Here is a 135,152-nt window from a genome sequence, read left to right as displayed (position 1 = left end):
TTTAAGCACGACCAATATTCATGTTATGATGATGAGTGGAGTTTCAACAAAAACGAAGAACAAAAGGGCCCCAGACAACCAAGGAAAAGAAAGGATAAACGCGAACAACGATAGCAAGCTACCACTGGAAGCTAGCATGGAGGCATTTCAGAGTAGCCTGCACTGTATTAGCCAACAAATTCAAGACTTACGCAACGGCATGAAGATGGATCTGAAAGCCCATAGAGACGAAATGACAGCTCAAATGAGAACTGAAGTGTCAAAATTCAAGGAAGACATTGAGCAGAAATTTGCAAAAATAACTCCGGACATCGGACAACAAAATGAGGAGATCAAGGCCGCTCTCGAGCGCACCGAGGAAATCGAGTCGTGGAGCCACGAAGCTAACTCTGCGTTGCAAGAAGTCATACAAGAACAACAAAAACTCATGGACAAATTGGATGACTTGGAATCGCGTTCGAGACGGAACAACTTACGGATTTATGGCATGCAAGAGGAAGTAGAGTCCAAAAATGCTTCGATGGCGCAGTTTGTGGATAAGTGGCTCCGTGAAGAATTTTCGCTTGAGTTTGATCTACAAATCCAGCGTGCACATCGAGCGCTTGGCCCGAAGCTGAAACCCGGCCGCCAGCCCAGATCGATTGTCGTCCTTTTTTCAGCAGTTCACGGTGAAAGAGATGATTTTGAAAAAGTCGTGGGAGAAGAAAGTTGTCACTTACGACGATCACCGGATTTATTTTTATCATGATTATTCTGAGAGGAGGCTACAACAGCGCAAAGCATATGTTAATGTCAAGAAAGTCTTAAAGAAAGAAGGCATCCGATTCCAGACTCCTCTCAACAAGATGCGCATCCATTGGACCAGCGGCGTGAAAACGTATGGCAGCGCGGAGGAGGCAACCAGCGACCTGATGGAAAGAGGATACGAGGTGGACAACGCGGCGGCTGTCGGCGGACGCGGCGGGGAGGCTGCCGTCACAAAGAGGCTCCAAACGGCCGGGTCCGCGACGTGGAAGAACACCGGGAGCAGGCGCACGGAGGAGGCTATCAGAAGAACGCGAGGACGACTCCAAGAATATCAGCTCCGGGGGAATAAGACAGGACAAACTTCATCGATGTCAGCCTGAGGTGGAAAGCATGGTGAACGGTGACCCGCTGAATGAAGGTAACATGAACATGGTCTTGGTGGGGTGTAGAAATACACAGTTGGCTGATGGGAGACTGAAACGTCTTAATGACTGGTAAGAGTATATTAATCCTGAACGGATTAATTCTCATTACTGGAAGGGGGCCCTCTTTTTATGGGAGATTTTCCCCCTCAAAACAGAAAGAAGGCCAGTATAGGTGGTGGGTTGCTGGCTTCTCTTTATGGAGGTCGCTGTATTTTCTTTTTTATTTAGTTTTATATGTTTATGTTGGATCAACAGTTTTGTATGTTCATGTTGGATCAACAATTGTATATGTTTGTGTTGTGTTAGCAGAAAGCCTGAGAAAGATTTTTATGATGTATATCATTGAAAAGGTTTATGGTCTCTCACCAAGAAGAAGTTAAATTACTTTCCTTGAATGTCAATGGCTTGGGAAACCCAGTCAAAAGAGCTAGGATAATGGCCAAACTTAAGAAGGAAAAGACACACATAAATTTCATACAAGAAACTCATTTGTCGAAAACAGAACATGAGAAATTGAAGAGGTTTGGATTCAAAAACACATATTATAGTTCGCACTCTTAATACCCGTAAAAGAGGAGTGGCGATATTGCTATCGAATATTAGGTGTGTGAATTGCCTAGTACCTGACGATTCGATTCGTATCACGATTCACAGGTCACGATTCGATTCGATACCGATTAATCCCGATACGAATTTATAAGTCGATTGTTGCGATTTTTTTCCATTCAAATTTAGAAAATACTAATCAGTAAGCTTGTAGAGTGTAAGATTTATATGAAAATGTATTATTTATTTATCTGAAATTTCAGTCTTATAGAGGTTGTAATCTGTTTCATGTTTGAACAGCATTAAAATAAAATATTAAGGCTTAATGTTCCGTTCATATAACATTCTTCCATGCTCAAGGTGTGAATCCTAACCCGAAGTCAGACGTTTTGTTGAATATTTTTCCATTAAAAATGGAAGTTTAAAAATCGATTCACACACACACAAAAAAAAAAAAAAGGCAATGATGATAAGACGTTGAATCGGTAAGACTACCGAATGAACAATTCTGAGCTCTTAAAAAAAAAAAAAAAAAAAATCTATTTTTTTTAATTGAATCGATTCGAGAATCGCGCGATGTAGTATCGCGATATATCGCCGAATCGATTTTTTTAACACCCCTATCGAATATGGTCAAATTTGAACTTCATAAAGAAATAAAGGATAAAGAAGGTACTTATATTATTGTGAAAGGGAAGATAAACCAAACAATAATAACTCTAGTGAATGTATATGCACCTCCAGAGAGTACTAAAGGCTTTTTTAAATCCTTGTTTGATATTATAGCTCTGGAAACAGAAGGCATATGCGTATGTGGAGGTGATTTCAATGTTGTGATGGATTGTGACTTGGATACGACCAGCTATAAAAGAAATAAGAAGTCGATCACAAAACTTGTGAAGACTACATGGGATGACATGGGGTTTTTTGATGTGTGGAGGGATCTGAATCCATTGCAAAGAGAATTTACTCATTATTCAGCAACATATTCCACTTATTCTAGAATTGATTTTTTTCTTTATGCAGAAGGAGGACAGTGATAAAATAAGAGAATGTAGGATTGGAGTGGCAGACGTGTCTGATCACAATGCTGTTTACTTGAAGATAGGACTGGACTGTAGAAGGAGCGATACAATATGGAGGTTGAATGTGGGAATATTAAACAATAAGTCAGTCACTGAACAAATTAGAATGTCTATAAAGACATACTTAAAAGAAAATGACAATGGTGAAACGGATCCAACTATATTGTTGGATGCTTTAAAAGCAGTTTTACGGGGGAAATTAATTGCAATTACAAGCAATCTCAAAAAGGAAAAAATGAAGCAGTACAAAAACCGTATTGCAGAATTACACAGCTTGGAGCAGAAACATAAAGAGAAAAGTAAAGTTGACCCAAAAATCAAACAACAGATGAAAGAAATAAGAAAAGAAATTAATGATCTTCTTCAACATGAAACAGAAACTGTCAGGGTTTGTGGGGGATTGAGGACCCAAGTGGAGGAAGGCTAGGCGAGGCGAGGCAGGTGTGCTTGGAATCATAATTTATTTTTAACATAAAACAAACAAAGTGCAAAAGAACATACAAAGCGCAAACTAAAGCTGGGAACAGTGTTGCCGGTAACGCGTTACTTTATTCTACAAAGTAGTCTGATTAAAGTTACTGTCCAGAGAATCAATGCGTTACTCCACATTTTCATGAAGAAGGCAAACTATCTCACTGTTGTAACAGTCACAAACAACTACTGCTAACTACGAAGATGAGGCAGAAGTCATTGATCACCACACTGAATTCAGCCATGGTCTGGTCATGAATGGTTTGCACATTCAAAACAAAAGTGATGATACTTTTACTACTAGTTTTATTAACCAACAGGCACACAACACAACAAAAAAAGTGTGCATTATGGACCATAAAAGTGGTAAAAAAAATAATTTATTTCCATCCTCAACTGGTCCGTGAAGCATTATGGGATGAGGTCGTCTCCGCCCTCTCGCCAGGGGGAGTGACGTCAGACAAGTTACGTTTTCAGTAGGGGTGGAACAAAAAAACGATTCGACCGAACCATCGTTCGTCAAGGGGAGCTAAACGACCGTATCGGTTGCGAGTGAGGCTTTATGGTTTTCATAACAATAGCAAGAGTTCTGCGCCGTGCTCTACTTGTTTTGTTTACATTTCAGTAGCATCACCATTCAAGCTACTTCCGTGTTTCCGTGCTCGCGACACGGCGCGCGTGCGCGCAACGAGTGACAACATACAAATGGAGACAGTTAGCCGTACATCTCGGTATTTCCCATGGCTATCGAGTCCTCTCGGTGCACTTGTATGTCCCGGGCCGGCGTTGGTACTGCGCGCGAGCCAAAAAGAATAACTCCCGTGACGATCCAATGCATGGATTCAAACGACACAGGTATGTCCCACAGCCAACACACCAGCTATGCTAAAAGCACACTGCAAGTATCTCATTTCTCAGTTTGTGGCTCCCTGTCAATGTCTACAACTAGCATGAGCAGCAGATAGGAGAACTGAGACGTGCCCGCGATTACGACAGCCCAAAAAACAAAATATAAACAGTAGTGATTCTGTGGTCATCATCGTGTCTCAGATTAAAAAAACAAAAAAAGATGTCATACATTAACCAAAAATGAAAGTGATGACAAAAGAAAAAACAATTGTTAAATACAAAAATTGTTGATTAAAAAGGGAAATTAACTTTTGGAAATATTTTTGCATATATTAAAGCCCCAGTGTGTAGCTCATGACCGCCATCTATCGGTCAAACAAGATAATGCAATGATTTTAAGCACACGAACTACGGCGTCCCAGAGAGACCCTACTTCAACAGCCTACCACCAATTTCACCGGAACAGAACGCAAACAACTTCTGGTATTCCCTCGAGTGATGACGTAAGTGAATTGCATTTGTTAGACATACTGTACAGATCCCTAATATTTGTGATTTAGTCATTTAATTTCAGAATTAATATTTTTGTCGGCATTGTTAGGAAATACTGTACGTCAGCTAATGATAATGGCTATCTATGTTCATATTTGTTAGTGCAACTAAACCATGCAACAGAGAACACACAGTTATGTTATGTTTTATAGACATGTGGACCATCTCAAAGGGGGCGAGAGAGACGACGAGGAAGAGAACGCGGAACAGAACGCGGTGTCTCGTAACGTACAATTATGTCATCATGGAAAAATAATTCCATTCGAGCATGCATGTGAATGGCTCAAAACATACCTTTGCTTGGAATATGTGGTATTTAGATTACATCGTTTGCTGATATGTTAAGTATATCGTGCAAAAATAATGGTGTTAACTGAACTGCAACTCAGACTCGTAACCCCCCCGTGTCTTGTTGCTACTAACCACTCAGAAAAGTGCTGCTTACAAAAACATTTGAAACTCTTTACTCAGATATCGATTTGTCACCATGTTGAACAATTTTACCTAATAAATATCACTAAGCAACTTAATTAGTTTTGATTGAAGATACAACAGCTTCCTTGTACTTCGATGTGCAGGAATTTACATGGCTTTCACAAATAGTCTTGCTCATGTAATGTGTACTTCATTGGCTCCGTGACTTTCAGTTCATTGTTTGGTACCTCATCTGACATACAATTGTTACCTTCTTGCAGAGACTCGTACAGGAAATGACCCTGGAGGAACATGAAGATATCCAAGTCCAGCTGATAGACTGACACCAAGAAATACTTTTTGACACATTGCTGGCACATCAGCACCACCATGATTTCCTGTACCTGGATCCCAGACTGCAGCACCTTGGTGGACTTGTGGCAAATAAGTGACACTTTCCCAGATCCTCGAGGACAATACAAAGGTTTTTTTTACCTGGCATATAATTAGTCCATGTCTGACACTTGTTGTTGTAGTTTGTATAACTTGTATATTGTTGTTGTGTGTTAATTTGTACATTTTGAATAACTAAAAAAAATACTATTTCCTTTGGCGTCAACATGCAGTGTTCATTCGACACCTAACCTAACACTATTTTACATGTCCAGAAATGTAAAACATCAAAAGCCTGGAGAATTATTATAAATGCTTGCAATGACAAGGAATTTTTCATTGGCCAATGAATGTAAGGTACAGTACATGAAAATGAATAAATAAAATAAAGTAAAATAAAAGTCTACATGAAATGAACATATTAACTAAAAAAAAAAAAAAATGCTGTTAGAATATAATGAGCTACATGAATTGCAGTTGTTCCAGAATTTTACCAATACGCTGTGCATTTCAAAATATGGAAAATAGACATACAGGTTTGGGCCAAAAGTCGTGTTACAGAGCAGGTATGTGTTGTACACAGCTAAAATATCTGATTAACTCAATACCATGATGTTTTTTTTTTTTTTTTTGTGTGTGTGTGTGTGCTGACATTGCCCCCCATTAACATTGCAACATTCCTCAAACTCTCCCGAACACATAGTATGATCTGTAACACTACTTTTCGCCTACTCTATGATGTTATTGGGGCAAAATTAAGGAAGGCTTGTCCATTGATTGTGTGAACAGACTGCAGTAAAAATGAAGTCACTTCAATGTTTGCTGGTTTTATTAAGTTTGACATGCTCCTTGACTGCACAAGTACATGTTATGGAGTGAGGGCATGTTCCCACCAACGATGATATCATATTCTTCAAAGGCTTGCTGAGGAAAGTGAGGGAGGAGTCACTCCATGGCTTCAGACACCTGGTCAGCAGGTCCTGTGTAAAACAAGTGGTGCTTGTACATGTGACCATTCCGTATTGCTTCACACAAAAAGTTAATGTAGTGTGCAATGCCGTCCATATGTAAATGACATACCAAGACGTCGGCTGACTTCAGTTTGTTGCAGCTCAGATATGGTAGGTGGAGATACTGGTGGTACAACACCGAAGCCTTCTGGGGTCCTCCATTCAAGTGTCCTCATTCGGGGCATTCCAATATGGCTGCTGACTCTCCCCTTGATATTTTTTTTTCTTGCAGGTCGGTGATGTATTTAAACGGTGCATGAATGCTTGTATACATCAGAATAAGGTTCTGGAACCCCTCAAGTTTGGCTGTTGATCTAGTGTGACACAAACGAAAACAAAATAAAAAAACAAAAAAAAAAAAACTTGATGATACTACTATATGTCACCAACTTTCCAACAAAGCCCCCAAAATAGAGGTAAGATCTTTAGTTTTTGGGCCCAAAACATTGTATTAGCTAGATAAAACTAACTTGACTGCATACTGCATAGAATATGCAAAGGCTGCTTGCTTGTCGAATTTCCGTGGAAAACGTGGCAGCCTGTAAATTCTTGTGCACCCAATTACACAATGGACCAGTACATACTTGAGTGAGAGAGTTCAGACTCTAGCAGTGCTTACGGTACAGCCAGCATTTAAGTCCAGAAAGTTATTCCCTGCCGAAAATTAATTTCGAGAACACTATTTTCACCAACCACAACGAAAATAATTTTCAACTCCTCCACTAATACAGTATGCTTTAGATTCTCCATTGAAGTTATGGGCAAATATACCTCCGAAATCACAGTTACATTACATTACACAATAACTTGCGCATTTACTCTAAATATAACGTGCCAGCGGGAATCTTTTTTTTTTTTTCCAAAGCAAGTAGCTACATAACGAAATCGTTCGAGTGGTGTGGAGTTGCTCATCAACAGCTACAGTGATCGTAAAACAAAGGTACGAACATCGTATTAATTAGTACGGCGTATACTTTTTCTCTTGCTCTCAAAACGTAAACACAAATGTACTCTTACTTACCGGTCAAGTAGAAAGCAGTCGAAGGCACCGGCACGTCCCAAACCTAGTCTGTTCCTCATTTCTCTCCATCTGGCAAATGCGGCTACAATATAAACTCTTGTTTTGTCGCGCTGAAATAAAATAAATTCCCAAAGTAAGTGTGATGCTTGATAATGCTCTCTTCGGGGACCGGAAACTCTTCTTCTTCGTGGACATGCGGTCGCCATACAAACCGGAAGTGCGTTCCAAAAACGCGTTAAGAAATGGAGCGCTGAAATTTGTCTTTGACGGCACCCGTAGCAGAAAGATGGTGGCGAAACATGGCGGACACTAGAAGCCGCGGCCCGGACATGTAAGATAATTTGCGATTTCTAGACTAACCGTTATATATAAAAAAAAGTACGTTTATGCGATACAACATATGTTTTTACATACTACTAACACAAACTAATTTTTTTTTTTCGAATGATTTATTGTTTCACCACTAGATGCCACTGTATAATACTGAGTGTACCTTTAAGTGGTTAAAATGTGTTTGATAGATTTATTGTTCCATAAGGTGGCTTCATATTTCTTTTGGCTGGACGGTAGGTTTATTTCATGTCTTAAATTTATGTTTCTGAAATACTTCACAATGTGCAAATATTCTGTTTAATTGTGTTGGTGTCTGTCTAAAGGTTAAATATTTATATTTAACATTAAATTATCAACCTTTTGTTTTCCTGATCCTTATTTTGAAGAGAAAAAACAAACAAACAAAAAAACAATTATAACTGTCAATAACTACTAATAAATATTTAAACTGATACATGTGATATATATGTATACTTCAGCAAATGTCAAAAAGTGATTTATGACCCCAATAAAACAATGATTTATTGCACCCCCCAATAAAACTTTATTGCCCCCCCCAATAAAACCATTCATATCCTAGCCCTTTGAAGTAAGCCCCGCCCCCTTCCGCTTTCTTAGCCAATCAGAAGCCGTTATTTTGAATTAAGCCCCTACCCACTTGCCACCTTCTCAACCAATCAGAGGCCGGAAGCCAGCTCCTGTCAAAAATGATTGATGACATTCCGCTCTGCTTCCCACAACATCAAACAAATGTTTTCCGATCCCCCCACTCTTCAACAAACAAATGATTCCGGTCACCAGCACCCGACTGTCTACGTACTTCTTTGAACCCTACAAACAGTAGCTTTTGTTGTTTTCCGGTCCCCCCACCCTTCAACAAACAATTGATTCCGGTTCCCCCCAGTACTTTCTTTGAACCCCCAAACAGTAGCTTTTGTTGTCCAGCTGATAATATTATTTCGACATCCTCGTGTTAATAAATTATTTTTCATCTTACAGGAAGGATCCTACCACCAGCTTTTGAAGTAACAATGGGGGAGCGCCCCCCTGTATTTCGAATTACTGATAAAGCTGCCTACTTTGAAGTACAAAGTGTATCAACCGTAGGAACCCCCGACCCCCCTTTTCACCAAGTAGGGCGGCAGGAACCCCCCACCACCGCCCTCCTCTTGTATGTGCGTGCGTGAATGTAAATTAGTTACTTATTCTAGTTAAAGTGAATATTTAAAAAATGTTATACATTTGTTTTATGTTTTTTAAAATAAATAAAAGAGACTTACCGATGTTTCTGAATACGTAGTCGCGTCTCCTTCATGGGTTTTTTTCTTTCTCTAAAATAAATAAAAATAAATAACACGGCATTTGTACTTTTTCTTTTTTTCTAGATTAATTAGCACGTGGTATTAGGGTGGGATGGATTTAAAGCAGTGGGTGTGTTTTTAGACTGACTAACGAGGGAGATTAGATTTTTCTTCTTCATTTGATCGGTGACGGTTGAAACAAAATGACAGAGTCCGACTGCCGTGTAATAGGTGAGACTAGCGTTTTAATGCAAGTATTGAACCCGCTGATGACGCCTCGTAAACAAAGAATGTTTTTACGGCGTGTTCAAAAACCTGTTGACGGGGCATTGGAGAAGAAGTGGGCTTTGAATGATGCATTTTGGGGATATCGTTTTTTGTACGAGATGGGGGAACTATGTATTTTTATGGAATATGATGGTGTCAAGACAACCCCGGCGGCTGGCTTCGGCACATTGAATTCAAATGACTGGGGCGTAATCATCGATCTTATCCCCCGAAACTTCAGAGAGTACACAACGTTTCATTCGAACCAACTAGGACATCGCGGTGAGATTTTATGTTTCACATGGGTTAGTCGAACCACGCCAAACGGGCGTTGGTACTTTCGTGTAAAGATCGATCATATCAAAGGAGATGAAGAATGTCCAATAAAATCTACGGGTGGCTGTAGAGACCCCGAGCACATGAATTTTACGTTAGAATCATTTAATACAGAATGTGGTGTTTTTTATAAAATTGTAAGCGTACCTTGGCCTGAATGGAGGGACCACATGTTGAGTGAGTCGGAGAGAATTTCTACATTGTATTCTAATAGTAGATTGTGGGTGAATCTCATCGGGGTGAGAAAAACACTACAATTTGATTAACTATAGTCCGCCGGCTTCCACCCCCCCCCCCCCCCCCCCCGCTACACCCCCACCCCCCGTCATATCCAAACCACCTTCCCCCACGTACTACCCCCCAACAAGGTAATAACTATCTACATTCGTTCGACAATGGGGTAAGAAAAACTCTGAAAATTTGATTATCTACAGTCTGCCGACACCCCCCTCCTCACACCCGAACCACCTTTTCCCCGCCTCTACAAGTATAAAAATAGTACGCGCCCCCCAGCAAGGTATTGACCACCTACATTCGTTTGATACGCAACAAGAAATGCCTCCGATCATGCGCCCCACCGATCAACGAAAAGGAAGCACCCCGCCAACGACGCCGACAACTTCTCCGGAGCTATTTTCTACAAACAGCGAAGGTATGCGTTCCTGTTTTGATCCTCCTCCACCTATTCTAATCACCTCGAGTCCCGAATGCTCGGACAATGAAGAAAACGTTGCGGACGTCACCTTTCTTGAGACACCAGTCCAGCGAGGAGACTGCCCGATGGACGTCCCTCCGGGTCCTCATTCATCCGGGGTCTACCAAACCATGAGCACCGTAGGACCTTACGATGCTCATTTTGCGGTTGTCCGGAAGGACGAGTCGATTGGCGGGGATGGCTGCCCATCAACGTCGGCTGAATGTTACGGAGGCCTGACTTCCGCTAAGGTGGAGGCGGCGGCGGAGGAGGGTCTCTGCGCATGCTCCGATGCTGGGCCGTGCGATGACGTCAACGGGGCGTGTGGAAAAGAGAATCTTCCACCGCTAGCACAAACGCTTTCGATCACAATCGACACGAGGCGTGAGGAGAGCAGTTCACCGGTAGCACGCGGGATTCCGGCGTGGGCTCTTACCAGCGAATCTTCGGCAGCTTCCGACACGTCGGATCAGCCTGTGTGGAATTTCTCATCAGATTCAGCCTTTCACCCTTCACCGGTGACATCGACGACGTGGGAATTCCCAAACGGTAAGGCTGAGCCCGTTACCGCGGAAGTATCTATGTTTTGAACTTTCGACGCCACGTCATCATCTAACGTTATGCTTCCAGGATTATCGGCGTCCGCCATCCCTCCACCGCCTCCGCAGCCGCGCAGCGAACGAGATACTTTGTTGGATTGGACACAGACTCCGTTTATGTGGGTGAACAACGCGAGATATCAATGTATTAAACAGGCTGTAAGTTTTATGCTAAGGATCGCTATCCTCAGATATAGTAGAAAAACGTGCGAGGGGTGTTTTTATTCATACATATGTCGAAACAACCACACCTGTTTTAATGCACCCAGACGCCCGTATTATTTTGGGACGAATTTCGACGCCATTATCGGTGAATTATGTAACGGGCATTTTAGATCAACAATCTACAGAGTTGTAACAGTCACGAACCATCCGTCCTCAGACGCTGACGTAAAACGCATCATCGAATCAGTGCTACACGGGTACGTACATGAACGTTTGATCTTAGACAGAATCACAACCGTTCTTTCCAGTACCTGGGACGGGTACCTCCCCGACGCAATCCCTGACTTGATCCGAGGACTGTACGATCGTGATGGGTAATTTTCTAAGAAAAATGCAAATCAATTATTACTACGGTATTGATAATTGGATAGAAATTATAGAGAGAGCTATACACAAATGCGATGACGATGACGATGATGATGATGATGATGATTCCAAACGTGTCAAGCGCCTGGTTTTAGTAATTGATAAAGTCAGGACTTTGGCCCCCACCTTGTTTGGTCAATCCTGGGGGGAGTATGTAAAACGAGTTGTTGAAATAAGTCACCACAATATTGCTGATACTCTGGATTATGCCACATGCGAATGGAGGGGTGATCCTGTCAAAGCCGGGCAACTGATTACCCTCATTGCTCTATTCATAGATTGCGTACGATACTGTGAAGATAATAACATTCCTCGTAATATGGTGATTGAAATGAAACAATTTAAAAGCTTTATCGAACGCAAAGTACATCCCCGTATCTTGTTTAGAGTGCTTTACTATGTTAATCCATAATTTTTCTACACCCGTGAGGATGAAAATGTATGTTTTGTGTTTTTACTTTTTATAGTTTTTAGAATTGTGTTTTTTATTATCCATCGAATAAAAAAAAAAAAAAAAAAAAAAAAATCATGTATACTCACTTTTTGAAAATGTATGTTTTTCTTAGTTTTTTGAATTATGTGTTTTTTATTATTCGCTGATTTAAAATGTATGTTTTTCTTAGTTTTTTAGAATTACGTGTTTTTTATTATTCGTTGATTTTAAATGTATGTTTTATGTTTTTTATAGTTTTTAGAATTATGTGTTTTGATATTATCCATTGAATTTAAAAAAAAAAGCATGTATACTCACTTTTTGAAAATGTATGTTTTTACTTTTTGAAAATGTATGTTTTGTGTTTTTTTAGAATTATGTATTCATGTGTTTTTTATTATCCATCGAATAAAAAAAAAAAAAAGTCTATGCTGGGCCTTGTTTTATGACACACACACACACCCACACACACACACACACACACACGGTTAATAATGCATTGAAATATAACGATGCAAATTAATTTTACCACCTATTAAAAATATTTAATTGTGTATAAAATTATAGACACATCCTTTATTAACCATTAGGAGAGATGCGGAAGGAGGGGAATAATAGGCCTTGTTTTATAACGCACACACACACACACACACACACGGTAAATAATGCATTGAAATATAACGATGCTAATTAATTTTACCACCTATTAAAAATATTTAATTGTGTATAACATTATAGACACAACCTTCATTAACCATTAAGAGAGATGAGAATGAAGGAGGCCGCACGTTTGAAGCAGCTCTACTACACACCTCATGAACCATCCAGTTATGGGGGTGTTGAACGCCTCCACAGAGGCCTTCGGAAGGCCTCGAATAAAAAAATAAAACGTGATAAAGTTAAAGAATATTTATCTCAACAAGATACGTATTCGTTACATAAACCAGCCCGTATTAATTTCCCTAGAAATAGAGTATTTATTACGGGACCTCTGAGACAATTCCAGGCCGATCTGTGTGACATGCAAGCGTTAGCTTCCTATAACGACAATAATAAATATTTATTGACCGTTATTGATATTTTTTCAAAGCGCGCGTACGCGCGTGTATTGAAAGATAAATCAGCGATGAGGGTGGCAGAGGCCTTCGATTCAGTCTTCGCCGAGAGCGGCGTTCCTAAAAAATTACAAACGGATCGAGGGAAAGAATTTTTTAATACCCGTTTTGCTAAATTAATGAAAAAACATAGTATCATACACTTTGCAACGCACAGCGACACAAAAGCCCAAACGGTGGAAAGATTTAATCGAACGCTAAAAACTAGGATGTGGCGTTATTTTACGGGGAAAAATACCCGCAGATATATAGATATTTTACAAGATCTCATTTCCGCCTACAATAATAGTATTCATTCCAGCATTAAAATGAGGCCGAATGAAGTGAACGCCGAAACGACTCGAAAAGCATTTTTCAATTTATACGGAAACATCCCGGTGGGTGGAAAGATTAAAATGAATTTTAAAAAAGGAGATATTGTCCGCATTTCAAAACTAAGAGGGGTTTTCGATAAGAAATATGAACAGAGCTTCACCGACGAATATTTCACAATTACTAAATGTATTCCACGAGCGCCCCCTGTCTACAAACTAGCAGATTACGACGGCGAGGAAATAGATGGGTCATTTTATGAGCAAGAACTGCAAAAGGTCAATATTTCAAAAGATTATGCTTTTCAAATTGAAAAAATTATTAAAAGACGAAAGGTTAAAGGGCGGACTCAATATCTAATCCGTTGGAAGGGCTGGCCGGAAAAATTTAATAGCTGGGTGTACGCGTCACAGGTTGTAAATATTTAAAATGAACGGAAATATACAATATAAATCATACGTTATTATGGATCCCAATAACGAAGGAGGTTTCTACGTAACTCTCCCGTCAAATTCAAGCATGGATATGTTTAAGGATAATACAATTGCGCAATACAGAGTTAATCTTGCGCGTCATTTAGATTTGGTCAAGGGGGAATGGGAGGTGGCCCTAACGGAAATTTCATATCCGCGCAGCTGGGTAAACATTCCCGAAGAACACACGTCATTTTTCTTAATGAATACGAAAACGTCCACCCAATACGTTCTAGAGGTTAAACCCGGGGACTATGATAATCTCGATAAGGTACGACAGGCGGTAGAGGTTGCTATAAAAAATAAAATAGGCCCTTTCATTTTATTAAATTTCAACCTCTTGAAAAGAACATTTTTTTTCTTCGCGGCGGAAGGCAGCTACAAGATCCGCTTCGTAGGCCCATTAGCTTATATTCTGGGCATGAAAGATGACGAATGGTTTACTATCGAATTAGATTGGACTATCGCTCCTCATCCCGCGGATATAAACGCGGGTCATTATTATTTGTATTTATATACGGATGTAATTCGACATCAAGCGGTTGGTGACGCATCCGCTCCGCTACTGAGAGCAGTTCCTGTTTTAGGCCGATACGGGGAGATTATTTATAAAAATTTTAATCCGGCTTATTATCATCCTGTTAGTAAAAAGCATATCGAAGATATAGCGATTCATATTAAGACGGATCAAAATCAACCCGTTGGTTTCCGTTTTGGGAAGGTCATTTTAACGTTACACTTTAGACCTCGATAAATCATGGTTATTATGACGTCACATCAGGACCCCTACCGCTTCGTTCAGTATTATGAACATCAGACCGGAAGCGGTATACCAGGGTTCCAAGGTGCACCCGTGCAATACGGCCGCGGATTAGGATCTATTTTTGCAAAATTATTTCGTTTCGTAGCCCCCTTAGTTAAAAGAGGTTTGAACGTGGCCAAACCGCATTTACAGTCAGCGGCTAAAAATATTGCCACGGATGTCGCTGGGCGTGTTATGGAGAGAATGAGTCATAAGAGGGGGGTTAATCAAGACGGGTCCGGCCTAGTCGTACTGGCGCGGCGTCCGGCCTCTAGGCCTGTGGGGCGCAGGATTAAGACGCATAAAAAACGCAAGCGCATTACTAAAAGAAAATCAGTTCGAAAAAGAAAGCGTATGAGAAACAGCGTGGATATTTTCTCTTAAAGAAAAATGGCCCTCTTACATCACAAGTCGCAAGAATGTACCATGTCCGAATTAGATTTATTTTCACCTCCCATGACGCAGCTCTCAATAGAACAGAGTCAGTATATTGAGATTTTGCCTCTATCGGCTCTTGGCGACCAATCCCCTATTGAATTTTTTATCCCCGGTGACGGGTCGAAATATCTTGACTTGGCGGATACGCTATTACACCTGCGCTTAAAAATAACGCGACGAGACGGGTCTAACATCGCCCCTAACGAACGCGTTAGTATAATTAATTTTCCTCTGAATACTATTTTTAGCCAAGTTGACGTCACCCTCGGCGACCGTTTAATTTCACAATCTAGCGCCTCGCATCCCTATAGGGCTATAATAGAGACGTTATTAAATTTCTCCGGGGAAACGCTGAAAAGTCAATTTACGGCGGGGATGTTTTTTAAAGATACGAGAGGTGTTATGGACTCGCTAGCCGTCGAAGGGGACGGGGTAAACGAAGGCTTTGTTAGACGGGCTCGTCTAATACAGAATTCAAAAGAATTTGACGTCATCGGCCCAATTCATACGGATATATTTTTCTGCGAGAGACACCTTTTGAATAATGTGGATTTAAGGTTGAAGCTGACGAGAGCGAGCGATGATTTCTGTCTGATGAGTGCACCTGACAGGGATACACATTTGAAAATTATGGGTGCTTCGCTGTTTATTAAAAAAGTATGCGTCTCCCCAGCGGTGACGTTGGGTCACGCCTCAGCTCTCAATAAGGGGAATGCCTTATATCCGGTTACGAGAGTCAACATAAAAACTTATTCCATCCCTCAAAATTCAAGAATATGTCATCAAGACAATCTCTTTCTAGGAACTATGCCAAAAAGTGTCGTCCTGGCTCTCGTTAATCATAACGCTTTTGTGGGCAGAAGAGATTTAAACCCCTTTAATTTCGCTCATCACGATATTGAATATTTAGCACTATCGAGAGACGGTACTCAGGTCCCAAATAAACCTTTTCAACCGCTTTTTGCAGCGGGGAACTCTGTACGTGAATTCCATAATTTATTTGAAGCAACTGGAAGGTATCTGAAAGATTTGCCCCTGTTTTTAGACTTGCAGGACTTTCAAAATGGCTACGCGCTTTTCGCTTTTAACCTAAGTCCCACCTCCGATACAGAGGCGTTATCCCCCGTCTCCAGCGGTGTCATAAGATTAGATATGAGATTTAGAAATCCTCTCCCTCATACCGCAACCCTTATCGTTTATGCCGCTTACGACAGCATTATTGAAATTAATTCAAAAAGAGAAGTTTTGATCGATTATTATTAAAAGATGAACGGCCGTGAATTGGAGCGTCTGATGAGGCAAATTCAGGGGGAAAGATTCCAAGGCGTCTTCGCCGAAGATGAGTTGACTGACATATTACCGCCCCCTACCCCCGCCTTCTTTATTGTTAATACTCACCCTCGCCATCTTCCTGGCGAACACTGGTTGGCGCTGTCGTTAGAAGACGACGGCACGGCTACGTTCTTCGATTCTTTCGGATTCCCACCGGATTTTCATTATTACCCCGAGAGTATAAACCGTTTCTTAAAAAAACATTCCGACCGGATCTTCCACCACGACCGTCAATTACAGCACGAACTCTCGACAGTATGCGGTCAGCATTGTGTTTATTATTTATCGGCCCGAGGATGTGGCGAATCTTACCGCGAGGTTTTAACCCAATATTATGACGATGTTGTTACGAATGATATTATGGTTGCAACGTACGTAGAAAGTCGGAGGATGTTTCCCAGGACGATGTGCGGCGGTCAAATTTCATGTTGTTTAGATATATTTAAAAAAAAATGTCAATGCTCATGATGTCTTTTTCAAATTTTTTATTCAATAAAATTCATATGCAAAAAGATACAAAAGATGCGAGTGGGTGTGTTTATTCTTCTTTTCACGACGAAAGGTGTAAAATTAATAATCCTCCCATTTGATGATTTTCTGCTTCCTCTTACACTTCCTTTTACCACCGGATATTACGTCATCGTCACCATGCTTAAAAATAGATTCGTTTTTTATTAATCTTAAACGCTCTCTGGCTTGAGGGTTCGATACTACAGTCTCGGGTATATTATGCTCCGATATTAGTTGCAAGAATTCCGTCCAACCCAGTAACCCTCGTTCGTTGATCTTCTTTCCGTTTACAATAAGATGTCTGACTAAATCGGTCATATGCGAGCCTCTGACGGGTCTACCGTTAGAGATAAACTCCCCCCGCTGATTCCATGCCTTTTCTTCACGAGACGATATTTTTCTTAAAACATATTCGGCGTTTTTGCGATGACGTTGCGGAATAGTTTGTAATATTTCACCCCATTCATCCGCATTCGTCTTGACACTTCCCCCCGGCTCTCCCCCCACCCCCTCCTCCTCCACGTTCATCTTTTCCGGTCTTCCTCCTTCACGTCCAAAAACCCCCCGCGGATTAGGAACTGTCAAAGCCACCGGAACCAACTCACGATCTCTTTGTTTAAGCAGTCCTAAATACCGTTGCAATAGAGTTTGATATCTTCTTAGTTTTTCATATTGTGTTATAGAACGATCGTCTAATAACTCTCTCATTCTAACGTCCAAATCATCCTGTGCCGTCTCCCGAATATTGGGTGTGGGTTTGCTTAAACGTTCCAGTTGGTGCGGGGTAACTAAATACATTTTCTGAGCTGTTTTCAAACTCATGTTTTATTTGTTTACTAGACCGGTGACGATACTGCCTAGGACAGGTGCAAAAGCGGCCAGTAGAGGGAGTATGAAACCACCTTTTTGAACTAGAGTTATACGCTTCTTTCTGAGACTGTTTTTTTTATCGGCTAATATCCGAATAAACTTCTTTCGTCTCTTCAACTTCTTATATTGAGAGGGGTTTAGAGGAATATGACCTTTTAAGAGATTTAATGCAATCTCGCAGAGCGCTTTCACTAAGGCTTTGGGGGCTTGTTTGAGAATTTGTTTACGTTTGCGAGGGAGGGCATTAAACAATAATTTAAGAAGCGGGGCGTTTTTTTTTAAAAGTTTTGACATCTTACGAGCTTTTGGGTAAATATACTGCTGGCCACTCCCCGTGTAACACACCGGTTCTCAATCTAAATCGATCTGGCGACGAGGGGGTGAGATCTACCAATAAATACCCATGAGCGTTTTTTGTGGCGTCCTCATAACATTCCAAAAAGTACTTTTTACGCGTGGGGTAGATTTGATTGGCCAAAACACTCGCCTGTAATTTATCGCGAGGGTTTTTAAACAGTATAATGTAATTACTGTTTAAACTGATTGTTCTGCTATACTTCCCTTGATGGAAAATGTTTTGAGTGAGTAACATGACGCTCATTTTCCGATGATGTCTGTATTGGGTAAAAATGTTTACCACTTCCGGGTGATCGCTCGCCTCGAAGATGACGTCATCCAAGATGATCAGGTGCGAAAGATGGACTGGAAAGAGAGATTCGTCCTCAAAGCTTTCGGGGAGACCTTTTACAAACTTTATCTTTTTATTCAGTTTTTTTTCAAGTTCATCATACATTTCCTGATAAGAATTATAAATCCAAACAATATTCTCAGGAGGCGACTTCATGACATGCTCACAATTTTCCAAAATACTTTTCACAAAATAAGTCTTGCCGGACCCACTCGGGCCGGCTACGAGGCATGAAAATGGTGTTTCTAATCTAGTATCAAAATCAATGTGGTTCGGATTCATATTTATTATTTTTTTTTTTTTTTTTTTTTTTTTTTTTTTTTTTTTTTTTTGCTCCGACACAGTCACAATCACAATCAACACAATCAAAAACCAAATGGAACGCTACGTCCGCCTGGAAGCAACCGACGTTTGTCGTAAACCACCTGAAACTTTTTCATAAATGAAGTGTTTTTCAAATGAAACCCTTTCTTATCTCGAACAATGTTGAATTGAGGGGTATGAAGCAGCCCTGGTCGCGCCCCCATGCTGTCGACGTATCCGTCAACCAAGTCCTTGACGCTGTCAAAATTGATGATTTGACACGTATCATGCGTTTGCGTGATGCCTTTTACCTTCATGACCAATTTCCCCTTGTTTCTGGTCTGATAAGCGTAGCTTTTCGGACCTGCGGAGACAAATTCTTGGATACTGTCATTATCAAGCTCGTCTGTCAGATCGCCTAGCAGATCGCCTAACGGGAGAGTGTTTTCACCCTGTTTCACAGTATAGATCAAACTATCAGTGTCTGTATAAAGTACTCTGGTCTGCAGTTGTTCTAAATACCTATACATTATTAAACGGGCATAGGATGTTGTTAGGCAAGCGATGAAAATGTTAGCCGTCGGAGAGGCGGGTGTTTGTGCGCGTTCGTTGTATTTGTACTGTACCAGAGAAACATCATCGCTAAGGAAGTGAAAAAATTTCACCTCGTACATCCCTGAGAACAGTAGGTTGAAAAAACGATCCGGATTTTTTACAATTTCTGTTTGATTTAAATTTTCACGCTGTCCGAGTTTGCCCCAAGTCGAATTCATGCATAGCTTTGAAACCTGTCTTTTAGCCGGGTTTGGAGCTATCTTACTAGCGTCGAGTTGAATACCCTGGTGCTTCAAGTAGTCAGAGATGTATTTCTCTCTCCCTGCGTCATCCACGATGTGAGAGGGGTACCCCGAAGATTCCTGCTTTCCTTTGAGAAAGGTATTCATGTATTGTTTGAAAACATCATTACTCGTGTCATTAAAATGCCATACTTCATCAACTTGTGAGACGGTGTAGCCTAGATCTAAAGCTTTGATGAACTCGGGCGTCGTCCATACACCTGCCAGCTCTCTTTCTTTGTCATCATGAGTACACGAGCTATTCTGGTTGTTAAGTTCTGCGCATGTTTTGCAAAGCGTAAACACAAGTTTACCTCTAGCTGTTTTATGAGGAAGTAGAGGGAAATATAATTTTCTGGGGGGCAGGACAACGGCTTTGATGAAACCAAAATACTTTCTGAGGTCACCAAAGTCTCTATGAATGATAATGGGATGCCCGAGAGGGTACTGACAGGTGCTGTTGACAAAAGGATACAGAGAAGTGACATCAACGTACAATACACGTTCGTCAGACGCTGCTGTGTACCGCAAAACAAATGCGTTCGTTCTACCGCCAAAAAGAGCTTGACGAGGATTGAGAGGTTCCGGGAATTTTGATTCGCGCAGAAACTCTCTCACTCTCGGATCAGTCTGTTTCATTCGTTGCCAGACATGTTCTCTCATAACAAAAAGTTTAACGCCGTGATTATGAGTTAGCTCATGCATTCTCTTTTCAGTAGCGTCAAATTTTTCTTGGAAAGGTCTTTTAGTCATAGGACAAATTTGGTTAGGGTCAAAACATTCAACGCATCCGTGATAAAAACATCCCAGATATTCGATCACCCATTGTTCGCCGTTTACATACGCATACCCATCTACAAAATATCGACCGATCTTCATCTCGCCTCTGTTGAGTGCGTGCGTGATATCAATATTTTGGCTATGCATTACCCACATCAAGTATTGAATTGAGTCGTGTGAGAATGCTTTGAACTGTCGCCTATAATTATCGGTCGGGGTAATTGCTAGCGTATTAGGAATTAAGAATTTACTGCGAAAAACTTTCATGCACGCTGATGCGATCGTGACTGCTTTAAACGGGTCTATTCCTGTGCTGTTTAAAAATTCCTCCCTGAATTTCTCACAACCTGTCGCTAAAATGTTGACGTCGTTTTTACAATACATCAGCGCCTGCTCTGTAAAATTAAAGATCCCACCTCGCACTTTTTCATACCAAATAAAAAATTCAGCGCGCTGCGTGGATGTCATGCGTTCCACCCCATAAAATTTTGAATCAGGATATGGACCTACATAGTCCAGATTTTTAAAAGAGCTAAACGCGTGTGGAAAATAACCCTTTACCTGATCTTCGAAACCTAGCGATTTTGGGAATTTGCTCAGAGCCATTGTAAGAAAAGATATCGAATCGATATACCTCATATTATAGTCGGTATCTGTGAAACAGATGATTTTGCTGCCCTGCATAATAATTTCGGGTTTAACCCCCATGCAGATCATCTTGTTAATTAAGATGTATGAATCAAAGGCTCGTGCATTATGGGCTATAAAGGTAGCACCTTTGAAGCGTGGATTTCTGAAGTATTCGATAAAATGTCGCACGCAATCATCCCCTAACCATTCTTTTTCAAATTCGTTTAATTTTGCGCATACCAGATATGCTTTATGGTTACCGTCCGCCCCTATGCAAGTTTCAAAATCATAGTAGATTATTTGTTTACAAATCTGCTCGTTTTTGAGGGGTTGCATGTAACAATGATGTGGATTAAGCAGCGTGTCGCCCTCTTCCGGAAGCACCTGTTTACACATAACACATCGGGGTTGTATGCAGGCATGTTTTGAATTGTAGTACAATAGACCGCATTTGTGACATTTTTTCCAAAGGACGCAATTACTCTCAATCCCTCGACCGCTTTCTTTATGTTTGGCATAACATTCATCGTTTAGACATGATCTGTTACAATCATGACAAATAACGATTTTTCGCGGTTGTTGTGTACATAATGGGTTGAGACAGATCGCGCATCGTCCCTCACAATTATGAGTTCGCCAGTTTGAATGCCCCTTGTAGCAGTGTCGGCAGAAGTAACTCTGTCCGACAAAACGTTCGATCCTTTTTATGCCATAATAATGTTCATTCAGCAATAACAAAAACAGAGTATCCTCTGATTTTGGATAATGCGTTTCAAAAAAAGACATCGGCCTACAATCATCGTTTCTGTAAAGAATTACGATTTTTCGTTTGATGTAGGTCTCGAATCTATGCACGTCTCTCAGACTGACTGATGTTTGACTGCTTAGCCCCACGCATTTTTGTAGATGCTGTGCTTTCTGCATAGCCTGGGCCTCCGTTAACGACCCGTCCAACAAGAAGGCTAATGCTAAAGCAAAACATAGTTTGTTATTTTCATTATAGGTCATATACAAACAATTTCGTTTTTTTCTCAAAATTTCTTCGTTTGTAGTTAACTGCAGCTTGCGCCTGACACCGCCTGCGCCACGCATATCTGGGACAATTTGTACTACCATTTGGATCTCGTCGCTAGCTAAAATCTCTATGTTAGATTGAGCTATATTTTCCAATAAATTATTAACTTCATCGTTTAAAATATTTGGATCGTCGGTAAGACGCAGATAACAGTTAGCGTTCCTATCACCGCTAATTAATTCCACTTGCACGATGTCGCCAGGATGTGTTGATCTAGTTACCTCATCAATTAGTTCGTTTATATTATCTCCTATATTTGTATAAAAAGTCGCAAAATCAAGGGGCTCATCGGACTCACGTGTATAAATACGTTTACGGAATTCTGTATTATTAAAAACGGGTCTCCTCGTTCTAATAATACCTCCCGTACCCTCCTGTACATCCTCATCGCTTGCCTGATTTTCGTGTATGTGTACCGTAGGTGGTTGCTGGTGTTGTGTTTCATTTGATTGTAGTTGTTGTTGTTGCGCTTCAACTATGTGTGCCACCTGCTGGTTAGAATGAGGCGGTTCGGTTATGCATTGTGCTGCTGCAGACTGAATTTCATTTGAATGCGTCAAATTATGTAATTGCTGTTGATGTGTTTCATTTGATTGTGGCACAATTGGTTGTTGTGCTTCGATTATGTTTCCCACCTGCTGGTTGGATTGTGACGGTTCGCTTATGTATTGTACAGCGGGTTGTATTTCAATTGAATCATCTATTCCCAAACCGTCACCAAATGCCAGAGCGGATGGGAGTGATATTTCATTAGATATACCAGCTACATCGTTATCTGAAATGACATGTGTGTGTGCTTCATGATTTTCATCTCCGTTTGAATTTGCTCGATTAAGTCGTGCCAAAGCCGCGTCTATAGGGCTAAAAAAATCTTCAAAATTATCAATTTGTCTTATAGACGCGAAGGGATCATTTATCTGATTTACAATTTCCTCCAATTCGGTCGGTATATTACACGTCTCAGGTCTATCGTAGCGTTCCATTGTAAGGTTTTAAAAATTATTAATAATAGAATGTACAATACGCATAGTCGTTTCTAAACGTGTAATGCGCCTGTCCGCCTCTATCCGCTCACGAATACAATCTTCTTGATGAAAGCTGCATCTTGTTCGGCACCCTGCCCTGCATCTCTGTTCGGCTGGATTCGGTCGACGTCTCCTCCTCCTCCTCTCGCTGCGACCTGTCACTGCTCGCTCGTCGGTTTCTCCGGGTCCGCGCGGGGCACCCAACGTCGACTCAACGGCTTGACCGGCGTCCTCTTCACTATCTGCAAAATAGTATATTCATTTTATCGGTATAAATAGATTGCTTTTATCTTAAAAAAGTAAAACGAAACATTCTGATCTCTATGCATTATGGGTAATGTAGTATTTGAAAACATTACGTCGTTTCATATTTCTACTATAACAATAAACGAACGCGTTTTATCTTATTATATAATTCTCTTTAATAATAAATATCAATCGCTCACCACTCGTTGTCACGTATCTGCAGATATTTATCCTGGCACGGCCTGAAACGAGGGGAATAGGAGCCGCTTTCAGCGCGTTAGCGCTCCGGGCGTCGTCGGAAACAGCTCTCGGTTCTTCTTCGCCTCTTCCGCTCGCGACCGGCCTCGAATCCTCGTCAGCCAAAACACTGACCTCTCCCTGTGGATTTCTCCAGAGTAAAGGAAGCGAATGCAACTCTTTGTGCAGAACTGAAAACTCCTTTGCTTTGATAGAATCTAGAAAATAAAAACAAAATATACATTAAAATTCAATACACTACTAATATTTTAGACTAGACGTAGATGCTCACCGTAATCCTCCTTTGTGAAATCGTCGTCGCTAAAGTCGAACTGCTGAGGACCTTATAAAACAATTTCCTATATTAAATTAAGAAGAATATTACGAATAATTAAAATTTAGTAAACTCACGAGCATCGTACACCTGAGCGGTTGTTGTAACAGTATCTGTAAGATATGAAATATAATACCGAAATAGTTTTATATCTTCTATACAAATAAACCGATAAAAATAATAATAAAAAGATCATTACCTTTCACCATTGTGAATGTCGGTTTTTTCAGAGACCCCAAAAAGACAAACTTCTTGGTAAATCCAAGGTAAGGGTTGAACTGATGGCGTGATACGCTTTGACGTGGATATAAGAGAAAGGTAACTCCTCCTTGTGTCGTTCACTCAGTAACCATATGCAGTAACATCCTTTGCCCAATAGATGTCGCCGTTTACCGCGGCGTGAGGGGGGTCACACCTCCCTAACCGGTCTCCTCTGGCTTATTTTTTTACAAGTTTCTAGCCTGAGGCATAAGAAGGACGCTATTCTAAAATGCGTTAAATAACCGTCCATTACGCACGAATAATCTATTTTTCACCTCTATAAAACCAACTCCGTCTGTTTCTAACCGACGCCATTTTATTTTTAATTTTTTTAGAAAAGAAAAAAAACCCATGAAGGAGACGCGACTACGTATTCAGAAACATCGGTAAGTCTCTTTTATTTATTTTAAAAAACATAAAACAAATGTATAACATTTTTTAAATATTCACTTTAACTAGAATAAGTAACTAATTTACATTCACGCACACACATACAAGAGGAGGGCGGTGGTGGGGGGTTCCTGCCGCCCTACTTGGTGAAAAGGGGGGTCGGGGGTTCCTACGGTTGATACACTTTGTACTTCAAAGTAGGCAGCTTTATCAGTAATTCGAAATACAAGGGGGCGCTCCCCCATTGTTACTTCAAAAGCTGGTGGTAGGATCCTTCCTGTAAGATGAAAAATAATTTATTAACACGAGGATGTCGAAATAATATTATCAGCTGGACAACAAAAGCTACTGTTTGGGGGTTCAAAGGAAGTACTGGGGGGAACCGGAATCAATTGTTTGTTGAAGGGTGGGGGGACCGGAAAACAACAAAAGCTACTGTTTGTAGGGTTCAAAGAAGTACGTAGACAGTCGGGTGCTGGTGACCGGAATCATTTGTTTGTTGAAGGGTGGGGGGACCGGATAACATGTGTTTGATGTTGTGGGAAGCAGAGCGGAATGTCATCAATCATTTTTGACAGGAGCTGGCTTCCGGCCTCTGATTGGTTGAGAAGGTGGCAAGTGGGTAGGGGCTTAATTCAAAATAACGGCTTCTGATTGGCTAAGAAAGCGGAAGGGGGCGGGGCTTACTTCAAAGGGCTAGGATATGAATGGTTTTATTGGGGGGGCAATAAAGTTTTATTGGGGGGTGCAATAAATCATTGTTTTATTGGGGTCATAAATCACTTTTTGACATTTGCTGAAGTATACATATATATCATGTGTACACACTGGAATTGCGGAACAAACAAACAATAGAGGAATTTAGGGGATTTTCATTTTCAACCTGGATAGATTTTTATTTTTTGTTTTATAAAAAGTATTTACGTTACAAGAAGTCAAGAGAGACTGCCTATTTTGTTTTTCATAAAAAAAAACTTTATTTTCATGTTAAAAATGCACTTTCAATAAAGTATTTGGAACTCCGTTTCTACTGCATTATTTTTATGTTGCGATGGTGTTATCGGCAGCTGCTGAAAGTAACTAAAAAAGTAACTTTTAATCTAACTTAGTTACTTTTAAAATCAAGTAATCAGTAACGCAATTTAGTTACTTTTAAAACCAAGTAATCAGTAAAGTAACTAAGTTACTTTTTCAAGGTAACTGTGGCAACACTGGCTGGGAACTAAACTTACTAGATGTAACCTAAACGGGCAGGACTGAGAGGCTCAGGGAAACAAGCTGTTGTGACGAAGGGACAACAACAACAAAGACTTGACAAGGACTGAATGAAAGCAGGGAACTAAATACACATACTAACGAGATAACAAGAGACACCTGGACAGGACACAAGTGGCTTGGGGAGCTGATTGGACAAACAAGGGAACAGGAAAACGAGCACAGGTGGACACGGAAAACATTACCCAAAAAACCCAAACCAAAACCCAGATCCTAACAGAAACTAAAGCAAGATATTTGAAGTAAACATATTACGAATCAGGTCCTAAAGCAACTAAATTATTAGCAAGACGTTTGCGAAAGCTACAAGCGGTAAATACCATTAATAAGATACATGATCCCAAAACAAGTCAACCAAAATATGAGCCAAAAGAAATTGAAAATATTTTTAGAGATTATTATAAGGATCTTTACTCTCAGACATCCCCCTCAGACCAGACTGATATTAAAACTGGATTTACCTTCTATTGGTACGACACAAAATGAGAAAATAACAGCAGTAATAACAATTGAAGAAATTCGAAAAGCAATTGGAAAATTGAAGCCAAACAGGGCACCAGGGAGCGATGGATTTTCATCCGAATGGTATAAGATGTTTATTGAAGAATTAACACCTTTACTTTACACTACCTTTGACTGGATTATGCCTCAGGGCAAAATCCCCCCCATCCTGGACGGAAGCAATTATTTCAGTGATCCCAAAACCATTCAAAAACAAGGAACATTGCCAGAATTACAGACCAACATCAGTATTAAACGTAGATTCTAAAATATATACTTCAATTATATCGACCAGACTCCAAACGTTTGTACCAGATTTGATAGATGAGGACCAGAGTGGGTTTGTAAGAAGTAGACAAACACAAGATAATGTCAGAAGAACAATACATATTGTTCATAAAATACGGAAAGATAATATTCCAGCTGCTTTGATCAGTTTAGACGCAGAAAAAGCGTTTGATAGAGTCAACTGGGAATTTCTATACTTAACTTTGGAGAAATTTGGATTTAATGACAAATCGATTCAGTGTATTAGGTCTTTATATCATAAACCCACAGCTAGAGTAAAGGTTAATGGTTCCCTATCTGGACGATTCACATTAGAACAAGGAACCAGACAGGGTTGCTGTTTGAGCCCCACGCTGTTTGCTTTATACATTGAACCATTGGCTGAGATGATAAGACATGATATTAGAATAGAAGGGGTAGAATTTAATAACCAAAAACATAAAATTAGTCTTTTTGCAGATGATATTATGATTTATTTAAAAAAATCCCACAGTCATTTTCCACCCTAAAACAAATTCTGGATAGATTTGGCCTGTATTCGGGCTACAAAGTGAATATACCTAAAACACAAGTAATTATTTTTAACTGTACACAGACACAGGAATTAAAGGAATGGCAAATTAAATGGGACGCTAAATCAATTAAGTATCTGGGCATAAATATAACTAAAGATCCTTTGAAATTATATGAGTCTAATTATGGGCACATTGACAAAACCATAAGAGAAGATATGGAAAGATGGCTTACTTATCCAATGGGATTAGTTGATAGAATAAATGCAGTAAAAATGAACATCTTGCCAAGGCTGTTATATTTATTTCTAGCTCTACCTGTGAATATTCCGAAGGACCAATTCCTAAAATGGGATAGGTGTTTGTCTCGATTTATATGGGAAGATAAACGTCCAAGAATCAGATACGCGACACTATAACTGAGCAAAGACAAAGGGGGCTGGGCACTTCCTAATTTACAACAATATTATTATGCCGCACAATTGCGTCATTTGATCTGTTGGTGTGATGTGGGATATGTGGCCAAATGGAAACATATTGAAGTTCTTTCACTCGAATATCCAACACAAACATACGTGAGACAAACAGAGACACTTGCATATTTGAAAGACAATCCTAATATTAATCCAGTGGTAATATATACACTGGAGGTATGGTACTCTATGGTAAAACAATTAAAAATAGGAAAAAAATTGCTTTGCTAAAATGGATTTCATTTGATACTAAATTCAAACCAAGTACATTGGATGGTGGGTTTAAAATTTGGGCAGACAGAGGAATTACGGCTATGTGTACCATTGTTAAAAAAGGAGATGTATTAAGCTTTCAGGAGCTAAGAGATACATACGACTTGAATAATCGGGACTTCTTTAGATATTTGCAAATGAGGGATTATTATATAAAAGATATTAAGACGTGAGGATAAAATACACCCTGTTATAAAATTACTCTCGAGAGCCTATGGAGGCGGTGTCCCGAAATCTGTGTCATCTCTGTATCGTTGTTTGATGGATTCTAAATTGGGGTCTACACTGTATGTAAAAACTAAATGGGAAAGAGAGCTGAGTGAGATGGTCGCAGAGGGAATGTGGCATGATGTGTGGAAAATACACAATTCGACAGTACAATCTCCGAAATGGAAAGAATTCAATTGGAAAAATTTAATGCGTTATTTTATCACACCCAACATTAAAAGTAAACAAACGAAAACCCAGCAGACATGTTGGAGACAATGTGCATATACAGATCCAAATCATACACACATTTTCTGGGAATGCACCTATATCCGACCCTTTTGGCGGAGCATTCACTCAGCTCTCTGTGATGCTTTGGGGTATCCTGTTCCAAGGTCTTGCTTGGTTTTGTACTTGGGATATTTGGAAGATGCTGTGCACAAAGATTATCAATATTTTGTTAATATACTCCTGATGGCTGGAAAAAAGGCCATTACAAAGAATTGGCTTAAGACTGAAGCGCCATCTTTTAAGCAATGGATGATAATCGTGGATGACATACTGGACATGGACCGCCTTACATACAGACTGAGACTGAAGGAAAATCTCTTTTACAAGAATTGGGGGAAATGGCTGACATTCAGGGAAAAACTTATTTCGACTGGATCATAACACAAGCTGACATTATCACAGGCTTATTTCTGCTTTTGTTTTGCTTTTTTTTGTCTTTTTTTTGTTTTTGTTGTTGTTTTTGTTTGTTTTTTAATTTTGTTTGAGGAGAATGTTATTCCTGCTTAAAATGTTAAATAAAGATTGTTAAAAAAAAAAAAAAAATCTTCATCCTGATCAACAGAAGCCAGAGTCTAGAACTTTCCTCTTTAAGACAATACTAGCTATGTTATCAATAATTAAAAATAATTGCAATGGTTATTGCATCAAATCACACACAATAATCCCTAGTTGCTGTAATATTTGCTTTGCCTGTGTCCCCCCCCATCTCACTTCTTTTTTTTTTTTTTTAAACCAAGCCACAGGTTTCTCTCGAAATTAATAATAGGATATAAATTGAAATAGTAAATAGTAAAGTATTTCTAGGAGTTAATATGCTTTCCGTTTTCTTTTTCAGGAGAGCAGCTGTACAACAAAGGTTCAGCCAGACAAAGCAAAACCAAAGTTGTGTGTGGGTCGAAAGAGGCCAATGATATTTTCATTGACTTTCATGCCAGTGCGACTGGAGCTCACACTGGGCAAAAGAAGACGCGGAATGCCATTTGTCAAAGATTCTACTGGCCCGGAATGACCGCGGATATTGATAAATGGGTAATCCCACAATACTGCAAGCTAATATGCTTTAAATAAAATTCTACTAGATTATTTTACACAGTTATGAGTGCATGTGCTTTTATTTTCACACAGAACATGGAATATCATCAACCACAATGCTAGCTGATGGCAACATTTTCATGTACATGTTCTTTGCAGGTATCATAATGTACAGTTTGTCAGGCCAGTCAGAAAATTATAAAAAAGGAGGTGCAGTACACTCCTTATAAAGGTAAACATTCCGTATATTTATTATATGACATATCTTATCATCCATCTATGGTTCACAGAAGAATTGCTGAAAAATTGTAATTTGAAACCCAATAGGGAGGTTAATTACTACTTCGGCACAACAGCATGTTAACACATTAAGATAAGGGTTGGCATTTCTTTTTATTTACACAGGCAATTATTTAAATTGTTCCCAAGGATCTTAATCTGATTTTCTTTCTTCTTCCTTTTTAGGTCACACACCCGTTTGAGCTTGTGGCCATGGACCTGATTGGCAAACTTACAAAAACAATAAATGGCAATGAATACATTTGTGCAATGATTGATTATTACACAAAATGGCCACAGGCATATCCACTACATAACAAAACTGCTGCAGAAGTATCGTCTTGCATATGAAAAATTTTTCATCCGTTTGAGGCACCAAAGAGAATATTGACTGACTGTTATATTTCAGTTCGGTGGGGTTGGGGTTTTGTTTAGTTTTGGGTGTTTATGTTGTCTGTTGTCCAGTTTTGTTTCCCCTAGTCTCGTTATGGTTAACCTTGTCCACCTGCTTGTGTCTTCCCTTCCCCGTGGGTGTGTGTGTGTGTGTGTGTGTGTGTGTGTGTGTGTGTTGCTGATTGGTTCCCCCTGCCTGCTGTGTCTCCCAGGTGTGTCCTTTTAGTGTCTCATTAGTGTTGGTATAAGGGAGTGGTGTTTGTTTCACGTGGGTGTGGGAGCATTGTCTTTTCTTGTTGCAGTGTCTTTGAGTGTCCTGTCCAAGTGTGCTGGAAGTTTCTGTTTGTTGGTTCCAGTTTCCTTACGTCTAGTTAAGTTTATTTATGTTTGTTCAAGTTGAACTACGTCTGTCACAGTTCTCTACATGTAGTTTAGTTTTCCCGCCAAGTCAAGTCATCCACGCCACGCCATGCCAAGTCTTCCCATTATGCCAAGCCTTCACGCTCTGCCCAGTAGTCTTCACGTCATGCCGAGTCTGCTCCTCGTAATGCCACGCCAGTCCACGTTCCTGTCAGTCAATAAAGTTAGCATTCCTGTCATTGCTCTTCCTGCTTGTGTTCTCCTCTTTGGGTCCACCTATCACACCCCCATCATGACACTGACCAGGGGAAAGAATTTGTGAATGCGGTAAATACTGTATCAGCTGTAAAACTTCATTGAGTGCATTTAATTACAGTGGTACCTCTACTTACGAACGTCTCTTCATACGAAATTTTCTACTTACGAAACGACTCAACAGGAAAATATTGCCTCTTGTTACGAAAGAAATTTCAAGATACGAAAGGTAAAAATAGAGTACCGACCGCAACATACTTTTTTTGTTTTTTTTTGTTTTTGTTTTTTCGAACTCATCTTTCTGGCATCCCATTGGCTAAGACCGTATGTATCTTTGATCATAGATAACTAGATACAGTGGCTGACGAATGCTTAAGCTCATGAACTTTTCGCCTCACGAACATTAAATTCGCGAGCATATAGTCTCTGCTGACGAACTAGTTTTCAGCGGACGAACCAAACCACGCGGTCGAACAGCACCACGGTGGAGGCCACGAGAACCTGACGCCCGCTCACGGCGTCCCAGTTCGTCACCCCCTTTCTTTTAGTGCGGACGCGGTTTGTGTTTGATAGACATTTTGGACCATATTGAGTGTACTTTGGCTATTATGGGACCGAAAAAGACCCCACCACAGGCTAGTGTTAAGCCTAATGCTACGTTCTCACCAAAAGCGAGGGACAGCGGCGCGTTTGCATTGTAGTCAATGGAGTTCGCACCACTAAAAAAAGCGAAAGTGCTATCACGCAACTCAAAAAAGAAGAAAATAGTGCCACGGCTGTTTAGTCCCAGGAAAGAGGTGAAAGTAGTTGGCGGTGCTCACTTTTTGTTGACTCGCTAAAGTGCTCCACTTCCTTGTTCACCAAGGGACACGCCTCCTCCGCTCCGGTGAGTATGAAAGCGCGAATGAACGGCAACCGTTCCATAAACACTCTACGCGGTGAAACGCTCGCGAATGAAGTAAGTCTACCATTGCTACCATCCTTAAGAACTACCATCACAAAGGTAAAACGACTTTATTATACAGTACAGTTTATTTCTTTAATTACAATACAATAGCACATTTATTATACATAAAATAAGGTATATTTTTGTGTAGTTTTAAGGCTTATTTAGTAGAAAATTATGTTTTATAGGAACCTGGGAACGGATTATTCTCATTTTAATGGTTTCTTATGGGAAATAAATGTTCGGAAGACAAACTTTTCGCCTTACACACACTTTCGCCAATTATGTTCGTGAGCTGAGGTATCACTGTACTAGATCGATGTCTATGCATCTTTCTGTCATCCCTTTGGCTAAGACTGAAGGCATCGTAGATAATACAGTAACTAGATAATTGAGCGCTGTCTATGCAGCGTCCTCCTCATTCATCCCTCGGACCACGAGGTGTTCGGATCTTTTTCAGTAGGTACTGTATTCATTATGGACCCCAAGAAAGTGATGGAGAAAAAAGGAAAAGAAAAGAAGAAAAGTTTTTTTGTCCATACAAACAAAGCAAGAGATAATAGAAAAGTATGAAAAAGGGATGCGTTTGGTTGATCTCTCCAAAGAATATGGCCGTAATACATCTACAATCGCCACGTTATTAAAACAAAAGGAAGCCATAAAAGGTATAACACCTTCCAAAGGCCTCGCTATAATTTCGAAGAGGAGGTCGGCAGTGAACGATGAGATGGAGAGGTTGTTACTCGTGTGGATAAAGGAGAAAGAGATGGCTGGTGACACAGTGACTGAGGCCATCATTTGCGAAAAGGCAACTGTCATTTTTAATGACCTCGTGAAGGAGGATGCAGGTGAGGGAATGTCGGCGAAAGAACACCAGGACTTTAAGGCATCGCGTGGGTGGTTCGACAAGTTCAAAAGGAGGACTGGAATTCACTCTGTTGTTCGGCATGGTGAGGCAAGTAGCGCCGACCACAAAGCGCCCAACGAATTCGTGCAAAAATTCAAACAGTTGGTGATTGAGGAAGGCTACACAGCAAATTTTTAATTGTGGCGAGACGGGCCTTTTTTGGAAAAAGATGCCTCGCCGTACCTTCATCACAGCAGAAGAGAGGAAAATGCCAGGCCACAAGCCCATGAAAGACCGCCTTACGCTTGCCCTTTGTGCCAATGCCAGTGGGGATTGCAAAATCAAGCCCCTGCTGGTGTACTACTCCGAAAATCCCAGGGCATTAAAGGCTCACAAAATATTAAAAGAAAGACTTCAGGTGCTATGGAGGGCCAATGCCAAGGCCTGGGTCACCCGTCAATTTTTTGTTGAGTGGGTCATTTTAGTTTTTGGCCCGGCTGTTAAGCGGTATCTAGAGGAGAACAATCTCCCCTTCAAGTGCCTCCTCGTTCTCGATAATGCCCCTGCCCACCCTCCCGGCCTCGAAGATGATCTCCTGGAGGAGTTCTCGTTTATTAAGGTGTTGTACCTCCCACCTGACACCACCTCTATCCTCCAGCCCATGGATCAAGAACTCATTTCAAACTCTAAGAAACTCTACACAAAACACCTGTTCAAGAGGTGTTTCAACATCACTGAAAACACTCAGCTTACCCTTCGTGAGTTTTGGAAGCAGAACTTTAATATCGTTGTTTGCCTCAAGATCATTGACATGGCTTGGCAGGAGGTGACCAGGCATAACCTCAATGCAGCGTGGAGAAAACTGTGGCCCGATTATGTTGCCCCACGGGATATGGAGGGGTTTGAGGTGGAGGGTGTAGTTGAGCCTGAAGTTGAGGAAATTATTTCGCTGGGGAAGGGCATGGGTCTTGAGGTGAATGAAGAGGACATCGAGTTGATTCAGGAGCACAACGAGGAGCTTTCAACGACGGAGCTGAAGGAGTTGGAGGCAATGCAACACACGACAGTGCAGGAGGAGTTCAAAGAGGACGAGGAGGAGGAGGCAGTCATGATTCCATCAGCCCGAATAAAAGACATTCTAGGAAAATTCCATGAAGTTTCTGAATTTGTTGAGACGAATCACCCAGAAAAAGTGTTAACCAGTCGGGCAATCGCTCATTATGATGACGTTTGCCTTGGACATTTCCGAAGGATTGTTAAAAGCCGACAAAAGCAAACGTCCTTGGATCAGTTCTTCACAAAACGCCAGGCAAAAACCACTGAGAGAGAACATGAACCAAGGAGGACAAAAAACGAAGACAACAGTTAAAAAGCTAAATGACCATCATTTTTATTCTTTACTCTATTCTTTGTTTTTTGTTTTTACATTATGCACAACTCTCATTTATTGTGCAATAATCTAATTGTAACATGTGTTTGTTTCATGTTTTGATGCATTTTTATGCATTATAAAACATTTATGTCTGAATTTTGGGAGGCTTGGAACGGATTAGGGCATTTACATGGAAAATCTGTCTCTACTTACAAAATTTCCTACTTAAGAACTTTCTTCCAGAACCAATTAATTTCGTAAGTAGAGGTACCACTGTATGTACTGTACATACATACACATATACACACACACACACAATTCACTAGCTATGTAATAGAAAAGGTCCAAAATTTTAACTTATTTACAGTCAATTACCAATTTAATAAATAATTAATATATGAATGAACACATTCACTAAGAAATTTTGTGAAACAAAAAAACTAACAAAATATTAAAGGATTCTGTTATATATATATTTTTTAAAGTTAGCATCGCAGGAAGATGTCACTGCTAGATAAGTTTTAATTGAGGAAGAGAAAATGCTTCACAGTGACGTTCAAGCTGGAGTGAGACGAGAGTTTGATTCATCATTATTTGAGTCAAAAGGCTACATATCCAGTAAAAATAAATAGAAGCTTCCATTTAATAATTTTGCACCTTCCAGAAAAAAAATTCCTCCAGACTCTTTTACAGTTAAAGATTTATGTTTACTCTGCATTTACAGATTAACAAGAGTGTGTGTGAAAGACTCGGGATCCAACGGAGTCTTTGTGCACCATATCATCCCCAAACAAACGGTTTAGTGGAACGGATGAATGGCACCATCCAAAGGTGAGAAGAAAATAGGTCAAAAGTTAACAAAGGTCAATCTACTCATGAAACATGACCTACTGTATATAGTCTTCAATTTATGTTGGCAGAATTGAAATGACTGGTTTTAAATACATGCCTATGAATATGTTTATTATTCAGGGCTCTTGGCAAACTGGTAGGCAGCAAACCTGACCTGTGGGATGAGTATTTGGATGCCGTAATGTTCGGGCTTAGGACAAAAAAACAGATCACCATCAAATACTCCCCATACTTCCTTATGTTTGGGAGAGAGGCCCGGTACCCATCGGAGGTCCCTGTGCACTAAACGGTTAGTGGAAAAGTACCAAAATGATTTTATTACAAGTGTAACTGCAAAGTATGTTGTGTAAATGCAATTGTAAGTATATGTCAATGCAATGCAAAGACAAAATCTACTGCAAAATAATGCTTGTGTATTAAGTGTAAAATTCTGTGTGCAGTTGGACAGCAATGTTGGGGCTGTTGTGGGAGAGGAATCTCCGGCTGAGGAAATCAAGAGGCTGGAGAGCATTAGGGACATTGTCAAAGCAAATGTGGGGAGACAGCAGGCGAGCATGCGGCGGAGGCTCAAATCAGGTGCTACAAGAGGTGTCTTCAAAGTTGGAGATGAGGTCTGGAGGCAAAATGTGAGGAACCAGCAGAGGAAGGGTGGAAAGCTGGAGGCCAACTTCCTCGGCCCATATATTATAAGAGCGCTTCAAGGTAAAAGTGCTGATCTCGAGGGAGGTAACTGTGTGGTCCTTCCAAAAGTCAACACTGACCAACTTGCTTGGAAAAGCAAAAAATGAAGTTCCACGTATTCCACATAAAATAAAATCTTCCAAGGTCTCCTTGCCTTCAACTTCACCTGCACCCCAGACTAACCGTCCCTCTGTCATTCAGTTTAACATATCCACCAAATCAGCACCTCCAGATGCACCAGCCTCATTACATCTAGCTGTCTCCTTAGCTTCACCGGCGCCCTCACCTCCAGCCGCACCGACCTCCTCACCTCCAGCTGCCTCCTTGCCTTCATCGACCTCCACATCTCCGGCCTCGCTGGCCTCCTCACCTCCAGCTGCACCAGAGCTTCAAACTGAAAAATGTAAGTTAGTTTCATTCTCTGCTTTCTCAATCGGGGAAAAAATACAAGGTTTGTCATCTCCTGTTGCATTTTAGCTAAATGGACTTCACTGACATTTTTCCATCTGACTGCAGTGCAAATCATAACATTTTTAAGATTTGTTGGTGAAATGAAAAATGATCATTTTTATTAAAGGCCTTTTAAGTTCTTAATGAAAGTTTTCAGAATACAGCATGTTATACATACAGTAGCAACTTAACAATGCTTTCATGTGGTTCAATCTCCTCAGATGTGCAAGAGGCATGGGCAGGGAAAAAAGCACATCTTTCTCTCAAAGATTGAAAAGTACAATTTGTACTATTGGGACATAGAAAGGACTAGTCCCAACCAGGAGCTTGAGAGTGAGGTATACTGTCATAATCTGATGCTGTTGCGGCTACTCTTACCTTCCAAAAAAATCTCCAAAAGCGCAAGAGCAGCTTCCAGGGAGGAGGTTTTTCGACCCACTAAACAATAAGCACTCATGGGAACATTTTCCTAATCAACAAAGGTTTCTATTCAAAAAACATCTCCGTGGTTCACTTCAAAACAAAAAAGCAAATTAAAACTTAAATTATTGACTTAACAAAGTTATAGTGGTTAACAAACTATTACTCTCCTCACTCCTTCAACACAACAAAAAAGGAAACCCAGCAGCCTATCCAGCTGTCTTAAATCTGTAATCAGCAGGCTGGCTGGAGGAGGAGGAGGAAGAGGAGGAGTCGGGAAGCCCAGAAAATAATTCAGATAAATAATAATTATCACAATGTCAAAAGAAGGAATACATAGGCTCCAACAGATCCCTTTCCATCACTTTCCATGCAAAGAATTAAGGGCTACACTTAATTTTTATGATAAGTTTATTCATATTAATGAAAAGTGCATAAATTGCAATTCAGTGACCTGCATAATGCTTTGGTATCTTATCCTCCTTATAGAATACTGTAACAGTGACTCAGTCAACAGCATATTAAACTGCATGCCTCACACACGATTTTTTTTTTCATAGGTAATCAATGCTTACCTGACTCTTCTTGTGCGGGAGTACAATAAGTGCAATGAAGATGCGGCTGCTGTCATTGATAGCTTCTCGATGACGGCAATCTGGCAAGGAAAGTCGCCAAGACTCAGGACTGTATGTAGTGGACTTTTATGTCCCTGGAAGTTTTTTCTGTGATTATGCTGTTGGTTTTCATAACTGTTTTCTACTTTCAGCTCGATGCTATGGCATACTCTGTCGTCATGGGAATAGTGAACGACCACCACCACTGGATGTTGATGGTGAGATGTGAAGTGCAGTATAAATATAGGTTCTTTATGAGGTGCATCAATGGTTATGAAGGCCATCTAGCTACATGTTTTTGTCTTGAGCTCCCATTCAAATGCAATTTTTGACGTGTAAAATATTTACATATGCACACCCAGTTTTTAGTAAAGATGCCTAATTAACTTTTTCTGTGTTAAAAATAAAAAGGTCATGTACTCACATGACAAGAGATGCCTTTTTATTGATCCATTGGGGGAGTCTCAGAGCAACATTAAGCGGTGCCAGGAGTCAACAAGGTAATATTTTTTCTTAAAATGATGTCTTCTGATACACAGAAAGTACTACAGTGTCAGGCAAAAGGCAGGTCTATGATCTGTCGAATGAGAATGCAACAGATATAAATATAATTTCAAATATTTCCTTCATGTAGGGCCTTTGTGCGCAAAAAAAGGCTGCAATGTATCGAGGTGGGCTTGCAGCACCCTGCCTCATGCACGCCAACAAGATGGCACCTCATGTGGTGTCCTGGCCTTAAAAGTGAGTACCCACACACCGCTGAAAGAATTTGTACAACCTCAAGGTCATTTACTATTTTTAAATTAAAACCAAAATCTGTTAGCCTGTATTCTGACAGGACTATAGCTGTTTGTGACACTCATCATAAAAGAACTGTTCATTTGATGTAGAGACAAACGTTTATTTATGTTGTTCTATTTAATACATGGATATCGGCATCTCACTAGTTTATGTATTCATCTTAACACATATACTGTAATAACTATAATTCTCTTCAGTTTGCAGAGAAAATATTAACAAACAAACAAACAAACAAACAGTCAACATGAAGACCACAATCACAGCAGTGAACAGGATGAGGCAAAATATAGCCTCCCGCCTCCCGCCTCCTTCGGGAATCTGGTGAATGTTCTTCTTAAATGATCAATCTCAATCAATTTATTGGGAAATAGGTTGATTTTTAAACATCACTTTATTAATTTTAAAACTATTTCTAAAATGTGACTTTTTTTTTCCAGTAATGTCCCAGCTCAAATGATGTTAGTGACAAACTTGATTAAACAGCTAAATACAAGATTGATGATAGAATTAAGATCAAATAATCAGGGCAGCCAGAGAAAATACACAGTACAGAAGGGTTTTTAGATTGTAGCAATTTATTTTCTTTTAATTTGGTGGTGAATATTGAAGACTTATACTCCTTGTCTTAACAGATGATCTTAGCAACCTGTGTCATTCTTGTGGGTTGGAGGAGAACGATAACGATAATCATCTTTGGGTAAGCATGCAAAATGTAAAAGTTCCGAAAGTGATATTATTGTTGTTAATTAAATCAACATTAAGTGGAGTTGAAATTTCTTAACGACCCAGCCAACATGTCCAGTTGGGCCCCATGTGGGTTTTCATATGGGTTCATGTGGGTTCCATCTAGTTTTGCTCCTGGGTTCCACCAGGGGCACACCTGTGTACAGCACTTTGTGTACACCAATGCTTGTTTTAAAGTGCTTTATAAATAAAGTTCAGTTGAGTTTATAAATGTACTACTTCTAATCATAGCTGCTGTGATTTTCAAAGTACTATTGCATATGACTATGGCTCCCAAAACATTATAGATTGTTTCTAGATTACTTTTACATTTCACTTTCTGTCTCTTTTAAGATTCGCTGTGACATGTGCAAAAGGTGGTTTCACCATGGGTGTGTCGGGACTCCTAATATCAAGGGCGATTACCAGTGCCTTGCATGCGAATGATTCACCTGACACTTGGACACTTCATTATTTTCTTTTGTATTATTTATTTTTTTGTGTAAACAAATATTTTGTTAACTTTATTTTCGAAATGAACATTTGATATTGTTTTCAATTGCTTTGTAATCACTTTATTGTACTTTTTTTTTTTTTTACATTGTTGATTAAAATATTGTGTTTTATTTATGTAATATATATAAAGTATGAGTGCTGTTGCTATTATTTTTGGCCGTTTTTAATGAAGTAACATATTTACACTTGATTATAAATGGGTAGGGGCGGCACAAGTGGTTAGCACGTCCGCCTCCCAGTTCTGAGGACTCCGGTTCGAGTCCAGGCTCCGGCCTTCCTGGGTGGAGTTTGCATGTTCTCCCCGTGCCCGCATGGGTCTTCTCCGGGTACTCCGGTCTCCTCCCACATGTGCTTTTTTCAGGGCCGATACCGATTATCGTTAGTCAAGGAGGCTGATAACCGATATTTGAAGCCGATATTCATTTGCAGTAAAAGTTAAAATGTTGGCACCAAATTTTTGAATAATGCAAACCCTAGCCGTTCTTTACAATGGATTCTCACACTGCACTTTTCATTTTACATCCTTCCATCTGCAATAAGACGTTGGTGGCGGGGGGAGTTAAATGTGGGGGCCAATGTGACATTACCTTTTATAGCATTTGGGATACTTGTAGTTTTATTATATAAATGTTATAAATGTTATATTTTCATATTTTAAAGTAATAGGAGGAACCCTGTCATTCAAAATGTGCATCAACTGTGGCATTACTTATTACTACAGCAAAAAATAAAATAAAAATCCATGAGAAAAACTATTCATCCCTGAACACCATACAGTTCTTGTAGACCTTATTCTCATTATGATTATTGTTATTGTTACCATATAGACAGTATTGATAAGCTTAGGATATTAAATCTAGAACAGCAATATTATGCTACTCCTCTCTACAAGAGAACTGTCAAAAGACAGCTTCAGGATACAACACACTTCATCATGTAGTTTACTGCCACTTAGGATGTCCCAATCAACGCAGAAAAAGGTAGAGTAAAATAACTTGGTTATAATAATAGTAAGAATAACTTGGTTAAACAGACATTGTTGCGGTGGACCGCTGCCAGTTTCTGCTGTTTAATGTGTTTTACACTTATAGACACGTGTGTATATGGGCACACTATTCTCTCACTACTGTATTGTACTGTATCACTTAATGGCACAGGTTTACTTGTCTAAATAATAACTGGGCTACAACATTGCTAATTCACATTAGCAAGCACTATCTTAGCTGTACACATGAATAGTTACTAACACACGAGAAAGTTATACAACACACCAAACATGAGCTCATTATTCAAAGTATGATGCACGTAACGAAATTACATCACTGAACATTAATTGTAGCCGACTACGGCCGTAGATGTTACATATTAGTGGCATCCATTGAGAGGATAATGTCCCAACTGACGGCAGACATGACGTGAAAAGAGAGACAAAACGAACAAATAAGCACTTCTCTACTAATGCCTAACATACGAAAGAGAACACGTTTGTGTAGTTAAACGGTGTTTGAGACACTTAATTAGTTACGGAGCGGACTTTAACGAGCTGCACAACAAGCTGTCAATCAAATCGACGTCGAAGCTTAAGGCACACAATGGCAAACCAGTGCGACAAAAAAACACAATATAAAGTAACTAAACGCTATTTAGTGTCACTGTGGCATCTAACTGCATAATAACCGCTATGCAACAAGTAGTGGACGTGACCCAGAATGCAATGTGTGCGTCACGAGAGGTAAATATAATGACCTTACTCTACTCTTAACATGGAACTAGACAATTTAATAATGACAACTGTTAATATTTGGAACCTTTCTAACAAACATTGTTTACTTAATTAAGTGAAAATGTCTGTGATTCCCTCCCCGAGTAGTTCAAGTAGCGAATTAGCTACTGGGTGTTAGCCTACATGCTAAACTGAACACACTACTGTTAGCTAGCGGGATTCAATGCAAGGCAATGCAGCTTCATTCATATAGTGCATTTAATACACAACATAATTCAATGTGTTTAGCTTATCATGGTGAAAAGTTCGGCGGAGTCTCTTCTCTTTTAACTTACCTTCGAAGCATGTGTCTCGTGTTGTGTCCGTGGGTGCGTGTGTGACCGGCTACTGTGATACGCGGCTTACACTACTGATTGGTTCTGGCTCTTGCACGGCTAACCAATCAAATGCTGCTATGGGCATTACGTTGCTGGAGTTGGACTCCATAACAGACAAAGACGCTCTAGGCTGCATTCGAAGCGAAAAGACGGAGTTTTAAATGGATCGCTTATATCGGCCGTCAGATTAATAAAACAGGCCGATACCGATATGTACCAATATGTCAAATATCGGCCCCGATTATCGGCCCGGCCGATTATCGGTCTATCTCTACCAAAGACATGCATGGTAGGTTGATTGGGTGCTCCGAATTGTCCCTAGGTGTGCTTGTGAGTGTGGATGGTTGTTCGTCTCTGTGTGCCCTGCGATTGGCTGGCAACCAGTCCAGGGTGTCCCCCGCCTACTGCCCAGAGCCAGCTGAGATAGGCGCCAGCACCTCCGCGACCCTTGTGAGGAATAAGCGGTCAAGAAAATGGATGGATGGATGGATGTTTGCCTCAAGATCATTGACATGGCTTGGCAGGAGGTGACCAGGCATAACCTCAATGCAGCGTGGAGAAAACTGTGGCCCGATTATGTTGCCCCACGGGATATGGAGGGGTTTGAGGTGGAGGGTGTAGTTGAGCCTGAAGTTGAGGAAATTATTTCGCTGGGGAAGGGCATGGGTCTTGAGGTGAATGAAGAGGACATCGAGTTGATTCAGGAGCACAACGAGGAGCTTTCAACGACGGAGCTGAAGGAGTTGGAGGCAATGCAACACACGACAGTGCAGGAGGAGTTCAAAGAGGACGAGGAGGAGGAGGCAGTCATGATTCCATCAGCCCGAATAAAAGACATTCTAGGAAAATTCCATGAAGTTTCTGAATTTGTTGAGACGAATCACCCAGGAAAAAAGGGTTAACCAGTCGGGCAATCGCTCATTATGATGACGTTTGCCTTGGACATTTCCGAAGGATTGTTAAAAGCTGACAAAAGCAAACGTCCTTGGATCAGTTCTTCACAAAACGCCAGGCAAAAACCACTGAGAGAGAACATGAACCAAGGAGGACAAAAAACGAAGACAACAGTTAAAAAGCTAAATGACCATCATTTTTATTCTTTACTCTATTCTTTGTTTTTTGTTTTTACATTATGCACAACTCTCATTTATTGTGCAATAATCTAATTGTAACATGTGTTTGTTTCATGTTTTGATGCATTTTTATGCATTATAAAACATTTATGTCTGAATTTTGGGAGGCTTGGAACGGATTAGGGCATTTACATGGAAAATCTGTCTCTACTTACAAAATTTTCTACTTAAGAACTTTCTTCCAGAACCAATTAATTTCGTAAGTAGAGGTACCACTGTATGTACTGTACATACATACACATATACACACACACACACACACACACACACACACACATACAGGTTTATATGGTATAGACTGACAAATTTCAAAAACAGGCCCGGTGGTGGTTTAGGTTGACACACCTTTTTAAAGGGACTATAACGATGGGAGTAAGGCTAAAACACTGCAAAAAAATTGAGAAAAAATTAGCACACTTCAGCTCTTAGAAAAGAGGTTCACAACCTGAGATATCAGACCTGACAGAATGGTGGTTTTTGACGACACTTGAATTGTGGTTTACAAGGACAAAACAGGATTGTGGCGACTTTAAATGGACAAGGAAGTCACGCCCCCCACCACCCAAAATTAACATAAATACACCACCTTACACCACTATGCATTAGGTGAACAGAACCAAAAAAGAGCATTTGGTTATAGATGGATGATGGTTTCACCCCTGTAAGTGTTTCTTCATGACTAATACAAAAATACAAGACAGTAATGAGCATCAGCATTATTGAAACTTTAAAAAAACAATGACGTCACATTTACAGCCACCTAAATGAAGACACAACGGCTACTTAGTTATTAATGGTAAATTATTCTCTCTTGTTTTTTTTAAAGAACAATACAGTACAACTGGGAGAAAACTGCAACAAATGTAAAAGTTTTGAAACCTTTCTATTATCTGGCTTAGAAAATTAATGACATCATATACTATATTTTGTCAATAATGTGGATGGATATGTTGTAATTTAAATCTTTCGTGTATCACAAAATTCTGCCATTTCATCAAATAAATAGCTAGGACAGATTAGGTAAAACATATTCTCAATTTTAGACTTCTTTTTTTAATTAAATGCGTACATGCATTATATTTTTAGCACAGCTAAGTTATAAGACCCGAATGTATGGGATAAACATCCACCCATCCATCCATCCATCCATCCATCCATCCATCCATCCATCCATCCATCCATCCATTTTCTTTACCGCTTACACCTCACAAGGGTCGCAGGGGCTGCTGGAGCCTATCCAAGCTGGCTACGGGCAGTAGGCGGGGTACACCCTGAACTTGTTGCCAGCCAACTGGAGGGCACACGGAGACGAACAACCACAAGCACACCTAGGGACAATGGACTAAATGTTATTCAAATTGAGGGGGCGGTCCGACCCGTGTTTTGGGTTGGGCTCCGCGGTTGCAAACAGCCTTTCATTGGTCGAATGAGCGGCTCGGCGAACAAGGAAGTCTCGCCGGCTTGCATTGGAGAGCTCCAGCAATGGATGACTATCTTGTCCACTGTCGACTTGTTGTCTAGCAAGTTGAGACTTGCAACCATAGGGATGGGGTACTCGAGGACCGGGGTTGAGAAACACTGTGCCTTGCCAGTCGCGAATGCTCCAGTACCTGCTAACACAATGACAGAAAATCTAAGTTATTTTTCAAATGACTATTGTGGGGTATATGCCACGGAAGACGCGGGACTTCCGTGTTTTTGCACATCAGCTTTGATTCCGGTTCCGGGTCGCGTTCCAACACCCGCATCCCCCACCGCTGTGCCCCTCAACCGTGTGCTTGCGTCAATGGGCAGGAGCGCGCAGGGAGTCTCTGAAGTGCTTCGGAGTAGCATTAGTTTTTTTTCTTGAATGTGTATTACTTGTGCGCAATATTTAAAAAACATCATGGGAGCAACGTCATCTGAAGGTACTTTTCTATTGGCTGCTGCTAGATGACATCACTTCTGTGTGACATACTTTCAAACGTCATTATTCTGGTTTGTATAAAAATAAATTACTAAAACTCACATTTAAAATCATCCCTAAAGGCTCATGCATTAAATTAATTACTAAAGACTAAAACGAAGGACATGTATAGTTAGTTTTAGTTAGTTTTGTAAACATAAAATGTAGTTTCAGTTAGTTTTCGTTATCTAAAAAGCATTTTCGTTTTTATTTTATTTCGGTAACAATATTGTTTTTTAAATTTTAGTTTTAGTTTTTTCATTAGTTTTAGTTAACTAAAATAACCTTTAATGGCACCTCGATACCCTCCCTTCTTACTTTGACCATCTCCAAACATTTTTGTTTTGTTTATTTTATTTGAACTGAGTCAAATGCCATTTTTAACATGTTGCGGGCCACTGAAAAATGGACGGCGGGCCGCAAATGGCCCCCGGGCCGTAGTTTGGACACCACTGCTTTAAACCAATAAACAATGTGACGAACTCACGGTAAAAAACTATATGTGAGCTCCGTCTGTATAACACACCTGCAATTTGATCAGCACTTTATAAAAATGTACTGTTCTGTAAAGTACTTTGTTTCAGTTGCAGCTGTTGTGAAAGTGATATCCATCGAGTTGAGATGGTATGTCGCAATGCCATATAGTAACATCTAATGGTCAACTTTGTAACCTACATGTGATCCCACAAAATGGCTCTTACGTCCATCCATCCATCCATCCATCCACGATTTTCTGTACCACTTACTCCTCACAAGGGTAGCGGGGGTGCTGGCGCCTATCCCAGCCAGCTTTGAGCAGTAGGCGGGGGACACCCTGAACTGGTTGCCAGCCAATCGCAGAGCACGCAGAGACGAACAACCATCCATGCTCACACTCACACATATGGACAATTCAGAGTTCAATTAACCTGCCATGCATGTCTTTGGAATGTGGGAGGAGAGTACCCGGAGAAGACCCAAGCTGGCACGGATAGAACATGCAAACTCCATCCAGGAAGGCCGAGGCCTTGACTTGATATTTCGTCCTCAGCACTGGGAGGCGGACGTGCTAACCACTCTAACACCGTGCCGCCCTGGCTCTTACGTCTTTATTTTAAAATATACAGTCAGTAAATAATGTTAATGTGTCATGGAAATCAGTAAAAGTGTCTTGAGGTAGGGAGAGGTTTTAAATTGATTAATTGAATAAACACCCCAAAAATCAGAGTGAGACAATGATATGGCCGGCTAATTAATTTTGAACAAAAAAAATGCACTATTTTAGCATTCAGATGCTTAATCTAAAATAATTACATTGACTAACTATAACAACTACTTTAATGTTTTCAAAGTACTGTAAATCTGTCCTGTTGGTAAAACATGAATGCTCATAATGAAATTCAAGTTGCCTGATGCAACACGTTCAAAAAAATGAAATAGCAAAATGAAAGCAACCACAAGAAAAAAGAAATGTTATTTTTGAAAACATATATTCATCAAATTGTGACTCAAGAGGTTTCGGTCTGAGCCTATCCCAGCCGGCTTTGAGCAGTAGGCGGGGGACACCCTGAACTGGTTGCCAGCCAATCGCAGAGCACACAGAGACGAACAACCATCCACGCTCACACTTACACCGAGGGACAATTCAGAGTGTTCAATTAACCTGCCATGCATGTCTTTGGAATGTGGGCGGAGACTGGAGTACCCGGAGAAGACCCAAGCTGGCACGGATAGAACATGCAAACTCCATCCAGGAAGGCCGAAGCCTGGACTCGATCTTGTGTCCTCAGCACTGGGAAGCGGACGTCTAAGCACTCTCACACCGTGCCGCCCTGGCTCTTACGTCTTTATTTGAAAATATACAGTCAATAAATAATGTTAACGCGTCAACATGGAAATCAGTAAAAGTGTCTTGAGGTAGGGAGAGGTTTTAAATGTTTTTTTTCTTTTTGTAGAATTTTATTTGAACAAAAAAAAAATGCAGTTTTAGCATTGAGATGCTTAATCTAAAAATAAATAAATAAATACATTGACTAACTATAACAACTACTTTAATGTTTTCAAAGTACTGTAAATCTGTCCTGTTGGTAAAACATGAATGCTCATAATGAAATTCAAGTTGCCTGATGCAACACGTTAAAAAAAAAATGAAATAGCAAAATGAAAGCAACCACAAGGAAAAAGAAATTTTCTTTTTTATTTTTGAAAACATATTCATCAAATTGTGACTCAAGAGGTTTCGGTCTGATGCTGAAACTTGTCAACTGTACTTTGCCTTTGTTTACAGCTCTTTAAGTGTGAGATTTAGCAAACCTGCAAATCTTTATTCAGGTCACAGGTTCCTGGCCCGAATGTATGGGATAAACAGGCCCAAAATCCTGGTGTGAAAGTTCACCTTCAGATGGGATGGTTGTTCCAGCCTCCTGGGAAGGCCTGAAAACAGATGAACAACATCTGCCAAATCCAACATGCCATCTAACTCAAAGAACTTCAAAACAAAGGTGCATCACACTGGTCCTGACATCTTGTAACTCACTCGTGTCGACCGCCGGTCCTCCAGCATGGCTGCCTTTGCACTCGGCACACAAATGTGACATCACACGGGAAGGGCCTGTAGCAATGTTTGCTTTGTTTTTTTTTTAATCCCATTTCTACATTTAGGTCTTATGACCTGGCTGTACTGAAAGAAATATAGAGTAGATCTGTATATATTCTTTGTTTACCTAATCTGTCCTTTACACAAAGTACAAGCAGCTATTTTCGGATGAAACAGCAGTATTTTTTTTGACACACAAAAGAGTAAAATTACATCTGTCCACATTGATGACAAAATATAGCATATATCATTAATGTTCTAAGCCAGGTAACAGGTTTCAAAACATTTACATTTGTTGCAGTTTTCTCCCAGCTGTACTGTATTGTTGTTTAAAAATTGAGAATAATTTACCATTAATTGTCACGATATCATTGAACTAAATAGTTCACCTGCATTATTGAAAAAGTCATTTTTCATTTCTTTGCAATACATAAACAATTCTTGAATAAAACATAACGTACATATCAGCATTTATTTGTTACTAATATTTTATTATTTTCGGTAAACAAACATCAATAAATACAGTCTGCAAAATTGTTTATTTTAGAAATATTTTATTTAAAATCAATTAAAAAAAAAGGAAAAGAGATAAATGAATAGAAAGTGCAAATGGATGAAGTCATTGACAGTGACAGGGATTGGTCAGCCTCTCACAGGAGGTCACCTTTTTCTTCAGCTTTTTTTTTTCTCACACATTTTGTATTATTTTCTTCTCTTTCCTCTATTGCTTCTTCCTTTCTTTCTTCTCACACTCCTTCTTTTGCTTCTTTTCTTTTTTTCTCATGTTCCTTCCTTTCTTTTTTCTCCTTCTCCTCACGCTCCTTCTTTTCCTTCTTTAGTTTCCTCTCGTGCTCTTTCCTTTTTTTTTTGTCTTTGGCCTCACGCTTCTTCTCTTCCTTCCTTTCTTTCTTCTCTTTGGCGGCACGCTCCTTCTTGTTCTTTTCTTTCTCTTCTTTTCTTGGCTCTTTCTTTTCATTTGTCTTCATGCCGTCACTCTGAAAATAAAAGAGACACCAACTGTCAATTAAACAATTCATCAACCCTATCAAAATTATTACACATTTACTGCCGCCTGCTGTCGACTTGAAATGACATCATAAGGGCTCAGCTTGTGATCGTCACATGACAAAAACCCAGAAAACAACTGGTCGCCACCTGCGCCCTTGGGCGCTGTGATGTCATTTTCAGTCGACAGCTAGTGGCAAAATTGCAACAGATAAAACCAAATGGACATTCATGCTTAATTAAAATTCCACAAAGGCAGTATAAATCAGAATATCGTGTTTAGACTAATGGAGTTGTTTGAGTTCCCCTTTAAATGAAGCTCAAGCTAACATGTAAAGATGTTTGATATAGAGGAAAAGCTCATGTGCAACTTGCAAACACCACAAAAGAAAAATGATACTAAGGAGTCTGTGAGGCAGACATCCTAACCATTAGTACACCGTGCTGCCCATAATTCAACCAATCAAAGAAAGGAGATGAGGAGCTAACCGATAAGCTGCCTCCGACGAGGGTCTCGCTGTCATCGTGTTGTTGGTTGGGGAGTTGCAGCTGGATCCACATGGTCTCCATCCAGGTCTCCAGACAGCCCTCAAGCTCCTCGGCTCTTTTCTTCCAATTTCGGCGCTTTCCTCGCCTCCTCTCGAGCTGTGAGGCCATGGAGCAGAACAGCTGCGCCAGGTGCAGCTCGTATGGGCTCCAGTCACTCCTCTCATCCTCAAATGATATCTTTGTATCTTCAAGATGTTTCAAATCCTGAGCAAACAACAAAATAGACATGAGAAGAATGTATAAAATATACATATGGCATGTACCCAAGGCTCCAGGCGAGCTAGGCGGTCGCCTAGGGCGCCATCTTGTGGAGGGGGCGCCAAATTGCAGAAAGGAAAAAAAATAAAATTTAAAAAACACAAACACAAAAAGCCCTCCCCCCCTCTCGTGTTTTCTAACATAAAATGTGTTATATAGTAAATAAATATATTTTATTAAGTTCCTTTTTTTTATTACTTCTTTTTCAAATAAATGACTGAGTTCACGACCTGCTGTCCTGGCGCCCTGAACCTGACCCGCTGCTGCCGATTACAATGAATGAAAGGTAGGGGGAGGCAGGGCCGGCCCAGGCTACAGGCGAGCTAGGCGGTCGCCTAGGGCGCCATCTTGTGGAGGGGGCGCCAAATTGCAGAAAGGAAAAAAAAGAAAATTTAAAAAACACAAACACAAAAAGAAGCTGTGGTAAACAATCCTTCAGTGTCATCTTCACCAGAGGCTACTGAATGTAAGTGCATGGATGGTGCATTTAATACAAACAGCCATAATTTCTGACATTGTATTCTATCATAATGAAAAAAAGGATTTGTTTTCCCTGCTTTAACACCAAAATTATTTGAAGTGATGTATTTTGTTTCATGTACAGCTGAAGCAACAGCCAGTCAAGCACCAATCAGCAGTACTTTGAGTGACACAAAGCTCGATCTTCTAGATCCAGGTGACTATTTCAGTTATATCAGTTATTGCTGCATCATGTACAGTGCTCAGCATATATGAGTATACCACCTTTGAAAAATGTAAAGATTTTGTTCAATATCTCCCCGCGACCCTTGTGAGGAATAAGCGGTCAAGAAAATGGATGGATGGATGGATGTTCAATATCTCAATAAACAGAAGAACAATTTCCAAAATATTGACAAAATGTTTTCTGTAGAATACGCACTTGACTCACAACATGAAAGTAAGGTTGTAATAGGATGCATAGATTACAAAATCTTCAATTTAATCAAATTAACTAATGAAAAAAAAAAAAAAAGCAACCCACAACAAAAACGACTACATCTAGTATTTTCTATGATCTCCATGACTGTTATGGGTAGCAACATGTCTGCTAGGCCTGGAATTAACAAGCCTTTTTCTCTGAGTCTACTTATTTGTGCAATATGTACTAAAAAAACAAAAAAACACTCTTAGCAGAGATGCAGTCATTTCTTACCTGGCCAAAATCCAATATGTCAAGCATGGAACTTTTAGTTTTTCTAGAGGAGAAAAAACTTAGAGAAATCTATCCCAACATGTGGGTAGCACTCAGAGTGGCTGCTACCATATCAGTGACTGTAGCATCAGCTGAGAGATGCTTTTCCAAGCTTAAACTAATAAAAACTATTTAAGGTCTACCATGTCACAAGAACGGCTAACTAGAGTGGCACTTATCAGCATCAATCAAGAAGTATCCAGGCAGCTATCCTTTGACGCACCAATTGATGCCTTTGCTGCAAGGAGGTCCCGGCGTGCACTATTTTAAGTATTTGCCGTTATGTTCCTAAGTTATTTAGTGAAGTTTTTTTGCACACTATTCACATTATCTGTGAATCACCTTATTGCCAAAGTTTTACGATATATCAAAGTTTGTATATTGATACATTTACTATTTTTTGTATCTTACACAATTATTAATGTACATAGTGAAAACATTTTGAGGTTTTAAATACTGTCATTTTGCAAAAATTGCAATCAAAAGTTGCATTGCATTGTACTTCTGTTATTTTTCTTATTTTTATTTGTTTGTGGAATTTGGTATTTATTGTGTGGTGTGCTATTAAATATAATATATCTATAATTTTTTTTTGTGTGTGTTTTTTTTATGGGATTGGGGGGGGCTACCATGTACATTTTCGCCTAGGGTACCAAATCATGTAGGGCCGGCCCTGCATGTACTGTATATAGAAAAACATTTGACATTGGCAGAAAAACAGTAATAGAGATTATTTTGATTGATATTGAAATCACGATTAATAAAAAAATGTATAGATGTCAACAGAAAAAATCAACTATTCACAACTACAATCATAGCCTCATGCCGACTCATCCCTGCACGTTGAACATTTTATTCTTAAACACTCGATTACATTTGTCAACTACAAATGATCTTGTAAATAAATATGTGAAATTCAAGCCACCTGCATTTTCATTCTGTTGCATCCATTCAAACGGAATAAACATCTCTCTTACCCTTACTGAGTTTTATTTTCACAAGGCTTGGGACTTACTGCGCTAACCTGGGACGTCACCTTGTGTATAATTCGTGCCATATTATGTATATATCATGAATAATTTAAAACTCAACTCTTAACTTGAAAGAACAACCTGAAAATAAATGAAAAACAAAGTGAAAAAAAATAAGAATATACTGAAATAATGGCCAACAAAATTAATACAGGCTGCTCCTGCGATGCGCGTGTTGGCCTCCTGGAGGCAGTATAGTGCCGTTATTGAATAGAGTATACACTTAAAAGGAACCAAGAATAGTGGAAAAAGAATTGTGATTTAGGTTTATCATAAACCAACCGGTGCCGGTTGGTGTGGGTTCGCTTCTCCGCCTGGGAGACCATGCTTGTCTCTAGTGATGTGTCGGTCACGAACGAGTCTTTTGAACGGCTCGTCGACGTGAACGATGGGAACTGAGTCTTTATCGAGAGCCGTTCGTCCCCCTACAATGCCTACCCCCCGCCAACCGCGCGCACCGACCGTTCGCTTTTGGAGGGAGCGTCAACTTCGCGTATTCGTGTCAATCAAACAATTTACTGTACTTGTAATTGGGTCGTTAAACTCTGAAACAAATAACAAAAAGAGAGAGAGGAGACCGCTCACTGCGCATGCCTGTTTTAGCGCCATGGCAGACGTTAGAAAAGAGAGACGGAATGAAGGGGAGAGGAGGCGTACAACATCAGTGCGGGAGAAAAACTGGGCAGGGGGAGAGGAGGAGCTGCCGAAGGACTCACGACCTAGTAGAAGTGAGTGGCTAAAAGGTAGATTTGATAGATGTGACAGCTAAACAGTCAAAATATCGCTGGTGCATTGTACACGTGCACGTGCTGGTCAATGTATGTAAACTGTTGTACACTACACATTTATATTTTCTTATGTTATAAGAGAATAAAACTTCATTGAATGTTATTGTTCGGACTATTCCATATGTCATGTCATGTCATTTTTTTGAAAATGGCAAAATAAATAAATAAAAGAGCCAGTCTTTTGAACGGTTCTTTTACGTGAACGGCTCCCGAATGAATGACATCCTAACCACTAGTACACCGTGCTGCCCATAATTCAACCAATCAAAGAAAGGAGGTGAGGAGCTAACCGATAAGCTGCCTCCGACGAGGGTCTCGCTGTCATTGTGTTGTTGGTTGGGGAGTTGCAGCTGGATCCACATGGTCTCCATCCAGGTCTCCAGACAGCCCTCAAGCTCCTCGGCTCTTTTCTTCCAATTTAGGCGCTTTCGTCGCTGCCTCTCGAGCTGTGAGGCCATGGAGCAGAACAGCTGCGCCAGGTGCAGCTCGTATGGGCTCCAGTCACTCCTCTCATCCTCAAAAGATATCTTTGTATCTTCAAGATGTTTCAAATCCTGAGCAAACAACAAAATAGACATTAGAAGGATGTATAAAATATACATATGGCATGTACTGTATATAGAAAAACATTTTATATTAGCAGAAAAAAAATAATCGAGATTATTTTGATTGATATTTAAATCATGATTAATACAAACATTTATAGATGTCAACAGAAAAAACTCAACTATTCACAACTACAATCATAGCCTCATGCCGACTCATCCCTTCACATTGAACATTTTATTCTTAAACACTGTATTACATTACATTACATTTGTCAACTACAAATAATCTTGTCAATAAATATCACGTGAAATTGAAGCCACCTGCATTTTCATTCTGTTGCATCCATTCAAACGGAATAAACATCTCTCTTACCGTTACTGATATTTATTTTATCTTATGTTTTTGTTCTATTATTATTTTCACAAGCCTTGGGACTTACTGTGCTAACCTGGGACATCACCTTGTGTATATAATTCGCGCCATATTATGTATAATATTGTGAATAATTTAAAACTCAACTCTTAACTTGAAACAACAACCTGAAAATAAATGAAAAACAAAGTGAAATAAGAATATACTGAAATAATGGCCAACAAAATAAATACTGTCATGTTTTGGTTCTATTTAGGGTGGGTTTTGCTTTGCTTTTGTTGGGTTTTTAGTTTGTCATGTTTTGATTTCCTGTTTTTTCCTAGTATCATTAAGCCTTTCCATGTCCACCTGTGTTTTCCTGCCCATCCTCATGTTCCATCCAATCAGCAACCCCTTCCACTTGTGTCTTGCCCAGCTGTGTCTCGTCGTGTGTAATTAGTGTGTGTATTTAGTTATCGGGTTTTGTGTCAGTGTTTGTCGGTCCATTATTCTTGTTTCCCCACGTTCATGTTGCCAGTGTTTCCGTCTGTTCATGTATAGTTCCCTCTGGTATTTTTGTATTCGTTGCCACCCAGCCCTGTTTGCTACTTTCGTTTTTGTTGGATTAAATTTACTTCTTTTTTCCGCACCTCTGCCTCCCTGCCTCGTTCGCCTCCTGCATTTGGGTCCACCACCACACTTCCGCGTTCCCGACAAATACAGGCTGTTCCTGCGATGCGCGTGTTGGCCTCCTGGAAGCTGTATAGTGCCATTATTGAATAGAGTATACACTTAAAATGAACCAAGAAGAGTAGAAAATAAACCTAAATCACAACCGTTTATAAAATATGGGCTCCAGGTGGAAGAGTGGAACCGTCACTTACCTTCAGTGCCGGTTGGCCTGGGTTCGCTTCTCCACCTGGAGACCATGTGTGGCTTACGAGAGGTAAGCTTGTGTGAGTGTGAGTGTGTGATTACAAACAAAAAAGGTTTATGAAATAATGGACTCTTATGCATAAATAGCCGTGACGTGCTCCCGAGAAATATTTTGTGGGCCCGTAGAGGAGCTATAATATATAATTTACATAAAAAAAAAAAAAAAGAAAAAAAAAAAGCTTTCCTCGCTATGCAGGCGGCTTGTATGTATTTCCGTGTAGTAATCATTTTAAGGAATTAGGTCATTACCAGAGTTCAAGCGGTCAAAATTACGGCTCTGGGAGATCTAATTAGAAGTTTTAAAATTCTGACATAATAGCAAGGAGCGGACCCTGTTCTTTTTGAGTGGGTTAAGGATATTGGATTACAGTTTTACATCACATTAACAGTGCGTTCCGCTGAAGCGTGCGCTCATTCGGCGAATGCGGAAGTCATTTGTGCATATAGTCCATACAACTTGTTTTTCACAGATTGGGGAGAATGTATGACCGAGTATTGCTATATCTGTAAGTATGTGTTCCTACAGCATTTGTGTGTGAATATTTGTTATTTGAAGGAATATCACTCCCGGAAGTAGATGCTAATTTCCCGTTAGCATGGTACATTGACTTTAGCATTTGGTGTTTGTATTTAAAACGAAGCATGTCTTGTCTTTAAATGTACAATGTACAATTGTTTTCGTTTAGTGATGAGTTTTACAGTAAACTCCAACGCGGGTGTCATTAAACAGTTTAAAGCACTCTCGGAAAGGGAGAAGTAACATGGTGCATTCTAGGTACTTTCCACAACGTTGCAACTACCGCACGCACACACCTTCGTTTGACAAATTAACCGTTTTTCTTCGATTATAATGTTTATAAAAATCGAAAGAGGCCAATCGAACTCCACAATGACATGATTTACTTTTCTAAAGAAATTAAAGGACTGGGGAGGTTTTCGCTTAAAAAAAAAAAAAAAGAAAAAAAGAAAGAAAGAAAGAAAGAAACGCATATACTGTACATATAGTAAGCCCCCCCCCCCCCCCACACACACACACATTATACAATTTTAAATAAAAATACATTATGTATATATAGTAACATTTGGCTCCCAAAAGAAACCCCAACATCATGCATTATTGCATATATATTTTTGACTTACCATGTTGAAATGTACTTGCTTTTCTCGGTGCGCCCTTGCTGGCTGTGTACGGGTGCAGAGTCAGGAGTCTGAGTGTCACTGCAAACTGTACAATATATACATGTAGTACGCACAAGATCAGTTAACAAAGTGCAATGAACATGAAAGAGGTCACGCTCTTTGAGGGGCGTGGCCAAGACGCTGCTTGGCTGGATGTGTGTGATGTCATTGGGGTATTCCCAAATTGATGTGTGGCTTTGTTTATCAGCATGTTGATGTGTTTTGCATAGCAATACATCACAATTATGGAGTGTCTTCCTAGTTACAGGCTTAACTTGCTGTGTTTAACCCATTTAACGCTCCCTTAAGTGTTCCTGTAGAAAAAAGTATAAATTTGTATACTGTTAAAGACGTGATTTGTACCTGTAAAAAAAGGTGTACCTGTAAAAAAATAAAAAAAAATAAAAAAAAATGTGGACGTAAAGAAAATTTTACCTGTAAATAAAATTTTTACCCATAAAATAGAAAATGTGTACTAAAAAAATAAATAAAAAAATAAAAATTGTGCGTAAAAATAAGTGTACTTTAAAAAAAAACATTTGTACGTAAAAAAAATGTATGTAAATAAAAACATTGTAAGTATAAAAAAAATAAAAAAATTACCTGTAGAAAGAAGTGTAAATTTGTATCACGAGATACAGATTAATTTGTACACGAATCCCAAACAAACAGAGTTGCGACACCAGCATATGGTCATTTTGGAAGAAGAGGACGTCGCAGGCGTGAAAATTTCAACATGCGTCAATATACCAACACAGTGTGGAACAGCTTAAACGTTGGTTGACATGCAGAGACCTCAAAGTGGGCAAAAAGAAAGCAGTTTTAGTATGAAGTATAGTAAGATTTATTGTACAATCTCATAGCTTTGTAATTCAGTGCTGGCTAGCTCATCTCATGTTAATTGTCACGAAAATTGAACACATTGAAGTCATAATTTTCATTTCAAGATTTGAAAAAACTCAAAAGACCTCATAAATTACATTAGTTTACCTACGGAGACAACTACTGCGTAGATGCGCAGATGCTCTCTTCCATGGATATGGTCTTCTGAAGCTTCCTGAACACAATCTTTTTTACAATCTATGCATAATGTATAATGTGGTTCACAAACTAAATAGTCGTTGGTGTGAACTTGTTCCTTTATTCTTTTCATCTCATACTCTAAATACCAGAAATAGATTGCTGTTAAAAGGGAAATACAGAAAACTAACATGTACTCGTTTTAGTGTATGTTATAAAGGTCCACAAATGTGGAATGACCTGGACAATGATATAAAACATTCTTCTTCTTTTCCCATATTTAAAAGAAAACTAAAACATAACTTACTTCGGAGAAATGCATCTAATGATTTTGTGGCCAATTTCTGTTTAGTTTCTTTCTGCGTTTGAAATTCTCTTGTACATGGAACAGAGGTTACGAGGGTTATATTTGATACACATGTAACATGTACATAGTTTTTCATATCTGTCTCTAGATAATTTTTGTGATTATTCTTTTCTTGTAAATATGATGGGCATATCTTTTATTTACAAGTTGTAAATATGTGGATATTAACCTAATTGGGTTGCAATGCAAATTGTGTTGGTGGTTGGTTGTTGGACCCCATTTTATAAGCTTTGAGCTTCTGATGGAGTCAATTTTTCACAGTGAAATGATTGCTTATCACTAGGTTTTGACTGTATTTGAACGCACCGTGGAAATAAACAAACTATCATAATAAAATGAAAACAAAACGTTTTTACTGCGAGTGAATCGTTAAGCCGCTACAGGTATTTTAACCTGAACCTTTATCCTCTGTATTTATTCATTTTATTTTAAATATTGCAATTTCTTGATAAATGTCAGGATTTTTACATTGTATGCTTTTCAAACAGAAAAAAATGGCACCTACACTCTTAGTTTACTCATCATTCACAGTACTCAAATATTTTTGCAAGTATCTTTTATTCTCTTACTGCAGTTTTAATTTCTAATCGAGTTTAATTTTCCAATGTAACATTACTCTTATTGGAATATAAATATTGGCTATTCTGCCTTCTAACAAGCTAATCTATCTGCGTCACTAAGATGTGAGCAGTGTCACTAGCTACTTTAACAAAAGTAACTAGGTCAAATGTTAGTTTGTTTATTTTGAATTAAAATAGCATAATTTCAAGTTTCAAAATCTTCCTCAAAGGTGGAGACAACTGCTGGAGACACTGCTGAAGCATCAATGAAAAGAATGACCGATGAGCTAAAGCAGCCCTGAGATGACACCTGATCTTCAAATCGATGTTGACACAACCACAGCAATGGATGCAGAAACATCTCTTCTGGACATCAAATAAAACACTTCAAATGATGCACAATCTTGTTTATTGAATGATACATGTTATTTGCTTTCAGTCTTTCAAATAACTCCCAATATGGATTCAATTTTACTCCTTTAACATTTCAAACTCAAAATTGGAAGATGTCTAGAAACCATAATTTCTTAACATTCCTCTCAGAACAGGAACCAGTGCATCAAGGATTCTCAGGACTGTAGGCAGACTGAGACTGCAGAAAGAAATTACAGAGGGGGGGCATTCAATTTCTTTTGGGGGGGGCATACTTCTTCAACGTCTTCAAATCTAATGTTCTTCAGGCCGAATAGTGGCGTTGTGAGTCATGACAACGCCAACAGTGCTCAGAAATATTTTTCTGTCACTTAAAAGTGGCAGTTCATCATGAAATCTAAGAGGCAAACAAAAAAGAATAGTGTAGTTCTTTGTGCATTTATTCAACTCAAAAGTTCATTAGCAACAAAGCCGAACGGCATTTCTGTAGGTAATATGTCCGAAGGAATGACTCTGTGACCTAACCCCTTTTATCTTTTCAGTGTTTTATGGCATCTGCATCCTGCAATTTATTTTACTTATATTTATTTCTTTGCAAGTATTCACTTCCATATTTCTTATTAATGTATTAATATAACTTTTATTTACTTGTACAGTAAAACCTCCGCTGACGAACGCTTAAGCTCACGAACTTTTCGCCTCAAGAACATTAAATTCGCGAGCATATAGTCTCTGCTGACGAACTAGTTTTCAGCGGACGAACCAAACCACGCGGTCGAACAGCGCCACGGTGGCGGCCACGAGAAGCTGACGCACGCTCACGGCGTCCCAGTTCGTCACCCCCTTTCTTTGAGTGCGGACGTGGTTTGTGTTTGATAGACATTTTGGACCATATTGAGTGTACTTTTGCTATTATGGGACCGAAAAAGACCCCACCACAGGCTAGTGTTAAGCCTAATGCTGCGTTCTCACCAAAAGCGAGGGACGGCGATTCGGCGGCGCGTTTGCATTGTAGTTGTTATGGAAAATAATTATTTAACATGTATTAACATAAGTTTGTACTGTATTGTATTATGGACACCTGGAGTTTGTTTCACTATGGACTGCTCATTCTTTGTACATGAAGGAATAACAAAGTGACCTTCACTGATAAGCTTGCTCGGAAGAGACTGCATGTTTTCCTGCCCAGTTGGCCCACCCTTCGCCTCCCAAATTCCTAAAAGAATCTTGCTTTCGTCTTTCTTCGCACTCTCTCAGACCACTATCTTGTACACTGCTCTGTTAGACTTGTGTATATTGAAGCTTCAAATATAAAGAAACCCAAAAGACAAATTGTTTTCCAGACTATTTTATTCATCTCGCCTAACTGCTGAAAATTCCACAACAATTTGGTGTCAGAAGTGGGATGACTGAAGATCCGTCGGTGAATCTCAGGGACGTCGGTGGGTGGCCTCCGGGGTCTAATTCAGACTCCCCTCTACCTCAGCAAAAATTCTAGAGACGAGAGGACCGACTCCTTGGTTGGATCCGGGCGACTTCACGTCTATCCAACGAACTCTAAATTTTCACCAGTAGTCGGTGAGATGTGCATTTTCTAATTTTGTCTTAGTTCAAAATATTGTGAATTTGGAATTTGATTTTGTTCTAATTCAATTGGGAAAATGAGAATATATATAAATATATTCTAAATTCGTGACCACCAAGTCCTGTCGTCAACGTCTTGGCCAGCGTAGGGTTTTTCCGGGAAACCTGAGATTCGTAGAGTTGGTCTTAGGATTTTAAGCAAGACGAGAGGGGCTTTGCTTATTAACAACTTGAGGTTGATTCAACTACTGCACTGTAAGAGTGAACTATTTTTGCAGTGTGTGTGTGGTTGATCAACGGGCTTTTTTCTTTGTGCCTGTTAAACAAAGTGATTCACAGAGACGTCTGTGTCTTATTTAGTTGTTGATCTTATATTGGATGGAAACTAGGATACTTCTAATGTGAGAAAGCAACTGTAGGGAGGTTTAACTTCCCGAGGGGGGCCAGTTGACGACATGGTGAGGAAATATGGTCTAAAGTCTATTGCGAGGTTAAATGTCTAGGATGTCTGAATTTGGGTTTCTAGAAGAGGGTATTTAAGTTTGAAACAAGTGTCAGAATTGAAAGAAAATTGTAGGGCAGAGACTAAAGTGAAAAGTGAAAATGTCGGACCTGAAAGAAATGGAATGTCATATGGAATGTTTGTGCTTGCGGGAAAAGGAAACACAATTCTGCTTGAAAAAGCATGTTCAAGGTCAAATGTCTGAGTTGACTGTGGAAGGAAAAAAGAAAGTTGACAATGGGAAAGGAAATGGAAGCAATGACACAGAACACCATGCTGGTCACTCTCTTTGCCCTTATTTTACAGGCACGTGGGACCCTCTCCTCAACTGCGCACCTCCTTTTCCTCCGCCTCAGGTCCCAACATTGTCATGTTTCGGTTTTGTGGGTTGGGTTTTTGTTTTATTTTGGTGAGTGTTGGTTGTTGGTGTTCCGGTCTTCTTCCCCAGTCTCGTTATGTTAACCTTGTCCACCTGCTTGTGTCTTCCCTTCCTGATGTGTAGTGCTGATTGGTTCCCCCTCCCTGCTGTGTCTCCCAGGTGTGTCCGGTTATTGTCATTAGTGTTGGTATAAGGGAGTGGTGTTTGTCTCACGCGGGTGTGGGAGCATTGTTTGCTGAATGTTTGCTGCTGGAATGTCTGCAGGGTGCTTGTCTACATGTTTAGTCACAGTGGTGTCTTTAGGGCCAAGTCTACCCAGTCTTTATCGCCAAAGCCTACCAAGTCTTCCACGCCAAGTCTACTAAGTCTTCCACGCCGAGTCTACTAAGTCTTCCACGCCGAGTCTACTAAGTCTTCCACGCCGAGTCTACAAAGTCTTCCACGCCAAGTCTACAAAGTCTTCCACGCCAAGTCTCAAAGTCAGCCACGCCAAGCCTTCAACGTCAGCCACGCCAAGTCTTCTGCATCACGCCAAGTCTTCTGCATCACGCCAAGTCACGTCAAGTCATCCACGTCACGCCAAGTCTTCAAAGTCTTCTACGTCATCCACGTCACGCCAAGTCTTCAAAGTCTTCCACGTCACGCCAAGTCTTCAAGGTCTTATACGTCATCCACGTCACACCAAGTCTTCAAAGTCTTCCAAGCCTTCCAAGTCTTCCACGTCACGCCAAGTCTTCCGCGTCACGCCAAGTCTTCCGCGTCACGCCAAGTCTTCCGCGTCACGCCAAGTCTTCCGCATCACGCCAAGTCTTCCGCATCACGCCAAGTCTTCCGCGTCACGCCAAGTCTTCTGCATCACGCCAAGTCTTCTGCATCACGCCAAGTCTTCTGCCTCACGCCAAGTCTTCTGCCTCACGCCAAGTCTTCTGCCTCACGCCAAGTCTTCTGCCTCACGCCAAGTCTTCTGCCTCACGCCAAGTCTTCTGCCTCACGCCAAGTCTTCTGCCTCACGCCAAGTCTTCTGCCTCACGCCAAGTCTTCTGCCTCACGCCAAGTCTTCTGCCTCACGCCAAGTCTTCTGCCTCACGCCAAGTCTTCTGCCTCACGCCAAGTCTTCTGCCTCACGCCAAGTCTTCTGCCTCACGCCAAGTCTTCTGCCTCACGCCAAGTCTCTGCCTCACGCCAAGTCTCTGCCTCACGCCAAGTCTCTGCCTCACGCCAAGTCTCTGCATCACGCAACGCCAAGTCCTCGCCATGATCTGGGTACACGTCCAGCCCAGTCTTCTCCACTTCAGTCTCGTCCAGTCCTTCCCCACCACAGTCAATAAAGTCATTCTAGTTGCTGTCATTCCACTTCTCCCTGCCTGTTTATTCCGCCTCTGGGTCCGTCCTTCACACCCCCTCCGTGACAAACATGGTCGATGATGGCACCGCCACCTGTCCCGAAACCACAGAAGTCGCTGATATGCGAACCTCAAGAGAAAACACGCATCATTCTTGGCCTTCCAACATTGTGGTCGAGTACAGACTCATCATTGACCTCCTCTCCTACACCAGTGGTGTTTGCCACCCCCATTTGTCTCCACACCTGCTCTCAGCGACAGCCTAACATGGGGGACACTCAACCTAGCCAATCCAAAACAGGCCGGGCAAAGTGTCAGGGACGAGGACAGTTTGGACAAGACAAAGGCTGTTACATCTGCGACAGTATGGACCACTGGGCCAAGAAATGCCCCAAGAGGTACCGGGACAAGCAGCGTGGTGGACGAGGTGGACGGGGGTCCCAAGGGTGTGGTCGACCCCAGCGGAGCCAACAGACTTTGCAGCCGTTCCAGTCTGACTGGGGGCGCGAGGGAGAGGGGGCGATGCGGTCGACGGAACCTCAGCCTCCAGCATTTAAAAAGGGAAGTGACGCGCGCACACACACACACACACACACACAATTCACTAGCTATGTAATAGAAAAGGTCCAAAATTTTAACTTATTTACAGTCAATTACCAATTTAATAAATAATTAATATATGAATGAACACATTAAGAAATTTTGTGAAACAAAAAAACTAACAAAATAAAGGATTCTGTTATATATATTTTTTTTTAAAAGTTAGCATCGCAGGAAGATGTCACTGCTAGATAAGTTTTAATTGAGGAAGAGAAAATGCTTCACAGTGACGTTCAAGCTGGAGTGAGACGAGAGTTTCATTCATCATTGTTTGAGTCAAAAGGCTACATATCCAGTAAAAATAAATAGAAGCTTCCATTTAATAATTTTGCACCTTCCAGAAAAAAAAGAATCCTCCAGACTCTTTTTACAGTTAAATATTTATGTTTACTCTGCATTTACAGATTAACAAGAGTGTGTGTGAAAGACTCGGGATCCAACGGAGTCTTTGTGCACCATATCATCCCCAAACAAACGGTTTAGTGGAACGGATGAATGGCACCATCCAAAGGTGAGAAGAAAATAGGTCAAAAGTTAACAAAGGTCAATCTACTCATGAAACATGACCTACTGTATATAGTCTTCAATTTATGTTGGCAGAATTGAAATGACTGGTTTTAAATACATGCCTATGAATATGTTTATTATTCAGGGCTCTTGGCAAACTGGTAGGCAGCAAACCTGACCTGTGGGATGAGTATTTGGATGCCGGAATGTTCGGGCTTAGGACAAAAAAACAGATCACCATCAAATACTCCCCATACTTCCTTATGTTTGGGAGAGAGGCCCGGTACCCATCGGAGGTCCCTGTGCACTAAACGGTTAGTGGAAAAGTACCAAAATGATTTTATTACAAGTGTAACTGCAAAGTATGTTGTGTAAATGCAATTGTAAGTATATGTCAATGCAATGCAAAGACAAAATCTACTGCAAAATAATGCTTGTGTATTAAGTGTAAAATTCTGTGTGCAGTTGGACAGCAATGTTGAGGCTGTTGTGGGAGAGGAATCTCCGGCTGAGGAAATCAAGAGGCTGGAGAGCATTAGGGACATTGTCAAAGCAAATGTGGGGAGACAGCAGGCGAGCATGCGGCGGAGGCTCAAATCAGGTGCTACAAGAGGTCTTCAAAGTTGGAGATGAGGTCTGGAGGCAAAATGTGAGGAACCAGCAGAGGAAGGGTGGAAAGCTGGAGGCCAACTTCCTCGGCCCATATATTATAAGAGCGCTTCAAGGTAAAAGTGCTGATCTCGAGGGAGGTAACTGTGTGGTCCTTCCAAAAGTCAACACTGACCAACTTGCTTGGAAAAGCAAAAAATGAAGTTCCACGTATTCCACGTAAAATAAAATCTTCCAAGGTCTCCTTGCCTTCAACTGCACCTGCACCCCAGACTAACCGTCCCTCTGTCATTCAGTTTAACATATCCACCAAATCAGCACCTCCAGATGCACCAGCCTCATTACATCTAGCTGTCTCCTTAGCTTCACCGGCGCCCTCACCTCCAGCCGCACCGACCTCCTCACCTCCAGCTGCCTCCTTGCCTTCATCGACCTCCACATCTCCGGCCTCGCTGGCCTCATCACCTCCAGCTGCACCAGAGCTTCAAACTGAAAAATGTAAGTTAGTTTCATTCTCTGCTTTCTCAATCGGGGAAAAAAATACAAGGTTTGTCACTCTCCTGTTGCATTTTAGCTAAATGGACTTCACTGACATTTTTCCATCTGACTGCAGTGCAAATCATAAAATTTTTAAGATTTGTTGGTGAAATGAAAAATTATCATTTTTATTAAAGGCCTTTTAAGTTCTTAATGAAAGTTTTCAGAATACAGCATGTTATACATACAGTAGCAACTTAACAATGCTTTCATGTGGTTCAATCTCCTCAGATGTGCAAGAGGCATGGGCAGGGAAAAAAGCACATGTCTTTCTCTCAAAGATTGAAAAGTACACTTTGTACTATTGGGACATAGAAAGGACTAGTCCCAACCAGGAGCTTGAGAGTGAGGTATACTGTCATAATCTGATGCTGTTGCGGCTACTCTTACCTTCCAAAAAAATGTCCAAAAGCGCAAGAGCAGCTTCCAGGGAGGAAGTTTTTCGACCCACTAAACAATAAGCACTCATGGGAACATTTTCCGAATCAACAAAGGTTTCTATTCAAAAAACATCTCCGTGGTTCACTTCAAAACAAAAAAGCAAATTAAAACTTATTAAATTATTGACTTAACAAAGTTATAGTGGTTAACAAACTATTACTCTCCTCACTCCTTCAACACAACAAAAAAGGAAACCCAGCAGCCTATCCAGCTGTCTTAAATCTGTAATCAGCAGGCTGGCTGGAGGAGGAGGAGGAAGAGCAGGAGTCGGGAAGGCCAGAAAATAATTCAGATAAATAATAATTATCACAATGTCAAAAGAAGGAATACATAGGCTCCAACAGATCCCTTTCCATCACTTTCCATGCAAAGAATTAAGGGCTACACTTAATTTTTCTGATAAGTTTATTCATATTAATGAAAAGTGCATAAATTGCAATTCAGTGACCTGCATAATGCTTTGGTATCTTATCCTCCTTATAGAATACTGTAACAGTGACTCAGTCAACAGCATATTAAACTGCATGCCCCACACAAGATATTTTTTTTTTCATAGGTAATCAATGCTTACCTGACTCTTCTTGTGCGGGAGTACAATAAGTGCAATGAAGATGCGGCTGCTGTCATTGATAGCTTCTCGGTGACGGCAATCTGGCAAGGAAAGTCGCCAAGACTCAGGACTGTATGTAGTGGACTTTTATGTCCCTGGAAGTTTTTTCTGTGATTATGCTGTTGGTTTTCATAACTGTTTTCTACTTTCAGCTCGATGCTATGGCATACTCTGTCGTCATGGGAATAGTGAATGACCACCACCACTGGATGTTGATGGTGAGATGTGAAGTGCAGTATAAATATAGGTTCTTTATGAGGTGCATCAATGGTTATGAAGGCCATCTAGCTACATGTTTTTGTCTTGAGCTCCCATTCAAATGCAATTTTTGACGTGTAAAATATTTACATATGCACACCCAGTTTTTAGTAAAGATGCCTAATTAACTTTTTCTGTGTTAAAAATAAAAAGGTAATGTACTCACATGACAAGAGATGCCTTTTTATTGATCCATTGGGGGAGTCTCAGAGCAACATTAAGCGGTGCCAGGAGTCAACAAGGTAATATTTTTTCTTAAAATGATGTCTTCTGATACACAGAAAGTACTACAGTGTCAGGCAAAAGGCAGGTCTATGATCTGTCGAATGAGAATGCAACAGATATAAATATAATTTCAAATATTTCCTTCATGTAGGGCCTTTGTGCGCAAAAAAAGGCTGCAATGTATCGAGGTGGGCTTGCAGCACCCTGCCTCATGCACGCCAACAAGATGGCACCTCATGTGGTGTCCTGGCCTTAAAAGTGAGTACCCACACACCGCTGAAAGAATTTGTACAACCTCAAGGTCATTTACTATTTTTAAATTAAAACCAAAATCTGTTAGCCTGTATTCTGACAGGACTATAGCTGTTTGTGACACTCATCATAAAAGAACTGTTCATTTGATGTAGAGACAAACGTTTATTTATGTTGTTCTATTTAATACATGGATATCGGCATCTCACTAGTTTATGTATTCATCTTAACACATATACTGTAATAACTATAATTCTCTTCAGTTTGCAGAGAAAATATTAACAAACAAACAAACAAACAGTCAACATGAAGACCACAATCACAGCAGTGAACAGGATGAGGCAAAATATAGCCTCCCGCCTCCTTCGGGAATCTGGTGAATGTTCTTCTTAAATGATCAATCTCAATCAATTTATTGGGAAATAGGTTGATTTTTAAACATCACTTTATTAATTTTAAAACTATTTCTAAAATGTGACTTTTTTTTTCCAGTAATGTCCCAGCTCAAATGATGTTAGTGACAAACTTGATTAAACAGCTAAATACAAGATTGATGATAGAATTAAGATCAAATAATCAGGGCAGCCAGAGAAAATACACAGTACAGAAGGGTTTTTAGATTGTAGCAATTTATTTTCTTTTAATTTGGTGGTGAATATTGAAGACTTATACTCCTTGTCTTAACAGATGATCTTAGCAACCTGTGTCATTCTTGTGGGTTGGAGGAGAACGATAACGATAATCATCTTTGGGTAAGCATGCAAAATGTAAAAGTTCCGAAAGTGATATTATTGTTGTTAATTAAATCAACATTAAGTGGAGTTGAAATTTCTTAACGACCCAGCCAACATGTCCAGTTGGGCCCCATGTGGGTTTTCATATGGGTTCATGTGGGTTCCATCTAGTTTTGCTCCTAGGTTCCACCAGGGGCACACCTGTGTACAGCACTTTGTGTACACCAATGCTTGTTTTAAAGTGCTTTATAAATAAAGTTCAGTTGAGTTTATAAATGTACTACTTCTAATCATAGCTGCTGTGATTTTCAAAGTACTATTGCATATGACTATGGCTCCCAAAAGATTATAGATTGTATCTAGATTACTTTTACATTTCACTTTCTGTCTCTTTTAAGATTTGCTGTGACATGTGCAAAAGGTGGTTTCACCATGGGTGTGTCGGGACTCCTAATATCAAGGGCGATTACCAGTGCCCTGCATGCGAATGATTCACCTGAGACTTGGACACTTCATTATTTTCTTTTGTATTATTTATTTTTTTGTGTAAACAAATATTTTGTTAACTTTATTTTCGAAATGAACATTTGATATTGTTTTCAATTGCTTTGTAATCACTTTATTGTACTTTTTTTTTTTTTTACATTGTTGATTAAAATATTGTGTTTTATTTATGTAATATATATAAAGTATGAGTGCTGTTGCTATTATTTTTGGCCGTTTTTAATGAAGTAACATATTTACACTTGATTATAAATGGGTAGGGGCGGCATGGTAGCCAAGTGGTTAGCACGTCCGCCTCCCAGTTCTGAGGACTCCGGTTCGAGTCCAGGCTCCGGCCTTCCTGGGTGGAGTTTGCATGTTCTCCCCGTGCCCGCATGGGTCTTCTCCGGGTACTCCGGTCTCCTCCCACATGTGCTTTTTTCAGGGCCGATACCGATTATCGTTAGTCAAGGAGGCTGATAACCGATATTTGAAGCCGATATTCATTTGCAGTAAAAGTTAAAATGTTGGCACCAAATTTTTGAATAATGCAAACCCTAGCCGTTCTTTACAATGGATTCTCACACTGCACTTTTCATTTTACATCCTTCCATCTGCAATAAGACGTTGGTGGCGGGGGGAGTTAAATGTGGGGGCCAACATGACATTACCTTTTATAGCATTTGGGATACTTGTAGTTTTATTATATAAATGTTATAAATGTTATATTTTCATATTTTAAAGTAATAGGAGGAACCCTGTCATTCAAAATGTGCATCAACTGTGGCATTACTTATTACTACAGCAAAAAATAAAATAAAAATCCATGAGAAAAACTATTCATCCCTGAACACCATACAGTTCTTGTAGACCTTATTCTCATTATGATTATTGTTATTGTTACCATATAGACAGTATTGATAAGCTTAGGATATTAAATCTAGAACAGCAATATTATGCTACTCCTCTCTACAAGAGAACTGTCAAAAGACAGCTTCAGGATACAACACACTTCATCATGTAGTTTAGTGCCACTTAGGATGTCCCAATCAACGCAGAAAAAGGTAGAGTAAAATAACTTGGTTATAATAATAGTAAGAATTACTTGGTTAAATAGACATTGTTGCGGTGGACCGCTGCCAGTTTCTGCTGTTTAATGTGTTTTACACTTATAGACACGCGTGTGTATATGGGCACACTATTCTCTCACTACTGTATTGTACTGTATCACTTAATGGCACAGGTTTACTTGTCTAAATAATAACTGGGCTACAACATTGCTAATTCACATTAGCAAGCACTATCTTAGCTGTACACATGAATAGTTACTAACACACGAGAAAGTTATACAACACACCAAACATGAGCTCATTATTCAAAGTATGATGCACGTAACGAAATTACATCACTGAACATTAATTGTAGCCGACTACGGCCGTAGATGTTACATATTAGTGGCATCCATTGAGAGGATAATGTCCCAACTGACGGCAGACATGACGTGAAAAGAGAGACAAAACGAACAAATAAGCACACTAGTGCACTTCTCTACTAATGCCTAACATACGAAAGAGAACACGTTCGTGTAGTTAAACGGTGTTTGAGACACTTAATTAGTTACGGAGCGGACTTTAACGAGCTGCACAACGAGCTGTCAATCAAATCGACGTCGAAGCTTAAGGCACACAATGGCAAACCAGTGCGACAAAAAAACACAATATAAAGTAACTAAACGCTATTTAGTGTCACTGTGGCATCTAACTGCATAATAACCGCTATGCAACAAGTAGTGGACGTGACCCAGAATGCAATGTGTGCGTCACGAGAGGTAAATATAATGACCTTACTCTACTCTTAACATGGAACTAGACAATTTAATAATGACAACTGTTAATATTTGGAACCTTTCTAACAAACATTGTTTACTTAATTAAGTGAAAATGTCTGTGATTCCCTCCCCGAGTAGTTCAAGTAGCGAATTAGCTACTGGGTGTTAGCCTACATGCTAAACTGAACACACTACTGTTAGCTAGCGGGATTCAATGCAAGGCAATGCAGCTTCATCCATATAGTGCATTTAATACACAACATAATTCAATGTGTTTAGCTTATCATGGTGAAAAGTTCGGCGGAGTCTCTTCTCTTTTAACTTACCTTCGAAGCATGTGTCTCGTGTTGTGTCCGTGGGTGCGTGTGTGACCGGCTACTGTGATACGCGGCTTACACTACTGATTGGTTCTGGCTCTTGCACGGCTAACCAATCAAATGCTGCTATGGGCATTACGTTGCTGGAGTTGGACTCCATAACAGACAAAGACGCTCTAGGCTGCATTCGAAGCGAAAAGACGGAGTTTTAAATGGATCGCTTATATCGGCCGTCAGATTAATAAAACAGGCCGATACCGATATGTACCAATATGTCAAATATCGGCCCCGATTATCGGCCCGGCCGATTATCGGTCTATCTCTACCAAAGACATGCATGGTAGGTTGATTGGGTGCTCCGAATTGTCCCTAGGTGTGCTTGTGAGTGTGGATGGTTGTTCGTCTCTGTGTGCCCTGCGATTGGCTGGCAACCAGTCCAGGGTGTCCCCCGCCTACTGCCCAGAGCCAGCTGAGATAGGCGCCAGCACCTCCGCGACCCTTGTGAGGAATAAGCGGTCAAGAAAATGGATGGATGGATGGATGTTTGCCTCAAGATCATTGACATGGCTTGGCAGGAGGTGACCAGGCATAACCTCAATGCAGCGTGGAGAAAACTGTGGCCCGATTATGTTGCCCCACGGGATATGGAGGGGTTTGAGGTGGAGGGTGTAGTTGAGCCTGAAGTTGAGGAAATTATTTCGCTGGGGAAGGGCATGGGTCTTGAGGTGAATGAAGAGGACATCGAGTTGATTCAGGAGCACAACGAGGAGCTTTCAACGACGGAGCTGAAGGAGTTGGAGGCAATGCAACACACGACAGTGCAGGAGGAGTTCAAAGAGGACGAGGAGGAGGAGGCAGTCATGATTCCATCAGCCCGAATAAAAGACATTCTAGGAAAATTCCATGAAGTTTCTGAATTTGTTGAGACGAATCACCCAGAAAAAGTGTTAACCAGTCGGGCAATCGCTCATTATGATGACGTTTGCCTTGGACATTTCCGAAGGATTGTTAAAAGCCGACAAAAGCAAACGTCCTTGGATCAGTTCTTCACAAAACGCCAGGCAAAAACCACTGAGAGAGAACATGAACCAAGGAGGACAAAAAACGAAGACAACAGTTAAAAAGCTAAATGACCATCATTTTTATTCTTTACTCTATTCTTTGTTTTGTTTTTTACATTATGCACAACTCTCATTTATTGTGCAATAATCTAATTGTAACATGTGTTTGTTTCATGTTTTGATGCATTTTTATGCATTATAAAACATTTATGTCTGAATTTTGGGAGGCTTGGAACGGATTAGGGCATTTACATGGAAAATCTGTCTCTACTTACAAAATTTTCTACTTAAGAACTTTCTTCCAGAACCAATTAATTTCGTAAGTAGAGGTACCACTGTATGTACTGTACATACATACACATATACACACACACACACACACACACACACACACACACACACACACACATACAGGTTTATATGGTATAGACTGACAAATTTCAAAAACAGGCCCGGTGGTGGTTTAGGTTGACACACCTTTTTAAAGGGACTATAACGATGGGAGTAAGGCTAAAACACTGCAAAAAAATTGAGAAAAATTTAGCACACTTCAGCTCTTAGAAAAGAGGTTCACAACCTGAGATGTCAGACCTGACAGAATGGTGGTTTTTGACGACACTTGAATTGTGGTTTACAAGGACAAAACAGGATTGTGGCGACTTTAAATGGACAAGGAAGTCACGCCCCCCACCACCCAAAATTAACATAAATACACCACCTTACACCACTATGCATTAGGTGAACAGAACCAAAAAAGAGCATTTGGTTATAGATGGATGATGGTTTCACCCCTGTAAGTGTTTCTTCATGACTAATACAAAAATACAAGACAGTAATGAGCATCGGCATTATTGAAACTTTAAAAAAACAATGACGTCACATTTACAGCCACCTAAATGAAGACACAACGGCTACTTAGTTATTAATGGTAAATTATTCTCTCTTGTTTTTTTTAAAGAACAATACAGTACAACTGGGAGAAAACTGCAACAAATGTAAAAGTTTTGAAACCTTTCTATTATCTGGCTTAGAAAATTAATGACATCATATACTATATTTTGTCAATAATGTGGATGGATATGTTGTAATTTAAATCTTTCGTGTATCACAAAATTCTGCCATTTCATCAAATAAATAGCTAGGACAGATTAGGTAAAACATATTCTCAATTTTAGACTTCTTTTTTTAATTAAATGCGTACATGCATTATATTTTTAGCACAGCTAAGTTATAAGACCCGAATGTATGGGATAAACATCCACCCATCCATCCATCCATCCATCCATCCATCCATCCATCCATCCATCCATCCATCCATTTTCTTTACCGCTTACACCTCACAAGGGTCGCAGGGGCTGCTGGAGCCTATCCAAGCTGGCTACGGGCAGTAGGCGGGGTACACCCTGAACTTGTTGCCAGCCAACTGGAGGGCACACGGAGACGAACAACCACAAGCACACCTAGGGACAATGGACTAAATGTTATTCAAATTGAGGGGGCGGTCCGACCCGTGTTTTGGGTTGGGCTCCGCGGTTGCAAACAGCCTTTCATTGGTCGAATGAGCGGCTCGGCGAACAAGGAAGTCTCGCCGGCTTGCATTGGAGAGCTCCAGCAATGGATGACTATCTTGTCCACTGTCGACTTGTTGTCTAGCAAGTTGAGACTTGCAACCATAGGGATGGGGTACTCGAGGACCGGGGTTGAGAAACACTGTGCCTTGCCAGTCGCGAATGCTCCAGTACCTGCTAACACAATGACAGAAAATCAAAGTTATTTTTCAAATGACTATTGTGGGGTATATGCCACGGAAGACGCGGGACTTCCGTGTTTTTGCACATCAGCTTTGATTCCGGTTCCGGGTCGCGTTCCAACACCCGCATCCCCCACCGCTGTGCCCCTCAACCGTGTGCTTGCGTCAATGGGCAGGAGCGCGCAGGGAGTCTCTGAAGTGCTTCGGAGTAGCATTAGTTTTTTTTCTTGAATGTGTATTACTTGTGCGCAATATTTAAAAAACATCATGGGAGCAACGTCATCTGAAGGTACTTTTCTATTGGCTGCTGCTAGATGACATCACTTCTGTGTGACATACTTTCAAACGTCATTATTCTGGTTTGTATAAAAATAAATTACTAAAACTCACATTTAAAATCATCCCTAAAGGCTCATGCATTAAATTAATTACTAAAGACTAAAACGAAGGACATGTATAGTTAGTTTTAGTTAGTTTTGTAAACATAAAATGTAGTTTCAGTTAGTTTTTGTTATCTAAAAAGCATTTTCGTTTTTATTTTATTTCGGTAACAATATTGTTTTTTAAATTTTAGTTTTAGTTTTTTCATTAGTTTTAGTTAACTAAAATAACCTTTAATGGCACCTCGATACCCTCCCTTCTTACTTTGACCATCTCCAAACATTTTTGTTTTGTTTATTTTATTTGAACTGAGTCAAATGCCATTTTTAACATGTTGCGGGCCACTGAAAAATGGACGGCGGGCCGCAAATGGCCCCCGGGCCGTAGTTTGGACACCACTGCTTTAAACCAATAAACAATGTGAAGAACTCACGGTAAAAAACTATATGTGAGCTCCGTCTGTATAACACACCTGCAATTTGATCAGCACTTTATAAAAATGTACTGTTCTGTAAAGTACTTTGTTTCAGTTGCAGCTGTTGTGAAAGTGATATCCATCGAGTTGAGATGGTATGTCGCAATGCCATATAGTAACATCTAATGGTCAACTTTGTAACCTACATGTGATCCCACAAAATGGCTCTTACGTCCATCCATCCATCCATCCATCCACGATTTTCTATACCACTTACTCCTCACAAGGGTAGCGGGGGTGCTGGCGCCTATCCCAGCCAGCTTTGAGCAGTAGGCGGGGGACACCCTGAACTGGTTGCCAGCCAATCGCAGAGCACGCAGAGACGAACAACCATCCATGCTCACACTCACACATATGGACAATTCAGAGTTCAATTAACCTGCCATGCATGTCTTTGGAATGTGGGAGGAGAGTACCCGGAGAAGACCCAAGCTGGCACGGATAGAACATGCAAACTCCATCCAGGAAGGCCGAGGCCTTGACTTGATATTTCGTCCTCAGCACTGGGAGGCGGACGTGCTAACCACTCTAACACCGTGCCGCCCTGGCTCTTACGTCTTTATTTTAAAATATACAGTCAGTAAATAATGTTAATGTGTCATGGAAATCAGTAAAAGTGTCTTGAGGTAGGGAGAGGTTTTAAATTGATTAATTGAATAAACACCCCAAAAATCAGAGTGAGACAATGATATGGCCGGCTAATTAATTTTGAACAAAAAAAATGCACTATTTTAGCATTCAGATGCTTAATCTAAAATAATTACATTGACTAACTATAACAACTACTTTAATGTTTTCAAAGTACTGTAAATCTGTCCTGTTGGTAAAACATGAATGCTCATAATGAAATTCAAGTTGCCTGATGCAACACGTTCAAAAAAATGAAATAGCAAAATGAAAGCAACCACAAGAAAAAAGAAATGTTATTTTTGAAAACATATATTCATCAAATTGTGACTCAAGAGGTTTCGGTCTGAGCCTATCCCAGCCGGCTTTGAGCAGTAGGCGGGGGACACCCTGAACTGGTTGCCAGCCAATCGCAGAGCACACAGAGACGAACAACCATCCACGCTCACACTTACACCGAGGGACAATTCAGAGTGTTCAATTAACCTGCCATGCATGTCTTTGGAATGTGGGCGGAGACTGGAGTACCCGGAGAAGACCCAAGCTGGCACGGATAGAACATGCAAACTCCACCCAGGAAGGCCGAAGCCTGGACTCGATCTTGTGTCCTCAGCACTGGGAAGCGGACGTCTAAGCACTCTCACACCGTGCCGCCCTGGCTCTTACGTCTTTATTTGAAAATATACAGTCAATAAATAATGTTAACACGTCAACATGGAAATCAGTAAAAGTGTCTTGAGGTAGGGAGAGGTTTTAAATGATTTTTTTCTTTTTGTAGAATTTTATTTGAACAAAAAAAAAATGCAGTTTTAGCATTGAGATGCTTAATCTAAAAATAAATAAATAAATACATTGACTAACTATAACAACTACTTTAATGTTTTCAAAGTACTGTAAATCTGTCCTGTTGGTAAAACATGAATGCTCATAATGAAATTCAAGTTGCCTGATGCAACACGTTAAAAAAAAAATGAAATAGCAAAATGAAAGCAACCACAAGGAAAAAGAAATTTTCTTTTTTATTTTTGAAAACATATTCATCAAATTGTGACTCAAGAGGTTTCGGTCTGATGCTGAAACTTGTCAACTGTACTTTGCCTTTGTTTACAGCTCTTTAAGTGTGAGATTTAGCAAACCTGCAAATCTTTATTCAGGTCACAGGTTCCTGGCCCGAATGTATGGGATAAACAGGCCCAAAATCCTGGTGTGAAAGTTCACCTTCAGATGGGATGGTTGTTCCAGCCTCCTGGGAAGGCCTGAAAACAGATGAACAACATCTGCCAAATCCAACATGCCATCTAACTCAAAGAACTTCAAAACAAAGGTGCATCACACTGGTCCTGACATCTTGTAACTCACTCGTGTCGACCGCCGGTCCTCCAGCATGGCTGCCTTTGCACTCGGCACACAAATGTGACATCACACGGGAAGGGCCTGTAGCAATGTTTGCTTTGTTTTTTTTTTAATCCCATTTCTACATTTAGGTCTTATGACCTGGCTGTACTGAAAGAAATATAGAGTAGATCTGTATATATTCTTTGTTTACCTAATCTGTCCTTTACACAAAGTACAAGCAGCTATTTTCTGATGAAACAGCAGTATTTTTTTTGACACACAAAAGAGTAAAATTACATCTGTCCACATTGATGACAAAATATAGCATATATCATTAATGTTCTAAGCCAGGTAACAGGTTTCAAAACGTTTACATTTGTTGCAGTTTTCTCCCAGCTGTACTGTATTGTTGTTTAAAAATTGAGAATAATTTACCATTAATTGTCACGATATCATTGAACTAAATAGTTCACCTGCATTATTGAAAAAGTCATTTTTCATTTCTTTGCAATACATAAACAATTCTTGAATAAAACATAACGTACATATCAGCATTTATTTGTTACTAATATTTTATTATTTTCGGTAAACAAACATCAATAAATACAGTCTGCAAAATTGTTTATTTTAGAAATATTTTATTTAAAATCAATTAAAAAAAAAAGGAAAAGAGATAAATGAATAGAAAGTGCAAATGGATGAAGTCATTGACAGTGACAGGGATTGGTCACCCTCTCACAGGAGGTCACCTTTTTCTTCAGCTTTTTTTTTTCTCACACATTTTGTATTATTTTCTTCTCTTTCCTCTATTGCTTCTTCCTTTCTTTCTTCTCACACTCCTTCTTTTGCTTCTTTTCTTTTTTTCTCATGTTCCTTCCTTTCTTTTTTCTCCTTCTCCTCACGCTCCTTCTTTTCCTTCTTTAGTTTCCTCTCGTGCTCTTTCCTTTTTTTTTTGTCTTTGGCCTCACGCTTCTTCTCTTCCTTCCTTTCTTTCTTCTCTTTGGCGGCACGCTCCTTCTTGTTCTTTTCTTTCTCTTCTTTTCTTGGCTCTTTCTTTTCATTTGTCTTCATGCCGTCACTCTGAAAATAAAAGAGACACCAACTGTCAATTAAACAATTCATCAACCCTATCAAAATTATTACACATTTACTGCCGCCTGCTGTCGACTTGAAATGACATCATAAGGGCTCAGCTTGTGATCGTCACATGACAAAAACCCAGAAAACAACTGGTCGCCACCTGCGCCCTTGGGCGCTGTGATGTCATTTTCAGTCGACAGCTAGTGGCAAAATTGCAACAGATAAAACCAAATGGACATTCATGCTTAATTAAAATTCCACAAAGGCAGTATAAATCAGAATATCGTGTTTAGACTAATGGAGTTGTTTGAGTTCCCCTTTAAATGAAGCTCAAGCTAACATGTAAAGATGTTTGATATAGAGGAAAAGCTCATGTGCAACTTGCAAACACCACAAAAGAAAAATGATACTAAGGAGTCTGTGAGGCAGACATCCTAACCATTAGTACACCGTGCTGCCCATAATTCAACCAATCAAAGAAAGGAGATGAGGAGCTAACCGATAAGCTGCCTCCGACGAGGGTCTCGCTGTCATCGTGTTGTTGGTTGGGGAGTTGCAGCTGGATCCACATGGTCTCCATCCAGGTCTCCAGACAGCCCTCAAGCTCCTCGGCTCTTTTCTTCCAATTTCGGCGCTTTCCTCGCCTCCTCTCGAGCTGTGAGGCCATGGAGCAGAACAGCTGCGCCAGGTGCAGCTCGTATGGGCTCCAGTCACTCCTCTCATCCTCAAATGATATCTTTGTATCTTCAAGATGTTTCAAATCCTGAGCAAACAACAAAATAGACATGAGAAGAATGTATAAAATATACATATGGCATGTACCCAAGGCTCCAGGCGAGCTAGGCGGCCGCCTAGGGCGCCATCTTGTGGAGGGGGCGCCAAATTGCAGAAAGGAAAAAAAATAAAATTTAAAAAACACAAACACAAAAAGCCCTCCCCCCCTCTCGTGTTTTCTAACATAAAATGTGTTATATAGTAAATATATTTTATTAAGTTCCTTTTTTTTATTACTTCTTTTTCAAATAAATGACTGAGTTCACGACCTGCTGTCCTGGCGCCCTGAACCTGACCCGCTGCTGCCGATTACAATGAATGAAAGGTAGGGGGAGGCAGGGCCGGCCCAGGCTACAGGCGAGCTAGGCGGTCGCCTAGGGCGCCATCTTGTGGAGGGGGCGCCAAATTGCAGAAAGGAAAAAAAAGAAAATTTAAAAAACACAAACACAAAAAGAAGCTGTGGTAAACAATCCTTCAGTGTCATCTTCACCAGAGGCTACTGAATGTAAGTGCATGGATGGTGCATTTAATACAAACAGCCATAATTTCTGACATTGTATTCTATCATAATGAAAAAAAGGATTTGTTTTCCCTGCTTTAACACCAAAATTATTTGAAGTGATGTATTTTGTTTCATGTACAGCTGAAGCAACAGCCAGTCAAGCACCAATCAGCAGTACTTTGAGTGACACAAAGCTCGATCTTCTAGATCCAGGTGACTATTTCAGTTATATCAGTTATTGCTGCATCATGTACAGTGCTCAGCATATATGAGTATACCACCTTTGAAAAATGTAAAGATTTTGTTCAATATCTCCCCGCGACCCTTGTGAGGAATAAGCGGTCAAGAAAATGGATGGATGGATGGATGTTCAATATCTCAATAAACATAAGAACAATTTCCAAAATATTGACAAAATATTTTCTGTAGAATACGCACTTGACTCACAACATGAAAGTAAGGTTGTAATAGGATGCATAGATTACAAAATCTTCAATTTAATCAAATTAACTAATGCAAAAAAAAAAAAAAAAAAAGCAACCCACAACAAAAACGACTACATCTAGTATTTTCTATGAGCTCCATGAATGTTATGGGTAGCAACATGTCTGCTAGGCCTGGAATTAACAAGCCTTTTTCTCGGGGTCTACTTATTTGCGCAATATGTACTCTCATAAATTAAAAAAACAAAAAAAACAAACTCTTAGCAGAGATGCAGTCATTTCTTACCTGGCCAAAATCCAATATGTCAAGCATGGAACTTTTCGTTTTTCTAGAGGAGAAAAAACTTAGAGAAATCTATCCCAACATGTGGGTAGCACTCAGAGTGGCTGCTACCATATCAGTGACTGTAGCATCAGCTGAGAGATGCTTTTCCAAGCTTAAACTAATAAAAACTATTTAAGGTCTACCATGTCACAAGAACGGCAAACTAGACTGGCACTTATCAGCATCAATCAAGAAGTATCCAGGCAGCTATCCTTTGACGCACCAATTGATGCCTTTGCTGCAAGGAGGTCCCGGCGTGCACTATTTTAAGTATTTGCCGTTATGTTCCTAAGTTATTTAGTGAAGTTTTTTTGCACACTATTCACATTATCTGTGAATCACCTTATTGCCAAAGTTTTACGATATATCAAAGTTTGTATATTGATACATTTACTATTTTTTGTATCTTACACAATTATTAATGTACATAGTGAAAACATTTTGAGGTTTTAAATACTGTCATTTTGCAAAAATTGCAATCAAAAGTTGCATTGCATTGTACTTCTGTTATTTTTCTTATTTTTATTTGTTTGTGGAATTTGGTATTTATTGTGTGGTGTGCTATTAAATATAATATATCTATAATTTTTTTTTGTGTGTGTTTTTTTTATGGGATTGGGGGGGGCTACCATGTACATTTTCGCCTAGGGTACCAAATCATGTAGGGCCGGCCCTGCATGTACTGTATATAGAAAAACATTTGACATTGGCAGAAAAACAGTAATAGAGATTATTTTGATTGATATTGAAATCACGATTAATAAAAAAAATGTATAGATGTCAACAGAAAAAATCAACTATTCACAACTACAATCATAGCCTCATGCCGACTCATCCCTGCACGTTGAACATTTTATTCTTAAACACTCGATTACATTTGTCAACTACAAATGATCTTGTAAATAAATATGTGAAATTCAAGCCACCTGCATTTTCATTCTGTTGCATCCATTCAAACGGAATAAACATCTCTCTTACCCTTACTGAGTTTTATTTTCACAAGTCTTGGGACTTACTGCGCTAACCTGGGACGTCACCTTGTGTATAATTCGTGCCATATTATGTATATATCATGAATAATTTAAAACTCAACTCTTAACTTGAAAGAACAACCTGAAAATAAATGAAAAACAAAGTGAAAAAAAATAAGAATATACTGAAATAATGGCCAACAAAATTAATACAGGCTGCTCCTGCGATGCGCGTGTTGGCCTCCTGGAGGCAGTATAGTGCCGTTATTGAATAGAGTATACACTTAAAAGGAACCAAGAATAGTGGAAAAAGAATTGTGATTTAGGTTTATCATAAACCAACCGGTGCCGGTTGGTGTGGGTTCGCTTCTCCGCCTGGGAGACCATGCTTGTCTCTAGTGATGTGTCGGTCACGAACGAGTCTTTTGAACGGCTCGTCGACGTGAACGATGGGAACTGAGTCTTTATCGAGAGCCGTTCGTCCCCCTACAATGCCTACCCCCCGCCAACCGCGCGCACCGACCGTTCGCTTTTGGAGGGAGCGTCAACTTCGCGTATTCGTGTCAATCAAACAATTTACTGTACTTGTAATTGGGTCGTTAAACTCTGAAACAAATAACAAAAAGAGAGAGAGGAGACCGCTCACTGCGCATGCCTGTTTTAGCGCCATGGCAGACGTTAGAAAAGAGAGACGGAATGAAGGGGCATGGGGAGAGGAGGAGCTGCCGAAGGACTCACGACCTAGTAGAAGTGAGTGGCTAAAAGGTAGATTTGATAGATGTGACAGCTAAACAGTCAAAATATCGCTGGTGCATTGTACACGTGCACGTGCTGGTCAATGTATGTAAACTGTTGTACACTACACATTTATATTTTCTTATGTTATAAGAGAATAAAACTTCATTGAATGTTATTGTTCGGACTATTCCATATGTCATGTCATGTCATTTTTTTGAAAATGGCAAAATAAATAAATAAAAGAGCCAGTCTTTTGAACGGTTCTTTTACGTGAACGGCTCCCGAATGAATGACATCCTAACCACTAGTACACCGTGCTGCCCATAATTCAACCAATCAAAGAAAGGAGGTGAGGAGCTAACCGATAAGCTGCCTCCGACGAGGGTCTCGCTGTCATTGTGTTGTTGGTTGGGGAGTTGCAGCTGGATCCACATGGTCTCCATCCAGGTCTCCAGACAGCCCTCAAGCTCCTCGGCTCTTTTCTTCCAATTTAGGCGCTTTCGTCGCTGCCTCTCGAGCTGTGAGGCCATGGAGCAGAACAGCTGCGCCAGGTGCAGCTCGTATGGGCTCCAGTCACTCCTCTCATCCTCAAAAGATATCTTTGTATCTTCAAGATGTTTCAAATCCTGAGCAAACAACAAAATAGACATTAGAAGGATGTATAAAATATACATATGGCATGTACTGTATATAGAAAAACATTTTATATTAGCAGAAAAAAAATAATCGAGATTATTTTGATTGATATTTAAATCATGATTAATACAAACATTTATAGATGTCAACAGAAAAAACTCAACTATTCACAACTACAATCATAGCCTCATGCCGACTCATCCCTTCACATTGAACATTTTATTCTTAAACACTGTATTACATTACATTACATTTGTCAACTACAAATAATCTTGTCAATAAATATCACGTGAAATTGAAGCCACCTGCATTTTCATTCTGTTGCATCCATTCAAACGGAATAAACATCTCTCTTACCGTTACTGATATTTATTTTATCTTGTGTTTTTGTTCTATTATTATTTTCACAAGCCTTGGGACTTACTGTGCTAACCTGGGACATCACCTTGTGTATATAATTCGCGCCATATTATGTATAATATTGTGAATAATTTAAAACTCAACTCTTAACTTGAAACAACAACCTGAAAATAAATGAAAAACAAAGTGAAATAAGAATATACTGAAATAATGGCCAACAAAATAAATACTGTCATGTTTTGGTTCTATTTAGGGTGGGTTTTGCTTTGCTTTTGTTGGGTTTTTAGTTTGTCATGTTTTGATTTCCTGTTTTTTCCTAGTATCATTAAGCCTTTCCATGTCCACCTGTGTTTTCCTGCCCATCCTCATGTTCCATCCAATCAGCAACCCCTTCCACTTGTGTCTTGCCCAGCTGTGTCTCGTCGTGTGTAATTAGTGTGTGTATTTAGTTATCGGGTTTTGTGTCAGTGTTTGTCGGTCCATTATTCTTGTTTCCCCACGTTCATGTTGCCAGTGTTTCCGTCTGTTCATGTATAGTTCCCTCTGGTATTTTTGTATTCGTTGCCACCCAGCCCTGTTTGCTACTTTCGTTTTTGTTGGATTAAATTTACTTCTTTTTTCCGCACCTCTGCCTCCCTGCCTCGTTCGCCTCCTGCATTTGGGTCCACCACCACGCTTCCGCGTTCCCGACAAATACAGGCTGTTCCTGCGATGCGCGTGTTGGCCTCCTGGAAGCTGTATAGTGCCATTATTGAATAGAGTATACACTTAAAATGAACCAAGAAGAGTAGAAAATAAACCTAAATCACAACCGTTTATAAAATATGGGCTCCAGGTGGAAGAGTGGAACCGTCACTTACCTTCAGTGCCGGTTGGCCTGGGTTCGCTTCTCCACCTGGAGACCATGTGTGGCTTACGAGAGGTAAGCTTGTGTGAGTGTGAGTGTGTGATTACAAACAAAAAAGGTTTATGAAATAATGGACTCTTATGCATAAATAGCCGTGACGTGCTCCCGAGAAATATTTTGTGGGCCCGTAGAGGAGCTATAATATATAATTTACATTAAAAAAAAAAAAAAAAAGAAAAAAAAAAGCTTTCCTCGCTATGCAGGCGGCTTGTATGTATTTCCGTGTAGTAATCATTTTAAGGAATTAGGTCATTACCAGAGTTCAAGCGGTCAAAATTACGGCTCTGGGAGATCTAATTAGTAGTTTTAAAATTCTGACATAATAGCAAGGAGCGGACCCTGTTCTTTTTGAGTGGGTTAAGGATATTGGATTACAGTTTTACATCACATTAACAGTGCGTTCCGCTGAAGCGTGCGCTCATTCGGCGAATGCGGAAGTCATTTGTGCATATAGTCCATACAACTTGTTTTTCACAGATTGGGGAGAATGTATGACCGAGTATTGCTATATCTGTAAGTATGTGTTCCTACAGCATTTGTGTGTGAATATTTGTTATTTGAAGGAATATCACTCCCGGAAGTCGATGCTAATTTCCCGTTAGCATGGTACATTGACTTTAGCATTTGGTGTTTGTATTTAAAACGAAGCATGTCTTGTCTTTAAATGTACAATGTACAATTGTTTTCGTTTAGTGATGAGTTTTACAGTAAACTCCAACGCGGGTGTCATTAAACAGTTTAAAGCACTCTCGGAAAGGGAGAAGTAACATGGTGCATTCTAGGTACTTTCCACAACGTTGCAACTACCGCACGCACACACCTTCGTTTGACAAATTAACCGTTTTTCTTCGATTATAATGTTTATAAAAATCGAAAGAGGCCAATCGAACTCCACAATGACATGATTTACTTTTCTAAAGAAATTAAAGGACTGGGGAGGTTTTCGCTTAAAAAAAAAAAAAAGAAAGAAAGAAAGAAAGAAACGCATATACTGTACATATAGTAAGCCCCCCACACACACACACACATTATACAATTTTAAATAAAAATACATTATGTATATATAGTAACATTTGGCTCCCAAAAGAAACCCCAACATCATGCATTATTGCATATATATTTTTGACTTACCATGTTGAAATGTACTTGCTTTTCTCGGTGCGCCCTTGCTGGCTGTGTACAGGTGCAGAGTCAGGAGTCTGAGTGTCACTGCAAACTGTACAATATATGCATGTAGTACGCACAAGATCAGTTAACAAAGTGCAATGAACATGAAAGAGGTCACGCTCTTTGATGGGGCGTGGCCAAGACGCTGATTGGCTGGATGTGTGTGATGTCATTGGGGTATTCCCAAATTGATGTGTGGCTTTGTTTATCAGCATGTTGATGTGTTTTGCATAGCAATACATCACAATTATGGAGTGTCTTCCTAGTTACAGGCTTAACTTGCTGTGTTTAACCCATTTAACGCTCCCTTAAGTGTTCCTGTAGAAAAAAGTATAAATTTGTATACTGTTAAAGACGTGATTTGTACCTGTAAAAAAAGGTGTACCTGTAAAAAAATAAAATAAAATAAAAAAAAATGTGGACGTAAAGAAAATTGTACCTGTAAATAAAATTTTTACCCATAAAATAGAAAATGTGTACTAAAAAAATAAATAAAAAAATAAAAATTGTGCGTAAAAATAAGTGTACTTTAAAAAAAACATTTGTACGTAAAAAAAATGTATGTAAATAAAAACATTGTAAGTATAAAAAAAATAAAAAAATTACCTGTAGAAAGAAGTGTAAATTTGTATCACGAGATACAGATTAATTTGTACACGAATCCCAAACAAACAGAGTTGCGACACCAGCATATGGTCATTTTGGAAGAAGAGGACGTCGCAGGCGTGAAAATTTCAACATGCGTCAATATACCAACACAGTGTGGAACAGCTTAAACGTTGGTTGACATGCAGAGACCTCAAAGTGGGCAAAAAGAAAGCAGTTTTAGTATGAAGTATAGTAAGATTTATTGTACAATCTCATAGCTTTGTAATTCAGTGCTGGCTAGCTCATCTCATGTTAATTGTCACGAAAATTGAACACATTGAAGTCATAATTTTCATTTCAAGATTTGAAAAAACTCAAAAGACCTCGTAAATTACATTAGTTTACCTACGGAGACAACTACTGCGTAGATGCGCAGATGCTCTCTTCCATGGATATGGTCTTCTGAAGCTTCCTGAACACAATCTTTTTTACAATCTATGCATAATGTATAATGTGGTTCACAAACTAAATAGTCGTTGGTGTGAACTTGTTCCTTTATTCTTTTCATCTCATACTCTAAATACCAGAAATAGATTGCTGTTAAAAGGGAAATACAGAAAACTAACATGTACTCGTTTTAGTGTATGTTATAAAGGTCCACAAATGTGGAATGACCTGGACAATGATATAAAACATTCTTCTTCTTTTCCCATATTTAAAAGAAAACTAAAACATAACTTACTTTGGAGAAATGCATCTAATGATTTTGTGGCCTAGTTTCTGTTTAGTTTCTTTCTGCGTTTGAAATTCTCTTGTACATGGAACAGAGGTTACGAGGGTTATATTTGATACACATGTAACATGTACATAGTTTTTCATATCTGTCTCTAGATAATTTTTGTGATTATTCTTTTCTTGTAAATATGATGGGCATATCTTTTATTTACAAGTTGTAAATATGTGGATATTAACCTAATTGGGTTGCAATGCAAATTGTGTTGGTGGTTGGTTGTTGGACCCCATTTTATAAGCTTTGAGCTTCTGATGGAGTCAATTTTTCACAGTGAAATGATTGCTTATCACTAGGTTTTGACTGTATTTGAACGCACCGTGGAAATAAACAAACTATCATAATAAAATGAAAACAAAACGTTTTTACTGCGAGTGAATCGTTAAGCCGCTACAGGTATTTTAACCTGAACCTTTATCCTCTGTATTTATTCATTTTATTTTAAATATTGCAATTTCTTGATAAATGTCAGGATTTTTACATTGTATGCTTTTCAAACAGAAAAAAATGGCACCTACACTCTTAGTTTACTCATCATTCACAGTACTCAAATATTTGTGCAAGTATCTTTTATTCTCTTACTGCAGTTTTAATTTCTAATCGAGTTTAATTTTCCAATGTAACATTACTCTTATTGGAATATAAATATTGGCTATTCTGCCTTCTAACAAGCTAATCTATCTGCGTCACTAAGATGTGAGCAGTGTCACTAGCTACTTTAACAAAAGTAACTAGGTCAAATGTTAATTTGTTTATTTTGAATTAAAATAGCATAATTTCAAGTTTCAAAATCTTCCTCAAAGGTGGAGACAACTGCTGGAGACACTGCTGAAGCATCAATGAAAAGAATGACCGATGAGCTAAAGCAGCCCTGAGATGACACCTGATCTTCAAATCGATGTTGACACAACCACAGCAATGGATGCAGAAACATCTCTTCTGGACATCAAATAAAACACTTCAAATGATGCACAATCTTGTTTATTGAATGATACATGTTATTTGCTTTCAGTCTTTCAAATAACTCCCAATATGGATTCAATTTTACTCCTTTAACATTTCAAACTCAAAATTGGAAGATGTCTAGAAACCATAATTTCTTAACATTCCTCTCAGAACAGGAACCAGTGCATCAAGGATTCTCAGGACTGTAGGCAGACTGAGACTGCAGAAAGAAATTACAGAGGGGGGGCATTCAATTTTTTTGGGGGGGGGGCATACTTCTTCAACGTCTTCAAATCTAATGTTCTTCAGGCCGAATAGTGGCGTTGTGAGTCATGACAACGCCAACAGTGCTCAGAAATATTTTTTTTGTCACTTAAAAGTGGCAGTTCATCATGAAATCTAAGAGGCAAACAAAAAAGAATAGTGTAGTTCTTTGTGCATTTATTCAACTCAAAAGTTCATTAGCAACAAAGCCGAACGGCATTTCTGTAGGTAATATGTCCGAAGGAATGACTCTGTGACCTAACCCCTTTTATCTTTTCAGTGTTTTATGGCATCTGCATCCTGCAATTTATTTTACTTATATTTATTTCTTTGCAAGTATTCACTTCCATATTTCTTATTAATGTATTAATATAACTTTTATTTACTTGTACAGTAAAACCTCCGCTGACGAACGCTTAAGCTCACGAACTTTTCGCCTCAAGAACATTAAATTCGCGAGCATATAGTCTCTGCTGACGAACTAGTTTTCAGCGGACGAACCAAACCACGCGGTCGAACAGCGCCACGGTGGCGGCCACGAGAAGCTGACGCACGCTCACGGCGTCCCAGTTCGTCACCCCCTTTCTTTGAGTGCGGACGTGGTTTGTGTTTGATAGACATTTTGGACCATATTGAGTGTACTTTTGCTATTATGGGACCGAAAAAGACCCCACCACAGGCTAGTGTTAAGCCTAATGCTGCGTTCTCACCAAAAGCGAGGGACGGCGATTCGGCGGCGCGTTTGCATTGTAGTTGTTATGGAAAATAATTATTTAACATGTATTAACATAAGTTTGTACTGTATTGTATTATGGACACCTGGAGTTTGTTTCACTATGGACTGCTCATTCTTTGTACATGAAGGAATAACAAAGTGACCTTCACTGATAAGCTGGCTCGGAAGAGACTGCATGTTTTCCTGCCCAGTTGACCCACCCTTCGCCTCCCAAATTCCTAAAAGAATCTTGCTTTCGTCTTTCTTCGCACTCTCTCAGACCACTATCTTGTACACTGCTCTGTTAGACTTGTGTATATTGAAGCTTCAAATATAAAGAAACCCAAAAGACAAACTGTTTTCCAGACTATTTTATTCATCTCGCCTAACTGCTGAAAATTCCACAACAATTTGGTGTCAGAAGTGGGATGACTGAAGATCCGTCGGTGAATCTCAGGGACGTCGGTGGGTGGCCTCCGGGGTCTAATTCAGACTCCCCTCTACCTCAGCAAAAATTCTAGAGACGAGAGGACCGACTCCTTGGTGGGATCCGGTCGACTTCACGTCTATCCAACGAACTCTAAATTTTCACCAGTAGTCGGTGAGATGTGCATTTTCTAATTTTGTCTTAGTTCAAAATATTGTGAATTTGGAATTTGATTTTGTTCTAATTCAATTGGGAAAATGAGAATATATATAAATATATTCTAAATTCGTGACCACCAAGTCCTGTCGTCAACGTCTTGGCCAGCGTAAGGTTTTTCCGGGAAACCTGAGATTCGTAGAGTTGGTCTTAGGATTTTAAGCAAGACGAGAGGGGCTTTGCTTATTAACAACTTGAGGTTGATTCAACTACTGCACTGTAAGAGTGAACTATTTTTGCAGTGTGTGTGTGGTTGATCAACGGGCTTTTTTCTTTGTGCCTGTTAAACAAAGTGATTCACAGAGACGTCTGTGTCTTATTTAGTTGTTGATCTTATATTGGATGGAAACTAGGATACTTCTAATGTGAGAAAGCAACTGTAGGGAGGTTTAACTTCCCGAGGGGGGCCAGTTGACGACATGGTGAGGAAATATGGTCTAAAGTCTATTGCGAGGTTAAATGTCTAGGATGTCTGAATTTGGGTTTCTAGAAGAGGGTATTTAAGTTTGAAACAAGTGTCAGAATTGAAAGAAAATTGTAGGGCAGAGACTAAAGTGAAAAGTGAAAATGTCGGACCTGAAAGAAATGGAATGTCATATGGAATGTTTGTGCTTGCGGGAAAAGGAAACACAATTCTGCTTGAAAAAGCATGTTCAAGGTCAAATGTCTGAGTTGACTGTGGAAGGAAAAAAGAAAGTTGACAATGGGAAAGGAAATGGAAGCAATGACACAGAACACCATGCTGGTCACTCTCTTTGCCCTTATTTTACAGGCACGTGGGACCCTCTCCTCAACTGCGCACCTCCTTTTCCTCCGCCTCAGGTCCCAACATGGTCGATGATGGCACCGCCACCTGTCCCGAAACCACAGAAGTCGCTGATATGCGAACCTCAAGAGAAAACACGCATCATTCTTGGCCTTCCAACATTGTGGTCGAGTACAGACTCATCATTGACCTCCTCTCCTACACCAGTGGTGTTTGCCACCCCCATTTGTCTCCACACCTGCTCTCAGCGACAGCCTAACATGGGGGACACTCAACCTAGCCAATCCAAAACAGGCCGGGCAAAGTGTCAGGGACGAGGACAGTTTGGACAAGACAAAGGCTGTTACATCTGCGACAGTATGGACCACTGGGCCAAGAAATGCCCCAAGAGGTACCGGGACAAGCAGCGTGGTGGACGAGGTGGACGGGGGTCCCAAGGGTGTGGTCGACCCCAGCGGAGCCAACAGACTTTGCAGCCGTTCCAGTCTGACTGGGGGCGCGAGGGAGAGGGGGCGATGCGGTCGACGGAACCTCAGCCTCCAGCATTTAAAAAGGGAAGTGACGCGCGCACACACACACACACACACACACACACACACACACACATACAGGTTTATATGGTATAGACTGACAAATTTCAAAAACAGGCCCGGTGGTGGTTTAGGTTGACACACCTTTTTAAAGGGACTATAACGATGGGAGTAAGGCTAAAACACTGCAAAAAAATTGAGAAAAAATTAGCACACTTCAGCTCTTAGAAAAGAGGTTCACAACCTGAGATATCAGACCTGACAGAATGGTGGTTTTTGACGACACTTGAATTGTGGTTTACAAGGACAAAACAGGATTGTGGCGACTTTAAATGGACAAGGAAGTCACGCCCCCCACCACCCAAAATTAACATAAATACACCACCTTACACCACTATGCATTAGGTGAACAGAACCAAAAAAGAGCATTTGGTTATAGATGGATGATGGTTTCACCCCTGTAAGTGTTTCTTCATGACTAATACAAAAATACAAGACAGTAATGAGCATCAGCATTATTGAAACTTTAAAAAAACAATGACGTCACATTTACAGCCACCTAAATGAAGACACAACGGCTACTTAGTTATTAATGGTAAATTATTCTCTCTTGTTTTTTTTAAAGAACAATACAGTACAACTGGGAGAAAACTGCAACAAATGTAAAAGTTTTGAAACCTTTCTATTATCTGGCTTAGAAAATTAATGACATCATATACTATATTTTGTCAATAATGTGGATGGATATGTTGTAATTTAAATCTTTCGTGTATCACAAAATTCTGCCATTTCATCAAATAAATAGCTAGGACAGATTAGGTAAAACATATTCTCAATTTTAGACTTCTTTTTTTAATTAAATGCGTACATGCATTATATTTTTAGCACAGCTAAGTTATAAGACCCGAATGTATGGGATAAACATCCACCCATCCATCCATCCATCCATCCATCCATCCATCCATCCATCCATCCATCCATCCATTTTCTTTACCGCTTACACCTCACAAGGGTCGCAGGGGCTGCTGGAGCCTATCCAAGCTGGCTACGGGCAGTAGGCGGGGTACACCCTGAACTTGTTGCCAGCCAACTGGAGGGCACACGGAGACGAACAACCACAAGCACACCTAGGGACAATGGACTAAATGTTATTCAAATTGAGGGGGCGGTCCGACCCGTGTTTTGGGTTGGGCTCCGCGGTTGCAAACAGCCTTTCATTGGTCGAATGAGCGGCTCGGCGAACAAGGAAGTCTCGCCGGCTTGCATTGGAGAGCTCCAGCAATGGATGACTATCTTGTCCACTGTCGACTTGTTGTCTAGCAAGTTGAGACTTGCAACCATAGGGATGGGGTACTCGAGGACCGGGGTTGAGAAACACTGTGCCTTGCCAGTCGCGAATGCTCCAGTACCTGCTAACACAATGACAGAAAATCTAAGTTATTTTTCAAATGACTATTGTGGGGTATATGCCACGGAAGACGCGGGACTTCCGTGTTTTTGCACATCAGCTTTGATTCCGGTTCCGGGTCGCGTTCCAACACCCGCATCCCCCACCGCTGTGCCCCTCAACCGTGTGCTTGCGTCAATGGGCAGGAGCGCGCAGGGAGTCTCTGAAGTGCTTCGGAGTAGCATTAGTTTTTTTTCTTGAATGTGTATTACTTGTGCGCAATATTTAAAAAACATCATGGGAGCAACGTCATCTGAAGGTACTTTTCTATTGGCTGCTGCTAGATGACATCACTTCTGTGTGACATACTTTCAAACGTCATTATTCTGGTTTGTATAAAAATAAATTACTAAAACTCACATTTAAAATCATCCCTAAAGGCTCATGCATTAAATTAATTACTAAAGACTAAAACGAAGGACATGTATAGTTAGTTTTAGTTAGTTTTGTAAACATAAAATGTAGTTTCAGTTAGTTTTCGTTATCTAAAAAGCATTTTCGTTTTTATTTTATTTCGGTAACAATATTGTTTTTTAAATTTTAGTTTTAGTTTTTTCATTAGTTTTAGTTAACTAAAATAACCTTTAATGGCACCTCGATACCCTCCCTTCTTACTTTGACCATCTCCAAACATTTTTGTTTTGTTTATTTTATTTGAACTGAGTCAAATGCCATTTTTAACATGTTGCGGGCCACTGAAAAATGGACGGCGGGCCGCAAATGGCCCCCGGGCCGTAGTTTGGACACCACTGCTTTAAACCAATAAACAATGTGACGAACTCACGGTAAAAAACTATATGTGAGCTCCGTCTGTATAACACACCTGCAATTTGATCAGCACTTTATAAAAATGTACTGTTCTGTAAAGTACTTTGTTTCAGTTGCAGCTGTTGTGAAAGTGATATCCATCGAGTTGAGATGGTATGTCGCAATGCCATATAGTAACATCTAATGGTCAACTTTGTAACCTACATGTGATCCCACAAAATGGCTCTTACGTCCATCCATCCATCCATCCATCCACGATTTTCTGTACCACTTACTCCTCACAAGGGTAGCGGGGGTGCTGGCGCCTATCCCAGCCAGCTTTGAGCAGTAGGCGGGGGACACCCTGAACTGGTTGCCAGCCAATCGCAGAGCACGCAGAGACGAACAACCATCCATGCTCACACTCACACATATGGACAATTCAGAGTTCAATTAACCTGCCATGCATGTCTTTGGAATGTGGGAGGAGAGTACCCGGAGAAGACCCAAGCTGGCACGGATAGAACATGCAAACTCCATCCAGGAAGGCCGAGGCCTTGACTTGATATTTCGTCCTCAGCACTGGGAGGCGGACGTGCTAACCACTCTAACACCGTGCCGCCCTGGCTCTTACGTCTTTATTTTAAAATATACAGTCAGTAAATAATGTTAATGTGTCATGGAAATCAGTAAAAGTGTCTTGAGGTAGGGAGAGGTTTTAAATTGATTAATTGAATAAACACCCCAAAAATCAGAGTGAGACAATGATATGGCCGGCTAATTAATTTTGAACAAAAAAAATGCACTATTTTAGCATTCAGATGCTTAATCTAAAATAATTACATTGACTAACTATAACAACTACTTTAATGTTTTCAAAGTACTGTAAATCTGTCCTGTTGGTAAAACATGAATGCTCATAATGAAATTCAAGTTGCCTGATGCAACACGTTCAAAAAAATGAAATAGCAAAATGAAAGCAACCACAAGAAAAAAGAAATGTTATTTTTGAAAACATATATTCATCAAATTGTGACTCAAGAGGTTTCGGTCTGAGCCTATCCCAGCCGGCTTTGAGCAGTAGGCGGGGGACACCCTGAACTGGTTGCCAGCCAATCGCAGAGCACACAGAGACGAACAACCATCCACGCTCACACTTACACCGAGGGACAATTCAGAGTGTTCAATTAACCTGCCATGCATGTCTTTGGAATGTGGGCGGAGACTGGAGTACCCGGAGAAGACCCAAGCTGGCACGGATAGAACATGCAAACTCCATCCAGGAAGGCCGAAGCCTGGACTCGATCTTGTGTCCTCAGCACTGGGAAGCGGACGTCTAAGCACTCTCACACCGTGCCGCCCTGGCTCTTACGTCTTTATTTGAAAATATACAGTCAATAAATAATGTTAACGCGTCAACATGGAAATCAGTAAAAGTGTCTTGAGGTAGGGAGAGGTTTTAAATGTTTTTTTTCTTTTTGTAGAATTTTATTTGAACAAAAAAAAAATGCAGTTTTAGCATTGAGATGCTTAATCTAAAAATAAATAAATAAATACATTGACTAACTATAACAACTACTTTAATGTTTTCAAAGTACTGTAAATCTGTCCTGTTGGTAAAACATGAATGCTCATAATGAAATTCAAGTTGCCTGATGCAACACGTTAAAAAAAAAATGAAATAGCAAAATGAAAGCAACCACAAGGAAAAAGAAATTTTCTTTTTTATTTTTGAAAACATATTCATCAAATTGTGACTCAAGAGGTTTCGGTCTGATGCTGAAACTTGTCAACTGTACTTTGCCTTTGTTTACAGCTCTTTAAGTGTGAGATTTAGCAAACCTGCAAATCTTTATTCAGGTCACAGGTTCCTGGCCCGAATGTATGGGATAAACAGGCCCAAAATCCTGGTGTGAAAGTTCACCTTCAGATGGGATGGTTGTTCCAGCCTCCTGGGAAGGCCTGAAAACAGATGAACAACATCTGCCAAATCCAACATGCCATCTAACTCAAAGAACTTCAAAACAAAGGTGCATCACACTGGTCCTGACATCTTGTAACTCACTCGTGTCGACCGCCGGTCCTCCAGCATGGCTGCCTTTGCACTCGGCACACAAATGTGACATCACACGGGAAGGGCCTGTAGCAATGTTTGCTTTGTTTTTTTTTTAATCCCATTTCTACATTTAGGTCTTATGACCTGGCTGTACTGAAAGAAATATAGAGTAGATCTGTATATATTCTTTGTTTACCTAATCTGTCCTTTACACAAAGTACAAGCAGCTATTTTCGGATGAAACAGCAGTATTTTTTTTGACACACAAAAGAGTAAAATTACATCTGTCCACATTGATGACAAAATATAGCATATATCATTAATGTTCTAAGCCAGGTAACAGGTTTCAAAACATTTACATTTGTTGCAGTTTTCTCCCAGCTGTACTGTATTGTTGTTTAAAAATTGAGAATAATTTACCATTAATTGTCACGATATCATTGAACTAAATAGTTCACCTGCATTATTGAAAAAGTCATTTTTCATTTCTTTGCAATACATAAACAATTCTTGAATAAAACATAACGTACATATCAGCATTTATTTGTTACTAATATTTTATTATTTTCGGTAAACAAACATCAATAAATACAGTCTGCAAAATTGTTTATTTTAGAAATATTTTATTTAAAATCAATTAAAAAAAAAGGAAAAGAGATAAATGAATAGAAAGTGCAAATGGATGAAGTCATTGACAGTGACAGGGATTGGTCAGCCTCTCACAGGAGGTCACCTTTTTCTTCAGCTTTTTTTTTTCTCACACATTTTGTATTATTTTCTTCTCTTTCCTCTATTGCTTCTTCCTTTCTTTCTTCTCACACTCCTTCTTTTGCTTCTTTTCTTTTTTTCTCATGTTCCTTCCTTTCTTTTTTCTCCTTCTCCTCACGCTCCTTCTTTTCCTTCTTTAGTTTCCTCTCGTGCTCTTTCCTTTTTTTTTTGTCTTTGGCCTCACGCTTCTTCTCTTCCTTCCTTTCTTTCTTCTCTTTGGCGGCACGCTCCTTCTTGTTCTTTTCTTTCTCTTCTTTTCTTGGCTCTTTCTTTTCATTTGTCTTCATGCCGTCACTCTGAAAATAAAAGAGACACCAACTGTCAATTAAACAATTCATCAACCCTATCAAAATTATTACACATTTACTGCCGCCTGCTGTCGACTTGAAATGACATCATAAGGGCTCAGCTTGTGATCGTCACATGACAAAAACCCAGAAAACAACTGGTCGCCACCTGCGCCCTTGGGCGCTGTGATGTCATTTTCAGTCGACAGCTAGTGGCAAAATTGCAACAGATAAAACCAAATGGACATTCATGCTTAATTAAAATTCCACAAAGGCAGTATAAATCAGAATATCGTGTTTAGACTAATGGAGTTGTTTGAGTTCCCCTTTAAATGAAGCTCAAGCTAACATGTAAAGATGTTTGATATAGAGGAAAAGCTCATGTGCAACTTGCAAACACCACAAAAGAAAAATGATACTAAGGAGTCTGTGAGGCAGACATCCTAACCATTAGTACACCGTGCTGCCCATAATTCAACCAATCAAAGAAAGGAGATGAGGAGCTAACCGATAAGCTGCCTCCGACGAGGGTCTCGCTGTCATCGTGTTGTTGGTTGGGGAGTTGCAGCTGGATCCACATGGTCTCCATCCAGGTCTCCAGACAGCCCTCAAGCTCCTCGGCTCTTTTCTTCCAATTTCGGCGCTTTCCTCGCCTCCTCTCGAGCTGTGAGGCCATGGAGCAGAACAGCTGCGCCAGGTGCAGCTCGTATGGGCTCCAGTCACTCCTCTCATCCTCAAATGATATCTTTGTATCTTCAAGATGTTTCAAATCCTGAGCAAACAACAAAATAGACATGAGAAGAATGTATAAAATATACATATGGCATGTACCCAAGGCTCCAGGCGAGCTAGGCGGTCGCCTAGGGCGCCATCTTGTGGAGGGGGCGCCAAATTGCAGAAAGGAAAAAAAATAAAATTTAAAAAACACAAACACAAAAAGCCCTCCCCCCCTCTCGTGTTTTCTAACATAAAATGTGTTATATAGTAAATAAATATATTTTATTAAGTTCCTTTTTTTTATTACTTCTTTTTCAAATAAATGACTGAGTTCACGACCTGCTGTCCTGGCGCCCTGAACCTGACCCGCTGCTGCCGATTACAATGAATGAAAGGTAGGGGGAGGCAGGGCCGGCCCAGGCTACAGGCGAGCTAGGCGGTCGCCTAGGGCGCCATCTTGTGGAGGGGGCGCCAAATTGCAGAAAGGAAAAAAAAGAAAATTTAAAAAACACAAACACAAAAAGAAGCTGTGGTAAACAATCCTTCAGTGTCATCTTCACCAGAGGCTACTGAATGTAAGTGCATGGATGGTGCATTTAATACAAACAGCCATAATTTCTGACATTGTATTCTATCATAATGAAAAAAAGGATTTGTTTTCCCTGCTTTAACACCAAAATTATTTGAAGTGATGTATTTTGTTTCATGTACAGCTGAAGCAACAGCCAGTCAAGCACCAATCAGCAGTACTTTGAGTGACACAAAGCTCGATCTTCTAGATCCAGGTGACTATTTCAGTTATATCAGTTATTGCTGCATCATGTACAGTGCTCAGCATATATGAGTATACCACCTTTGAAAAATGTAAAGATTTTGTTCAATATCTCCCCGCGACCCTTGTGAGGAATAAGCGGTCAAGAAAATGGATGGATGGATGGATGTTCAATATCTCAATAAACAGAAGAACAATTTCCAAAATATTGACAAAATGTTTTCTGTAGAATACGCACTTGACTCACAACATGAAAGTAAGGTTGTAATAGGATGCATAGATTACAAAATCTTCAATTTAATCAAATTAACTAATGAAAAAAAAAAAAAAAGCAACCCACAACAAAAACGACTACATCTAGTATTTTCTATGATCTCCATGACTGTTATGGGTAGCAACATGTCTGCTAGGCCTGGAATTAACAAGCCTTTTTCTCTGAGTCTACTTATTTGTGCAATATGTACTAAAAAAACAAAAAAACACTCTTAGCAGAGATGCAGTCATTTCTTACCTGGCCAAAATCCAATATGTCAAGCATGGAACTTTTAGTTTTTCTAGAGGAGAAAAAACTTAGAGAAATCTATCCCAACATGTGGGTAGCACTCAGAGTGGCTGCTACCATATCAGTGACTGTAGCATCAGCTGAGAGATGCTTTTCCAAGCTTAAACTAATAAAAACTATTTAAGGTCTACCATGTCACAAGAACGGCTAACTAGAGTGGCACTTATCAGCATCAATCAAGAAGTATCCAGGCAGCTATCCTTTGACGCACCAATTGATGCCTTTGCTGCAAGGAGGTCCCGGCGTGCACTATTTTAAGTATTTGCCGTTATGTTCCTAAGTTATTTAGTGAAGTTTTTTTGCACACTATTCACATTATCTGTGAATCACCTTATTGCCAAAGTTTTACGATATATCAAAGTTTGTATATTGATACATTTACTATTTTTTGTATCTTACACAATTATTAATGTACATAGTGAAAACATTTTGAGGTTTTAAATACTGTCATTTTGCAAAAATTGCAATCAAAAGTTGCATTGCATTGTACTTCTGTTATTTTTCTTATTTTTATTTGTTTGTGGAATTTGGTATTTATTGTGTGGTGTGCTATTAAATATAATATATCTATAATTTTTTTTTGTGTGTGTTTTTTTTATGGGATTGGGGGGGGCTACCATGTACATTTTCGCCTAGGGTACCAAATCATGTAGGGCCGGCCCTGCATGTACTGTATATAGAAAAACATTTGACATTGGCAGAAAAACAGTAATAGAGATTATTTTGATTGATATTGAAATCACGATTAATAAAAAAATGTATAGATGTCAACAGAAAAAATCAACTATTCACAACTACAATCATAGCCTCATGCCGACTCATCCCTGCACGTTGAACATTTTATTCTTAAACACTCGATTACATTTGTCAACTACAAATGATCTTGTAAATAAATATGTGAAATTCAAGCCACCTGCATTTTCATTCTGTTGCATCCATTCAAACGGAATAAACATCTCTCTTACCCTTACTGAGTTTTATTTTCACAAGGCTTGGGACTTACTGCGCTAACCTGGGACGTCACCTTGTGTATAATTCGTGCCATATTATGTATATATCATGAATAATTTAAAACTCAACTCTTAACTTGAAAGAACAACCTGAAAATAAATGAAAAACAAAGTGAAAAAAAATAAGAATATACTGAAATAATGGCCAACAAAATTAATACAGGCTGCTCCTGCGATGCGCGTGTTGGCCTCCTGGAGGCAGTATAGTGCCGTTATTGAATAGAGTATACACTTAAAAGGAACCAAGAATAGTGGAAAAAGAATTGTGATTTAGGTTTATCATAAACCAACCGGTGCCGGTTGGTGTGGGTTCGCTTCTCCGCCTGGGAGACCATGCTTGTCTCTAGTGATGTGTCGGTCACGAACGAGTCTTTTGAACGGCTCGTCGACGTGAACGATGGGAACTGAGTCTTTATCGAGAGCCGTTCGTCCCCCTACAATGCCTACCCCCCGCCAACCGCGCGCACCGACCGTTCGCTTTTGGAGGGAGCGTCAACTTCGCGTATTCGTGTCAATCAAACAATTTACTGTACTTGTAATTGGGTCGTTAAACTCTGAAACAAATAACAAAAAGAGAGAGAGGAGACCGCTCACTGCGCATGCCTGTTTTAGCGCCATGGCAGACGTTAGAAAAGAGAGACGGAATGAAGGGGAGAGGAGGCGTACAACATCAGTGCGGGAGAAAAACTGGGCAGGGGGAGAGGAGGAGCTGCCGAAGGACTCACGACCTAGTAGAAGTGAGTGGCTAAAAGGTAGATTTGATAGATGTGACAGCTAAACAGTCAAAATATCGCTGGTGCATTGTACACGTGCACGTGCTGGTCAATGTATGTAAACTGTTGTACACTACACATTTATATTTTCTTATGTTATAAGAGAATAAAACTTCATTGAATGTTATTGTTCGGACTATTCCATATGTCATGTCATGTCATTTTTTTGAAAATGGCAAAATAAATAAATAAAAGAGCCAGTCTTTTGAACGGTTCTTTTACGTGAACGGCTCCCGAATGAATGACATCCTAACCACTAGTACACCGTGCTGCCCATAATTCAACCAATCAAAGAAAGGAGGTGAGGAGCTAACCGATAAGCTGCCTCCGACGAGGGTCTCGCTGTCATTGTGTTGTTGGTTGGGGAGTTGCAGCTGGATCCACATGGTCTCCATCCAGGTCTCCAGACAGCCCTCAAGCTCCTCGGCTCTTTTCTTCCAATTTAGGCGCTTTCGTCGCTGCCTCTCGAGCTGTGAGGCCATGGAGCAGAACAGCTGCGCCAGGTGCAGCTCGTATGGGCTCCAGTCACTCCTCTCATCCTCAAAAGATATCTTTGTATCTTCAAGATGTTTCAAATCCTGAGCAAACAACAAAATAGACATTAGAAGGATGTATAAAATATACATATGGCATGTACTGTATATAGAAAAACATTTTATATTAGCAGAAAAAAAATAATCGAGATTATTTTGATTGATATTTAAATCATGATTAATACAAACATTTATAGATGTCAACAGAAAAAACTCAACTATTCACAACTACAATCATAGCCTCATGCCGACTCATCCCTTCACATTGAACATTTTATTCTTAAACACTGTATTACATTACATTACATTTGTCAACTACAAATAATCTTGTCAATAAATATCACGTGAAATTGAAGCCACCTGCATTTTCATTCTGTTGCATCCATTCAAACGGAATAAACATCTCTCTTACCGTTACTGATATTTATTTTATCTTATGTTTTTGTTCTATTATTATTTTCACAAGCCTTGGGACTTACTGTGCTAACCTGGGACATCACCTTGTGTATATAATTCGCGCCATATTATGTATAATATTGTGAATAATTTAAAACTCAACTCTTAACTTGAAACAACAACCTGAAAATAAATGAAAAACAAAGTGAAATAAGAATATACTGAAATAATGGCCAACAAAATAAATACTGTCATGTTTTGGTTCTATTTAGGGTGGGTTTTGCTTTGCTTTTGTTGGGTTTTTAGTTTGTCATGTTTTGATTTCCTGTTTTTTCCTAGTATCATTAAGCCTTTCCATGTCCACCTGTGTTTTCCTGCCCATCCTCATGTTCCATCCAATCAGCAACCCCTTCCACTTGTGTCTTGCCCAGCTGTGTCTCGTCGTGTGTAATTAGTGTGTGTATTTAGTTATCGGGTTTTGTGTCAGTGTTTGTCGGTCCATTATTCTTGTTTCCCCACGTTCATGTTGCCAGTGTTTCCGTCTGTTCATGTATAGTTCCCTCTGGTATTTTTGTATTCGTTGCCACCCAGCCCTGTTTGCTACTTTCGTTTTTGTTGGATTAAATTTACTTCTTTTTTCCGCACCTCTGCCTCCCTGCCTCGTTCGCCTCCTGCATTTGGGTCCACCACCACACTTCCGCGTTCCCGACAAATACAGGCTGTTCCTGCGATGCGCGTGTTGGCCTCCTGGAAGCTGTATAGTGCCATTATTGAATAGAGTATACACTTAAAATGAACCAAGAAGAGTAGAAAATAAACCTAAATCACAACCGTTTATAAAATATGGGCTCCAGGTGGAAGAGTGGAACCGTCACTTACCTTCAGTGCCGGTTGGCCTGGGTTCGCTTCTCCACCTGGAGACCATGTGTGGCTTACGAGAGGTAAGCTTGTGTGAGTGTGAGTGTGTGATTACAAACAAAAAAGGTTTATGAAATAATGGACTCTTATGCATAAATAGCCGTGACGTGCTCCCGAGAAATATTTTGTGGGCCCGTAGAGGAGCTATAATATATAATTTACATAAAAAAAAAAAAAAAGAAAAAAAAAAAGCTTTCCTCGCTATGCAGGCGGCTTGTATGTATTTCCGTGTAGTAATCATTTTAAGGAATTAGGTCATTACCAGAGTTCAAGCGGTCAAAATTACGGCTCTGGGAGATCTAATTAGAAGTTTTAAAATTCTGACATAATAGCAAGGAGCGGACCCTGTTCTTTTTGAGTGGGTTAAGGATATTGGATTACAGTTTTACATCACATTAACAGTGCGTTCCGCTGAAGCGTGCGCTCATTCGGCGAATGCGGAAGTCATTTGTGCATATAGTCCATACAACTTGTTTTTCACAGATTGGGGAGAATGTATGACCGAGTATTGCTATATCTGTAAGTATGTGTTCCTACAGCATTTGTGTGTGAATATTTGTTATTTGAAGGAATATCACTCCCGGAAGTAGATGCTAATTTCCCGTTAGCATGGTACATTGACTTTAGCATTTGGTGTTTGTATTTAAAACGAAGCATGTCTTGTCTTTAAATGTACAATGTACAATTGTTTTCGTTTAGTGATGAGTTTTACAGTAAACTCCAACGCGGGTGTCATTAAACAGTTTAAAGCACTCTCGGAAAGGGAGAAGTAACATGGTGCATTCTAGGTACTTTCCACAACGTTGCAACTACCGCACGCACACACCTTCGTTTGACAAATTAACCGTTTTTCTTCGATTATAATGTTTATAAAAATCGAAAGAGGCCAATCGAACTCCACAATGACATGATTTACTTTTCTAAAGAAATTAAAGGACTGGGGAGGTTTTCGCTTAAAAAAAAAAAAAAAGAAAAAAAGAAAGAAAGAAAGAAAGAAACGCATATACTGTACATATAGTAAGCCCCCCCCCCCCCCCACACACACACACATTATACAATTTTAAATAAAAATACATTATGTATATATAGTAACATTTGGCTCCCAAAAGAAACCCCAACATCATGCATTATTGCATATATATTTTTGACTTACCATGTTGAAATGTACTTGCTTTTCTCGGTGCGCCCTTGCTGGCTGTGTACGGGTGCAGAGTCAGGAGTCTGAGTGTCACTGCAAACTGTACAATATATACATGTAGTACGCACAAGATCAGTTAACAAAGTGCAATGAACATGAAAGAGGTCACGCTCTTTGAGGGGCGTGGCCAAGACGCTGCTTGGCTGGATGTGTGTGATGTCATTGGGGTATTCCCAAATTGATGTGTGGCTTTGTTTATCAGCATGTTGATGTGTTTTGCATAGCAATACATCACAATTATGGAGTGTCTTCCTAGTTACAGGCTTAACTTGCTGTGTTTAACCCATTTAACGCTCCCTTAAGTGTTCCTGTAGAAAAAAGTATAAATTTGTATACTGTTAAAGACGTGATTTGTACCTGTAAAAAAAGGTGTACCTGTAAAAAAATAAAAAAAAATAAAAAAAAATGTGGACGTAAAGAAAATTTTACCTGTAAATAAAATTTTTACCCATAAAATAGAAAATGTGTACTAAAAAAATAAATAAAAAAATAAAAATTGTGCGTAAAAATAAGTGTACTTTAAAAAAAAACATTTGTACGTAAAAAAAATGTATGTAAATAAAAACATTGTAAGTATAAAAAAAATAAAAAAATTACCTGTAGAAAGAAGTGTAAATTTGTATCACGAGATACAGATTAATTTGTACACGAATCCCAAACAAACAGAGTTGCGACACCAGCATATGGTCATTTTGGAAGAAGAGGACGTCGCAGGCGTGAAAATTTCAACATGCGTCAATATACCAACACAGTGTGGAACAGCTTAAACGTTGGTTGACATGCAGAGACCTCAAAGTGGGCAAAAAGAAAGCAGTTTTAGTATGAAGTATAGTAAGATTTATTGTACAATCTCATAGCTTTGTAATTCAGTGCTGGCTAGCTCATCTCATGTTAATTGTCACGAAAATTGAACACATTGAAGTCATAATTTTCATTTCAAGATTTGAAAAAACTCAAAAGACCTCATAAATTACATTAGTTTACCTACGGAGACAACTACTGCGTAGATGCGCAGATGCTCTCTTCCATGGATATGGTCTTCTGAAGCTTCCTGAACACAATCTTTTTTACAATCTATGCATAATGTATAATGTGGTTCACAAACTAAATAGTCGTTGGTGTGAACTTGTTCCTTTATTCTTTTCATCTCATACTCTAAATACCAGAAATAGATTGCTGTTAAAAGGGAAATACAGAAAACTAACATGTACTCGTTTTAGTGTATGTTATAAAGGTCCACAAATGTGGAATGACCTGGACAATGATATAAAACATTCTTCTTCTTTTCCCATATTTAAAAGAAAACTAAAACATAACTTACTTCGGAGAAATGCATCTAATGATTTTGTGGCCAATTTCTGTTTAGTTTCTTTCTGCGTTTGAAATTCTCTTGTACATGGAACAGAGGTTACGAGGGTTATATTTGATACACATGTAACATGTACATAGTTTTTCATATCTGTCTCTAGATAATTTTTGTGATTATTCTTTTCTTGTAAATATGATGGGCATATCTTTTATTTACAAGTTGTAAATATGTGGATATTAACCTAATTGGGTTGCAATGCAAATTGTGTTGGTGGTTGGTTGTTGGACCCCATTTTATAAGCTTTGAGCTTCTGATGGAGTCAATTTTTCACAGTGAAATGATTGCTTATCACTAGGTTTTGACTGTATTTGAACGCACCGTGGAAATAAACAAACTATCATAATAAAATGAAAACAAAACGTTTTTACTGCGAGTGAATCGTTAAGCCGCTACAGGTATTTTAACCTGAACCTTTATCCTCTGTATTTATTCATTTTATTTTAAATATTGCAATTTCTTGATAAATGTCAGGATTTTTACATTGTATGCTTTTCAAACAGAAAAAAATGGCACCTACACTCTTAGTTTACTCATCATTCACAGTACTCAAATATTTTTGCAAGTATCTTTTATTCTCTTACTGCAGTTTTAATTTCTAATCGAGTTTAATTTTCCAATGTAACATTACTCTTATTGGAATATAAATATTGGCTATTCTGCCTTCTAACAAGCTAATCTATCTGCGTCACTAAGATGTGAGCAGTGTCACTAGCTACTTTAACAAAAGTAACTAGGTCAAATGTTAGTTTGTTTATTTTGAATTAAAATAGCATAATTTCAAGTTTCAAAATCTTCCTCAAAGGTGGAGACAACTGCTGGAGACACTGCTGAAGCATCAATGAAAAGAATGACCGATGAGCTAAAGCAGCCCTGAGATGACACCTGATCTTCAAATCGATGTTGACACAACCACAGCAATGGATGCAGAAACATCTCTTCTGGACATCAAATAAAACACTTCAAATGATGCACAATCTTGTTTATTGAATGATACATGTTATTTGCTTTCAGTCTTTCAAATAACTCCCAATATGGATTCAATTTTACTCCTTTAACATTTCAAACTCAAAATTGGAAGATGTCTAGAAACCATAATTTCTTAACATTCCTCTCAGAACAGGAACCAGTGCATCAAGGATTCTCAGGACTGTAGGCAGACTGAGACTGCAGAAAGAAATTACAGAGGGGGGGCATTCAATTTCTTTTGGGGGGGGCATACTTCTTCAACGTCTTCAAATCTAATGTTCTTCAGGCCGAATAGTGGCGTTGTGAGTCATGACAACGCCAACAGTGCTCAGAAATATTTTTCTGTCACTTAAAAGTGGCAGTTCATCATGAAATCTAAGAGGCAAACAAAAAAGAATAGTGTAGTTCTTTGTGCATTTATTCAACTCAAAAGTTCATTAGCAACAAAGCCGAACGGCATTTCTGTAGGTAATATGTCCGAAGGAATGACTCTGTGACCTAACCCCTTTTATCTTTTCAGTGTTTTATGGCATCTGCATCCTGCAATTTATTTTACTTATATTTATTTCTTTGCAAGTATTCACTTCCATATTTCTTATTAATGTATTAATATAACTTTTATTTACTTGTACAGTAAAACCTCCGCTGACGAACGCTTAAGCTCACGAACTTTTCGCCTCAAGAACATTAAATTCGCGAGCATATAGTCTCTGCTGACGAACTAGTTTTCAGCGGACGAACCAAACCACGCGGTCGAACAGCGCCACGGTGGCGGCCACGAGAAGCTGACGCACGCTCACGGCGTCCCAGTTCGTCACCCCCTTTCTTTGAGTGCGGACGTGGTTTGTGTTTGATAGACATTTTGGACCATATTGAGTGTACTTTTGCTATTATGGGACCGAAAAAGACCCCACCACAGGCTAGTGTTAAGCCTAATGCTGCGTTCTCACCAAAAGCGAGGGACGGCGATTCGGCGGCGCGTTTGCATTGTAGTTGTTATGGAAAATAATTATTTAACATGTATTAACATAAGTTTGTACTGTATTGTATTATGGACACCTGGAGTTTGTTTCACTATGGACTGCTCATTCTTTGTACATGAAGGAATAACAAAGTGACCTTCACTGATAAGCTTGCTCGGAAGAGACTGCATGTTTTCCTGCCCAGTTGGCCCACCCTTCGCCTCCCAAATTCCTAAAAGAATCTTGCTTTCGTCTTTCTTCGCACTCTCTCAGACCACTATCTTGTACACTGCTCTGTTAGACTTGTGTATATTGAAGCTTCAAATATAAAGAAACCCAAAAGACAAATTGTTTTCCAGACTATTTTATTCATCTCGCCTAACTGCTGAAAATTCCACAACAATTTGGTGTCAGAAGTGGGATGACTGAAGATCCGTCGGTGAATCTCAGGGACGTCGGTGGGTGGCCTCCGGGGTCTAATTCAGACTCCCCTCTACCTCAGCAAAAATTCTAGAGACGAGAGGACCGACTCCTTGGTTGGATCCGGGCGACTTCACGTCTATCCAACGAACTCTAAATTTTCACCAGTAGTCGGTGAGATGTGCATTTTCTAATTTTGTCTTAGTTCAAAATATTGTGAATTTGGAATTTGATTTTGTTCTAATTCAATTGGGAAAATGAGAATATATATAAATATATTCTAAATTCGTGACCACCAAGTCCTGTCGTCAACGTCTTGGCCAGCGTAGGGTTTTTCCGGGAAACCTGAGATTCGTAGAGTTGGTCTTAGGATTTTAAGCAAGACGAGAGGGGCTTTGCTTATTAACAACTTGAGGTTGATTCAACTACTGCACTGTAAGAGTGAACTATTTTTGCAGTGTGTGTGTGGTTGATCAACGGGCTTTTTTCTTTGTGCCTGTTAAACAAAGTGATTCACAGAGACGTCTGTGTCTTATTTAGTTGTTGATCTTATATTGGATGGAAACTAGGATACTTCTAATGTGAGAAAGCAACTGTAGGGAGGTTTAACTTCCCGAGGGGGGCCAGTTGACGACATGGTGAGGAAATATGGTCTAAAGTCTATTGCGAGGTTAAATGTCTAGGATGTCTGAATTTGGGTTTCTAGAAGAGGGTATTTAAGTTTGAAACAAGTGTCAGAATTGAAAGAAAATTGTAGGGCAGAGACTAAAGTGAAAAGTGAAAATGTCGGACCTGAAAGAAATGGAATGTCATATGGAATGTTTGTGCTTGCGGGAAAAGGAAACACAATTCTGCTTGAAAAAGCATGTTCAAGGTCAAATGTCTGAGTTGACTGTGGAAGGAAAAAAGAAAGTTGACAATGGGAAAGGAAATGGAAGCAATGACACAGAACACCATGCTGGTCACTCTCTTTGCCCTTATTTTACAGGCACGTGGGACCCTCTCCTCAACTGCGCACCTCCTTTTCCTCCGCCTCAGGTCCCAACATTGTCATGTTTCGGTTTTGTGGGTTGGGTTTTTGTTTTATTTTGGTGAGTGTTGGTTGTTGGTGTTCCGGTCTTCTTCCCCAGTCTCGTTATGTTAACCTTGTCCACCTGCTTGTGTCTTCCCTTCCTGATGTGTAGTGCTGATTGGTTCCCCCTCCCTGCTGTGTCTCCCAGGTGTGTCCGGTTATTGTCATTAGTGTTGGTATAAGGGAGTGGTGTTTGTCTCACGCGGGTGTGGGAGCATTGTTTGCTGAATGTTTGCTGCTGGAATGTCTGCAGGGTGCTTGTCTACATGTTTAGTCACAGTGGTGTCTTTAGGGCCAAGTCTACCCAGTCTTTATCGCCAAAGCCTACCAAGTCTTCCACGCCAAGTCTACTAAGTCTTCCACGCCGAGTCTACTAAGTCTTCCACGCCGAGTCTACTAAGTCTTCCACGCCGAGTCTACAAAGTCTTCCACGCCAAGTCTACAAAGTCTTCCACGCCAAGTCTCAAAGTCAGCCACGCCAAGCCTTCAACGTCAGCCACGCCAAGTCTTCTGCATCACGCCAAGTCTTCTGCATCACGCCAAGTCACGTCAAGTCATCCACGTCACGCCAAGTCTTCAAAGTCTTCTACGTCATCCACGTCACGCCAAGTCTTCAAAGTCTTCCACGTCACGCCAAGTCTTCAAGGTCTTATACGTCATCCACGTCACACCAAGTCTTCAAAGTCTTCCAAGCCTTCCAAGTCTTCCACGTCACGCCAAGTCTTCCGCGTCACGCCAAGTCTTCCGCGTCACGCCAAGTCTTCCGCGTCACGCCAAGTCTTCCGCATCACGCCAAGTCTTCCGCATCACGCCAAGTCTTCCGCGTCACGCCAAGTCTTCCGCGTCACGCCAAGTCTTCTGCGTCACGCCAAGTCTTCTGCCTCACGCCAAGTCTTCTGCCTCACGCCAAGTCTTCTGCCTCACGCCAAGTCTTCTGCCTCACGCCAAGTCTTCTGCCTCACGCCAAGTCTTCTGCCTCACGCCAAGTCTTCTGCCTCACGCCAAGTCTTCTGCCTCACGCCAAGTCTTCTGCCTCACGCCAAGTCTTCTGCCTCACGCCAAGTCTTCTGCCTCACGCCAAGTCTTCTGCCTCACGCCAAGTCTTCTGCCTCACGCCAAGTCTTCTGCCTCACGCCAAGTCTTCTGCCTCACGCCAAGTCTTCTGCCTCACGCCAAGTCTTCTGCCTCACGCCAAGTCTCTGCCTCACGCCAAGTCTCTGCCTCACGCCAAGTCTCTGCCTCACGCCAAGTCTCTGCATCACGCAACGCCAAGTCCTCGCCATGATCTGGGTACACGTCCAGCCCAGTCTTCTCCACTTCAGTCTCGTCCAGTCCTTCCCCACCACAGTCAATAAAGTCATTCTAGTTGCTGTCATTCCACTTCTCCCTGCCTGTTTATTCCGCCTCTGGGTCCGTCCTTCACACCCCCTCCGTGACAAACATGGTCGATGATGGCACCGCCACCTGTCCCGAAACCACAGAAGTCGCTGATATGCGAACCTCAAGAGAAAACACGCATCATTCTTGGCCTTCCAACATTGTGGTCGAGTACAGACTCATCATTGACCTCCTCTCCTACACCAGTGGTGTTTGCCACCCCCATTTGTCTCCACACCTGCTCTCAGCGACAGCCTAACATGGGGGACACTCAACCTAGCCAATCCAAAACAGGCCGGGCAAAGTGTCAGGGACGAGGACAGTTTGGACAAGACAAAGGCTGTTACATCTGCGACAGTATGGACCACTGGGCCAAGAAATGCCCCAAGAGGTACCGGGACAAGCAGCGTGGTGGACGAGGTGGACGGGGGTCCCAAGGGTGTGGTCGACCCCAGCGGAGCCAACAGACTTTGCAGCCGTTCCAGTCTGACTGGGGGCGCGAGGGAGAGGGGGCGATGCGGTCGACGGAACCTCAGCCTCCAGCATTTAAAAAGGGAAGTGACGCGCGCACACACACACACACACACACACAATTCACTAGCTATGTAATAGAAAAGGTCCAAAATTTTAACTTATTTACAGTCAATTACCAATTTAATAAATAATTAATATATGAATGAACACATTAAGAAATTTTGTGAAACAAAAAAACTAACAAAATAAAGGATTCTGTTATATATATTTTTTTTTAAAAGTTAGCATCGCAGGAAGATGTCACTGCTAGATAAGTTTTAATTGAGGAAGAGAAAATGCTTCACAGTGACGTTCAAGCTGGAGTGAGACGAGAGTTTCATTCATCATTGTTTGAGTCAAAAGGCTACATATCCAGTAAAAATAAATAGAAGCTTCCATTTAATAATTTTGCACCTTCCAGAAAAAAAAGAATCCTCCAGACTCTTTTTACAGTTAAATATTTATGTTTACTCTGCATTTACAGATTAACAAGAGTGTGTGTGAAAGACTCGGGATCCAACGGAGTCTTTGTGCACCATATCATCCCCAAACAAACGGTTTAGTGGAACGGATGAATGGCACCATCCAAAGGTGAGAAGAAAATAGGTCAAAAGTTAACAAAGGTCAATCTACTCATGAAACATGACCTACTGTATATAGTCTTCAATTTATGTTGGCAGAATTGAAATGACTGGTTTTAAATACATGCCTATGAATATGTTTATTATTCAGGGCTCTTGGCAAACTGGTAGGCAGCAAACCTGACCTGTGGGATGAGTATTTGGATGCCGGAATGTTCGGGCTTAGGACAAAAAAACAGATCACCATCAAATACTCCCCATACTTCCTTATGTTTGGGAGAGAGGCCCGGTACCCATCGGAGGTCCCTGTGCACTAAACGGTTAGTGGAAAAGTACCAAAATGATTTTATTACAAGTGTAACTGCAAAGTATGTTGTGTAAATGCAATTGTAAGTATATGTCAATGCAATGCAAAGACAAAATCTACTGCAAAATAATGCTTGTGTATTAAGTGTAAAATTCTGTGTGCAGTTGGACAGCAATGTTGAGGCTGTTGTGGGAGAGGAATCTCCGGCTGAGGAAATCAAGAGGCTGGAGAGCATTAGGGACATTGTCAAAGCAAATGTGGGGAGACAGCAGGCGAGCATGCGGCGGAGGCTCAAATCAGGTGCTACAAGAGGTCTTCAAAGTTGGAGATGAGGTCTGGAGGCAAAATGTGAGGAACCAGCAGAGGAAGGGTGGAAAGCTGGAGGCCAACTTCCTCGGCCCATATATTATAAGAGCGCTTCAAGGTAAAAGTGCTGATCTCGAGGGAGGTAACTGTGTGGTCCTTCCAAAAGTCAACACTGACCAACTTGCTTGGAAAAGCAAAAAATGAAGTTCCACGTATTCCACGTAAAATAAAATCTTCCAAGGTCTCCTTGCCTTCAACTGCACCTGCACCCCAGACTAACCGTCCCTCTGTCATTCAGTTTAACATATCCACCAAATCAGCACCTCCAGATGCACCAGCCTCATTACATCTAGCTGTCTCCTTAGCTTCACCGGCGCCCTCACCTCCAGCCGCACCGACCTCCTCACCTCCAGCTGCCTCCTTGCCTTCATCGACCTCCACATCTCCGGCCTCGCTGGCCTCATCACCTCCAGCTGCACCAGAGCTTCAAACTGAAAAATGTAAGTTAGTTTCATTCTCTGCTTTCTCAATCGGGGAAAAAAATACAAGGTTTGTCACTCTCCTGTTGCATTTTAGCTAAATGGACTTCACTGACATTTTTCCATCTGACTGCAGTGCAAATCATAAAATTTTTAAGATTTGTTGGTGAAATGAAAAATTATCATTTTTATTAAAGGCCTTTTAAGTTCTTAATGAAAGTTTTCAGAATACAGCATGTTATACATACAGTAGCAACTTAACAATGCTTTCATGTGGTTCAATCTCCTCAGATGTGCAAGAGGCATGGGCAGGGAAAAAAGCACATGTCTTTCTCTCAAAGATTGAAAAGTACACTTTGTACTATTGGGACATAGAAAGGACTAGTCCCAACCAGGAGCTTGAGAGTGAGGTATACTGTCATAATCTGATGCTGTTGCGGCTACTCTTACCTTCCAAAAAAATGTCCAAAAGCGCAAGAGCAGCTTCCAGGGAGGAAGTTTTTCGACCCACTAAACAATAAGCACTCATGGGAACATTTTCCGAATCAACAAAGGTTTCTATTCAAAAAACATCTCCGTGGTTCACTTCAAAACAAAAAAGCAAATTAAAACTTATTAAATTATTGACTTAACAAAGTTATAGTGGTTAACAAACTATTACTCTCCTCACTCCTTCAACACAACAAAAAAGGAAACCCAGCAGCCTATCCAGCTGTCTTAAATCTGTAATCAGCAGGCTGGCTGGAGGAGGAGGAGGAAGAGCAGGAGTCGGGAAGGCCAGAAAATAATTCAGATAAATAATAATTATCACAATGTCAAAAGAAGGAATACATAGGCTCCAACAGATCCCTTTCCATCACTTTCCATGCAAAGAATTAAGGGCTACACTTAATTTTTCTGATAAGTTTATTCATATTAATGAAAAGTGCATAAATTGCAATTCAGTGACCTGCATAATGCTTTGGTATCTTATCCTCCTTATAGAATACTGTAACAGTGACTCAGTCAACAGCATATTAAACTGCATGCCCCACACAAGATATTTTTTTTTTCATAGGTAATCAATGCTTACCTGACTCTTCTTGTGCGGGAGTACAATAAGTGCAATGAAGATGCGGCTGCTGTCATTGATAGCTTCTCGGTGACGGCAATCTGGCAAGGAAAGTCGCCAAGACTCAGGACTGTATGTAGTGGACTTTTATGTCCCTGGAAGTTTTTTCTGTGATTATGCTGTTGGTTTTCATAACTGTTTTCTACTTTCAGCTCGATGCTATGGCATACTCTGTCGTCATGGGAATAGTGAATGACCACCACCACTGGATGTTGATGGTGAGATGTGAAGTGCAGTATAAATATAGGTTCTTTATGAGGTGCATCAATGGTTATGAAGGCCATCTAGCTACATGTTTTTGTCTTGAGCTCCCATTCAAATGCAATTTTTGACGTGTAAAATATTTACATATGCACACCCAGTTTTTAGTAAAGATGCCTAATTAACTTTTTCTGTGTTAAAAATAAAAAGGTAATGTACTCACATGACAAGAGATGCCTTTTTATTGATCCATTGGGGGAGTCTCAGAGCAACATTAAGCGGTGCCAGGAGTCAACAAGGTAATATTTTTTCTTAAAATGATGTCTTCTGATACACAGAAAGTACTACAGTGTCAGGCAAAAGGCAGGTCTATGATCTGTCGAATGAGAATGCAACAGATATAAATATAATTTCAAATATTTCCTTCATGTAGGGCCTTTGTGCGCAAAAAAAGGCTGCAATGTATCGAGGTGGGCTTGCAGCACCCTGCCTCATGCACGCCAACAAGATGGCACCTCATGTGGTGTCCTGGCCTTAAAAGTGAGTACCCACACACCGCTGAAAGAATTTGTACAACCTCAAGGTCATTTACTATTTTTAAATTAAAACCAAAATCTGTTAGCCTGTATTCTGACAGGACTATAGCTGTTTGTGACACTCATCATAAAAGAACTGTTCATTTGATGTAGAGACAAACGTTTATTTATGTTGTTCTATTTAATACATGGATATCGGCATCTCACTAGTTTATGTATTCATCTTAACACATATACTGTAATAACTATAATTCTCTTCAGTTTGCAGAGAAAATATTAACAAACAAACAAACAAACAGTCAACATGAAGACCACAATCACAGCAGTGAACAGGATGAGGCAAAATATAGCCTCCCGCCTCCTTCGGGAATCTGGTGAATGTTCTTCTTAAATGATCAATCTCAATCAATTTATTGGGAAATAGGTTGATTTTTAAACATCACTTTATTAATTTTAAAACTATTTCTAAAATGTGACTTTTTTTTTCCAGTAATGTCCCAGCTCAAATGATGTTAGTGACAAACTTGATTAAACAGCTAAATACAAGATTGATGATAGAATTAAGATCAAATAATCAGGGCAGCCAGAGAAAATACACAGTACAGAAGGGTTTTTAGATTGTAGCAATTTATTTTCTTTTAATTTGGTGGTGAATATTGAAGACTTATACTCCTTGTCTTAACAGATGATCTTAGCAACCTGTGTCATTCTTGTGGGTTGGAGGAGAACGATAACGATAATCATCTTTGGGTAAGCATGCAAAATGTAAAAGTTCCGAAAGTGATATTATTGTTGTTAATTAAATCAACATTAAGTGGAGTTGAAATTTCTTAACGACCCAGCCAACATGTCCAGTTGGGCCCCATGTGGGTTTTCATATGGGTTCATGTGGGTTCCATCTAGTTTTGCTCCTAGGTTCCACCAGGGGCACACCTGTGTACAGCACTTTGTGTACACCAATGCTTGTTTTAAAGTGCTTTATAAATAAAGTTCAGTTGAGTTTATAAATGTACTACTTCTAATCATAGCTGCTGTGATTTTCAAAGTACTATTGCATATGACTATGGCTCCCAAAAGATTATAGATTGTATCTAGATTACTTTTACATTTCACTTTCTGTCTCTTTTAAGATTTGCTGTGACATGTGCAAAAGGTGGTTTCACCATGGGTGTGTCGGGACTCCTAATATCAAGGGCGATTACCAGTGCCCTGCATGCGAATGATTCACCTGAGACTTGGACACTTCATTATTTTCTTTTGTATTATTTATTTTTTTGTGTAAACAAATATTTTGTTAACTTTATTTTCGAAATGAACATTTGATATTGTTTTCAATTGCTTTGTAATCACTTTATTGTACTTTTTTTTTTTTTTACATTGTTGATTAAAATATTGTGTTTTATTTATGTAATATATATAAAGTATGAGTGCTGTTGCTATTATTTTTGGCCGTTTTTAATGAAGTAACATATTTACACTTGATTATAAATGGGTAGGGGCGGCATGGTAGCCAAGTGGTTAGCACGTCCGCCTCCCAGTTCTGAGGACTCCGGTTCGAGTCCAGGCTCCGGCCTTCCTGGGTGGAGTTTGCATGTTCTCCCCGTGCCCGCATGGGTCTTCTCCGGGTACTCCGGTCTCCTCCCACATGTGCTTTTTTCAGGGCCGATACCGATTATCGTTAGTCAAGGAGGCTGATAACCGATATTTGAAGCCGATATTCATTTGCAGTAAAAGTTAAAATGTTGGCACCAAATTTTTGAATAATGCAAACCCTAGCCGTTCTTTACAATGGATTCTCACACTGCACTTTTCATTTTACATCCTTCCATCTGCAATAAGACGTTGGTGGCGGGGGGAGTTAAATGTGGGGGCCAACATGACATTACCTTTTATAGCATTTGGGATACTTGTAGTTTTATTATATAAATGTTATAAATGTTATATTTTCATATTTTAAAGTAATAGGAGGAACCCTGTCATTCAAAATGTGCATCAACTGTGGCATTACTTATTACTACAGCAAAAAATAAAATAAAAATCCATGAGAAAAACTATTCATCCCTGAACACCATACAGTTCTTGTAGACCTTATTCTCATTATGATTATTGTTATTGTTACCATATAGACAGTATTGATAAGCTTAGGATATTAAATCTAGAACAGCAATATTATGCTACTCCTCTCTACAAGAGAACTGTCAAAAGACAGCTTCAGGATACAACACACTTCATCATGTAGTTTAGTGCCACTTAGGATGTCCCAATCAACGCAGAAAAAGGTAGAGTAAAATAACTTGGTTATAATAATAGTAAGAATTACTTGGTTAAATAGACATTGTTGCGGTGGACCGCTGCCAGTTTCTGCTGTTTAATGTGTTTTACACTTATAGACACGCGTGTGTATATGGGCACACTATTCTCTCACTACTGTATTGTACTGTATCACTTAATGGCACAGGTTTACTTGTCTAAATAATAACTGGGCTACAACATTGCTAATTCACATTAGCAAGCACTATCTTAGCTGTACACATGAATAGTTACTAACACACGAGAAAGTTATACAACACACCAAACATGAGCTCATTATTCAAAGTATGATGCACGTAACGAAATTACATCACTGAACATTAATTGTAGCCGACTACGGCCGTAGATGTTACATATTAGTGGCATCCATTGAGAGGATAATGTCCCAACTGACGGCAGACATGACGTGAAAAGAGAGACAAAACGAACAAATAAGCACACTAGTGCACTTCTCTACTAATGCCTAACATACGAAAGAGAACACGTTCGTGTAGTTAAACGGTGTTTGAGACACTTAATTAGTTACGGAGCGGACTTTAACGAGCTGCACAACGAGCTGTCAATCAAATCGACGTCGAAGCTTAAGGCACACAATGGCAAACCAGTGCGACAAAAAAACACAATATAAAGTAACTAAACGCTATTTAGTGTCACTGTGGCATCTAACTGCATAATAACCGCTATGCAACAAGTAGTGGACGTGACCCAGAATGCAATGTGTGCGTCACGAGAGGTAAATATAATGACCTTACTCTACTCTTAACATGGAACTAGACAATTTAATAATGACAACTGTTAATATTTGGAACCTTTCTAACAAACATTGTTTACTTAATTAAGTGAAAATGTCTGTGATTCCCTCCCCGAGTAGTTCAAGTAGCGAATTAGCTACTGGGTGTTAGCCTACATGCTAAACTGAACACACTACTGTTAGCTAGCGGGATTCAATGCAAGGCAATGCAGCTTCATCCATATAGTGCATTTAATACACAACATAATTCAATGTGTTTAGCTTATCATGGTGAAAAGTTCGGCGGAGTCTCTTCTCTTTTAACTTACCTTCGAAGCATGTGTCTCGTGTTGTGTCCGTGGGTGCGTGTGTGACCGGCTACTGTGATACGCGGCTTACACTACTGATTGGTTCTGGCTCTTGCACGGCTAACCAATCAAATGCTGCTATGGGCATTACGTTGCTGGAGTTGGACTCCATAACAGACAAAGACGCTCTAGGCTGCATTCGAAGCGAAAAGACGGAGTTTTAAATGGATCGCTTATATCGGCCGTCAGATTAATAAAACAGGCCGATACCGATATGTACCAATATGTCAAATATCGGCCCCGATTATCGGCCCGGCCGATTATCGGTCTATCTCTACCAAAGACATGCATGGTAGGTTGATTGGGTGCTCCGAATTGTCCCTAGGTGTGCTTGTGAGTGTGGATGGTTGTTCGTCTCTGTGTGCCCTGCGATTGGCTGGCAACCAGTCCAGGGTGTCCCCCGCCTACTGCCCAGAGCCAGCTGAGATAGGCGCCAGCACCTCCGCGACCCTTGTGAGGAATAAGCGGTCAAGAAAATGGATGGATGGATGGATGTTTGCCTCAAGATCATTGACATGGCTTGGCAGGAGGTGACCAGGCATAACCTCAATGCAGCGTGGAGAAAACTGTGGCCCGATTATGTTGCCCCACGGGATATGGAGGGGTTTGAGGTGGAGGGTGTAGTTGAGCCTGAAGTTGAGGAAATTATTTCGCTGGGGAAGGGCATGGGTCTTGAGGTGAATGAAGAGGACATCGAGTTGATTCAGGAGCACAACGAGGAGCTTTCAACGACGGAGCTGAAGGAGTTGGAGGCAATGCAACACACGACAGTGCAGGAGGAGTTCAAAGAGGACGAGGAGGAGGAGGCAGTCATGATTCCATCAGCCCGAATAAAAGACATTCTAGGAAAATTCCATGAAGTTTCTGAATTTGTTGAGACGAATCACCCAGAAAAAGTGTTAACCAGTCGGGCAATCGCTCATTATGATGACGTTTGCCTTGGACATTTCCGAAGGATTGTTAAAAGCCGACAAAAGCAAACGTCCTTGGATCAGTTCTTCACAAAACGCCAGGCAAAAACCACTGAGAGAGAACATGAACCAAGGAGGACAAAAAACGAAGACAACAGTTAAAAAGCTAAATGACCATCATTTTTATTCTTTACTCTATTCTTTGTTTTGTTTTTTACATTATGCACAACTCTCATTTATTGTGCAATAATCTAATTGTAACATGTGTTTGTTTCATGTTTTGATGCATTTTTATGCATTATAAAACATTTATGTCTGAATTTTGGGAGGCTTGGAACGGATTAGGGCATTTACATGGAAAATCTGTCTCTACTTACAAAATTTTCTACTTAAGAACTTTCTTCCAGAACCAATTAATTTCGTAAGTAGAGGTACCACTGTATGTACTGTACATACATACACATATACACACACACACACACACACACACACACACACACACACACACACATACAGGTTTATATGGTATAGACTGACAAATTTCAAAAACAGGCCCGGTGGTGGTTTAGGTTGACACACCTTTTTAAAGGGACTATAACGATGGGAGTAAGGCTAAAACACTGCAAAAAAATTGAGAAAAATTTAGCACACTTCAGCTCTTAGAAAAGAGGTTCACAACCTGAGATGTCAGACCTGACAGAATGGTGGTTTTTGACGACACTTGAATTGTGGTTTACAAGGACAAAACAGGATTGTGGCGACTTTAAATGGACAAGGAAGTCACGCCCCCCACCACCCAAAATTAACATAAATACACCACCTTACACCACTATGCATTAGGTGAACAGAACCAAAAAAGAGCATTTGGTTATAGATGGATGATGGTTTCACCCCTGTAAGTGTTTCTTCATGACTAATACAAAAATACAAGACAGTAATGAGCATCGGCATTATTGAAACTTTAAAAAAACAATGACGTCACATTTACAGCCACCTAAATGAAGACACAACGGCTACTTAGTTATTAATGGTAAATTATTCTCTCTTGTTTTTTTTAAAGAACAATACAGTACAACTGGGAGAAAACTGCAACAAATGTAAAAGTTTTGAAACCTTTCTATTATCTGGCTTAGAAAATTAATGACATCATATACTATATTTTGTCAATAATGTGGATGGATATGTTGTAATTTAAATCTTTCGTGTATCACAAAATTCTGCCATTTCATCAAATAAATAGCTAGGACAGATTAGGTAAAACATATTCTCAATTTTAGACTTCTTTTTTTAATTAAATGCGTACATGCATTATATTTTTAGCACAGCTAAGTTATAAGACCCGAATGTATGGGATAAACATCCACCCATCCATCCATCCATCCATCCATCCATCCATCCATCCATCCATCCATCCATCCATTTTCTTTACCGCTTACACCTCACAAGGGTCGCAGGGGCTGCTGGAGCCTATCCAAGCTGGCTACGGGCAGTAGGCGGGGTACACCCTGAACTTGTTGCCAGCCAACTGGAGGGCACACGGAGACGAACAACCACAAGCACACCTAGGGACAATGGACTAAATGTTATTCAAATTGAGGGGGCGGTCCGACCCGTGTTTTGGGTTGGGCTCCGCGGTTGCAAACAGCCTTTCATTGGTCGAATGAGCGGCTCGGCGAACAAGGAAGTCTCGCCGGCTTGCATTGGAGAGCTCCAGCAATGGATGACTATCTTGTCCACTGTCGACTTGTTGTCTAGCAAGTTGAGACTTGCAACCATAGGGATGGGGTACTCGAGGACCGGGGTTGAGAAACACTGTGCCTTGCCAGTCGCGAATGCTCCAGTACCTGCTAACACAATGACAGAAAATCAAAGTTATTTTTCAAATGACTATTGTGGGGTATATGCCACGGAAGACGCGGGACTTCCGTGTTTTTGCACATCAGCTTTGATTCCGGTTCCGGGTCGCGTTCCAACACCCGCATCCCCCACCGCTGTGCCCCTCAACCGTGTGCTTGCGTCAATGGGCAGGAGCGCGCAGGGAGTCTCTGAAGTGCTTCGGAGTAGCATTAGTTTTTTTTCTTGAATGTGTATTACTTGTGCGCAATATTTAAAAAACATCATGGGAGCAACGTCATCTGAAGGTACTTTTCTATTGGCTGCTGCTAGATGACATCACTTCTGTGTGACATACTTTCAAACGTCATTATTCTGGTTTGTATAAAAATAAATTACTAAAACTCACATTTAAAATCATCCCTAAAGGCTCATGCATTAAATTAATTACTAAAGACTAAAACGAAGGACATGTATAGTTAGTTTTAGTTAGTTTTGTAAACATAAAATGTAGTTTCAGTTAGTTTTTGTTATCTAAAAAGCATTTTCGTTTTTATTTTATTTCGGTAACAATATTGTTTTTTAAATTTTAGTTTTAGTTTTTTCATTAGTTTTAGTTAACTAAAATAACCTTTAATGGCACCTCGATACCCTCCCTTCTTACTTTGACCATCTCCAAACATTTTTGTTTTGTTTATTTTATTTGAACTGAGTCAAATGCCATTTTTAACATGTTGCGGGCCACTGAAAAATGGACGGCGGGCCGCAAATGGCCCCCGGGCCGTAGTTTGGACACCACTGCTTTAAACCAATAAACAATGTGAAGAACTCACGGTAAAAAACTATATGTGAGCTCCGTCTGTATAACACACCTGCAATTTGATCAGCACTTTATAAAAATGTACTGTTCTGTAAAGTACTTTGTTTCAGTTGCAGCTGTTGTGAAAGTGATATCCATCGAGTTGAGATGGTATGTCGCAATGCCATATAGTAACATCTAATGGTCAACTTTGTAACCTACATGTGATCCCACAAAATGGCTCTTACGTCCATCCATCCATCCATCCATCCACGATTTTCTATACCACTTACTCCTCACAAGGGTAGCGGGGGTGCTGGCGCCTATCCCAGCCAGCTTTGAGCAGTAGGCGGGGGACACCCTGAACTGGTTGCCAGCCAATCGCAGAGCACGCAGAGACGAACAACCATCCATGCTCACACTCACACATATGGACAATTCAGAGTTCAATTAACCTGCCATGCATGTCTTTGGAATGTGGGAGGAGAGTACCCGGAGAAGACCCAAGCTGGCACGGATAGAACATGCAAACTCCATCCAGGAAGGCCGAGGCCTTGACTTGATATTTCGTCCTCAGCACTGGGAGGCGGACGTGCTAACCACTCTAACACCGTGCCGCCCTGGCTCTTACGTCTTTATTTTAAAATATACAGTCAGTAAATAATGTTAATGTGTCATGGAAATCAGTAAAAGTGTCTTGAGGTAGGGAGAGGTTTTAAATTGATTAATTGAATAAACACCCCAAAAATCAGAGTGAGACAATGATATGGCCGGCTAATTAATTTTGAACAAAAAAAATGCACTATTTTAGCATTCAGATGCTTAATCTAAAATAATTACATTGACTAACTATAACAACTACTTTAATGTTTTCAAAGTACTGTAAATCTGTCCTGTTGGTAAAACATGAATGCTCATAATGAAATTCAAGTTGCCTGATGCAACACGTTCAAAAAAATGAAATAGCAAAATGAAAGCAACCACAAGAAAAAAGAAATGTTATTTTTGAAAACATATATTCATCAAATTGTGACTCAAGAGGTTTCGGTCTGAGCCTATCCCAGCCGGCTTTGAGCAGTAGGCGGGGGACACCCTGAACTGGTTGCCAGCCAATCGCAGAGCACACAGAGACGAACAACCATCCACGCTCACACTTACACCGAGGGACAATTCAGAGTGTTCAATTAACCTGCCATGCATGTCTTTGGAATGTGGGCGGAGACTGGAGTACCCGGAGAAGACCCAAGCTGGCACGGATAGAACATGCAAACTCCATCCAGGAAGGCCGAAGCCTGGACTCGATCTTGTGTCCTCAGCACTGGGAAGCGGACGTCTAAGCACTCTCACACCGTGCCGCCCTGGCTCTTACGTCTTTATTTGAAAATATACAGTCAATAAATAATGTTAACACGTCAACATGGAAATCAGTAAAAGTGTCTTGAGGTAGGGAGAGGTTTTAAATGATTTTTTTCTTTTTGTAGAATTTTATTTGAACAAAAAAAAAATGCAGTTTTAGCATTGAGATGCTTAATCTAAAAATAAATAAATAAATACATTGACTAACTATAACAACTACTTTAATGTTTTCAAAGTACTGTAAATCTGTCCTGTTGGTAAAACATGAATGCTCATAATGAAATTCAAGTTGCCTGATGCAACACGTTAAAAAAAAAATGAAATAGCAAAATGAAAGCAACCACAAGGAAAAAGAAATTTTCTTTTTTATTTTTGAAAACATATTCATCAAATTGTGACTCAAGAGGTTTCGGTCTGATGCTGAAACTTGTCAACTGTACTTTGCCTTTGTTTACAGCTCTTTAAGTGTGAGATTTAGCAAACCTGCAAATCTTTATTCAGGTCACAGGTTCCTGGCCCGAATGTATGGGATAAACAGGCCCAAAATCCTGGTGTGAAAGTTCACCTTCAGATGGGATGGTTGTTCCAGCCTCCTGGGAAGGCCTGAAAACAGATGAACAACATCTGCCAAATCCAACATGCCATCTAACTCAAAGAACTTCAAAACAAAGGTGCATCACACTGGTCCTGACATCTTGTAACTCACTCGTGTCGACCGCCGGTCCTCCAGCATGGCTGCCTTTGCACTCGGCACACAAATGTGACATCACACGGGAAGGGCCTGTAGCAATGTTTGCTTTGTTTTTTTTTTAATCCCATTTCTACATTTAGGTCTTATGACCTGGCTGTACTGAAAGAAATATAGAGTAGATCTGTATATATTCTTTGTTTACCTAATCTGTCCTTTACACAAAGTACAAGCAGCTATTTTCTGATGAAACAGCAGTATTTTTTTTGACACACAAAAGAGTAAAATTACATCTGTCCACATTGATGACAAAATATAGCATATATCATTAATGTTCTAAGCCAGGTAACAGGTTTCAAAACGTTTACATTTGTTGCAGTTTTCTCCCAGCTGTACTGTATTGTTGTTTAAAAATTGAGAATAATTTACCATTAATTGTCACGATATCATTGAACTAAATAGTTCACCTGCATTATTGAAAAAGTCATTTTTCATTTCTTTGCAATACATAAACAATTCTTGAATAAAACATAACGTACATATCAGCATTTATTTGTTACTAATATTTTATTATTTTCGGTAAACAAACATCAATAAATACAGTCTGCAAAATTGTTTATTTTAGAAATATTTTATTTAAAATCAATTAAAAAAAAAAGGAAAAGAGATAAATGAATAGAAAGTGCAAATGGATGAAGTCATTGACAGTGACAGGGATTGGTCACCCTCTCACAGGAGGTCACCTTTTTCTTCAGCTTTTTTTTTTCTCACACATTTTGTATTATTTTCTTCTCTTTCCTCTATTGCTTCTTCCTTTCTTTCTTCTCACACTCCTTCTTTTGCTTCTTTTCTTTTTTTCTCATGTTCCTTCCTTTCTTTTTTCTCCTTCTCCTCACGCTCCTTCTTTTCCTTCTTTAGTTTCCTCTCGTGCTCTTTCCTTTTTTTTTTGTCTTTGGCCTCACGCTTCTTCTCTTCCTTCCTTTCTTTCTTCTCTTTGGCGGCACGCTCCTTCTTGTTCTTTTCTTTCTCTTCTTTTCTTGGCTCTTTCTTTTCATTTGTCTTCATGCCGTCACTCTGAAAATAAAAGAGACACCAACTGTCAATTAAACAATTCATCAACCCTATCAAAATTATTACACATTTACTGCCGCCTGCTGTCGACTTGAAATGACATCATAAGGGCTCAGCTTGTGATCGTCACATGACAAAAACCCAGAAAACAACTGGTCGCCACCTGCGCCCTTGGGCGCTGTGATGTCATTTTCAGTCGACAGCTAGTGGCAAAATTGCAACAGATAAAACCAAATGGACATTCATGCTTAATTAAAATTCCACAAAGGCAGTATAAATCAGAATATCGTGTTTAGACTAATGGAGTTGTTTGAGTTCCCCTTTAAATGAAGCTCAAGCTAACATGTAAAGATGTTTGATATAGAGGAAAAGCTCATGTGCAACTTGCAAACACCACAAAAGAAAAATGATACTAAGGAGTCTGTGAGGCAGACATCCTAACCATTAGTACACCGTGCTGCCCATAATTCAACCAATCAAAGAAAGGAGATGAGGAGCTAACCGATAAGCTGCCTCCGACGAGGGTCTCGCTGTCATCGTGTTGTTGGTTGGGGAGTTGCAGCTGGATCCACATGGTCTCCATCCAGGTCTCCAGACAGCCCTCAAGCTCCTCGGCTCTTTTCTTCCAATTTCGGCGCTTTCCTCGCCTCCTCTCGAGCTGTGAGGCCATGGAGCAGAACAGCTGCGCCAGGTGCAGCTCGTATGGGCTCCAGTCACTCCTCTCATCCTCAAATGATATCTTTGTATCTTCAAGATGTTTCAAATCCTGAGCAAACAACAAAATAGACATGAGAAGAATGTATAAAATATACATATGGCATGTACCCAAGGCTCCAGGCGAGCTAGGCGGCCGCCTAGGGCGCCATCTTGTGGAGGGGGCGCCAAATTGCAGAAAGGAAAAAAAATAAAATTTAAAAAACACAAACACAAAAAGCCCTCCCCCCCTCTCGTGTTTTCTAACATAAAATGTGTTATATAGTAAATATATTTTATTAAGTTCCTTTTTTTTATTACTTCTTTTTCAAATAAATGACTGAGTTCACGACCTGCTGTCCTGGCGCCCTGAACCTGACCCGCTGCTGCCGATTACAATGAATGAAAGGTAGGGGGAGGCAGGGCCGGCCCAGGCTACAGGCGAGCTAGGCGGTCGCCTAGGGCGCCATCTTGTGGAGGGGGCGCCAAATTGCAGAAAGGAAAAAAAAGAAAATTTAAAAAACACAAACACAAAAAGAAGCTGTGGTAAACAATCCTTCAGTGTCATCTTCACCAGAGGCTACTGAATGTAAGTGCATGGATGGTGCATTTAATACAAACAGCCATAATTTCTGACATTGTATTCTATCATAATGAAAAAAAGGATTTGTTTTCCCTGCTTTAACACCAAAATTATTTGAAGTGATGTATTTTGTTTCATGTACAGCTGAAGCAACAGCCAGTCAAGCACCAATCAGCAGTACTTTGAGTGACACAAAGCTCGATCTTCTAGATCCAGGTGACTATTTCAGTTATATCAGTTATTGCTGCATCATGTACAGTGCTCAGCATATATGAGTATACCACCTTTGAAAAATGTAAAGATTTTGTTCAATATCTCCCCGCGACCCTTGTGAGGAATAAGCGGTCAAGAAAATGGATGGATGGATGGATGTTCAATATCTCAATAAACATAAGAACAATTTCCAAAATATTGACAAAATATTTTCTGTAGAATACGCACTTGACTCACAACATGAAAGTAAGGTTGTAATAGGATGCATAGATTACAAAATCTTCAATTTAATCAAATTAACTAATGCAAAAAAAAAAAAAAAAAAAGCAACCCACAACAAAAACGACTACATCTAGTATTTTCTATGAGCTCCATGAATGTTATGGGTAGCAACATGTCTGCTAGGCCTGGAATTAACAAGCCTTTTTCTCGGGGTCTACTTATTTGCGCAATATGTACTCTCATAAATTAAAAAAACAAAAAAAACAAACTCTTAGCAGAGATGCAGTCATTTCTTACCTGGCCAAAATCCAATATGTCAAGCATGGAACTTTTCGTTTTTCTAGAGGAGAAAAAACTTAGAGAAATCTATCCCAACATGTGGGTAGCACTCAGAGTGGCTGCTACCATATCAGTGACTGTAGCATCAGCTGAGAGATGCTTTTCCAAGCTTAAACTAATAAAAACTATTTAAGGTCTACCATGTCACAAGAACGGCAAACTAGACTGGCACTTATCAGCATCAATCAAGAAGTATCCAGGCAGCTATCCTTTGACGCACCAATTGATGCCTTTGCTGCAAGGAGGTCCCGGCGTGCACTATTTTAAGTATTTGCCGTTATGTTCCTAAGTTATTTAGTGAAGTTTTTTTGCACACTATTCACATTATCTGTGAATCACCTTATTGCCAAAGTTTTACGATATATCAAAGTTTGTATATTGATACATTTACTATTTTTTGTATCTTACACAATTATTAATGTACATAGTGAAAACATTTTGAGGTTTTAAATACTGTCATTTTGCAAAAATTGCAATCAAAAGTTGCATTGCATTGTACTTCTGTTATTTTTCTTATTTTTATTTGTTTGTGGAATTTGGTATTTATTGTGTGGTGTGCTATTAAATATAATATATCTATAATTTTTTTTTGTGTGTGTTTTTTTTATGGGATTGGGGGGGGCTACCATGTACATTTTCGCCTAGGGTACCAAATCATGTAGGGCCGGCCCTGCATGTACTGTATATAGAAAAACATTTGACATTGGCAGAAAAACAGTAATAGAGATTATTTTGATTGATATTGAAATCACGATTAATAAAAAAAATGTATAGATGTCAACAGAAAAAATCAACTATTCACAACTACAATCATAGCCTCATGCCGACTCATCCCTGCACGTTGAACATTTTATTCTTAAACACTCGATTACATTTGTCAACTACAAATGATCTTGTAAATAAATATGTGAAATTCAAGCCACCTGCATTTTCATTCTGTTGCATCCATTCAAACGGAATAAACATCTCTCTTACCCTTACTGAGTTTTATTTTCACAAGTCTTGGGACTTACTGCGCTAACCTGGGACGTCACCTTGTGTATAATTCGTGCCATATTATGTATATATCATGAATAATTTAAAACTCAACTCTTAACTTGAAAGAACAACCTGAAAATAAATGAAAAACAAAGTGAAAAAAAATAAGAATATACTGAAATAATGGCCAACAAAATTAATACAGGCTGCTCCTGCGATGCGCGTGTTGGCCTCCTGGAGGCAGTATAGTGCCGTTATTGAATAGAGTATACACTTAAAAGGAACCAAGAATAGTGGAAAAAGAATTGTGATTTAGGTTTATCATAAACCAACCGGTGCCGGTTGGTGTGGGTTCGCTTCTCCGCCTGGGAGACCATGCTTGTCTCTAGTGATGTGTCGGTCACGAACGAGTCTTTTGAACGGCTCGTCGACGTGAACGATGGGAACTGAGTCTTTATCGAGAGCCGTTCGTCCCCCTACAATGCCTACCCCCCGCCAACCGCGCGCACCGACCGTTCGCTTTTGGAGGGAGCGTCAACTTCGCGTATTCGTGTCAATCAAACAATTTACTGTACTTGTAATTGGGTCGTTAAACTCTGAAACAAATAACAAAAAGAGAGAGAGGAGACCGCTCACTGCGCATGCCTGTTTTAGCGCCATGGCAGACGTTAGAAAAGAGAGACGGAATGAAGGGGCATGGGGAGAGGAGGAGCTGCCGAAGGACTCACGACCTAGTAGAAGTGAGTGGCTAAAAGGTAGATTTGATAGATGTGACAGCTAAACAGTCAAAATATCGCTGGTGCATTGTACACGTGCACGTGCTGGTCAATGTATGTAAACTGTTGTACACTACACATTTATATTTTCTTATGTTATAAGAGAATAAAACTTCATTGAATGTTATTGTTCGGACTATTCCATATGTCATGTCATGTCATTTTTTTGAAAATGGCAAAATAAATAAATAAAAGAGCCAGTCTTTTGAACGGTTCTTTTACGTGAACGGCTCCCGAATGAATGACATCCTAACCACTAGTACACCGTGCTGCCCATAATTCAACCAATCAAAGAAAGGAGGTGAGGAGCTAACCGATAAGCTGCCTCCGACGAGGGTCTCGCTGTCATTGTGTTGTTGGTTGGGGAGTTGCAGCTGGATCCACATGGTCTCCATCCAGGTCTCCAGACAGCCCTCAAGCTCCTCGGCTCTTTTCTTCCAATTTAGGCGCTTTCGTCGCTGCCTCTCGAGCTGTGAGGCCATGGAGCAGAACAGCTGCGCCAGGTGCAGCTCGTATGGGCTCCAGTCACTCCTCTCATCCTCAAAAGATATCTTTGTATCTTCAAGATGTTTCAAATCCTGAGCAAACAACAAAATAGACATTAGAAGGATGTATAAAATATACATATGGCATGTACTGTATATAGAAAAACATTTTATATTAGCAGAAAAAAAATAATCGAGATTATTTTGATTGATATTTAAATCATGATTAATACAAACATTTATAGATGTCAACAGAAAAAACTCAACTATTCACAACTACAATCATAGCCTCATGCCGACTCATCCCTTCACATTGAACATTTTATTCTTAAACACTGTATTACATTACATTACATTTGTCAACTACAAATAATCTTGTCAATAAATATCACGTGAAATTGAAGCCACCTGCATTTTCATTCTGTTGCATCCATTCAAACGGAATAAACATCTCTCTTACCGTTACTGATATTTATTTTATCTTGTGTTTTTGTTCTATTATTATTTTCACAAGCCTTGGGACTTACTGTGCTAACCTGGGACATCACCTTGTGTATATAATTCGCGCCATATTATGTATAATATTGTGAATAATTTAAAACTCAACTCTTAACTTGAAACAACAACCTGAAAATAAATGAAAAACAAAGTGAAATAAGAATATACTGAAATAATGGCCAACAAAATAAATACTGTCATGTTTTGGTTCTATTTAGGGTGGGTTTTGCTTTGCTTTTGTTGGGTTTTTAGTTTGTCATGTTTTGATTTCCTGTTTTTTCCTAGTATCATTAAGCCTTTCCATGTCCACCTGTGTTTTCCTGCCCATCCTCATGTTCCATCCAATCAGCAACCCCTTCCACTTGTGTCTTGCCCAGCTGTGTCTCGTCGTGTGTAATTAGTGTGTGTATTTAGTTATCGGGTTTTGTGTCAGTGTTTGTCGGTCCATTATTCTTGTTTCCCCACGTTCATGTTGCCAGTGTTTCCGTCTGTTCATGTATAGTTCCCTCTGGTATTTTTGTATTCGTTGCCACCCAGCCCTGTTTGCTACTTTCGTTTTTGTTGGATTAAATTTACTTCTTTTTTCCGCACCTCTGCCTCCCTGCCTCGTTCGCCTCCTGCATTTGGGTCCACCACCACGCTTCCGCGTTCCCGACAAATACAGGCTGTTCCTGCGATGCGCGTGTTGGCCTCCTGGAAGCTGTATAGTGCCATTATTGAATAGAGTATACACTTAAAATGAACCAAGAAGAGTAGAAAATAAACCTAAATCACAACCGTTTATAAAATATGGGCTCCAGGTGGAAGAGTGGAACCGTCACTTACCTTCAGTGCCGGTTGGCCTGGGTTCGCTTCTCCACCTGGAGACCATGTGTGGCTTACGAGAGGTAAGCTTGTGTGAGTGTGAGTGTGTGATTACAAACAAAAAAGGTTTATGAAATAATGGACTCTTATGCATAAATAGCCGTGACGTGCTCCCGAGAAATATTTTGTGGGCCCGTAGAGGAGCTATAATATATAATTTACATTAAAAAAAAAAAAAAAAAGAAAAAAAAAAGCTTTCCTCGCTATGCAGGCGGCTTGTATGTATTTCCGTGTAGTAATCATTTTAAGGAATTAGGTCATTACCAGAGTTCAAGCGGTCAAAATTACGGCTCTGGGAGATCTAATTAGTAGTTTTAAAATTCTGACATAATAGCAAGGAGCGGACCCTGTTCTTTTTGAGTGGGTTAAGGATATTGGATTACAGTTTTACATCACATTAACAGTGCGTTCCGCTGAAGCGTGCGCTCATTCGGCGAATGCGGAAGTCATTTGTGCATATAGTCCATACAACTTGTTTTTCACAGATTGGGGAGAATGTATGACCGAGTATTGCTATATCTGTAAGTATGTGTTCCTACAGCATTTGTGTGTGAATATTTGTTATTTGAAGGAATATCACTCCCGGAAGTCGATGCTAATTTCCCGTTAGCATGGTACATTGACTTTAGCATTTGGTGTTTGTATTTAAAACGAAGCATGTCTTGTCTTTAAATGTACAATGTACAATTGTTTTCGTTTAGTGATGAGTTTTACAGTAAACTCCAACGCGGGTGTCATTAAACAGTTTAAAGCACTCTCGGAAAGGGAGAAGTAACATGGTGCATTCTAGGTACTTTCCACAACGTTGCAACTACCGCACGCACACACCTTCGTTTGACAAATTAACCGTTTTTCTTCGATTATAATGTTTATAAAAATCGAAAGAGGCCAATCGAACTCCACAATGACATGATTTACTTTTCTAAAGAAATTAAAGGACTGGGGAGGTTTTCGCTTAAAAAAAAAAAAAAGAAAGAAAGAAAGAAAGAAACGCATATACTGTACATATAGTAAGCCCCCCACACACACACACACATTATACAATTTTAAATAAAAATACATTATGTATATATAGTAACATTTGGCTCCCAAAAGAAACCCCAACATCATGCATTATTGCATATATATTTTTGACTTACCATGTTGAAATGTACTTGCTTTTCTCGGTGCGCCCTTGCTGGCTGTGTACAGGTGCAGAGTCAGGAGTCTGAGTGTCACTGCAAACTGTACAATATATGCATGTAGTACGCACAAGATCAGTTAACAAAGTGCAATGAACATGAAAGAGGTCACGCTCTTTGATGGGGCGTGGCCAAGACGCTGATTGGCTGGATGTGTGTGATGTCATTGGGGTATTCCCAAATTGATGTGTGGCTTTGTTTATCAGCATGTTGATGTGTTTTGCATAGCAATACATCACAATTATGGAGTGTCTTCCTAGTTACAGGCTTAACTTGCTGTGTTTAACCCATTTAACGCTCCCTTAAGTGTTCCTGTAGAAAAAAGTATAAATTTGTATACTGTTAAAGACGTGATTTGTACCTGTAAAAAAAGGTGTACCTGTAAAAAAATAAAATAAAATAAAAAAAAATGTGGACGTAAAGAAAATTGTACCTGTAAATAAAATTTTTACCCATAAAATAGAAAATGTGTACTAAAAAAATAAATAAAAAAATAAAAATTGTGCGTAAAAATAAGTGTACTTTAAAAAAAACATTTGTACGTAAAAAAAATGTATGTAAATAAAAACATTGTAAGTATAAAAAAAATAAAAAAATTACCTGTAGAAAGAAGTGTAAATTTGTATCACGAGATACAGATTAATTTGTACACGAATCCCAAACAAACAGAGTTGCGACACCAGCATATGGTCATTTTGGAAGAAGAGGACGTCGCAGGCGTGAAAATTTCAACATGCGTCAATATACCAACACAGTGTGGAACAGCTTAAACGTTGGTTGACATGCAGAGACCTCAAAGTGGGCAAAAAGAAAGCAGTTTTAGTATGAAGTATAGTAAGATTTATTGTACAATCTCATAGCTTTGTAATTCAGTGCTGGCTAGCTCATCTCATGTTAATTGTCACGAAAATTGAACACATTGAAGTCATAATTTTCATTTCAAGATTTGAAAAAACTCAAAAGACCTCGTAAATTACATTAGTTTACCTACGGAGACAACTACTGCGTAGATGCGCAGATGCTCTCTTCCATGGATATGGTCTTCTGAAGCTTCCTGAACACAATCTTTTTTACAATCTATGCATAATGTATAATGTGGTTCACAAACTAAATAGTCGTTGGTGTGAACTTGTTCCTTTATTCTTTTCATCTCATACTCTAAATACCAGAAATAGATTGCTGTTAAAAGGGAAATACAGAAAACTAACATGTACTCGTTTTAGTGTATGTTATAAAGGTCCACAAATGTGGAATGACCTGGACAATGATATAAAACATTCTTCTTCTTTTCCCATATTTAAAAGAAAACTAAAACATAACTTACTTTGGAGAAATGCATCTAATGATTTTGTGGCCTAGTTTCTGTTTAGTTTCTTTCTGCGTTTGAAATTCTCTTGTACATGGAACAGAGGTTACGAGGGTTATATTTGATACACATGTAACATGTACATAGTTTTTCATATCTGTCTCTAGATAATTTTTGTGATTATTCTTTTCTTGTAAATATGATGGGCATATCTTTTATTTACAAGTTGTAAATATGTGGATATTAACCTAATTGGGTTGCAATGCAAATTGTGTTGGTGGTTGGTTGTTGGACCCCATTTTATAAGCTTTGAGCTTCTGATGGAGTCAATTTTTCACAGTGAAATGATTGCTTATCACTAGGTTTTGACTGTATTTGAACGCACCGTGGAAATAAACAAACTATCATAATAAAATGAAAACAAAACGTTTTTACTGCGAGTGAATCGTTAAGCCGCTACAGGTATTTTAACCTGAACCTTTATCCTCTGTATTTATTCATTTTATTTTAAATATTGCAATTTCTTGATAAATGTCAGGATTTTTACATTGTATGCTTTTCAAACAGAAAAAAATGGCACCTACACTCTTAGTTTACTCATCATTCACAGTACTCAAATATTTGTGCAAGTATCTTTTATTCTCTTACTGCAGTTTTAATTTCTAATCGAGTTTAATTTTCCAATGTAACATTACTCTTATTGGAATATAAATATTGGCTATTCTGCCTTCTAACAAGCTAATCTATCTGCGTCACTAAGATGTGAGCAGTGTCACTAGCTACTTTAACAAAAGTAACTAGGTCAAATGTTAATTTGTTTATTTTGAATTAAAATAGCATAATTTCAAGTTTCAAAATCTTCCTCAAAGGTGGAGACAACTGCTGGAGACACTGCTGAAGCATCAATGAAAAGAATGACCGATGAGCTAAAGCAGCCCTGAGATGACACCTGATCTTCAAATCGATGTTGACACAACCACAGCAATGGATGCAGAAACATCTCTTCTGGACATCAAATAAAACACTTCAAATGATGCACAATCTTGTTTATTGAATGATACATGTTATTTGCTTTCAGTCTTTCAAATAACTCCCAATATGGATTCAATTTTACTCCTTTAACATTTCAAACTCAAAATTGGAAGATGTCTAGAAACCATAATTTCTTAACATTCCTCTCAGAACAGGAACCAGTGCATCAAGGATTCTCAGGACTGTAGGCAGACTGAGACTGCAGAAAGAAATTACAGAGGGGGGGCATTCAATTTTTTTGGGGGGGGGGCATACTTCTTCAACGTCTTCAAATCTAATGTTCTTCAGGCCGAATAGTGGCGTTGTGAGTCATGACAACGCCAACAGTGCTCAGAAATATTTTTTTTGTCACTTAAAAGTGGCAGTTCATCATGAAATCTAAGAGGCAAACAAAAAAGAATAGTGTAGTTCTTTGTGCATTTATTCAACTCAAAAGTTCATTAGCAACAAAGCCGAACGGCATTTCTGTAGGTAATATGTCCGAAGGAATGACTCTGTGACCTAACCCCTTTTATCTTTTCAGTGTTTTATGGCATCTGCATCCTGCAATTTATTTTACTTATATTTATTTCTTTGCAAGTATTCACTTCCATATTTCTTATTAATGTATTAATATAACTTTTATTTACTTGTACAGTAAAACCTCCGCTGACGAACGCTTAAGCTCACGAACTTTTCGCCTCAAGAACATTAAATTCGCGAGCATATAGTCTCTGCTGACGAACTAGTTTTCAGCGGACGAACCAAACCACGCGGTCGAACAGCGCCACGGTGGCGGCCACGAGAAGCTGACGCACGCTCACGGCGTCCCAGTTCGTCACCCCCTTTCTTTGAGTGCGGACGTGGTTTGTGTTTGATAGACATTTTGGACCATATTGAGTGTACTTTTGCTATTATGGGACCGAAAAAGACCCCACCACAGGCTAGTGTTAAGCCTAATGCTGCGTTCTCACCAAAAGCGAGGGACGGCGATTCGGCGGCGCGTTTGCATTGTAGTTGTTATGGAAAATAATTATTTAACATGTATTAACATAAGTTTGTACTGTATTGTATTATGGACACCTGGAGTTTGTTTCACTATGGACTGCTCATTCTTTGTACATGAAGGAATAACAAAGTGACCTTCACTGATAAGCTGGCTCGGAAGAGACTGCATGTTTTCCTGCCCAGTTGACCCACCCTTCGCCTCCCAAATTCCTAAAAGAATCTTGCTTTCGTCTTTCTTCGCACTCTCTCAGACCACTATCTTGTACACTGCTCTGTTAGACTTGTGTATATTGAAGCTTCAAATATAAAGAAACCCAAAAGACAAACTGTTTTCCAGACTATTTTATTCATCTCGCCTAACTGCTGAAAATTCCACAACAATTTGGTGTCAGAAGTGGGATGACTGAAGATCCGTCGGTGAATCTCAGGGACGTCGGTGGGTGGCCTCCGGGGTCTAATTCAGACTCCCCTCTACCTCAGCAAAAATTCTAGAGACGAGAGGACCGACTCCTTGGTGGGATCCGGTCGACTTCACGTCTATCCAACGAACTCTAAATTTTCACCAGTAGTCGGTGAGATGTGCATTTTCTAATTTTGTCTTAGTTCAAAATATTGTGAATTTGGAATTTGATTTTGTTCTAATTCAATTGGGAAAATGAGAATATATATAAATATATTCTAAATTCGTGACCACCAAGTCCTGTCGTCAACGTCTTGGCCAGCGTAAGGTTTTTCCGGGAAACCTGAGATTCGTAGAGTTGGTCTTAGGATTTTAAGCAAGACGAGAGGGGCTTTGCTTATTAACAACTTGAGGTTGATTCAACTACTGCACTGTAAGAGTGAACTATTTTTGCAGTGTGTGTGTGGTTGATCAACGGGCTTTTTTCTTTGTGCCTGTTAAACAAAGTGATTCACAGAGACGTCTGTGTCTTATTTAGTTGTTGATCTTATATTGGATGGAAACTAGGATACTTCTAATGTGAGAAAGCAACTGTAGGGAGGTTTAACTTCCCGAGGGGGGCCAGTTGACGACATGGTGAGGAAATATGGTCTAAAGTCTATTGCGAGGTTAAATGTCTAGGATGTCTGAATTTGGGTTTCTAGAAGAGGGTATTTAAGTTTGAAACAAGTGTCAGAATTGAAAGAAAATTGTAGGGCAGAGACTAAAGTGAAAAGTGAAAATGTCGGACCTGAAAGAAATGGAATGTCATATGGAATGTTTGTGCTTGCGGGAAAAGGAAACACAATTCTGCTTGAAAAAGCATGTTCAAGGTCAAATGTCTGAGTTGACTGTGGAAGGAAAAAAGAAAGTTGACAATGGGAAAGGAAATGGAAGCAATGACACAGAACACCATGCTGGTCACTCTCTTTGCCCTTATTTTACAGGCACGTGGGACCCTCTCCTCAACTGCGCACCTCCTTTTCCTCCGCCTCAGGTCCCAACATGGTCGATGATGGCACCGCCACCTGTCCCGAAACCACAGAAGTCGCTGATATGCGAACCTCAAGAGAAAACACGCATCATTCTTGGCCTTCCAACATTGTGGTCGAGTACAGACTCATCATTGACCTCCTCTCCTACACCAGTGGTGTTTGCCACCCCCATTTGTCTCCACACCTGCTCTCAGCGACAGCCTAACATGGGGGACACTCAACCTAGCCAATCCAAAACAGGCCGGGCAAAGTGTCAGGGACGAGGACAGTTTGGACAAGACAAAGGCTGTTACATCTGCGACAGTATGGACCACTGGGCCAAGAAATGCCCCAAGAGGTACCGGGACAAGCAGCGTGGTGGACGAGGTGGACGGGGGTCCCAAGGGTGTGGTCGACCCCAGCGGAGCCAACAGACTTTGCAGCCGTTCCAGTCTGACTGGGGGCGCGAGGGAGAGGGGGCGATGCGGTCGACGGAACCTCAGCCTCCAGCATTTAAAAAGGGAAGTGACGCGCGCACACACACACACACACACACACACACACACACACACACACACACACACACACACACACACACACACATCCTTGTACATATATCTTTGTGAGGACATCCATTGACATAATGCATTTCCTAGAGCCTTACCCTAACCGCAACCATCAAAAATGATTGCCTAAACCTAACCCTTACCCTAACCCCAACCATAACCCAATTCAAACCTAAACTCTAAAACCAAGTCTTGACCTTCAAAAAGAGGTCTTGCAAAGTGAGGACCGGCCAAAATGTCCTCACTTCACAAAAATGTCCTCATTTTATTTGGATAAAGACCTATTTTGGGCAAGTAGAGAGCGCAACTGTGGGTTGTTTCTTTGTTTTCCAAGAAACTGGGGAACTATTTTCGCTCAGAAATAGTATCGGCTGCCCAATCTGCGTCGCTATAGGCCTGCAGTCCTAATTTCTCATAGTTGTTTCTTTTGAAGGTGAAAGGCCCGGTCTGCTGTTTTCACTCAGGAAAACATATTTTTATAATACAGGATGTACACACTTTAATGCTTTCTCAGTTTACACATCTGGGCTTATGTTAATGTTTGGTGGTGATTTTGTCCTAAACCCCCAGGCCCCAGCCTGTATTTTGCCATTTTGTGTTTGTTTTGTAAACAGCGGGACGTTTCTGTGGAAAGACGGTGTTTACACCCCTCCAGCCATAATGTGCCATAATAAACCATCTCCGAACGTTTCACCTGCATTTCGCAATGCTGTGATGGCGGTTTCAGCTCTGATGATGTAGTCCATTATGCTTTCGTCGCCCCCCTTCTGCAGTGAAGTAAGCTTAGTGTACAGATTGATTAATGTGGGGTCCCTTAATATTTTCAAAGCTTTTCTTCTGTCATTTGGCGCATCCCTCATAATTAATGAGAGGCTTTTGTCATTGAGGAGTTGAATCATTTCTACGTACGCGTCAGTATTTTTCTTTTTGTCTGTTGTTCTTGCAGCGTCGGTCGTTGGTTCTTCCAGCACAATTTCTTTCAGCCCTACTAGATGGAAATGGACTTCAGACATTTTACAATTTGCCTTCAATACATATTCTGAATGATGTTTACAGGAGGAGACTTGTATATTTTCTATTAAAGATTTATAACAAGGGATGCACGATATTTATCGGACCGATATAATATCGGCCGATATGGGAAAATATGATGTCATTTTTCATCGGCCCGATATGTATATTTTATTATTTTATTTATATTTTGTAGTTTTTTGAGACAGTGTTATATGCCTGTGACAGTGATATGCCTACACGCCATACGAAATGAATGGGAGCGGGGGTGAACTGGGCATTGGCGAGGGGTTAATTATTATTTTTTTGAATTTTTTTTTTTTTAGGTTTAATGCTTTTAATGCGGCGAAATGAGCAAGGTTTTTCTTATGGATCTAAGTATAAAATGTGTGCTTTTAATGAGATGATTCTTTATAACTAGATCGGAAACAATTGCGTTTTGATTTGGAATATAAACTGTCGCGAAAACAATACGTTTTTATTTTTATTATTATTAATTCAATCTCTGGTGTAATAACCTTATTTATTGATTGATTGAATTATTTTTTATTTTATTATCTGTTCTCATTGCTGCTGGACATGTAAATTTCCCACAGGGAGCCATCCCAAAGGGATCAATAAAGTCAAGTCTAAGTCTAAAGCTTATACCCAAGTACAGTGCATTGCTTTGAAATGGGACAAGACAAGAAACAAGTGTTTTCTGCTCATCTTCTAAGGACGTGCATGTCACCGTTTAAAACGTCATCCATCCATCCATCTTCACCCTTATCCTTACTAGGGTCAATACTTGTGCTTTTAAAATATGACCATATTAGTATTGGACAAACAGAAATGGATTTAAGGGGGTGGGGGATGCATTATCAGACAAGCTGGGAAAAACACATTGCCTGTAATTGCATCCCCATGCATATCTGGTTAGGATGCTCATAGGGACTTCAAATTCACCACACTTACTCTTACTAGTCCCCCGGGCCTCCCCTGAAAAGCATGTGAGGATTGGACAAGCAGAAATGGATTTAAGGGGGGGGCATTATCAGGCAATCTGGGAAAAACGGATTGTCTGTAATTTCATCCCCATGCATATCTGGTTAGAATGTTCATAGGGACTTCAAATTCACCCCACTTACTCTTACTAGTTCCCTGGGCCGCCACTGAAAATGCTTGTGAGGATTGGAGAAACAGAAATGGATTTGGGCGGGGGGCAATATCAGGCAAGCTGAGAAAAACGCATTGCCTGTAATTAGGGGTGTTAAAAAAAATCGATTCGGCGATATATCGCGATACTACATCGCGCGATTCTCGAAGCGATTCAATAATCGGCAGAATCGATTTATTTTTATTTTTTATTTTTTTAAATTTTTTTTAGGATTCACACCTTGAGCATGGAAGAATGTTATATGAACGGAACATTAAGCCTTAATATTTTATTTTAATGCTGTTCAAACATGAAACAGATTACAACCTCTATAAGACTGAAATTTCAGATAAATAAATAATACATTTTCATATAAATCTTCACACTCTACAAGCTTACTGATTAGTATTTTCTAGATTTGAATGAAAAAAAATCTCAACAATCGACTTATAAATTCGTATCGGGATTAATCGGTATCGAATGTGAATCGTGATACGAATCGAATCGTCAGGTACTAGGCAATTCACACCCCTACCTGTAATTGCATCCCCATGCATATCTGGTTAGGATGCTCATAGAGACTTCGAATTCACCACACTTACTCTTACTAGTCCCCCGGGCCGCCCCTGAAAAGCATGTGAGGATTGGAGAAACAGAAATGCATTTATGGGGTGCATTATCAGGCAAGCTGGGAAAAACGCATTGCCTGTAATTGCATCCCCATGCATATCTGGTTAGAACGCTCATAGGGACTTCAAATTCACCCCACTTACTCTTTACTAGTCCCTGGGGCCGCCCCTGAAAAGCATGTGAGGATTGGACAAACAGAAATGGATTTGTGTTCTAATCTCAGGCAAGATGGATTGCTCGCCCTACCTATTTCTACTTATCTACACTGTCCCCAGCTCATTCTATACTAGTTTATGTCCATGACTTTCCACACAAAGTTTACCCATTTATATCCATCTGTAGTGATTAGAACATAATTCACCCACGGAACGTTGGGACGAAGGGGGAGTTTGTTGGGATGAAAGGATGAAAGGATGAAAGGATAAAAGAACAAAATGTTGGTAGGTCTGTGAGCCTCGCGCAGAGTGAGTTGTTGTTGCTGTTAAACGATGAGAAGCTGATATCAATAAACCGCCGGTCTTTGGCTCCGGACTTCAACACTCTGCCTCCGACTCCCGTCACTGCTCGCTACATTGGTGACCCCGACATCCGCCTCGTTGACGTTTCCGAGGCTGAGAATTTGATCGAATTGAGCGACATGGCGAACTCCGCTGGTCTCAAGTTACCGGAGTTTTGGGAGTCGGCCGCGGCGACGTGGTTTGTACAAGCTGAAGCTCAGTTTGCCATCCGTGGAATTACGGACGATTCCACGCGCTACTACCACGTCGTGTCCGCGCTCGGGAGCTCCACGGC

At 39.9% G+C, this 135,152-nt stretch overlaps 7 protein-coding genes and 2 long non-coding RNA genes across 10 annotated transcripts; 4 read left to right on the top strand and 5 right to left on the bottom strand.

The window, feature by feature from the left end:
* Positions 1 to 6,293: 6,293 nt before the first annotated feature.
* On the bottom strand, positions 6,294 to 7,797 carry LOC144003370 (uncharacterized). The gene is made up of 3 exons (XR_013278959.1): positions 7,514 to 7,797; positions 6,563 to 6,806; positions 6,294 to 6,462 (listed from the first exon to the last, which is right to left on the bottom strand). It is a non-coding gene; the product is annotated as an uncharacterized LOC144003370 (long non-coding RNA).
* Positions 7,798 to 10,134: 2,337 nt separating this feature from the next.
* On the top strand, positions 10,135 to 12,136 carry LOC144003275 (uncharacterized). Of its 2 annotated transcripts, XM_077499366.1 has the most exons (3): positions 10,135 to 10,402; positions 10,504 to 10,993; positions 11,075 to 12,136. In XM_077499366.1, exons 2-3 carry the CDS (start codon positions 10,531 to 10,533, stop codon positions 11,584 to 11,586), a joined length of 975 nt encoding a protein of 324 aa, XP_077355492.1. In that variant the 5' UTR covers positions 10,135 to 10,402; positions 10,504 to 10,530; the 3' UTR covers positions 11,587 to 12,136. The 2 variants fall into 2 exon arrangements, with proteins under 2 accessions (XP_077355492.1, XP_077355483.1); XM_077499357.1 differs by having other exon boundaries at positions 10,135 to 10,993.
* Positions 12,137 to 37,469: 25,333 nt separating this feature from the next.
* Positions 37,470 to 38,078, top strand: LOC144003379 (uncharacterized). Its single transcript, XR_013278966.1, has 3 exons — positions 37,470 to 37,545; positions 37,680 to 37,786; positions 38,044 to 38,078. It is a non-coding gene; the product is annotated as an uncharacterized LOC144003379 (long non-coding RNA).
* Positions 38,079 to 47,459: 9,381 nt separating this feature from the next.
* On the bottom strand, positions 47,460 to 53,549 carry LOC144003320 (uncharacterized). The gene is made up of 4 exons (XM_077499449.1): positions 53,467 to 53,549; positions 51,973 to 52,236; positions 48,333 to 48,596; positions 47,460 to 47,833 (listed from the first exon to the last, which is right to left on the bottom strand). Exons 2-4 carry the CDS (start codon positions 52,138 to 52,140, stop codon positions 47,585 to 47,587), a joined length of 681 nt encoding a protein of 226 aa, XP_077355575.1. The 5' UTR covers positions 52,141 to 52,236; positions 53,467 to 53,549; the 3' UTR covers positions 47,460 to 47,584.
* Positions 53,550 to 60,905: 7,356 nt separating this feature from the next.
* On the top strand, positions 60,906 to 66,307 carry LOC144012223 (uncharacterized). Its single transcript, XM_077511723.1, has 11 exons — positions 60,906 to 61,222; positions 62,077 to 62,233; positions 62,397 to 62,532; positions 62,646 to 63,038; positions 63,309 to 63,427; positions 64,075 to 64,200; positions 64,281 to 64,346; positions 64,540 to 64,628; positions 64,763 to 64,869; positions 65,551 to 65,615; positions 65,996 to 66,307. Exons 1-11 carry the CDS (start codon positions 60,906 to 60,908, stop codon positions 66,086 to 66,088), a joined length of 1,668 nt encoding a protein of 555 aa, XP_077367849.1. The 3' UTR covers positions 66,089 to 66,307.
* Positions 66,308 to 74,552: 8,245 nt separating this feature from the next.
* Positions 74,553 to 80,626, bottom strand: LOC144003304 (uncharacterized). Its single transcript, XM_077499423.1, has 4 exons — positions 80,544 to 80,626; positions 79,050 to 79,313; positions 75,434 to 75,697; positions 74,553 to 74,934 (listed from the first exon to the last, which is right to left on the bottom strand). The coding sequence occupies exons 2-4, from the start codon at positions 79,215 to 79,217 to the stop codon at positions 74,686 to 74,688; spliced, it is 681 nt and encodes a 226-aa protein (XP_077355549.1). The 5' UTR covers positions 79,218 to 79,313; positions 80,544 to 80,626; the 3' UTR covers positions 74,553 to 74,685.
* Positions 80,627 to 91,938: 11,312 nt separating this feature from the next.
* LOC144003314 (uncharacterized) lies at positions 91,939 to 98,028 on the bottom strand. Its single transcript, XM_077499435.1, has 4 exons — positions 97,946 to 98,028; positions 96,452 to 96,715; positions 92,812 to 93,075; positions 91,939 to 92,312 (listed from the first exon to the last, which is right to left on the bottom strand). The coding sequence occupies exons 2-4, from the start codon at positions 96,617 to 96,619 to the stop codon at positions 92,064 to 92,066; spliced, it is 681 nt and encodes a 226-aa protein (XP_077355561.1). The 5' UTR covers positions 96,620 to 96,715; positions 97,946 to 98,028; the 3' UTR covers positions 91,939 to 92,063.
* A 7,394-nt stretch (positions 98,029 to 105,422) lies between these two features.
* Positions 105,423 to 110,824, top strand: LOC144012065 (uncharacterized). Its single transcript, XM_077511712.1, has 11 exons — positions 105,423 to 105,739; positions 106,594 to 106,750; positions 106,914 to 107,049; positions 107,163 to 107,555; positions 107,826 to 107,944; positions 108,592 to 108,717; positions 108,798 to 108,863; positions 109,057 to 109,145; positions 109,280 to 109,386; positions 110,068 to 110,132; positions 110,513 to 110,824. Exons 1-11 carry the CDS (start codon positions 105,423 to 105,425, stop codon positions 110,603 to 110,605), a joined length of 1,668 nt encoding a protein of 555 aa, XP_077367838.1. The 3' UTR covers positions 110,606 to 110,824.
* Positions 110,825 to 119,069: 8,245 nt separating this feature from the next.
* LOC144003299 (uncharacterized) lies at positions 119,070 to 126,371 on the bottom strand. Its single transcript, XM_077499412.1, has 4 exons — positions 126,239 to 126,371; positions 123,567 to 123,830; positions 119,951 to 120,214; positions 119,070 to 119,451 (listed from the first exon to the last, which is right to left on the bottom strand). The coding sequence occupies exons 1-4, from the start codon at positions 126,239 to 126,241 to the stop codon at positions 119,203 to 119,205; spliced, it is 780 nt and encodes a 259-aa protein (XP_077355538.1). The 5' UTR covers positions 126,242 to 126,371; the 3' UTR covers positions 119,070 to 119,202.
* Between the last annotated feature and the right edge of the window lie 8,781 nt (positions 126,372 to 135,152).

Source organism: Festucalex cinctus, chromosome 1 (genome assembly GCF_051991245.1).
Source record: "Festucalex cinctus isolate MCC-2025b chromosome 1, RoL_Fcin_1.0, whole genome shotgun sequence".
NCBI classification, from domain to species: Eukaryota; Metazoa; Chordata; class Actinopteri; order Syngnathiformes; family Syngnathidae; genus Festucalex; species Festucalex cinctus.
Note: the sequence above shows the minus strand (reverse complement) of the source record. Positions and strands in the feature narration are given on the sequence as shown.

What these genes read in the sequence shown, in the direction of transcription:
- LOC144003275 (XM_077499357.1), top strand. Translation starts at nt 10,306, where the DNA reads ATGCCTCCGATCATGCGCCCCACCGATCAACGAAAAGGAAGCACCCCG. An exon ending in GACGTGGGAATTCCCAAACG is followed by an intron (nt 10,994 to 11,074) that starts GTAAGGCTGAGC and finishes TTATGCTTCCAG; the next exon opens with GATTATCGGCGTCCGCCATC.
- LOC144003320 (XM_077499449.1), bottom strand. Translation starts at nt 52,140, where the DNA reads ATGGCCTCACAGCTCGAGAGGCAGCGACGAAAGCGCCTAAATTGGAAG. An exon ending in TCGTCGGAGGCAGCTTATCG is followed by an intron (nt 48,597 to 51,972) that starts GTTAGCTCCTCA and finishes TTGTTTGCTCAG; the next exon opens with GATTTGAAACATCTTGAAGA. An exon ending in TCGTCGGAGGCAGCTTATCG is followed by an intron (nt 47,834 to 48,332) that starts GTTAGCTCCTCA and finishes TTTTATTTTCAG; the next exon opens with AGTGACGGCATGAAGACAAA.
- LOC144012223 (XM_077511723.1), top strand. Translation starts at nt 60,906, where the DNA reads ATGGCACCGCCACCTGTCCCGAAACCACAGAAGTCGCTGATATGCGAA. An exon ending in GCGGCGGAGGCTCAAATCAG is followed by an intron (nt 62,533 to 62,645) that starts GTGCTACAAGAG and finishes ATATATTATAAG; the next exon opens with AGCGCTTCAAGGTAAAAGTG. An exon ending in AGTCGCCAAGACTCAGGACT is followed by an intron (nt 64,201 to 64,280) that starts GTATGTAGTGGA and finishes TTCTACTTTCAG; the next exon opens with CTCGATGCTATGGCATACTC.
- LOC144003304 (XM_077499423.1), bottom strand. Translation starts at nt 79,217, where the DNA reads ATGGCCTCACAGCTCGAGAGGCAGCGACGAAAGCGCCTAAATTGGAAG. An exon ending in TCGTCGGAGGCAGCTTATCG is followed by an intron (nt 75,698 to 79,049) that starts GTTAGCTCCTCA and finishes TTGTTTGCTCAG; the next exon opens with GATTTGAAACATCTTGAAGA. An exon ending in TCGTCGGAGGCAGCTTATCG is followed by an intron (nt 74,935 to 75,433) that starts GTTAGCTCCTCA and finishes TTTTATTTTCAG; the next exon opens with AGTGACGGCATGAAGACAAA.
- LOC144003314 (XM_077499435.1), bottom strand. Translation starts at nt 96,619, where the DNA reads ATGGCCTCACAGCTCGAGAGGCAGCGACGAAAGCGCCTAAATTGGAAG. An exon ending in TCGTCGGAGGCAGCTTATCG is followed by an intron (nt 93,076 to 96,451) that starts GTTAGCTCCTCA and finishes TTGTTTGCTCAG; the next exon opens with GATTTGAAACATCTTGAAGA. An exon ending in TCGTCGGAGGCAGCTTATCG is followed by an intron (nt 92,313 to 92,811) that starts GTTAGCTCCTCA and finishes TTTTATTTTCAG; the next exon opens with AGTGACGGCATGAAGACAAA.
- LOC144012065 (XM_077511712.1), top strand. Translation starts at nt 105,423, where the DNA reads ATGGCACCGCCACCTGTCCCGAAACCACAGAAGTCGCTGATATGCGAA. An exon ending in AGAGCTTCAAACTGAAAAAT is followed by an intron (nt 107,556 to 107,825) that starts GTAAGTTAGTTT and finishes CAATCTCCTCAG; the next exon opens with ATGTGCAAGAGGCATGGGCA. An exon ending in ATAACGATAATCATCTTTGG is followed by an intron (nt 110,133 to 110,512) that starts GTAAGCATGCAA and finishes GTCTCTTTTAAG; the next exon opens with ATTTGCTGTGACATGTGCAA.
- LOC144003299 (XM_077499412.1), bottom strand. An exon ending in TCGTCGGAGGCAGCTTATCG is followed by an intron (nt 120,215 to 123,566) that starts GTTAGCTCCTCA and finishes TTGTTTGCTCAG; the next exon opens with GATTTGAAACATCTTGAAGA. An exon ending in TCGTCGGAGGCAGCTTATCG is followed by an intron (nt 119,452 to 119,950) that starts GTTAGCTCCTCA and finishes TTTTATTTTCAG; the next exon opens with AGTGACGGCATGAAGACAAA.